Source organism: Sparus aurata, chromosome 2 (genome assembly GCF_900880675.1).
Source record: "Sparus aurata chromosome 2, fSpaAur1.1, whole genome shotgun sequence".
Classification (NCBI taxonomy): Eukaryota; Metazoa; Chordata; class Actinopteri; order Spariformes; family Sparidae; genus Sparus; species Sparus aurata.
Window position 1 is genome coordinate 4312219 of NC_044188.1, and position 114946 is coordinate 4427164.

Consider the following 114946-nt stretch of genomic DNA (forward strand, 5'->3'; position numbering starts at 1 on the left):
ATAAACTATAATAATAGTAAGAAAATAAACAATATAATAAAACTGCAAGAAATAGAATAGACTTGTGCATACATAATATTGAACAGTATGAACAGTGTAATTATATGAGACAGAAAATGACCCGAAATGTGCCTGATTCAAATGTTACCTGGATCGTATTACAACTAATTTCTCCAATAACATCAATGCAACGTGTGGGACAAGAGAGGAAAGACAACAAAGGAATAAATGAATAAATATAATATGAACTAGAGTAAAGTACTAGAAACAGTTTTATTCTTCTACACTGATAGACTCAGTGTTCACTGAATAAATAAGGTGGATACATCCATCATGCAAGTCCCATTTAAAAACATTCAGAATAGTTTTTGTTTTAAATTAAACACACGCCAACATGACTAAAATATATTAGGTTAATGTAATATTTACATCAGAATTTAATGAATATCCTTAACATATTTTCTGCTTTCAAGAGGAAATAAAACTCTAAAAACCTCTAACATAATCAATGAATAAAGACAAACAAATAAAACAAGCTGTCAGAATATCTGACATGATCAAATTACTTTTCTCTGAAAATTTGCTAATAACTGTTTCAGAGTGGATCTCTCTTTGTCTCTCATCTTGCTGTATTTCCTCCATGTGGCCGCTAGAGAACAGCAAACATTCAGGCTTCTACATGGAAACATTCAACAGTCAACTCCACTACAACTAAAAAAGAAAACTGAGTATGCATAAATACATTTGTTAATTGATTGAAATACCATGTTTACAGTTTTCATATTTGGGTTGACAATAAAATAAAACACTCAAGTAAAAAATAGGCATTTATTTATGGAAAGATCTCCACAAATGTAGTTAATACAGGGTTCTTTAATGAAATACATTATGCAGGGGTCAAAAAAGTGTTCAACTGCTATTAACTGTGTTACTTAAATAGGACAGAGTAGCTTCTGGATGCCATAATTAACATTATAGGGAATACGTTTTTGTTAAGTTTTTGAGAAGGGCATAAGCAGGAGAACGTCAGCGAAGAGGGCAAAAAGGAGCATGAGTCAAAATTAAATTTAAATTATTTTGGGGTCCACTTTACATGCAGAATTCTCAAGGTACAACTGGAAAAAAAAAAAAAACAAATGCAGGAAGGAAGAAACTAAGTAAATCACAAAACTATCTGACCCTAAAAAGAGGTTATGAACACAAAGAATCATGACAACCAAAGAAACATCAATGCAAACATCAATGGCAATACAGTTTAATAAATATTTAATAAAAAGCAAACTGCATTATGGTAAAGGCTAAATATGTTTAAATGTCATCTTCAGGAGAAAAAGCACTGATGAGGAAAAATACATCACTGATGATGGGACTGAAAACCAAAGAAGAAGATCCGTGACGCGCATGCGCCGCTACGTCGGTTTGTTATTGTCACGTGACAGCTGACTCAACCGCCAACTGTTGCTGAGTATCTTCTAGTTTCTGCTGGAAATGATGAAATACGAAGACACACACTCTGCTGACGTGTTGTTCAAGATGTTTATAAGCACAACCTCAACTCGTCTGTGAGCGGTGAACCACTGGAAGCGGACTTTAAGCGCGAACGAGGTTAAAACACCCAACTAATATTTAAAGTTAGCATTAGCATTAGCTGAATCCCCACAGAAGGAGGAAGTGGACTGACGGGACTGAACCAACGGTAACTTTTATTTAAGTTATCGTGGATGCTGCTGATAAACGCGTCTTAAACTCTGATGTGAGGCTGTTGACTAGTTACCTTTAAGAGGGGGAATAGAGATAAAACCTTCCTCGAAGTTTAATCACGTCATTTCTGAGTTTAGTGAGTCTTTTTTGAGCATTTAGCATCAGTGTCTGCATGTTATTCTGTGACTCTGTCTGAGCAGCACAGAGACAGACTGGTGAGAAATAGTGTTGAGGGAAACTAACCTGGAGCAACATCTATTGAATGAATGCATTAATATGGGCAAGCACTCAAACATGTTACTCTACATTTAACTTTTTATTAATGCATCAAACCTCCAGGCTGAGCCAACACAGATGAGACTTGATGACCAAAATGTCCCAGATTCACAGAAGTCTTGATATTCAGTGTTTTGGTGAATTAAATCAGATTGGCAGTGTACCTACTGAGTCCGACTACCGAGCAGCCAAACTTCTTTAATTCTGGTAAAGCAGGAAAAGACTGAAAATTGATCTCTCAGTTGTCTCTCCACAGCTCGTTTTCAGTATGAGGAACCGACAGAGGGGATCCCATCTGGGCCTGCTGCTCCTGGCGTCCCAGCTGCTCCAGGTGGGTCTGGACAACATCCCCCCGGTCACCCTGGCTGTCCTGGGACTCAACGCGTACCTCTATCTGTTTCCTGCAGCTCCACTCATGCAGGTAATGCACTAACATGGCACTAAAAGTCAGAGTTGCACCATGCAGACACAAAGTGCTTCTCAGAGGCAAAGAAATACATGAAAATTAGGCATTAAGAGAAGTTTAAACTCTGTTTAAAAGACAGTAAAACAAACCAATAAACATGAATATCATCCACTCAATCCTCAGGCATGTGTGAGTGTCCAGCAAGCGTACTGGTTTAAAGACTGGCGCCGTCTTCTGCTGTCCCCGCTGCATCATGCTGATGACTGGCACCTCTACTTCAACATGGTGTCCTTCCTCTGGAAAGGTATGAGGCTGGAGAGGCGGCTGGGCGGAGCCTGGTTCGTCTACCTGCTGTCGGTCTTCTCTCTGCTCACCGGATTGGTCTACCTGGCGCTGGAGGCGGTGTTAACTGAGCTCACCCAGGACCAGTCCTACAGCATGGCCTGTGCTGTCGGCTTCTCAGGTAAAGACTCGTCAGCAGGCTCACAGAAGCTGAACAGTACAGTTGGTCAAGTGATTTTACTTTTCATTTAATTCTCTAGAGTACATGTGTATTGATAAATCTGTAGGTTAAGGGACGTCCTTGTTGTGGTCTTGGATCTTGTCTAACTTTTTCTAGGAATTGTGAGCATCTGTAAAGACTCTCAACTGTCGACTAACTACGAAAGCACAACATCCAAAATATGTGGAAACTGGTTAACAAGCTGAAGAACTAACTTTAAATCTTATTCTGACTTTGTTTACGTGAAACATATTTTCTTTTATGTTAGTTTTAATGACTTTGTTTTTGTTCTGCGTTCTCTAAGCACCCTCTCTGTATTCTGTCACCACTGATCCATCCCTGTGTTTATCGAGATTTTGTGGTTTTTATTGCTGTAGGAGTCCTGTTCGCTCTGAAGGTGCTCAATAATCACTACCACCCTGGAGGTGTGACCTATGTGATGGGTTTACCTGTTTCTAATCGCTATGCTAGCTGGGCGGAGCTGGTCCTGATCCATATGACATCACCAGGGTGAGTAGCCAACCGAAATCTGTATAACAAATGAACCAGGATTCACCAGTAAGGCACACTGTAGAGACACTCGTGTGAACAGTGCTGACACATGTAGCAGAGTAACAAATATTATGCATTATATTAAATATGTCCACATTGGCTTTTCTCTCCGTCCTCAGCCATCATGAGAGCTCATAATGCCACCAAATTGCTACCAGTTAATCTGAGGGTAGCAGACAGCGAGCTAGGGCTTCATCTCCCAGTGACAATAAAAATACAATTATCGAACAGCCCTGCACAGTAATAAGTGATATGTTCTGAAGTGCATATGTAGGTACAGTCATTGCACAGAGTTAAGTTTGAGGGAAGCAGCAGGCAGCGGCAGCGGTACTTTCTGAGGAAGCTGAACTCGTTTAGGTTCAGTCCAGACATCATGTTAGTATTCCACAGCTGCTTCACAGAGAGTGTTATTGCTTTTTTTCAATTATACAGCATCTGTTTCCACTCAGTAACTATCCAGAATCTGAGGAACTGCATAATGTTTTATGTATAATGTACTTCCAGCTTCCCACCACTGACTGATGTGACATGATTGACAATTAGTGAAGTCCTGTTGATGCGTGCTGTGTGGTGCAGTGGATGAAAGTGTCCACCAGATGTCAGTGTTTCATTAGTTAAGAGTTAATCGGTTGCCCGCTTCTTCTTCAGGACCTCTTTCATTGGTCACCTGGCAGGTATCCTGGTGGGTCTGCTCTACACTGCTGGACCACTGAAGGCCATCATGAAGAAATGTGCAGGTCTGAAATTCTGTGCGTGTGTGCTGTGTCTTAAACCATAGACCCATTTATCCTGTTCATAGCACCATGGGATTAAAGACGTCTATGTACTGGCCTCATTGGAGCTCTTATTATCAGTAACAATACAGGTTTGTTAAGTAACACAAGGTCAATAATAGCACGAATGAGTCACTGGAGATGGCCTGTAGTCCATGTGCAGACCTCTGTGTGTGCCTCAGTATTTATCAGCATGTAAACCTAAATGCACACTCCATTTGTACTGAAGTCTGTTTGTCTGCATTTTCACCAGAGTTTGTGACGGCAAACGGATATAACTCCCGGCCCGGTGCGTTCTACAGCTCTACAGGCTCCTCAGGTAACAGCAGTCAAGGAAAGTTATAAAGAATACGAAGAATTTGATATGTTTTCTTTGGTATTTTCAATCAGAGGAATGTAGAATACTCCAGCCATAATGTTTTAACATGTTTCTCAAATTTGAATAGTTATACCATAAGTGTGTGTGTGTGTGTCTGCAGGCTACAGTGGCACTCATGGAGGATACTCAGGAAACCACCAATATGCACCAGATTACACAACAGCACCTACAGCATCTTATACAGGCGGACTGACGGAGGAAGAGCAGATAGAGGCGGCCATTAGAAACAGTCTGAATGACAGAGGTAAGGGAGGAGATGGAGAGTACTGATGATGGAGAAAACCACTGACAGCTGAAAGTCACTCTAGATAAGAATCATCTGAATCACAGGGAAGACTGTAAATCTAATAATATTTTGTTTTCTAGGACAAAGCAACGAGAGAAGAGCTCCGCCTCCTTATGGTTTCAACCTCTCTGAGGAGGCGACGGCTGAGGAGCTCAGGCAGAGGAGACTGAGGAGGTTTGACAGCTGAACTGCCAGCCAGCGGAGACGAAGGACAATCCGCGATGAGACAGAAGAGGAATTCCCTCCTGAGGCCTCGTCCATACTCTGCTTCCACAGACTGACGGAGAGCACCCTGAATGCAAAGGTCTGACCACACAGTCTGACACAGTAAACGGCTCTTTTACTGTGTGGTGCCTTTCTGTTAAAGTGCCTCTGAGTGTTACCAAAGAGTTAATGTAAGCTATGGAAAGCTACTTTAATGCTTCCAATCAAAAAAGAGGAAAGTTAATGAGTATTTGTCTTATTTCTCAGCCAATTTTCTGTTGTTACACCACTTAAAGTTTTGAAAAGGGCACCGGAGGTCAAAATAGATGCCATAAAGTTGTTTGAGCCCAATTATAAGCTCCCTAACCCATCCAAATCACTAGATCTAAATCTAAATGTTATATTTAGATTTGTCAAACATGGACTAATAAACAAGTAGACTTCAGATGCAAGATGTGAAACCTTTATTCTATCAGTAAAAACAGAAGAAAAGGTCACCCGTTTCTTTCCATCTAGGCCATGTCAGACCAAGTCCAGCTCAAAGATTGTGATGCTTAGACTTCAGAACTGGATTATTTTGTGTCAGTCAAGGATAATTCAGTATAAAACAGTCTTAATCCCAGATCGGGAGTAGCACCTGTTTGATTAGATCTCACACTTCCTTTGTCACTTACAAAATAAAAGTCAGGTCAGTCGTCGACGCCTGACGCTTGTGAGTTTCGTGCACATCACATGAGCTTCGCTGGAATTTTTAGACTTTTTCCATGTCTGAATATTTTGGCATGTGATCAATATAAGCGCTGCACAGCATGTTGGGAGTTGTGCTTTGAAACGGTGGAATGAATTTGGCTGGATTAGGGGGGCGCACGTGTCGGTGCGACGCTGTCGATAATACTGAAGCGGAGCGAAGGAGATCGATGGATTCTCTCAGAGACAAACAAACAGAACACGTCACTTACTTTGTGTTTTCAAGAGAGCGCTTGAGAGTGAAGCAAACCGTGAACAGCTGTCTCTACGCACCTCTTTTTGCATGTTATGAGCATTATTTACTCAAATGTATTTGAATAAATAATGCTCAGTTTTTGATGAAGAAGTTATATTTGTTAAGTTTTAGCATCTAGTCCGATGTGCTCCAGTCCCTGTGGATCTTTGATTGATTTCATGACTTTTTCTCTCCCTCTGACCTACCAGAACAGAACCTTCTCTGTGTTCCGGGTCCTCCTGGTTTAGGAATTAAGCACTGAGAATAAGTTCAGCGTTTTTTTTTATCTAAACTTTTATCATATGTGGTCTGGATACAAAAAAAACCTGTGAAATCAGCCCTTTTTCTGTTCTCACAAATAGAATAAAGGTATTTCACTTTTTGAAAACTGAAAGTGAAAGCTAATGAAATGGATGCTGACCTCGCAACGGGTAAGACTTTAAATCTCAATAGGTTTTTAAAGCTATTACTAAACTTCAAAAGGCAATATTGAGAAAAGCAGTGGGATAGCTGCAGGCAGAAATGAAGCTGGAATTTGAATCTTTAATGGGGATACCAATGAATTCCAGCTTCTTTTTTCTTTTTTTAATGAGATGTTAAATCCGAACCAGCCAGTATTTTCACAGTGGGCTCAGTCAGTACGTACCAGCCATACTCAGAATGATGCTTTTGAACTGTGTCTCTCTCCACGCTGTTCATGCTGTTCTGACTGATTCCCTTTTTTCCTTTCAAATCAGCTTTTATCAGATTACCAAAGCACCACACTGTATAGAGGCAAGTCATACATAACCATTGCAGAGGACCCATCGTTGATGAATGCTGTGCTGCTGTATGTTAAAAGGTTACACATCTGCTGTCATGCATGTCATGTTGGTTCCTGTGATGCTACATCTCTAATAAATGTTCTTATGAGTATAAAAAGTTTTGTTTTTTAATCTGTACCACCGTGACCTCTCTCATTTGTTTGTGGATTACCCAGCTACAAGTTTGGTAATATGGCTGCAAGACCACCAGACATGCAATGACTAGTGTTCCTGTTCTCATAGAGTATTACTTTAGGTAAAACATTATTTTCAGAAAAGCGTGAAGTTATGCAGAATCTCCTTTTTTCTTTATCAAACTCGACATCACACTCTAGACTTTCTAAAAAAGTTGCCACGCGGGAGTGACGCTGACTGTAAGCAAAGTCACAAAAGCAACGTTGAAGAAGTACACTGCTGGCTCTGAAGCCCTGAGGCATGATGGGAAGTAGGACAATCTTAAATTAGAGCCAGTGAGCCATCACCCCACATGGGTCTGAAGCCACGCTGAAGCGGATCCAATCAAACTGTGCATGCCTGTCGCTGACATGGAATCTCAAGCAGGAAGCAGGGGTGAGAAGGTTGTGTGTAAATTACCCAGACACTAGAGGTGGATGTCGAACTGTTTTTGATAACTGATGCGTTTGACAGTTTGCGTAGTTTGATTTTGAAATCCTGCCAAGGGGAGTGTGGGAGCTGAGTGGGAGCGCAGGACCCTCGCAGAACATGAATGTGGGAGGCTGAAGAGTGACGGAGAGGATGACAGGACGGGGACGACACACACGGCGCAGCAGTTGCTCCTGTTGCAGAGTGCGTCTGAAGCATGGGCGCACTTTAAAGACGTTTCTTGACACGTTGGTGGTTTTATGTCTTTCTCGGTGTTCAAACATGTCGGGGAAAGGTTGTATCTCGGGTTCGTCATCTCACGTCTCGTCTCCAAAAAGATCAGACAGCTGTGATACCGTCACTGAGCATCAGAGACAAAACCGTGAGAAACTGTCCTGGTTCACTTATTTGAGGCGGAGTTCAGTTAGGCGTTTAGGATAGCAATGAGGCTCGGCGAGAGTCGCTCTTAAACCAGAAGATTCTAGTTCAAACCACTTCGACAGGCACCAGATGTACTGATTTATCCTTGAGCGAGTCACTGAATCACTGATGTATACTGTGACTGAAGCTGTTGTCTGCTTATTTTGTGCAGTTATCTCTTAAATTGTTTTTTATCATCGAAAAGCCATTTGCCCCAAAACATGTCATTTAGTGTTCAGACTCTATAGATGAAGACGGGGGATCCTGACCTGGTTAGAGCTGCGTGTAACAAATACTTATATCATTAATTAATCCAATGATTTTTTTCATGATTAATCAGTCTCAAAATTGCCACAAAAAAACAGAAGAAATGGTTAAAAACATTTCCCACAGCCCAAAGACTCTTCGTTCATATTATAAATTCTAACGAAGAGTGTCAAATCTTCACATTTAAGAAGCTGGAACCAACAAATGTTTGATGTTTTCGCTTAAATTATGACTGAAACTATTATTGCTATCACTAATCTTCTTTCAGGGTGCCGTTGTGTTACAGAGAGCTGTACGGTGAGTCACAGTCTGTCAGGGTGAAGAGTTGTCACGGTTACTCTGTTTGATTAGAGTCTTTCCAACACGGCGACCTTGAGGCCGACGCTAACCAAACGCACCGTGACAGGGCCGGATTTAAGACGGGTGTATGTAGGTGGGCCGAAACCTTGACTGACCTGAAGTACCCCTCGGCTCTCTGGCTGAGCTTGGCGGAGACATTTCACCCCGCTGCCATGTGCTGCTCCTGACCCTTTGGAGAAAGAAAAGAAAAACAAAACACCCTCCACTCAATTCGACGTGAAGGTCAATTTGTCTTTGCATCTAGCCAAAGCCAGCTGAGATCACAATAAGACCCCCACAGGAGCGATAATTGTACCATCGCATAAATGACACGAGCTTTTGGTAAAAGACGGAGCCGGAGGTTTTGGATTACTCTCCCTCTCTCTCTCTCTCTCTCTCCCCGCAGTGCAGTGATTAACTTCATCTCACTCAAATCCTGCTCAGCAACTCATAAAGTCTCATGGAGAATGGTATTAACTTGTGCAGAGGTATAAGCCCAGGGCTAATTTTTCCAACAGTTTTATCACTGGTGTGCCAGAGTTACATGCTGCCGTTGATGACTAAAGAAACTTGCCACACTATTTATAGGATAATCTCATGAAATCCCTCCCCCCCCCCCCCCCCCATCACTCCCAGCCCACCCTCACCCTCCCACTTATAATTATCCTGCTGACTTTGTTCTCCGCTTTCCCTGTTCTTCCCTGCCCCGTAGTCGAACTTAATGGAACTTCCTGTCTCACTATCAAAGCCCCTGCACACCCACGCGGGTCTCTTCAGTTCTTCCCGCTGATTAGCGCTCTTGTTCTAATCAGCCAGAAAGACCCGGCTCGCTGCAAACGATAACGTTGAAGGAGGTGTAGGTTGTCCCGCCTCAAGAGGCTCAACAGGACTGTGAGCGAGTTGTCACCGGTGGTTAATCCGGGTTCTTCAAAGGAATAACGTCAGGTGCATGTCACCAAAATCAGCAGCAGTCCCGTTACATCAAAAATATTGCCAGATTAATAAATAGAAATTAGAAAAAGGAGGGAAAGACGCTCTGAAATATTATTTAATTACATGTGCAAGAGGATGAAACCATGTGGAAACATTTTTTTTTGTGGCTCGGTGGTAGCGCCAGTGTGTTGTTATTTGAACTTCGCTGGTTCGATTCCCATGGTCTGCATGTCAAAGTGTCCTTGGGTAAGATACTCTACTGAAGAAACTCTAAATTGCTCCTGATGTGCTGGTCGACACCCTGCATGGCGGCCACCACCATCAGTGTGTGTATGAATTACTGTAAGTCACTTTGGATAAAAATTTTGTGTCTGCTAAATTTAAACGTGAGCTTCTTGTTCAAAGGACCGTCGTCAGCACAACTTGCTAATCTAATTGTAACTGTCAGGGTTTATCAGGGCATTGTTTTTTTTTTATTTCTCATTGTATATTTGTCTGATTACTAGTCAAAATGTGGTTTTTTTACACTTAAAGGAGAACTTCGGTCGTTTTTTAACCCATATCCCTGTTGATCGAAGAAAAATAACAAGAACATTTAGCACAATATTTACAGAGTAAATCCGCTTTAGCTGCCGTCCTGATATCTGGTCAATATTGTGCAAAAAAATTCACATTATTTTTCCTCCTGACAGCACTCGGTAACCTCGATCAACAGGGATATGAGTTAAAAAACGGCCGAAGTTCTCCTTTAATGTCAGACCCAACACAGAGAGAGTAACATTTTATTAAACACTTGTTCCATTGGAGGATATTTGACTTATGACAACAAAGGAACACCTTATTTTTTATTTTATTTACGTTTTATTTATTTTTTCAATATCTAGATGGCTCAAAGTCACAAATATGAGCCGTATTTTGCAGGATAACCAGTCATTCATATGTCTGATCAGTTGTTGTATATAAGACACTCATTTCTCCTCCTGTGTGTCCTTTTCATCCAAAACACTGCGTGAACTCACAGATTTGCTCCTCATGACGCTGAGCTGCAGCGTTCACCGTAAACACAGAGTGTCACAAAGCCTCGAATGTTTCTGCTCCTCTTTATTTTACTACTCCTCCTCTTTGTGATTGGTGTAGATTCAGTAATCGTCAGTAGGTGATGTTGAAAACCAAGCTTCATTAATATTCTGTATATGTGATTTAAATAGATATATAACAGTAGTAGATAAACATTCGCTTGCCAGACACGTTTCTCCAAAGCATGCACACATGTGGAGCAATCGGGGATCAGTGTTTTGCTCAAGGACATGCCGACAGGATTCAATATAGTAAATAGGAAAACTCGGGGATGAAGATAAAGATTAAAATACAATAAAATAAAAGTGAGCATGAAGTAAAACGACTACACTCTAAAAATGGATTAATATGCTGTCCACAGATGAACATGCATAATACAGAAGACACATGTTTCAGTTTTCCAGCCCTGTTCATTATTTATCTCTTTTCAACATCCTTCAGTGTTGAGTAACTTCTAAATAAACCTCCCTGGAGGCAATATGCAAAACTCCAAAGCTAAACCGGCACAAACAGAAAGCATCCACAGCGACAGACACACTCAGATTAAATTGATTGCGTCCTCAGAGCACAGCCGCAGAGTTTTTAGTTTCTCTCGGGGGTTGAATGCAGTTCAACTCGCCCGCTTTTACATGAACTGCCCGCCTCTTTTACTAACTCCTCTACAGCAGCTTTGATGGGTTGACAAGGGTACTTGAGACTATCGCATTCAGCCCTTCAACAAATATCAATTCAAATCTACTCTTACACTTCTTTTTTTTTTTTTTTTAACTCGGTTGTCTTCTGTGGAGCTGTCACGCAATCTCTCCCTCTTACATTTCTCCCTCTTTTGTTCTCTCCTGCATCTCGGCGCGTCTCTCTCTCTCTCTACTGCTTTAGGAATTTTCCTCCCTTTGAATTTTGATTCCTCCCCAGTGCCTGCGCTTTCTACCGCCTTTTCTAAAACTCTCTTTTTGCCTTTCTGTCTGTTTCTCTGCCTCCTCGTGTGCGCCTCACTGATGATCTCTCTCTTCTTCCCCCTTGATGTTTCTTTCTGTTTCTTGATTCATCTCACATTCTACCACTGCTTTTTGATCTCACTATACCTATACCTCTTTCTCTCAGTCTCTCTCTCTCTCACACACACACACACACACACTCTCAGACTGTCTCTTTCCTCCTGGGTTGCCTGCAGATCAGAGTTGGCATGGTTCTCAGTAAGCTGCAGAGTTACCGAGCTCCTTGATTCATCCCAGCTAACTGGGTGACCCATTTTTTTTGCACAATCTCGCACATTTTCATGCTCTGAAATGAAGTACTGTAAAGTGTTTTTACCACATCAAGTTCAACAATATATCTATACTGCCACCATTTGATTCTTTTCCCATCAAACATCTATAAATGAAGCCTTTGCATGCTTTCAAAATGGAGTACCCCAGAGGTCCGCTCTTGGTCCACCGCGGATCCACATGAAGGACAAAGTAAATGCACATTAATCCAGCTAAAGGAATACATTTTCCTCCTACCTTGGAAATTATTGCCTTCAAAATGATCCCGCAACACATCTTAAAATCTGAAAATATCAAGAGATCGATCCCACCAGAGCTCTTTTGAGCAGGACGTAAATGTTGAGTGGTGACACACGACTTGTATCGGAGTCGATGATACATAAAGCGTAACATCACCATACAGCACCTGGTGGATTGCACCTTTAATTTTTTGTGATCCGACAATAAACACACGGAAGAAGGCTGTTGTCGGGCTCATGACGTCAGAGCCTCGGGGTGGAGCCCCACAGTGTAGACGAAGGAGACAAATGTGTTGTCGCTGGTGTGGACATTTTTTACAGTTTCAGAAGAAGACAACATGATACAAGCTCGCAGTACATGTTCTGTAAGGGGTCCAATATGAGGGAAAATGTCCTGTGATATGGAATATTACATCATCCAGTCGGCTCACTACATCTTTACTTTCTTACCCTCAGCTCTGCTTAAACTTCAGGTTCTGAGCTTAGTGATATTGGCCATGAGAAGCATCCAATATGGAAAAAAATCCATCTTGTTCCTCTGGAACATTCAGTAGTCAAAACTCTCTGAGTCAAGTCACTTGTTGTGAAAACACAAGATGTCAGAACTGATTTCATGCCTCATCGAACAACAGGACAATCCCTTGAATTTGTGTTGTAATTATTGATAGTCAGTGAAAAAAATCTAACCAAAAACCTTTATGAACGCTTATTTATTTATCAACTTCTCCTCAGTAAACTCATGTCAAACTCATCACTTTTAAACAGTGAAGCACTGAAAGCCAGAGCAGAGAACAACTAGAAATCTTAACCCGACAACATACAATGAACACAGACAAGTCGTTCAAGTCATCGCACCTGAAGTCAAAGTCGCAAGTGTTTAATTTCCAAATCCAAGTTAAGTTGCGAGTCTTCTCCGGTCCAAGTCTCGATGACTCGACTCCACATCTCAGCCACGAGTTAGACGAGTCCTCACTGGTGAAAGAAACATAAAGTTTTATGGAGAGCAGATTGAACACGGGGGTGAAACTGAGCTGCTCATAATCTGATGAGGAATAATAGACTGCTGAACTCCCCTAAAATGTAAAGCATCTCCAAATAAAATGGTACGTAGGTTCACTGAGTTCTTCTTACGTACCACGCTTCAATGATAAAACTGCAATTTGACATTTTGCCTAACAGTGATGACATTCTGTGAAATACTGCTGTGTTCTTTGTCAGTCTAACAGTGGTGGCTGATAGAGTTTCTCACTCTAAACTGGGTCACAGTTGTATTACACAGAATATACGACGCAGCAGTGGAAACTCCTACACACAGTTCAAACAATCTAATGATGTGCAGACGTCGCATTCTGACGGCTGTGTGAGGGAAATTATGAACTTTTTTATTAACATCTTGTTTCCTTTGCAGATACACAGACACACCAGTTTTATTCAGCGTGCAAAAAAAGAAAAAGAAAATAAATATATATATAAAAATCAGTGGAGCACCACCTGCAGTTACAACATTAAAATGCTGCTTACACCTTCATGTGTCATTAATTTAACACTTCTAACACATTTTGCTGTTGCACGATGAGACACTTTAACTCATCACAGACTTTTATATATTGTGGTGTGTTTTAATTTTATCTCAGTGGGAATATCTTTTCCACCACCCATTCATTACGCTTGGGTGGCAGACAAATAAACCACAGGGTGTCATATCAGATAATCAGTGCCCTTAATCAATAAGATGCCCTCTTTATGAGGAGGAACACAACCTGAGACGTGCAGAACTGGGTTACTGTCGGTACCAGCTCTGTGAGGGTGATGATATTTCTGCAGAGCAGTCGTCCCACTTCGTGGCTCAATTGTTGAAAAACGCGCACTAAAGTGCCCTCCTGGGAGCTAAAACGTGTGCTAAAGTGCCCTCTTGGGAACCAAAAAAGCATGTCAAAGTGCTCTCTTGGTTGGCAAAACACACTAAACTGCCCCCTTGGCTGGTTAAAACATGATATACTTCCCTCTTGGGAGCCAAACCATGCGCTAAAGTGCTCTCTTGGGAGTCAAAACGTGTGCTAAAGTGCCCTCTTGGGAGTCAAAAAAGCATGTCAAAGTGCCCCCTTGGCTGGTTAAAACACACTAAACTGCCCCCTTGGCTGGTTAAAACATGATAAACTGCCCTCTTGAGAGCCAAAACATGCGCTAAAGTGCCCTCTTGGGAGCCAAAACACGTGTTAAAGTGCCCTCTTGGGAGTAAAAACATGTGCTGAAGTGCCCTCTTGGGGTAAAAACATGCGCTAAAGTGCCCTCTTGGGGTCAAAACATGCGCTAAAGTGCCCTCTTGGGAGCCAAAGCGTGCGCTAAAGTGCCCTTCGTTTCGCCCCTGCCCTTCAAAAAGTCTGTGCGCGCCACTGATCTCTGTAATGGCACAAGATCACTAAAAAATACATTTTTGGTCTATAAGGGATTTAAAAAACGAGCCTAAAGCTCCCCAGTGGACCCAGAACCCCACTGTGGGAACCCCTGAGAGACATTTGAATATTCCCCTAATTGCAGATGATGAGGCAGCAGTGAGCAGACACCCCACCCACCGGCGCTGCCCTGCTGCGAAGTGAAACGTCGCCGGATCCACTCCACGTTTTTCCTCCAGCGCCCTTATATGGAGCTCCGTGTAGGTTATAGGGAGAAGTAGAGGAAATAACAAGGCGCAACAAACAAGAAGGGGCGTGTGGAATGACAGGAAAATCGTCGGCGTGTGTGCGCTGAGGGAGTGATGGAATATGTGAGAAACGAGAGATCAGGGCGCGATTCTCTGCTGCTGCCGCGGTGCCGGATCATCTGAAGCTCCACCGGAGGATGCTGCGGCTCCTGAAGCGCTCACATCCCGCAGCTCCAGGCTCCTCCGCTGCAGCTCACTGTGAATGTTACAGCGTGTGACGGCCGGATCGACGATGTACGAGCGGGCAAACAGGGAGCACAAAGGTTGACTGAACATTTGGAAGGTTTTTTTTTTTTCCCTCTCTCTCTCTCTCTCTCTCTGAGTGTCTGAGAGGATTTTCCTGCGCGCAGTGCTCCTCAGTCGCATCACTGTTACAGACGCAGCAGGAGGAGGGAGAGAAAAAGAAGAACGGACTTGATTTTTTTTCTGCTCTCTTGTTCAATAATTTAGGAGTATCTGTTCCCTCAAGATCAGCTGCTGGCTTTGTCTAACATCGTCCGTGCATGATCCTGCAGCCCGGCTTGAGGTGGCGCTGACACGGATGGAAGCCGATGGCCAGGCGCCCCGAATTTGCTCAGAAGGGGGATGCAACCTAAAATAACCCCGGTGCCAAATGGTAAGAGAGCAGATTAATGAGCGGGAGTCGATGCGATGACAGGCTCCAAACTGCAGTAACGTGTGTTTGTTTCTCTGTGAGCTTTAACCTGAGTCATTATGCTGAATTATCCCCGCAGCTTCCCGCACATCATCAGCCTCAGGAGCCCTGAATCTGTGACACCCTCGGCTTCTCCGGAGACTCCCCCCTCCTCCTCCTCCTCCTCCTCCTCCTCCTCCTCCTCCTGTCCCCCCGACACTCGGAGCCCGGACACCGGCGACTTTTTAATGGCTTTTGTGTTCAGAAGATGGAGGGTTTTACTGGTGCTGAACGTGCTCGCTGTTGCTGGCTTCATGACTTTCTGGGCCAAGTGCAACACACGCAGCGTCCAAGCCGCCGGTCCGGAGGCTCCGGCGGACGGGAAGAGGCCCCGGGGCAACGGGACGGCGCAGGGGCCCAACATCAGCCATGAGGTGCTGCTGAAGAGGCTCAGCTCGCTGGAGGACGTGGTGTACCGGCAGCTAAACGGTAAAGAGCGGCGTAACATTTAAACTGAAATAACACGTCGACCTGATTTCCCTCCAGGAGTCTGCAGAGGGAGGAAGAGTTTCTCCTGGAGCGGCGGAGATGTGACAGGATGATGCGACCTCCTCCTCTTCCTCCTCACACACCCCACGTTATTTCATTTTAAACAAGTTTGATGAGATTATGAAAGAAAAAACATTCTCAACTGCTACATATGAGAGTATTTCACCTCTGCAGCCGGGCAGCAAAGATCAACAACGAAATTATAAATGATTTATGATCAAACATTTCATTTAAAAGACCTACTTAAAGGTCAAATCCGGGTTTAGTTGCATGAATAAACACATTTAATTATCCTGAATTCATGACAAAAGCATCAAAACAGAAATTCACTTTTTGACTGCTGATTTTATATTTGATTAAACTTCAGTTGATAGTTATTTCACCGTTAACAAACAATAAAATGAGTTATAAATGATGAATTATATCATTTATTATTGAAAAGTTGTAACTCATCTTTATAGCATTTGCTTTATTAAGGTTTTATAAGACGTTTCACAGTTGAAATAACTGTTAACTAAAGTTTGATAAACTATAAAATGAACTTTTATTAATGATAATTAATAGCTAAAAGTTAAAACACACTGCAGATGCTTTTTTTCCTCGTTCCCTCAGCGGAGAAGTTTTCACTTGTGTCTTCGTGTTTGTTGGTTTGTCAGCATGTTTACACAAAAACTATGTAATTCCCATGATTCCCGGGAAACTTGCCCTGAATAGATCCCAGTAGCTTTTGGTGCAGAACTGGTTAAAGGAACAGATCACGTGTTTTTCCTCACTTTCTTTATCATTGCAAGATAAATCCTGGATCTTTTAGGCAGCTTGTATCTATGAGGTGAGTTCTCTACGGAGTGCCCTTCTAGTTAAGCATTGTATTTAATGAATCCCTGAAGGAGCGCTGTCTTTGCCAGGAGGGGTAAACGGGGTCAGAGGTCAGGGTCGACTACAGAGCCGGAGCTTTGAGGAGTCCGCTGCCTTCAGGACTCTTCAGCAGGATGTTTGCCAACGCGGAGGCTCTGAACGCAGCTCGCCACGCTGATGGAGTCACTTTAATCACACTTCCGCCCACAAATACATCCAGTCTCACAAAGAAGAAGCTTATTTTATCCCTCGTTTCAAACAGTGAAATCCTTGAAGCTCCAATAACAGTTTGCAGCCTTTTTTTTTTTGTTTTTACTTCTATCATTAAAAGTGTTTCAAGTGGTGTTTTCACACAGGAGCTGCTGACCTCAGTGAGAGTAGGAAGTCCTGGAACGGGCCCACACATCTCTGTTAGTGGAATATATCTGCACAGTGAAGATGCTCTGTGTGAATCTGTGCCAGCACTTGTCATAATGTGAACGCGGCTCAGAGGTTTCACCTGCTTTGACAGCCGCTGACTACACACTGCATGTTCATGTGCGGCTGGAGCCGTGATGTGGAGGCGGGCTATCGGCTGTAAGCCACAGAGCGCCTCACTGAGGGGAGAGTGACTCAGCCCGACTAAAGGATCCTGACATGTAATCTTGTTTTTGCCTCTCCCAGGTCTGTCCAAATCTCTGGGTCTGATTGAGGGCTTCGGGGGTCGGGGTAAAGGCGGCCTCCCTGCCACGCTGTCGCCAGCTGAGGAGAGCGACGCTAAATACCTGAGGGAGAAGTACGGCTACAACGCCTACCTCAGCGACAGAATCTCTCTGGATCGGACTATACCGGACCACCGGCCTGGAAAGTGAGTACGAGAGCGGATAAACTTGGTATTTAATGTTAGTTCAGAACAATTACAGGCTGTAAAACTTATTGTCATATAAGTTTTATCCATAATAGAGACACGATCTGTCCATTTCTGACCAGTAAAATAGAGATTGATGGAATTTGTTGTGAGGAAACACTGTGCAGAAATATCAATTGTTGTTTGTAGACACACTGTTCAGAAGTAGAGATGGCATTTGATGTTTTGGGTCGACGATCTATTATCTTTCTACAGAATCACCCAGAAACGCCCGCCACCGATCAAAATAAGAAAATAAGAAAAAACAAGATTTAGATTTAAGATTCAAAACTCGCTTCCGATGAAAAGCGTTCACGGTGATTTGTGTGCACTGACCAGACGAACTGAGATCCTGGATGTGGAGAGACATTCATTCTGAGCACTGACGTCTCTCTTTGCTTTAGCTGATTCATTCATGCTTCACAATAACGCACCACGCAGCCCACCTGACGCGCATGGCAGCTCCACACGTCACTCCCACCTCCTCCTTGTGTGCCATGTTTTAGATATCAGGCTGTTGTCTCTGAGTTTCTTCTCTTATCTTTATCTTTATCTCTACATACATACACAGAAACTGAGGGAAAATATGCAATTACAGTGGAGTTACCAATCAAATTTGTGGTCATTATGTAAGTTATTTCTGAATATGACATATATATTTTCCGTAAATGTAGAATATAACATTCAGTCCACTGTTTTGCTTCTTTTTCACATTGCTTTTCGATGTAATATAGCTGGTTTATCAGGAGTTATTGCCCGATGTAAAACATCTTTTAGAGAAGTTATCAAAAAGTAACCAAACGTAATAAGTTTCATTATTGTTATGAAATGATTAAAATAGTAATACTCCTTATTATATTCATACAATTTAGATCTTCTCCATTTCCACCCATGTGGATGAAAGCTGAGCGTGCATCATCTGTGCGAAAAGTCCAAAACATGCACGCCGAGTTGCGCAAATCTAAGATTTGTTTTGACGACCTTTCTCGCGGGATCAGGCAAACACACATGTAGCGCTCGTCCGTCCCTGCTGAATCTCTCGCTCTCCCTCCCTCGCTGCCTCTTACTCGTGTTTGATGCAGATGCAATCACAGGCTGGCTATTGATCTCCAGGCATGCATGGATGCTCCAGCCACACATTAAAGGAACACTTTGTTGTTCTGCTTATTATTAATGGATATGCAGATCCTTGCGTGTGTCGGTGAGCGTGCACACGTCAACTCGCGGCGGTAGTATATTGTTCGTCGTGCGGGTCCTGTAAAGAGTTTGTGTCTGTGTCTCTGGCCCACATTGCTGGTTAATCGAGTAACAGTCCTTCTTTTTGAAAGTCAGCGATGATGAGGAAGCCTCGGGCGTAACGCTTGCCACCAACTGTGCGCGAGTGTGTTCGGGGCTGCGGAGTGGAGGAATCAGGATCCAGCACTCTCGTTTGTCACTCGGGGGGGTCTTTTATGTTGCCGGGATCAAAGCGGCGTGTGAAGCGTGTTGGGGTGTGATATCTTCAGGCTCAGCAGCAGCATGTATGATGGATTCTGAGGAGTTTCCTATGTTTAACTGAAGGTCCCTTTCCAAGGCGCACAGCCGGAAGTGGCGGTGAAAAGACGGAGAGGGAGAGGGATGTGAAGAAACAAAGAAGAACTGTGGTTTAGGGGAATTTTTCTAAATCTGCTTACTGTCTTCTTCAGAGCTGTTACATTTATTTGCTTCAACTTTCTTTCCTACATTATGAAATTATACTAAGAGCCGTGTGGGTGTATATCAGCTGATAAGAAACTAGGTACGTCTGAACAGAAGTGCCTAAAGAAAAGCCAACAGCTGATGAGCTGCCTCCTCAGATTAGTGAATGAAGCTGTGCTTGTAAAGTGACAAGTTCACACTCTCACACTCGGAATCATTCATGCTGCTCGCTTCTATCTGCTGCACGCTGCTGTCGCTGGTTACGCTGCTTTGCACCAGCCCGGCCTCCTCCTGTTCTTATTACCATAATTACCACGGCATCCCCTGCCTTGTATATTACGAACATAGATTCTCCATATCAGTGCCTAATGCATCTGCCCTGAGGGAGGGAGGGGGGGGGTGTTTAATATGTTCCCCTCAGATTTTTCTGCTTTTAATTGGCTTCATCTGGAGAGCTTCTTCAAACACAGAACCTTCTCTGGAATCAATGTGCTTCATTAAAATAAAAAGTCTCAATCATATACATCGGAGGGCTCGGCAGGATAGCGTTAAGATAACGTTGCAATATTTTCAGGCTATACAGGATAAACAATATATATCTCGATCTTTTCAAAAGGACTTCATAAATGCTATCACGATATTTTTCACTAAATACCTCGGAAATCTATAGTATGACCGTTTTGACGGGATGACTTGGTATTTTTCCCAAAATAGAGACACTATGTAAGACATTTATGATAAATAATCACCAATAAGATGTAAATAATGTGAGTAAAGGCAAGTTTTAGAACAAGTCTGGTAACTTCAGAAGATTACATCGCGTTACTTTAACACAGCCGTTAAAACCAGGAGAAGAAAACACTAATGCCACATCGTGATATATTGATATTCAACATCTATGGTCTGCATCATCATGTCATCATGTTTGTTTAGTATTTATAATTAAGGCCTTTTTTCTTGTGGAAAGTATGCAAAAGCCCCACAGCTTCATGTCAAATATCTCAAAGGGTAGAATAAGAATATAAACATCTTTATTTATGATAACAACCGAGGCTGATGTGAGTGTTTCCTGCCGAAAAGCCGGTTTCACCAATTTCCATCAAAACATTGGATTTATTACAGGATCGCTTGTAATTAAAATTAAATTACATGTAGGAATAAGATTGCTGATACGAAGGAAGACAGGAAAAGAGGATTAGTGAAGGAAAGCATTTCCTCTCCCACCCTTACTAAACTTAGAGCCGGAGCCTCGCCCTGCCTCTTTCCTCTTCATTAGCGCTCCTTAAACTAAACGGCAGTGGAAAAAAAAAAACAGGCCTCCTATCTGCAGCAGACAAACTATGAATAGGCCAATTTGGTTGGCAGAACAGGAAGCGGCGCGTGGTTTTCCTTTCAGCCTCGTCGAACAAGATGTCAGCAGCCCCACGGAGGCAGCTTGGGTCTTTTTAACGCAATGATGGAGGATAAGTGGAGCGTGCACAAGCCCGGAATGTGGCTTCACAGGCGAGCGTGGAAAGGTTCTTGTGTTACAGATGGTGTGGCGTTGTTTGCGTGTCTCTGTACAGATGCAGAAAGGTCAGTTACCCGAGAGACCTCCCCCAGATCTCCCTCATCTTCATCTTCGTCAACGAGGCTCTGTCGGTGATCCTGCGCTCCGTCCACTCGGCTGTCAATCACACCCCGGCTCACCTGCTCAAAGAAATCATCCTGGTGGACGACAACAGCGACGACGGTGAGTAGAAAAGGAAGATTTCCTCTCTCAAATCGCAAATAAGGAAAAGGAGATAAAACATTTGCCTGCAGGGGCGGATGAAGAAGAGGACTGAACAACCAGAGGGTGACAGAAGGCTCCCAGTCGGCCTCTTGGTTTGACGGATGGCCTGTTCTCTCCTGACCAGCCACCAAATGATCGACATTATTTTACCCGGTCAGCCTCCTCAGAGGTTTTTTTTTTAGAACATGCAAAGGTTACGATTATTTTTTGAGTCTGTTGATTCGATTTTGTCCATTCTGTAAAGCAGACATGTGCATCGAAGTGATATCGAACGACACGGCAGCATTTCAGGCAAAAGATTTGTTCTGTTTTTGATGTGAGAGCTTAGCTGAGATGATTTATTGAGATTAAAGGTTTGAAAGTAACACACAGACAAACAAAATCTGCTGTGAGGACAGCGTGAGAGATCCTACAATCACATATAGAAATCTTTAAAGTGGCTTCAAAGGACAGTTTGACATTCTGGAATATATGAATATTGGATGTCTTGCCAAGAGATCATAAGGTCGATAATGCTCTCACGTTTTTATGGTCATATTTATGGTCACCCTCTTATTGATTCCATATGTGTTTCCCACACATAAACATTACTTGAGCACGCCGCACAGGTATATTAACGACCGCCCAAGTATATCTGGTGACCTGTTTTCACATTTTTACCCTTCATTTTTTTTGTTTTATCCGTCTGAGACGACGACGTCATCCGCAATCGATTTACTAGTGGACCGTCTGCCCTCGTTCTCCCCTTCCTGTCTTCTGAAGTTCGCGCGTGCTCTGCAGAGAAACAGAGCGAGAGAGAGAAAAAGATGTTCTTCGGGATCGCGTCCATCCTGTGAGTGCACGGATCGCGGCACAACCTCTCCTCTTCGACCGAGGGCCTACTCGAGCCGTTTATTTCCCACAAGTGCACCTGGCTGTGGCGATTCAGTGCCACGTTGTCTCTGATGGTTTCCAAAGGATTACATAATTAATGGCGAGCCTCCTCCACATGCAAATCACCTGCCGTCGTGAGAGCGGAATGAGAAAAATCCAGGGCTGTGTTTGGAGTGTGTTTTACGGGCGGCTTCGTGAGATACACTGCTGACGAAGGGAGTCATCGGAGCTCAGAGGGCCTCGCTTTATCTTAATTGTGTAATGCACGTAAAAGGTGGTGGTGCTGCTGCGGTGGCGGCTCAGCACGGCTCTTCTTCCAGTAAAGAAATACTCAGATCTGGTGTAACAGTCGCTGTAGTGGCATCTCCACTAACCTCTTTAAGATCTACCATTGTTGTTTTCAAACGAACAGCTGCGTCTCTCGCCGGTCGTCGCATCCGAACCACAGCTGCGGCGTCCAGTAGTTCCTCGTAGGATGCTGATTGGTCCAGAGCGTGGAGGAAGGCCGGATGGATTCATGAGATCACGTGTTCTCGCCTCGTACAGTGGAATAAACTATGGTTATCATCTGTGCTGTAGGAAATGATTGACACATTCCACCTTTCAAACATAACTCACCGCCTGTTTTCATCCTCATACGTTCCTCACGAACACGCTGACGCGTTGCTCTCCGGAGTGTTACGGGATAAAGGCGTCACACACTTGTGGTGCGGCCTTTGTCGGCCTGACAAGCTGATAAGCATCTCCTCGACAAAAGCCGTGGTCATTGCTTTTGAGGAGCAGCGTCTGCCCGAGGTGACTGATGGCGTCGGATTTTTGCAGGGGCAGACGGGGCAGATAGAGGCGGAGCGCCACAATTGGATGTCACAGGAGAAATGTCCCTGTCTTATTTATCGGGCAGGGCTGCCAAGCTGGGCTTTGTGACATCAAGGGACGGAGAGAGAGAGAGAGAGAGAGAGACGAGTGGAGGGGAAGGAGATGAGACCAGGCGGCGCGTAAAGGAGAGAGGAGGTACAGGAAAGATGAAGAGCGAGGGGTGTTGGAGAGAAATTGGGGAAGAAGGGAAGAAATAAAGAAATAAAGGACGAGGAGAGCGGGGAGGGGGGTTTTGAATATAGACATAAGTGAAAAAGCAGGAGAGAAGAAGAGAGGAGCGGCGATGAAGAGGCATCAGAGGATGAAAGGAGAGGCTGAAAGAGCAACTAGGCTATTAGAGAAAGTGGCAGGGACTGGGAGAGGATGAGAGACAGAGAAGCTCTAAGATAAATGAGGTTGGACAGAGAGGAGGAGAACGAGCGCGAGGCGATGGAAAACCAGAATAAAGAGAAAGAGAGAGAGAGAGAGAGAGAGAGGGAGCAATCAGACAGAACGGAAAGCACACACAAATAACGAGGAAAACGGGAAGAGAACGACGAGACAGTCGAGGATTAAAGGATAAAGCTGATGTTATTCTGTCTCTCTTATTTTCGACAAATCTCGCGAAAAACCAACAAAGCCATATTCTGTCATTCAACACTTTGTGATTCCCCCTGCCTCGTCTTCTACCGTAGAATTAAATCCTCGCTTTTAAATCATTTCCTAAAAGAGACGGGCTCTGTAGCTTTTGCAAACATTACTCAAGCGTCAAATATTTTTTTGACGATGAGAGACATGTAGAGTATTGTCATTCCTCTCCTTCAGAGAGAGTTGGAGGGAGGAAGAGGGGGAGCAAGAGGAAGTGGGGACAGTTGAACCCCGTCTCGCCTCTCTCACATGAAACTGCTGACTGGCTGAGAGCCAGCTATCCATCACAGAGGGGAAGAGGGCGAGGCATGCAAACAAATAACGCTCGCTGCCTGCACGAGTCAGCCGGCTCCGTGGCCTTGCTGCGTACACACCCAAGTGTGTATGAATGATGTGTGTGTGAGTGTGTGTGTGTGTGTGTGTGTTTGAGAAAGAGAAGACACAGCATAGGAAATGAGTTTGTGATCAAGAGCCAGTGTGAGTGAGAAAGAAACGGGGGGAAAAAAAAGAAGCTGAGAGAAAGAGAAAGAACAGACAGAGAGCATGAGAAATGTGTTTTTGTTTAAGGGAATTTTTAAGCGTGTGTGTGTTTGTGATGCAAAGGAAGAAGGATTGTGTGTGTGTGTGTGTCCGGGGGGGAGAGAAGAGGCTGATGGGTTGATGGAGAGATCAAAGGTGGAGCAGTCGATGACACTCAGGAAGCTGCAGACTCTGATTCGCGTTGCGTGGAGTGTGTTGGAGCTGAAAGCAGCACCGCAGAGAACCGAGCCGGCAGATTTATGTCATCCGACTGTTTCTGTTCCTGTGTGCGTCATTTGTTTTTCTCTGCCGACGCGAAACTCGTCGTGTGCTTGTGGTGAAACTTTGATGATATAATTATTATCCTTATAAAGGGGCAGATAATTAATGAGAGGCTGTTAAATGATTATGAGGAGCTTGTACAGTTCAGTGCTCCAAGTCAGGTCAGATCTGCATTAATGATGATTTTTCTTATAAACGGGAGCTTCAAGCTCAATTTCACGTATTTCACTCCGCTATATTGATTTGGCGTTTGAGTCTGTAATTAACAAAACACGATCACAATGCTTTATTGATTAATTACAGTTTAATAAATGATGCATTCAGACATTTTTCATTATAGGGTTTATGGGATTTAGGCGGATGTGTTGGCAGAAATGGAATATAATATTCACAGTTGTGTTTTCATTAGCGCGTAACGACCTGAAACTAAAGAGTCAGTGTTGTCGTCATCTTAGAATGAACCCTTTTTATTTCAGGTGGTCATCCACAAAGCCATGTTGCACCGCCATGTTTTTCTACAGTGGCCCAGGATGGACAAATCAAAACTGGCTGTAGAAGACGGCCTGAAAACAATCCAAAACATTAATACCGAATATAACAGCACGAGAATAGATTTAACAGAACTAACTTGGTGTTGAAGAGAGAAAAATTTAGAATAAAATGAACTCAACTGTGAGTGAGAAACGTTCGGTGTGATATCAGAGCAGAGGGTGACGTAGGACACAAGTGATTTTATTTAGTTGGCGTGGAAAGGCAGAAACATAACGTGTGATTTTGTGAGAGCTGTAAAGATATTAGCCTTTATTTAAGAGCTCAAAGTGCTGTGCTGCAAGACTGGAACTATCAGGGCTTCAATATGTTGTTCAAGGTCTCAGCCCGTCTCACCATCACCCGTTGTTTTGCTCGGTGTTATCTTCGTCTCACGGACTGCAGAGCAGCTGAAAGGACCGCTGGAGGAGTATGTGAACAAGCGCTACCCCGGCCTGGTGAAGATCGTCAGGAACCAGAAGAGAGAGGGACTGATCCGGGCCAGAATCGAGGGCTGGAAGGTGGCCACCGCCGAGGTGACGGGATTTTTCGACGCCCACGTGGAGTTCACCCCATCCTGGTGAGTAAGACGGGAGTAATTGACTTCTGCTCTTTAATATGTAGTACTGTAAGTGTCAGAGACGTCTGGAATGAAAACATCTTATTTTCAGGTAGAACTTCACTTGGACTTGAATGTTTAAAAATTTGTATTCCAAACCAAGCAGTGTGACAACAACCACTGAATTACAAATAATGATAAGAGCAATAACAAGAATAGACCGTATGTACCACTTTAAAGAGAAAGTTACAAGGTGCTTTACAGAATCATTAAAGGAGAGAACAAAGGACGGGCAGCGGCAGCATAAAGCGAACGCACAGAAAGCAATTTCACACCTGAGAGGCTTTAAGATAAGGAGTGACGGAGAAGGGTGAAGCCCGTGGAATCAGGATTAAAAGATACGGCGGGACGTATAGCTCGTCAAATAAACAAAACATAAAGCGAGCAATAAAACAGGACATTCTTGAAAGTACGTTTTCAAGAAATCATTTAAAAGATGAAAATGATTTGGCTGAGACGGGAACACTTGACTGCCTTTTTGTAAATCCCACTGACACCTTCTTTTATAGGTCTCTTATTCGTTTTCAAGCCCAGTGTGTACTTGAGAGTGTGTACACAACCCAGTTCACTCAGCATAAATAGACACATGCCCTCCAGAGCTGCGCTGAGCTGAATCAAATAGAATTTGTAATAAAGTTGGTACAACTTGAGGGACTGTATAACTGAGCGAAGTGGGTGAAACAGAGGGGGGATCTTAAAAGAAGCTCGGTGCCGTCTGTCTGTAAAGTCTGGACACGTGTGTGTGTGTGTTTGTGTGTTTATTCTCCCGTCAGGGCCGAGCCGGTTCTGGCCAGAATAAAAGAGGACCACAAGAGGATTATTCTGCCCTCCATCGATAACATCAAGCACGACACGTTTGAGGTGGAGCGCTACGAGAACTCGGGCCACGGCTACAACTGGGAGCTGTGGTGCATGTACATCAACCCGCCCAAACAGTGGTGGGATGACGGAGACATATCGGCTCCCATCAGGTGAGTCGGCTGCAAAACACTTCAGATCAACCCGTTAACAAACAGTCAGTGTGTCAGAAGAAAACCCCAAAGTCATACTCGAGTAAAAGTAACATTATGTGTCGTGATATTACTTTGGTAAACATATCAGATCCGATATTAAGTGTTTTTTTTATTATTAGAATTGTCTTTTTTTTTATTTTATCCAATTGCCAGCAAAATAAATTAGTTTTAAATTTTGCTACGATGCAGTCTGCAAAGTAACTAATAACTAATCAAACCAAATGTAGTGGAGTGAACGTGTAAAGTAGCAGGAAATAGAAAAACTGTCTTTTTGGGTGAAGCAGGTTTTTGTGTTTACCCAGTTTGTGTCACCTCATATTATCAAAAGTTCTTGGGGGAAAAACTCGTCTGACAAACGAGGAATTAGTAAGAGGAGAACAACATAAAAGCTGCTGATTGAGTAATTTTAAAACAGCAGTTTTTGTGGATTTGTATTATTTGATGTCCACCCAGATGTTTCTGTTAAATCCTATTTTCTTTCGTTTTTCCGTTTTTTGAAATTCACAATAAACACGAAAAACAAGCTGATTTTAGCTAATAAGAAAATAAAGTAAAAATGCATAAAATACTTTTACGCATGCAGAGTAACATATTAAACATCTGTATGTGTGCTGCATTACATATCGTGCCGGTGCAAATGTTCTGTGTAACCTCGTTGCAGGACTCCCGCCATGATCGGCTGCTCCTTCGTTGCCAACCGCGACTACTTTGGCGAACTCGGCCTCCTCGACTCGGGCATGGATGTCTACGGGGGGGAGAACATCGAACTGGGCATCAGGGTTTGTGTGTCACCCAGTTTCCTCCTCTTCCTGCTCCCTTTCTACCCCTGCAGGTTTAAGTGGAGCAGTGGCCACCGTAGCGTGGCACCGCTGATAAATGAGGCCCCATTAGGAGTCCTGGAGGACCAGCCCTGTGTGTGCAGCTCACAGCAGGGCAATGGAGATAAATAGGTCACATGGAGCGAGAAGGTTGGAAGTCTGCTCCTGTATATCTTGAGAGATGGAGAGTCAATTGTTGTTCTGCAGAGTATTTGGGTTTTTTTTTTTGCCAAAAAGCAAAGGAAAGAAAATTGAACATTTTCCAAATGTATCTCAGTGTCAATGATGACTGTGAGAAAAGTCTATTTCTAGTTCTGCCGTTGGATTAGTAAAGTAATTTAATCAATTACTTTAATACCAACTTTAAGGTCTAGTCATTTTTACACATTTCAATGCAGAAATGTTATAAAGTATATATCTTTAAAGTCTGTGTAAAGCAAATTCAGCCATTTTCTTCTAAACACAATAAAAAGGTCATAAATGTATTTCCTTAAAACATGTAAAAAGCCATTCAACCATTTAGAATTTAATTTTGGAGCTAGGCTCACAAACTGTGTTTCAACATTTCTGTGTTCAGGGTTTAATGGGCGGGTCAGAAATCATGGCCGCGTTACGTAACCCGGCCCTGCTGCAGAAGTGGTATAAATACATTCAGTGGTTTTTCCGCCCACTCTTGAGTCTTGGATAGCATCTCTTAGAATAGTTTGCAGCTAGCTAACCAGTCAGCTAAACAGTCATGTCTCCTCCACATCGCTCTGCATCTTTCCTGGATGCCACAGCGTGCAGGGTAACGGCGCTGTTAGCTTATTTAAGTTTCCTAAGGAGGACAACGTAAGGAAACGGTGGATCGATTTTTTCAGAAGGAGCTACTGCAAAGAGTTAAAAATCACCACCATCACCCGTCTCTGCAGTGTCCACTTTACCCCCGATAGTTACAGCAACTGTCACCAGGTAAAGTCTGGATATCTGAAGAGTCCGTTGACGCTGGTCAGTGGGGCCGAAACGTATTTTGTTGATTTGTACTGGAGTTATCCCAAATGTTTCCAACAATGCTCGAACCAAGAGAAATCATTAAGTAACGTGACAAACGTAACTAGCTAGCTCTGAGTTAACTTTCATGTTTTTTAAACCGCCTACCTGCAGGTGTGGCTGTGTGGGGGCAGTATGGAGGTGCTGCCTTGTTCCAGAGTGGCTCACATCGCACGGATGAAGAAACCCTACCACAGTAACATCGCCTTCCACACGCGGCGTAACGCTCTACGCGTGGCTGAGGTCTGGATGGATGAGTACAAGTCCAACGTCTACTTGGCCTGGAACATCCCTGTGGAGGTGAGGGATGATGTCGACGCTAACATCTGTGCCCCTCTTCTTTTTTTTTTAATTTCAAAATTGCACATGAACAATGTTTCCCACACGGCAGATAACAAAAAATGTCCAAACTTTGATGAACTGGGAATTAGTCGAATCATTACCGTGGGAGCAATCAACAGACGATCTGTGTTAAAATATTCCGCGGCACCATTTAAACTATTCATATGGGGGGGAAAAAAAATGCCTCCGTAAAGCAAAGACTTCCCATAATGACTCGCCGTGCTCTTGCAGAACCACGGTATTGATTACGGAGACGTCTCTCAGAGGGTCGCGCTGAGGAGGAGTCTGCAGTGTAAAAGCTTTGAGTGGTACCTCGACAATGTTTACCCGGAGATGAGGAGGTACAACAACACGCTCTTCTACGGCGAGGTGAGTCAGCAGTCAAACCAGACATTAAAGAAGGGGGAGGGGGGGGGAGAGACAAGCTCGTACTTTTACGGTGAGCTGCATTTGTACATATAGATGAAAACCACAGAAAACGGATGAGAAAAATAAATGATAAACAAACATCCTCACACACCGTCTGAGCTGTGGGATAAAAAAAAATAATACAACCCCGATCCCTGAAACATTTGGACTCTGTGTAACCTCTGGAACAAACAAGCAACAAAGGAACGGAAACAGGGTTGTAGAGAATGTTTAATATGCGTTTTGGATCCTGAGCTTGAACGCCTGAATACAAAAGATACAAATGACTGTGACAGGTGAAGGTGAGTGCGATTTATTAAAAGATGCTCTGTGATTTCAGATTCGCAACTCTAAAGTGAGCCACCTGTGTATGGATCAGGGTGTGAAGGAGAACCACACGGCCACCCTGCACCCCTGCCATGGATGGGGTCCTCAGGTAGGACATGGACACAGACGCATGCACCTGTGTAGACTCGTGTGACCAAAACTGTCCATATGTACAGACTCATTTTGGCTTTCTTTATCAGATTTATGAGGCTGTGTGAGTCATTCTGGTCGTTGGCTTGCATGCATCCGGTTCATTTCTCCATAAACTGATGCAGAAACACATAAATATTACTTAATATTACTCTCCCCCAGTCAGCAGACCCAGAAAAGAACAGTGCAACCGACCGTTTCATCAGCGAGGTCCTCCGACATCATCAGGACAGCTGTCGTCACGAGCGACCGCTACGCTCAGCCGTGGCTATTTATAGAGCCCGTTCATGTATCTGTAAACCTACATTGCAGTTATATCCCGGCCATCATTAATAAACACCAGGATTGTCGTGATTAATATATTTTACTTGAGTGATTTTGCAGCAAACGCCCGTTGCAAGTTTTATTTGCAGGTAACACCTTTCGCCTTATACGACACGTTCACTTCGCCGTTTCAGCTGCAGCTGCCCCCAGAAAGTATTCTTTCGCCGCACATTCTCCTCTTTAATACGGTTCTTTACGTGGGACGAGGCGTACGTGTGGTTTTCAGACACAGAGTGCATCTCTCACCACTTTCTTTGCCTCCCTCTTGAAAAACACACTCACCTCATTAACGCTTTTCACCAGTTGACGAGATTTACAGTTGTGTTTCTCGCACAGGCTCAGCTGAAATCCTTTTAGGATTTGCCGTCAGGATAAAAATGGTTCCGTGTTGCACTTTTTTTTTTTGCGCCGAGGCCCTGAGTCAGCCAGTGTCACTTCCTCTGCCCTTCAGCCCGCCGGGGGATCTCTTCTTTAGCCTGCAGTGGTAAACTGGTACTGGTCTTGTTTTCAGTGGTAAAATGCTGGAAGCTTGCAGAGCTGAAAATAACTTCAAATGTGGCAAGTGTGCAGCACAATACCCCCTATCTTCAAAAGTCACACTCCAGGTGTATTTTTAAGTCATCTGTCTGATGAAACCAGTGCAGCGGTTTCTCACTCGCACTTTATGCAGGTAATTGCTGCCCAAGGTGTCTAAAGAAGCAGCAGTGACCTCTAGGGACTGCAAGAGGCGTTGCACAATACACCTACAACACCTGGCTTATGCACTGCAAACGTATGACGAATTTGATCGGTTTGTTTGGAGACTTTGAAGCAGCCCTGTGATTCAGACTGATGCAGTGGGTGTAGTTTTAAAGGACGATCTCAGCTACAGTGTATCACTCGGCAGGGAACACACTTTAATCATTCATATTGGACGGTCTGAGCCGTAATCTCAGCAGGAAAACGCAACAGTAGACACCATCTGGCCTGTTTGTGACCCCCCCCCCCCCCCCTCACACTGTTGAATGTGTGTCATCTCCGTCCTCTGCCTCAGTTGGGACGTTACACCAAAGAGGGTCAGCTGTTCCTGGGCCCGCTGGGCAGCACCGGCGAGGACACTCGCTGCGTGGTGGACGACCAGATCGGCAGCTTTCCTCAGCTCCTCAACTGTGAAAAGGTGACCAACGTGAAGCAGAAGACGTGGCATTTCTCTCAGGTGAGAAAAAGAAAGAAAACTGTTGTCAGTGCTAAATGATGTGAACGTGTTGTGAAATTATAGATTTCCCCCAAATATACTTAAATGTTTGTGCTTAAAGGATTAATATGTAATTTATGGTGTAATTACTCTAAACTAACGGGCCGATTTTTGAGGACACAGATCGCCACTTTTGACTTTTGGCATGTCTGACTTTTAATTTCTCTTTTTTTTTGGACATGAACCCACAAAGTAAATTTTCCATCAGTCTTTCATTTCCACCTGAGGATTTTTTTAAAACCGAGGAGTCGAAGCTTTGAAGCTGTATTTGCACTAGAAAAAAGAGAGTTCACACAGAATAAAGCAGACTTTCATTTAAAAGCAGTGAAGAAGAAGTCCAGCAGAAACGGGCTGTGGTTTCCTGCAGCGGTCTTGTTCGTGGCAACAAGTCTAAACGTTAATGTGGCGCTGATTTTTCTTTTTTTTTTCCTCACAATTAAAAGACTGTAATTAACACCTGAGAAGGTTAAACGAGAACCATCTTCCCGCGTCAGGGCCTGTCTCACCCCGTCACAGTCACATGTGGTTCACAGTCCATCTGTTAAACCTGATAAAAACCAGCACGCCGTCTCTCCTCCTGCCCTGCAGAACGAGTCCATCATAAATCGAGCCACGGGGCGCTGTCTGGAGGTGGTGCCGGCTAATGTTTACTTCGGCCACCTGCTGGTCCTGCAGCCCTGCTCGGGGCAGAGGTGGACCATCAAGAACACCATGAAGCAGTAGCTGATGGGCCAATTTCACTGGGACCAATCGCACCAGAGGCCACTTTCAAGAGCTCTCAGCTGAGCTCCGCTCGGCCGAGGGGCACCCGATGAGGCCGAGGCTCCTCGTCGTCTCAACAGAAGACTTTTGTGAAAAACGTTTTTTTTTTTTACAAACTGGACGTTCAAAGTGATGTAAGTTTAGGGTGAGGACTGTTTTTCTCTCTCCATCTGAATTTGACAAACCTTCGATGTGACGTTGCCATAATTCCTGTACGTGCCACTTCTCCACGGTGTGTTTAGGTTTAAGGATCAGCCTAAACTGTGTTCTGTTTCATGTGGGGGGGGGGAGTAAGGGTTTATCTTCATGCTCAAAAATGTCTCAGCATTATTTCATTCTGTATCATGTAGGGTCTTTTAGAATCATTTAAAAAAGGTAACTCGTTTTAATTTTCAGTAAGCGCTGGTCAGAAAACATCGGCGGTGTTGTGAAAGGCGTCATCAGCGCTTTGACATTTTAGCTTAAGATACCTGAAAATTGAGGTTAACCAACAAACTATAACGCCCAAGTATAGACCCTGTAAATATTTATAATTTGAAGAAAAAGGCATTAACAATAAATATTACTTGGTGTACTGGAGCCTGTTTTTTTTTTTGCCGTTGTTGTAAATCATGTCAAACATCACACCGTCGAGGGCTACTGGGCTACATCATGGTTTTATATGTCGTGGACGCATTTGTCTTTTTTATTGTTCATTTTTATGAAAAGCATTCGGTAGCACAGAATGCAGCACATCTTGTAGCATGATTGTACGTACTGTATGCACAAGGGGACAAAGTTGGAGTTGAGCTGAGCAGTTTTATTCTGTTACCTGCCGAGTGCCATAACTACTGCAGACGGCCAAAACTACCAGGCTGCAGCCTGAAGCACTTTTTTTTGGACACGGGGATAGAAGTGCGGACTCTGAGAGAAATATTGAGTCGGTGACTGAAAAGTGCACAAGTGCAACGACTGTGGAAATGCTGGAGGCCTTCGAGGCCGGTATCGTTACTGTATAGATGATGAGATGTATATGATGTCATATATTCAATTATTTCAATGTTATCAGTTGGATTTTTGCTCCCAAGATTGTCTTCCAATAAACAACTGATTTCCTGCATTTTTCCTCGTGACTGTCTGAAGATACAACTGCAGTTTTTTTAATTGTTTAATTAACTGTGTACAGTTTTGATTCTGGTTGGTTAAACTTAAAGGGACAGTGTGTAATATATCAAGTATTTAGCGCCATCTAGCTGTGAGGTTCGACATTGCAACACTCCTTTGCTCACCCCTCCCGTTCTGACGACGTTCTGGAAGCTACGGTGGCCCTGACGGACAAGAAACTCATTTTCAAAATATGGACTCTTTCCCAACAGCGTCGAATATTTCTACTGATTCAAGTAATGAGGTAAAGATGTAGTTAGTTATTAAGGCTATAAAACTAGAGGTTCCCTCTCGGTTCCGCAGTCAAGCTAGCTCTGAGCGAAAACACGTTTAGCCTTACTACGTAGTACCACGTAGTGCTTTGTGTCCCTCTCGGCAGTCCGTAGTTTTTTTTATAACCGGAAAGACATGGCGGCCTCCATAGAGCTTGCCCGTGCTATGTATATTCAGATAGGTAATTCTTCGCTCAGGGGGATAAGACAGATTGTTGGCAGACATAATTGTACACCAATGAGGACTTACTTGAATGAAGACGTTGATTTGAGTTAATAAATTACTTAAATCGTTACACACTGTCCCTTTAACATTTTAGGTAATTTGATTTGTAGAGTCGCTCAACCTGTAGATCAAACTGTCTTCGTTTTAAAGACACCAACGTTTCTTCTTTGTTATAAACTCCCCATACGATCACTCCCACACAGGGCCCCTTTCGTTTCAGCTGCTCCGTCCATTTGCTCGGTTTTTGGTCAAAATCTTTTCTCCTACCGTTGAAATTCACCCTTTAAACCGTCTCTAAAAATAGACGACTTCAAAAGAGATTTCACCCTCAGCTCCCAGCTGCATGGCATCTGGTGCGACCGAACACCAACTCGCCTTATGAATAGTTTAATCACATATGCTTTATAAAAGCGGCACACCAAAATATTACACAAGCTCATCTGAGGCGGCCAGGTGGCCCGACATAAAAGATACTGTCCTGTAAAAGAGAAGTTATGGAGTCGGTCCTTAAAGGGCCGTGTGTCCTGTGAAAGAGTGTCCTTGAACCAGACGCTGAACTCTGTCTGCTCGCTCGCACTAAGCTCCTCTGGATGAAGCATCAGCTAAATGCTCGGGATGTAAATGAAACAGGAGGAGCCTGCTGGGAGCACAAGGGCCTGATTTTAGCAGAGAGCTGGAGAGGGTGGTGCAGCTCTGGAGGACAGAGTCTGCATGCAAACGCAACACGGACTGCTGATCAGACTGTTTAACGACAGCGGGCCTGCTCATCTCTTCCCTGCATTAAACAGGATTAATATAGGGCGGGTAAAATCCTGCTAAATGTCAACAGTTACTGTAATTAACACCAAGGACAGTCGGATCAAATGAGCTTAACAGACTCTCGTGATGTTACTCAAGTAGTGTGTCAGGCGGGTTGCACAGGGACAGGAGTGTGTCTACTTTGTAGATTTTAACATGCAAACAGGAACATTTCAGACTGGTTGATTAAAGGAATAGTGCGTAGGATTTAGTGGCATCTAGTGGTGCAGTTGCAGATTGCAACTGACTGAATATCCTCTGCTGTGTTGGTGGACAAAATGACAAAGCTCCTCTCTACAGTCAGTGTTTGGTTTGTCCCTTCCAGGCTGCTGTAGGAACATGATGGTGCAACACAGCAGACTCTGTTAGAGGAACTTTTTAACATTATTTCGGAGGTGAAATCTGAATTTAGTTACATTACTGTGTCATTGTGGGTGAAATCATTTAAAAATGAGTCATGAGAATCAGTTATAATACAGAGTGCTGCAGGAATGAGTCCTAAAACTCTTAAAGTCAGTGGGTTTTTTGAACAGGTTTTCAATCAACTGCCTGAAATATGTTGTTAACACAAGCTTAAGATGTTTTCTGCTTAAAGATATAAAGTACGTCGGTAAATACCCTGCTTGTAAATTAAAAAAAATGGTTGCTAAATGAGGCTACAGAAGTTGTCGGCGACATTAAAGGTCATCACAGCGAACACAGAGACTCTTCTACTGTCTGGTCCGTCTTTACACGCTGACTAGTTGCAAACTATTCAAACTCTAAATATGTAGACTGATCAATCTATAGTAGATGTTTTTTGCTTCTATTGATTTAATTTACGCTTAAAAAATCATAAAAATGTGTTTATCTGTGACAATTATCTTGCAGAACAAAATGTTTCTGAGGATAACAGAAGCTGGTTTGATAACAGGGCAAATAATCCTCTAATAATTAAAACAATAATTTGTGTTTGGTTACCTGACTGCAGGTCAGTGTCTGCAGACGACCGTCACCTCCTCTTCTTCTTCTCCTTCTTCTTCGCTGAAATGATCTGTTTAAAATAGCAACATAGACAAATCATTACTCAACAGAAACTGATGAAACAGCAGCAAATCTGCAGATATATTATAAACACGAGTCACTGCAGCTGGACTTCAAGACATGTTATGATATAAAATGATTTATGTTTTAAATTAAATATGGCTGACATGGTTGTGCACTGTATCAGCACAGCTCCACCAGATCTGTGCCTAATGCCACCCTCTTGTGGTCCAAGTGTGTCCCAAATAGATAAAATCACTTTATAAGCTACACTTGCACAACGTCTAATGTGATCTAATACAACCAACCTTACAAATGAAAAAAAAAATAAAGTTTCTGGTGTAATTGTTGGAAAAGTTTATTTTTTCTCTCTGAGCCGGCCTCAACCTCCATCGTTGTTGATTGGAGGAACTTTATGTTGTTAAGGTTTCTAATTTAAAGATAAGTAGCTCTGTATGTGCCACAGACTCTTACATTTTGATGATGGGGCTGATTTAAAGGATCAGTTCACCCAAAAATGAATATTCAGTCATTATCTACTCACCCACATCGGTCGGGTGAAGTCCACAAGTTCTGGAGCTTCACAGCAGAACAATGTTTCTCCTAAACAAAGTATCAGGTGAACAACACTGAAACTCTGAGCAGTTAATTGATGAATTTAAAGGTTGATTAGTTTATAATAGTCTGTGTGTGTTTGTGTCGTGATAATGAACATACACACAAGTCCAGTGTCAAATAAAAACAAGGAACACCGTTTTAAAAAACACAGTTTTATTGCCTCAATGCTTAATCCTTTAACTTTTTGTACAGATTTCAGTATTTACAACTTTATAATTATTATGCCTCTAATAAATAGTACAACTCAAAGTATTCTTCTAGTCTACATGTTTAAATATTGCACATGCAAAGTATGTATAGTGTGTGCTTGTCTAATAGATATGCCGTCGTATTAGCTATGTACAAAGTTACATAACAGAAACAATGTGGGGTCCGACCACCATGCTACTGAAGAGACACTACGCGGTACCCCTCCAAAATAAAACTCTACTTCATTCGATAGAGACATGCAGGGGCAGCTTCATTACAGTAACTGTAACTCAAATCCCAAATAACATACCCAAATGAAAAATATAACCTTTTTTTTTTGTTAAAAGTTCTTCTTGAAGAACAAATAAATGATAAAACACCTTCTACAGTTAACCACTACATGGCAGCAGTGACTCGCTGTGGATCTGATGGGAAGTTTCCACCAGTACTGTAGTAATAACAGATTTAAAAATAAAAAAAAACAGAACAAAATTGATTTCAATCAGTGTGAATTTTTTTTTATATTAGAAAAAAAATAAAAACCAGTGTGACCTACAAGGCTTCGCAGACGTTTTTTTTTTGCACAAAGTATACTCTTCATTTCAGTCTCCAAAACGTGATGTCTGTAAATCATCCGTGGATGAAACCTTTTACAGGTTCAAACAGAGTTTTCTGCCATAGGCAAGAAGTCTATTCCTATAAATACACTGCGTTTAAATATGTGTCCACATACGAGTGCTGCTCTACCTGCAGTGTCGGTAGATCAGAGTCATCCTATACAATATACATAAAAATCCTCATATTTTAACATTTAAGATCAAACGTTTTGCCAGACGCTGTGAGTACGATGCTGTGAGTCCTGGCATCACATTCCCCTGGTGCGTAAGGGAGTAAGAAACACACAAACACCGTGATGGGAGGACAGCATGGACGATGTGATCTCACTTCAACCTCTAGATGGCATTCTCGCACACAACTACAGCCCTCCTTTGACATTTCATTGGAACGGATGACAGATACAGTGCAAAAACAAGAACAGGGACAAAACAAATCCTACGAGACAGACAGATTCCTGCCGACAAAGGGCAGTTTGATCTTGTGTTTCCACGTGGGAAAAGGGAAAAAGCGTCTATATTGTGTTGTCTTGTTCACCTCTGCGGAGTCTTATGGCTTTGGCAAGAGGGTGGAGAGGAAGCAGAAAGGGCCTTCACCGTCCGATGCGTTTGTGATGAAGCAACCGCCTCTCTGGCTGCCGACCTCCCTCCCTGCGCCTCTGTACCCGAGTGAGCAGAGAGCACCGACAGTCATGCACATACAGAGATGCTGTTCACCTTCGACGGACACTTTGAGACACATCAGACGTAGGTTACGGTATTTACAGAAGACACTGACTTGATCGCATGCACTTGATAACACGTGTGTTTCTGAGGCCCGGCTGGGTTCACAGGTTGAGATGAGATCCGGCACACGAGTTCAGAGCCGACCTCGGAGGAGGGACTTGGCCGGGGTCCGCGAATGATTCAGTGCTGCGAGACAGTTACCACCCCGCAAGTCTCTCATAGTTCTCTCGCTTCAAAATGATTTAAAAATGAAATAATTGAATTTCGTCTTAACAGTGATTTTTGTTTACCACCTAACAGGAAACACGTGGAAGAGAGGGCTCTGTTTTTTTCTGAATCAACGAGATAATTATCCTGGAAATTCAGAAAAACAGCACATTTTCCTTCCAGTCTGTGGATGCAAATCAAATAAGGTGAGTGCTAAAGTGAGTATGTGAGTCACGGACACATTGATTTCTTTGTCAAGTAATTAATCGACTCATAATTTCCGCCAACAAAAGATAATAACTGATATTTAGAGGAATCTTTGATCTTTTGTTGCAGGATGTATTTAAATTCAGAGAACACAAGACTTGAAATGTTGATAGGATAAAGGATAATTTTACTTTCAAGTTTAAATGTAATGAAACTTATACTTTGAAACTTCTAATTTAACGCAAAAGGCAGCAATGATGCAAAAACTTTAACTTTATGGAATTTCAGAGCAGTTTTTGAGCGCAGCTACTCGTGGATGAAACAAAAGGGGATTCAACTCTCACAGCACTGAGTTATACTTCATTAACTTAATTCATAGTGATTCTGAAGGACGTAAAAAATCCACCCTAAAACACCTCAACGCTGTTAGATCTCCATCCTCTGTTATACCTTCAGTTAGCAGGTCAGTTTCTTTTATTTCTCCAAGTTTGAGGGCAGAAAAAGGGTGTTTTAAAGGTCCAGTGTGCAGGATTTAGTGGTGAAGAGGCAGAATGAAAGCAACTGAACATCCCCCTCCTCCTCGTCTCTACAGCCGAGGTTTGGTTTGTCCGTTCTGGTCTCCTGTAGAAACATTGTGGTGCAGCATGACGGACTCTGTGCCGGTGACGATTTGATACATTTCTGCCCCTAAATCCCAAAAAAGTCCTGCACAGTGGACCTTTAAAACCTCACTGGTATGTCGGGATCTGGTGTCAGTTCCTCAGGTTTAAAGAGCAAAAGCTTAAACAGACACGCAGGTGAAAGTATGTAAAGACGCCAGAATGAAAGGTTCAATTCAGGTTGTGCTGATTTGAAAGCTTCTTGCCGTTATTCTGCCTGAATATTAAAATCACAACTGGATCTGACATTTTCACACCCGTTCTCTGGAGTTTGTCTAGAGTCCTCCTGGGGAAATGTAGGAAAAAAAATGGGAGAAAGTCGGTCGACCAAAAAGTTGAATTAAATCACCTTGCAAAGGAACTCCTGGAGTGCACTGAGCACCACAGATAGATGATATGTAACAGGGTGAGAGCATTGGAAGGGTGGATTTATTCCCTGTAACGGGACACAGAAACCTTTTCTTTTCACTCTGGACACTGTTCAATCCAACAGCGTCCAGGAGAAAGAGAAGATCTGAGACTGAACTTTTCAAAGCTTCTGAATTCATTCATGAATTCAACAAGCCTCGAGTTACAATTTGACTTCTTAGTCGCTTGACTGCTTCGTTGGTAGGGCTGATGAACTGATGCCAGCACCTCATACCAGCCCACAGACGCAGGAGTTGAAAATAGAAAGTTGGAGGGCTTGAAGTACCGTAGCACCGTGAGAGCTCCAGGAGCTGTGGCCTGACGCGTTCAGATCCTTCTGTACACTCGAGTGGCTGCGAGTTCTGCAATCGTCCTTACAGGAACTTTAACAAGAGGGCAATTGTTCCCTTCCTGTCTCCTCTCTCGTGGGGCCCAGACTGCAGCCCTGGTGGCTCATCAGACTCCCGGTGGGTGACAGATCTGCAGACACGCACGTCAAATCTCGCCTGCTGGGAAAGCGAGCGGCTCTGAACTCGTGCACTTTTTTTTTTTTTTTGTTCTACATCTTTTATTGCATCAGGGAAACAGACAGGACAGAGTGTTACGTGTGATGTCAGCCCTTGAGTGTCCCTGTCAGAGTAAAGGGGGAGGAGTCCTGCATGAACTCCTCATGCTGGCTTCATGGTTTCATTGGACGTCGGGGTGGAGAGGTGCCACTCCTTCGAGAAAAAAAAAAAAAATCAAGAAGAATTTCAAAAAAATGGATTTCAGTCAATGATTAGTTTGCGTGTTGTTCCTCGTGGTTCTCTTCCTATCAACAGGGATATGACCTCACCCACTGGCATGCACATGCAGGCTGGCTTGTTCCCCACCCACTCACAGTGGGCGCCGCTACTCCATGCCGTTCCGCAACATCTGATTGGCTGCGATGAGCATGACGCTGATGATGAATGCCATGGCGAAGGCGCAGATGAGGCTCTTCCTCACGCACGTCTGACGGTTCTTCTTTGAAGGGTGAACTGGGGAGACGGACAGAAAGACGAAGAAGAGGATTAATAAAAGCGTTCCTCGAGGGCCAGTTTAAAAGATGATAACACTTCAGCTTCTGACACGCCTCTGGATTTATCATTTTCTGCAGCCGGGGAGAGAAAATAATGGAGACAAACAAGAGAGTGCACCGAGCATATTTGGGAGAGCTGTTCTACCCTCTGTTTACTTCTTTAGTTTATTAGCTCTCCTAAACCATTTGAACATAAACAACTGCGCTAGGATGCCTTAAAATGCAAGAGTCTCTCTTCTGTCAAGAGATTAGCTTGGTGGTTTGTTTGGAGAAACACTAACTTAATTGGTTTGGGTCGTTAGCAGACGGATATTGACATCTGGTGCTTGGAACACCAGCAGCATAACAAAATAAACTGAGGACCTACAGAGGCTCATTTTCATCTATTCTCATTCATATATTATTAAGATGTATTCATGGCAGAGAAGGTACAATTCAGCAGTGAGTGAAGATACTACAGTATGTGCTCATTTCATACAGCTGAAGTTGCACAGGCCGGAATAACACACTGTTGGATTCTACCTCATTGCGACAACAGGCAGATGAACTTTTTGTTATTTGTGCATTCAGGTAACTTTGGATCACAAATCTTCTGATTCGGCCACACGATTGAACTGTGAAGTGAGTTTTTCCACTGCAGCTGTGGCCAAAGGAAATAAACCTCAGGTGTGATCTCACATCAGTGTTGCCAGGTAGATTAACAGCTCTGCTCTGGATCGTAGCTGAATGAGCAGCAGGTAACTGGGAAGTGATCAGCCGGGAGGAAAACGCCCGCACTCCACTGATTTTTACTGATGATGTTTAGTTTACTTGTCATGAGGAGTATTACTCAGAGTGTGTAAACAGCCGTATAAAGTCTGTCAGAGGGATTTCTAGTCTGAAAAACAACCCTCACGATCTCTGACTGGACCTTAGGCTCAGCATTTTTCAAAGAAAGTCTGTTAAACTACTCTAAGTTGAGAGGTGTGAAAGAAATTGGGGAAGCATTTAGGAGGAGAGGAAGATTTATGATTGAGACCAATATTTTTTAAATCTGATTCTAGTGAGTCCCCTGACGTTCTCAAAGTGCAACAATAAAATCACTTAGTTACCTGTTTAATTTTATCTGCATTGACAAAGATCATCAGATGTCAAAAGAAAGGAAGGAAGATGTTTATTTTGTCTGGTTCTCCATTTTTTAAGTTTGCAAATTTTGTTTTTCTTTTGTGAAACAGAGTGATTTTTTTTTCTTTTCATGTGTCGAGACGATCAAAAATCTTTTTTATCCTTTTATCCACAAGTTATTAATTAATTGTTTACGTGTCAAGCCAAGGAAAAAAAAATTCTCTCTTTTGAATATTTTTTTTTTTTCCCCATTATATGAGTAGTGGTGCAGTTTAGCACCTTGTGGTCAAAATGAGTATTACAGTATTAATTTTTTCACAATTTAATCTTTAATTGAGGTATAAAAAAAAAAAAAAAATCCCCCCCCTTCCATAAAAAAGTCTTATACTTGTTGTGACACATAAAAAAAAAGTTTTTCACCGATTACAAAACAAAAAAATTAATGTGTAGAGACGAGTATAAAAAAACTAAAATTCTCACTCGTCAAAAAAAGTATTTTACTCGTCACGACACATGAAAAAAAAACTCATTTTCACTCGTGAATTTTTATTTTTATTTTAAATTTATGTAACAGAGTGAAAAAATCGTCTCAACACCCGAATAAGTTTAATCATTTGTTGTTTTTTTTGTTTTTTTCACTTGCAAATCAGATTTTTTTTTCTAGTGCTCCATTTTTTTCATTCTCAAAAATGTTTTTTTTTCATTTTCATTTTCATGTGCCATGTGTCAAGCCGAGTGAAAACTTTTTTTTATCACAAGTGAGGAGGCTGTGGCTCAGTGGTAGAACCAGCGTCTTGTTATCAGAAGGTTGTTGGTTTGATTCCCCTGGTCTGCAAGTTGAAGTGTCCTTGAGCAAGATATTGAACCCCAAACTGCTTCTGATTTGTTGGTCGGCACTGTGCATGGCACTCATGATAAAAAACGTTCATACTCGTCTTAACACATGAGAAAAACAGTCCAACCCTTTTATAGTATTTGAGTCGTGGTGCAGTTTAGCCCCCTGTGGTCAAAATGAATATTACAGAAAGAGACACTGCGCCTTAATTTCCTGTTGAATCTTTTTTTTTTTTACAGTCGCTTTGAGAGGCAAATTAAATGTATCCTTATGTGTGAGAACAGAGTGAAAAAAACATTTCATTTTAAAAATGTTTTTATTGACACATTCAATTTCACATTCTCATGTGTTTCAGAGTAAAAAAAAAAATATTTTCAGCATTTTCAAAAGTTTTTTTATTTCATTTCATGAAGAAAAAAACATTTCATGCGTTGAGCTGAGTGAATTTCTTTTTTCATGTGTCGAGCACAAATAAAAAAAAAGAGAAAATTTAGAACTAAGAAAATGGAGCACCAGAAAAAATTCTCACTTCAAATGATGAAGCACAGGGTAAAATAAACAAATGTGTTCACGATGGATCCACTTTAAGATGATCAATCATTTTTGTCTCCCTTTAAAGATACGACACCATGTTGAACTTAAGGACAGTATATAAAAGTCTGAGCTGACACAAACATTCACACAGCAGCGGTCTCGTCTCTCACTATGAGATCATTTTCCGGTTCAATCAGTCTCCGGCGCCGACCGGTAACTCAGCAGCTCTTCCTCCCTGCGGCAGGTCGACGGACTGCGAGCGGCTGAGACAATTTCACCGAGCCGAGGTAATTAGAGGAGCTGGGCCAATGACCCACAGCCACATGGCTCGCACTCTCCGGCGCTCTATTTTTAACTCTCAATTCAAGAAGCACTGAAGTCATCAAAAACGCTTCTTGACTGCTGTTCCAAAGAAAATGCAATGTGGAAAGTAGGGCAGGAATTGCTACATCGTTCTTGGCTCGGCCGTTCAGACGGTGTCATTAGGAGGCGAGCTCCGCTTGAAAAATACTATTCCAGACTCTCGCATCACATAAAACATGACCTGAAGTGATTTTTTAGCCAAATGGATTATCTAAGAATGAGCTCGCAGCCAATTACCCGAGGTTATGTAACTCACAAGCCGTAGTAGACAATGTGTTTTTCTTTAAAACCTGAATTAAAATGAACAAATCTCTTTTCCAGGAATGCCACCCTCACACACACACACACACACACACACACACACACACACACACACACACCTTGAAGCTGTCAATATCAATCACAGCCTCACCTGTTGAACATCCTGTGGGTCTGGAGGTGAAACCAGCCTCGCCACACGCTGCTTTTCTAACTTTGAAGCAACCGTGTTCATCTATTCAAGCACTGTACTTAAGTACAATTCTGAGGTACTTGTACTTTATTTTTATGTATTTCCATTTTCTGCTACTTTATACTTCTACTCCACTACAATCCAGAGGCAAGTATTGTACTTTTCACTCCGTAACATTTACTTTTGTTACTCGTTCCTTTGCAGATAGTTAGCTTAAAAATACAAAACGTCATCAAGGAAAAAAAAATCTGGTGTAACATTACAGCTCAAGATAAAACTTTATGATGATCCCTGAGGTATAATTAAAAAATATCTCCACCTTTACAAGCTGCACCATTAAAATGACTACCCTCTTCATCGAGCAATATAATAAACATTATGCTAAATATGCAATTCTGCATGATGAGTGCTTTTTCTGTACTTTGAGAATATTTTCATGCTGATGATTTTTTCTGATCACCTCTTCCAATTCTGATACTGAATCATTTCAGTCTGATTGTCCTCTGGTTTGAGATTACGTAGCAGATTCTTTAGCACAATGTAACCTTTTTCATTAATCCACTAGATTTTCTGTGATGTGTGCAGCCAAGTGCTTTTTTCTCTTTGAAGAGGTTAAAATCATCTTTAAAAAAAAAATTCTAAGACGACAGAAACGGTTTGAAATTCTCTTTCAAATGTCTCATATGGAGAAAAACACGTCTCGCTACAAGGAACTTGGATTGTTTTGTGTTCTCTGAACTAACACCACCTGCTGAAGATCGTGACCCGGCCAGTGTGTGCAGCCACGAGACTCGTCAATTAATCCTCAGCACTCTGGCGTAAAAACAGTCTTAACATCTGGAATCCGACCCCATGACAGGCGTCGAGATTAACTGCAGTATATAGAAAAAGTCAGTCTACTCTTGTTTGCTTACGTGGTTTATAAAGAGGCATCAGAACTAAAGTGACACAGTTCTATAACCACAATGCATAATGAACATTTTGTATTTCACAGTTCTACAGAGATTGCATGTATCTATCTATACAGTTGTATAAGTCGGGGTGAGTTGAGGAGGGCGTCAATGGAAAGTCCATGTGTTCAGCTGCTGGTGGACCGTGGAAATGGGAGGAGAGTTGTGGTCTAGACATTAGTTCTCAGTCCAGTCGCCTGAACCTGCCGTCAGCCTCATAAAACACCTCCTCAACCGCCCAAAGTAACTACACCGCTGCCAAATATCCACAAAGGGTTTTCTTCAGTGGACCACTGTGGTCATGAAGGTAATGAAGTGTACGCTGGTTTCCAGGCGGCTGAATTATGGCCGTCTACCTCCAACGAAAAAATGTAATTTTACAACTCAGTCTCACATTCATCCCTCAGGACATGAACAAAAAGACATGAAGGATGATTCGAAAAGTTTCCTTTGTCTCAGAAGTTTGCAGAAATGACTGTCGCTGTCTTTAAAGAGCATTTGACACTCTGCTGCACTGATATCGATAAAACCGTAGTTATTGCTTCTAACAGAAAAAATCTGCAGCCTCAAAGTTCAGGAAGCAGTCAGGTTCAACTCCCACCCAGACCCACAGGATGAAAGTACCGGAGAAAGAAATGATACCACAATTCCTAAAAGGATCTTCAGGCCACTCTCAAAACAATTTAGTCGAATTTTTCCAAGTGAATTCAGTGAGTAATTTAGTTCTCCTGAAGCTGGAAATGTTAAAATGTGTATCTAAGAATTGTCCATGAGGTCATACTCCAAACTGCATTTCATCCAAATAAAAGCTGCTGCTAACTTTAGCTGCCGTTAGCTTAGTTAGCCGTGCAGCTAGCAGTCCACACAGGAACCCTGGAGCGCCGAGGGAGTGTTGTTGTTCTTCACACCGCTGATTCAGGAGCTTTGGACGGACGACTTGAGGAGGTTTTGCTGGCAGGAAGCTGCACCGGAATGAACGCCAGAAATAGAACCAGAACCTCAGCAGCATGCCGCAGCACTGAGCTCAGAACAGCAATGAAAAATTGATATTTACATAACTGAAAAAGTAAATGATTACAACTTCAACTGGTGCAGCTGGCATTACGAACATGCACAGTATGAACATGCTGCTAAGACTGATACACGTGTACGGCAGCTGTGACATTCACGGATCAAAGTTGATTTCCACGCCTGCGTCTGGCTGACGGGCGCTCCGCGGACATCTGCTGCTCCCGTATGTTTCTCTGAACTTTACGCTATTCGTGCAATTTGTTCAACAATGAATCAGCGCCCGGCGAACTTCTATGGATCAGTGGTTACATTCTGTGTTCTGTTGTTTTTTTTTTTTTTTTTATTTAGCTCCACACCGTATTGATTCCAGAGCGAGGTGAAGCCAGAGGGAAATCAAGAGCCTTTTATCCCACCTCATATATCAGCGAGCTGAAGCAGTAAGTACCAGAGTAGCATGATGAATTGTGCTCAGTATGAATCGCACTGTGACACGACGTATTGATTTCTCCGTGACTGAGCAGTTTTTGGTGTCCCCGTGTGGCAGGTGGTGCTCGCGGACCTTGGAGTGAACAAATGTGACCGCTCTGGATGATCCCGCGGTGGTCGGTCTTCATCATAAACCCGGCACGAGCATCATGTTGTCATCGCTCCACGCCAGTTTTTAAGACCCTGATAAAGTGCTGGCGCGATCTGTGTCCATCCTCGCTGACACCACCGGCAGCCAATTAAATTCCCTCCAGGACGGGCCAGACTCAGAGGCAGGTGGTGTTTGGTAAAGAGGGACATTAAGGGCTCTCTGGCCTCGCGTGTTGGCCAACAGAAGAAATATTCACGACCTTGACTGGAAAGAAAAATCTCAGTGCAGTAGAATTTCACACACACAGTATTATTATTATTATTATTATTGATAATAATAACACCTCTGATGAAGACAGTCTCACATAACAAACGAGGTTGAGACCCAGCTCGACCGTGCTGCCTTCAGGTTACGTAGGAACTGGTAACGTCATGACTCAGCCTACATCCAAAAATAATGCGACTGCTGTTGGTGTGAAATGGACAAGACTGCAGTTTTTTTTAGGAAGCGCACACACACACACACACACTCCATAACGTCACACAATGCAGCTCAACGGTCACATTTTTCAGTGTGACATTTCTACCTAGACATTTGTCTGAACGCAGCGTGAGTCGGTGCTGAAAATGTCACAAGACTGCCAGAAGGTTTCCTCCAAAGGTTCAAGATTGACGCTTTCAAATTTCAAAATTGCAATTTTGTTTTCACATTAATCTCCCTAATGATCTGTTTTGACTTTGCATTTTAAAACAGACTGAAGCTTTTAAATCCGCTGGCAAAAAAATCAAAAACAGGCCCAGTCTGAGAGTTGAACAGCAGGACGTGCACGGATGTGTTGAGAGGACCGTGAGAGGTAAACCAAGTAAAGTGACTGTTTATCTGAACTCATAAGGGCTGTTGCTCAACAGCAACAAGCATCTGCTCAGTTTCAGCCACACAGATGCCTGATAACACTGCGCCCTGCACGTATATGTTGGTGATAGAGAACTGCCTGGACCGCATACTGAACACTGTGACACCAGGCTGCCTTTATGTTTCATTCTCCATCAAACTGGAAATGTTTTACGTAAATTCAACTGCTCTCTGATTCATTTCCTGATAAAGCCCCCGAAAGACTCACAGAGCTGACTCACTGAATCTGAATCCAAGGAAGTATGAAGGCAAAAATACTTGCGAAATGGTTTGAAATAGAATTTGTTTAAGAGAAACAATATCCCATTTTTATAGCAAGAGAATGAAGACGTCCTAGAATACCCTCCGCTGCTCTCCATAAATTTTGGATGGCTGGTTTTGCAGAGCGAGTTCATGCATTTTTCATCTGAGCCACTTCTGAATCGGTGGCCAGCTGACGCTGGTCCTCGCCACCAGCCCCAAATCAATTAATCAGCAGGTGTGCAGCGACTCTGTAGACTGTACGTCGCAAATTCTTCCTGACAGCATGGATTACTTTCTCTTTCACCGCACTCCCACCACGAACTGTATATCTATCAAACACACACACACACACACACACACATGTATGTACACATTTGCCTAAGTGCCTGTGTGTGACGTTAGCTCAGGGCCATTTCGCTCACCTCCCTCAAACTCTGTCTGACAGTTCCCAGAGTTTTCCTTCAGGCTCTCCTCCTCGTTGATGATGATGTTCTCGATGTCCTTCATGGTCAGGTGATCGCGGAAGGCGTAGAACAGGATGTGTTTCAGCTCCTCCAGGGTGATCCTCTGCATGTCGAACTGCAGGAGGACAGAGATGAGACGAGGAGATTTTCATAAAAGAGACACTATTTTGCTTCTTATACATAAATGAACTGTTCTGCCGTATTCCCGGCAGGATGCAGGATTAACCGAGCAGGAACTTACTCGAGTGTGTATTCATGTGTCGAAACTCTTCTACGATTTTTGGGACGAGCGCTTCAGCTTTAATAAAACAGAGCCAATAATAACTTGAATTTGACTTTCTGCTGCCAACAACTTACAATAAATAATTTGCACTAAAAAGCTCAAACTCATAAATCGCGACGCATGTTCCAGAAAGTCTTCACCGCGCTCGTCCCGGGTAACTAACACACCTCGCGCTCCGATGCGTTCACTTTAATCAGAGTGCGTTGATGCATTGATTAAATTGAACGTGCAGAGGTCACAGCCTGAGAGTGATTGATTTATTGTTCGGTTTGAGAATTTACGCAACTCAAACATGCACATACACGCGCTTGATTTGAAGGTCATACGAGACCGACCGCTGAAGTTTTTGTTTCTGAAATTGCGGATGAAAACGCCACGTCACCAAAATGCTTCAGAGCTGTAATGAAACGGTGATTTAAAATGTCTCCGTATCAGTGTGCTCGAAAGCAGAAAACACAATTTGAACATGAGTAAAAGGCATCAATAGCGGGAAATGAGTGTGATGATGTTTTAATCAACTCTCAGACTCACTGAAAGTCCAGCGGCAGCTCAAAAGACTGATTTTCTCTGATTTGCTGTGAATGTTGGCATCAACAGCCGCTCATATTTACTGACTCAGTGAACACAACTCATTTTATCAGGCCGGTCTTTGCTGTACACATCTGATTACAAGCTGATTATGAACACGTGTTATTTGCCTGCCGTGATACGACAACAGAATTAGCAAATAATGGATTTTCCCTCTCCCCCTTTTCTAAATCTGGCACGGCGTTGAGAAACCTTTCTGACAGATTTAGTATGAGAGAAAAAATATATAACACAGAAGCACCATCCAAACTGATGTCACAGACTTTGGACTGACATGAATGGGTCATTTGGGACGTCTCCACCTATCCCTGAGCTCCCCTCAACAAAGCAGCCGAGCGGCTACGAGGTCCAGCCGTCAGCCCGCCGGGTAAGCCGGCTCTTTTTCTGTGCTCTGCTCTCACAGTCTTAAGCACCTGTTCCATGCTGGAATGGACAATAACCCCCCTGTGACCCTGAACAGAAAAGCCTGCACAGAGAATGGATGGACACGCACAATAATAAAGAGTCAGACTAGTGAAGCCCACAGAGCTGCGGCAGGCAGAGGAACAAGCTGAGGTACGAACTCTGACCACAGTGGCAGGAAAAGATGTTACTCAGAAGATACACCATCAACATTTTCTGATTCCTGAAATATTAAAGGGATATTCCGGTGTAAGTTTAATCCATGGTCTAACACACCGTGAAACTGTGTTAGACTCCCTCTCGAGAGATTAAGTTAGCAGACCGCTAATTTACGGAGTTTTATCAACCTCAGAACGACCGCAAGACAACAATACACTGCAGTAAATGGATCCTAAATATAAACCGCCACCAAAAAGCCACAAATAATGCTCAGAACAGCACCAAACTTCAGCAACAGTACAAATAGGGTCTCAGCACATAGTCCGGGGCATCTAACCTCCGCTAGCTTAGCTGGATTTCTACTGAAAAGCTGACTAAATTTACCACTCTTCTGCAGCAGCTTCCTGTTGACGGGAAGTCCCGACGAGTCGATTACCGAGTGCAGTAGAGTTCCGTGGCTCATGGATGAAAATGTCTGTTTATGACTCCATGGAAAAGCAATCAAAGTTCATATGTGTCTTACCTGCCAGTTTATAACAGTTATTATCGAGAGCGGACAGGGAAAAGAACAGAATTGAGCATTTCTAACCGCACTTGGTAATCGTCGCGTCGGGACTTCCCCGACCCGGAAGCTGATGGAGGAGAGTTGAAATCTGTTTTTAGCTTCACAATAGAAATCCAGCTAAGCTAGCGGAGGTTAGATGCCCCGGACTATGTGCTGAGACCCTATTTGTACTGTTGCTGAAGTTTGGTGCTGTTCTGAGCATTATTTGTGGCTTTTTGGTGGCGGTTTATATTTGGATCCATTTACTGCAGTGTATTGTTGTCGTGCGGGCGTTTCTGAGGTTGATAAAACTCCGTAAATTAGCGGTCTGCTAACTTGATCTCTCGAGAGGGAGTCTAACACAGTTTCACGGTGTGTTAGACCATGGATTAAATTTACACCAGAATATCCCTTTAAATGTGAATATTTCCCGTAGGGCTGCCTGATAAATTGAATTTTCATCATCATCATCATCAGATGAAGCCCCAGCTAGCCGTTAGCTACCCTGACAAAAGTAATCGGCATCGGTTTGTAGGTGGTTGCCAGGTTATGATGGCTGTGGGAGGAGAGGAAAGCGATGAAAATGTGGTGGACGAAGACCTGGTGGTGAAAAGAAACAGCACTTCTGCTGTATGGACTTATTTTGGATTCAGGAGAGACAACATTGTTACAAACAACTTCTAGAGGAAACACAACCAACCTCCATCACCACCTGCAGTACAACCATAAACACCTACACCAACAATTCAAAACTAACGTTAGTCATCATTAACTGTATAGTTAATAATATGCAAACTCCAATATTCTTCATATCATATTCAATACTCATATCGTGCAGGCCGTATTTCCTGGTTTCTCTCCTCCTCGATGACAGTAACCTGATATCTGCGTGGACATAACAAGACATCTCTGGCTTTCTCTCGTTCTTTGTCACCTCAGACCTTCGATCAACTCATCGATTAATCAAGAAAATTATCAAAAATAAGATTCAGCTGCAGCCCTACAGCCACTAACAGTGACTTGCAGCCTCATGTCCAAATCACAGGAGAGACTCTCAGCCGAACACGAGAGCGTTCTGACCCTTCATCTAAAATTTCAATCACTTTAATGGCCTGATGCCAGTTTTAAGGACAGTCTGGGGCAAACCATTCCTCTTACCAATAAAATGCAGGTTTTTATATCCTTCCATGGCCTTGTATTTTTCAGCCTGGACTGAACCTCGGGATAAAAGTTTCTTCCGCATTTTGAAACCGTCAGTGTGGAGTCGAGTCCTTCTATGAGTGATGAAAAACGAGCTTGCAGAGGACAGATTTAAAGTGCCTGGGTGGATCCAACAGTCGATCTGGACTCATTTTACGGCTCTTAACAGTTCTACTTTTGAAATAACATTTTCCAGGGTGTGAAAAGCAGAGAGACTCCAGCTCGGTTCAGATAAAGAAGCCCCCAGAGAGCGCCGTCATCGACGGAAATGGATCCGAGACACAAGCCGGCGATTATATTGATCGACATTAGGCCCCGACACTCTGTGAAGACAGGTAGGATATAGAAGTGGAAAAACTCTTGAATGCTATCTATTCCTCACATTCAGCCAACATCCTTCAACTTATTTTCATCTTGATTTGCAAATCCCAAATCCCAGAGTGCATCTGTAGCGCTCATTAATACTGAGATGAATTATACACATGAACAGACAGAGAAGGAAAAAAAAACGTTTGCTGGACTTCCTCGCAGAGCCTGCTGCATGGATAATTATATAAATCACTGCATAAATCACGCTGGACATAAATCACACTTAGCATCAATAGCATTCGTTATCTCTCCACCTCAGAGACGGCTAATGAACATTCATACCCATCATGCCTCCAATGTTAATCAGCCTCCATAAAGATTCATTATCAAAGCTAATTAAAAGTTGGGGGTCAGCGGTTCATCCTTTGTTTGCCGGGTCGTTAATCAGAGGAGAAAGTAAATGCAAGTGTTGGCAGGACAGAGGTTTAATAAAAAGGTACACAATGATAGATTGATAGATCACGTATGTGTTAGTGAGACGTAAATTAAAAAGAAGATGAAATAATTATTCCACATGTTTGCTATGAATGTGAGTATGTAGGTGTTTAATGTGCTGAGAGTTTGGTTTTGGATAAAAATAAATAAATTTAATATTCTGCAGATAAATGTAGAGAACATTCAACAACAACGCTTAAGTGTAGGCACAAAAAACACTTGGTTAGGCTTCGGAAAACTTCATGGTTCGGCTTAAAAAAAACTGTTTTGGTCGCAACTAACACGCTACAAGTCCCGAGGTCTCGTTGAAAACACGGGCTCGAACGTGACTTCCGATTGCCCAACATTCTGTCAAAAACATCTGCTTTTTGTCTCCACAAACAGTTCTCAAAACGGTCTGTTTGGATGTTGGAAAGTTGTGGAGGTTTCACACTGATAAATGCTGAGATGCAGACTCAAACTGCCGTCGGCATCACAAGCTTATATAACAAGATATCCAACAGAAAAAGACTCATGTCAAGTTTCAGATAATCATTATTCTGTCCGCACACATCCACATTCACGACCTGAAACCTCACCAGGTGTGAGTATAATCGCTGATATATATCGATCTAATATCTCCCATCATGTGGAGCAGCATCACAGTTTCTTTTGCATCAGAACAAATGAGACGCCCCGCAGACAGAGAAGCTTTGTTCATCCCTCCTCTCGTCTCCTCTCCCTCGATGAAACTCTACCCCCGTCCTAAACAGACAGATCCACCTGGAGCGCCCCGGCAGCATCTGCCACTTAAACCTACAGCCAGCTCCTGTGTCACCTCTCCCCAAGAGAGACGGGTCGGCAGCCTAATTGTGTTTACTCGACCTTCGCACAACCTTGCTGCTCCTAACGACACCGGCGCCGGCAGACATCAAAGTCTGCCGGCGCTTCATTTGCCAGGGAAAAGAGAGACAAGCCGGAGGATAGATTCATTCACTGAGAACTCCAGTGGCAGATAAGAGAAAGCCATTTTATTTTTCTCTTTTCACATCCCACGACTTGCTCGGCCCAGATTCACATCCAGGCATGGAGTGACCTTTACCGGAGAATATGGTGAAAGAAAGGGGAGCAGAGAAGAATGAAGCCTCAGGATCTGAAGTGACTCCCACAAAAAAAAGATCTTTAGTGAGACACCCAGTGTTGAGTGACCTACAGTTTTATATTGAACCTCGTGCACAGAGAGGAAACCTTCTGCCACACAGTCTTCACAGAAGTTCCCTCTGAAGTGTAATCACATGCCTCGGGCGCAGACGCTTTTAATGACTCTGGAAAAGTTGGAAATGTCAGGAACTGTGAAGAGCTGCTGCGGTTACAGCTCAGAAGTTTCTCTGCGCCGACGACGGGATGCGACGACGGAGATCTGCTCTGTTACTAACAAACAATCTTCTCTGAGCTGAATTAATCTTTTATTCGTGCTAAAAAGAATTCCCACAATATCAACAAGAAATATAACTTCAATCTGTGATATCTGAGACGCCATCAGTCTAATTCTTTAGACGACAGATAAAACGGGCCAAGACATCCTCTTCCATGTACTGGTGATTGTTTCCAGTCCAATTAGCAATCTTAAAGGAGTTTTATCAACCTCAGAAACGACCACACGACAACAATACACTGCAGTAAATGGATCCAAATATAAACCGCCACCAAAAAGCCACAAATAATGCTCAGAACAGCACCAAACTTCAGCAACAGTACAAATAGGGTCTCAGCACATAGTCCGGGGCATCTAACCTCCGCTAGCTTAGCTGGATTTCTATTGTGAAGCTAAAAACAGAGTTCAACTCTCCTCCATCAGCTTCCGGGTCGGGGAAGTCCCGACGCGACGATTACCGAGCGCGGTTAGAAATGCTCAATTCCGTTCTTTTCCCTGTCCGCTCTCGATAATAACTGTTATAAACTGGCAGGTAAGACACATATGAACTTTGATTGCTTTTCCATGGAGTCATAATCATACATTTTCATCCATGAGCCGCGGAACTCTACTGCACTCGGTAATCGACTCGTCGGGACTTCCCGTCAACAGGAAGCTGCTGCAGAAGAGTGGTAAATTTAGTCAGCTTTTCAGTAGAAATCCAGCTAAGCTAGCGGAGGTTAGATGCCCCGGACTATGTGCTGAGACCCTATTTGTACTGTTGCTGAAGTTTGGTGCTGTTCTGAGCATTATTTGTGGCTTTTTGGTGGCGGTTTATATTTGGATCCATTTACTGCAGTGTATTGTTGTCGTGCGGTCGTTTCTGAGGTTGATAAAACTCCGTAAATTAGCGGTCTGCTAACTTGATCTCTCGAGAGGGAGTCTAACACAGTTTCACAGTGATTTAGACCATGGATTAAATTTACACCGGAATATCCTTTTAACACCCATCGAAATCAATTAAAGTAAAAGATATCTGCTGGCTACATCAGAAGCCCTCAAATATCGGCTGACACTCCCCGAAGCTTCCTCTTCATCAGATGATAGCCGATGGACTCCAAGATTACATTTCCCCCCCCGACGTGTTTCGTCTCTGTTGCTCTCCACACAGATCGTTTACCAGCAGAAACATGATAAATCAATACAACTCGGACTACAAATGCAAATGAGGATGCTTCTGGTCCCCCCAAAATAAGAAGGCACCATGTAATTAAGAATATAAAAATGGTCGCTGACGGATGTTTTCATCGAACATCTGTTTTTTAGATTATGGCTTTAAATCCCTGGAGATTGTGGGAGCCTGTGATATGTTTGATAACTTGTGATAATTTGATTATGGTAGTATTATCTCAAACATGATCAACTCAAGCAATATCTTCTCCTGGGTATCAGGGGGGGAAAAAAAAATCAATGAAAGTATTATTGCCATGAGCACAATCAAGCTCAGCCTGAGGAGATGCATGAGAGTGATTTTCTCACCCTGGCAGGAACACCGTCCTTGGATTACTTTTTTTTTTTTTTTTTTATGATTTTGCTCAATCGATTACGCGCCTGTCCTTCACACCGCAGAGTGGATTCAGGACTCGGGCCTGAAAGAGAAAGCGCCGCTCGTCTCTGCACTCGTAAATGAGGCGTGTTCGGCTGCTTTCACACACACAGGCGGTGAGAAGGTGCCAAGAGCCAGCATCCATCCATCTGCTGAGTTCAGCCCTCTGCAAGCACGGCCAAATTATAACCGCTACAGATAATGCTCCGCACACGCTGAATCCAATTACATGCATTTGCTAATCTAAAATTTTTTTTAAACGCAACGGGCTGGCAAGCATTTTGTTTTAACAGGCAGAAATATGAATGCGTTTGAAACATACTGCAGCAGAGGACACGGGGGTTTGAATCCAGAGCAACGTCGAGGAGCCGGAGACAGACAGGGATTTTTATGAGCTCCGTTCTTTCCAACAAGCCCTTAAAAAAAAAAAGCAGTTTTTATACTTGGGCCACATTCGCTTGTCTAAATGACTAATAAGCGCACAAAATTGGGAATTGGATCAGTAGATTGCCTCAATATGCAGCTGCAAAACAGACTGCAATGGCTGGATTGTCCTCTGAAAGTGCTTGTTTTTGACACTGACACTTTTTATAATGTCCAGCAAAAAGTTAAATTGCAAAATCTTTGTTTAACCAGAGACGGCTGTTACATCGCTCTCCTCAAAGCCGCCAGAATCCGTTGACAAACCCGGTGATTTACAGTTAAATGTTAAAATATTCCTCCCTCTTTGCTCCTCTGGCGATCACATTTAACCAGACTCCATTGCAAAAAAGAGCAATTTTTACAGATCATCATAAAAACACGGCTCATTCAAATAAAACTCTCTGTTGCTCGTCCTTCCACTGACACAACAATCACCCAAACTCTCATTCGGTGATTGTTTTCTCATAATTAAACCTTCATTTATTGGGTAAGATGTGAAAATATCAGGAGAAGGGAGGTCAGGAATCAAAATGGATCGAGGGGGAAACAGCGACAGAGAGACAGAATATTTTCACATCCAGCTTGGTAAAACTGCAGTTAAATGACTGAATGTTTTTGTCAATTAAGTTTGGTGAGCGATACAAGAGATGCTTAAGGATTATGTTGCATGGCTGCTGGACGAGGCTATTTTCTGGACACATTTCAAAACATTTCCGTGCCCATTTGTCATTTAGATACATAAATGTGTAAAAACGGAGCCCAGGTTTAAAACCCTCGATTACTCTCTTTCTTAAACATGTCGTCTCTTCATTGTCAGTGCCTGAAGTTATTCTTTGTGGTGTTTGTCTGTGAACTGATGGTTTCTATCACTTCAATTTCTTTTGAAAGGCAACACAAGCAGTGAAATCTCTGGATGTGGTTGATGGGTTTGAATGCAGCTCTGATGATGACGGCAGGATTTAAAACAAGCTTCTCAGCTGCAGGAAACAGATCTGTGTCAGAGACAGGAGTCATATATTTTCACAAGGTAAACAAAGGTTTGTAAATTAACTACACAAACCTGCAAAGGTATACGAACAAAGACACCTTGGCGAGACCTCTGAGGTGGTTAGAAAAACCTCAAATCCTGCGAGATCAGTCGGTCTGAGTCTCAACGCTGCAGTGACAATATAAACATGAGATTCATGTGCGTATATGTGTACATACAGTTATGTCTTTACAATTGCACTGCATTGCCAGACCATGAAATAAAATGTGGTAAGGGAAAAAAAAAAAATTCTTATGCAACCAAGCTGATGTGTCATCCAGACGAGGATGACAGTTCTCTACCCTCCACACTAAATTGCACCCTCTTGCACTTTGGGAAGTTGCAGCTGTCAATTTTACAATTTCAACATTTCCTTTGGATTTTTGTGGAGGCCTTGCTCGCATCACCACTCAGCCAGGAGAGAGTGAAACACAGTTCAATCCACCGACTGGATGTGTGTACTGTAGTGACAATGAAAATTAACAAGTCGATGCTTCGACACCTTCATGTCAGTAGGCGCCGACCCCATCAGCTGCTCTATGTGGGAGGAGTTGTACAGTAACGTCTCGTCATCACTTGATACCATCGAACCGTCTCTGAGCGCTCGTCACTCTTCAGGACGTCCCTCCCTGCAAACTCTTCCACTGCTTACGGCTGGTAATATTTATTGCCGGGGCATTTATTATTTACAAAGCAGTTTATATACACTCTTGCATTATTCACAATACAGTATCTGAACCAGCGCACAGTTTTCCCATGACGACCCTTCTCAGTTTCAAGAATAAACAAGTTCTCCAGCTCTTTCGTTCTTCTCTTAGCTTTCTTCTTTGTGTGCAGTTTTTACATTTCAAGCTTTTACTTCCATATCATGACTTTCTACGTAACTTCCGCTTGCATAGCCATGACACAACAACAGTTAGGCTGTCATTCTCCATTAACGACACTAAATTTCAGCACATTTATTTTCCTTTTTATACGATTCATTATTTAAAAACCCCCATATTAACCTGGATATCACTATAACCTGGAAAATAACTCTGTCAATTAATGAAAACATGTTAAAGAGGACCCGTCGTGCTCATTTCCAGCTTTATATCCTATTCTGTGACTACACTGCAGTAGCTTTTCATGATTCACAGTTGAAAAAAAAACACCTACTTCATCTAATCCTGGCCTACAGGAGGCTCCTCTGTTCGTCCTTTTTCTGAAACACCCTGTTTAAATTCCTGCTCTCTGCATCAAAGCCCAACTTGATGAGGTCAGACCTCGAATGTTACTGCACGAGAAAACACATCTTCACAACTTTATTCACTGATTTTGTTGAAGCGGGGAGAGAGTCAGCTAATCGGACCTCTTACTGCACAGAGAGCTAAGCTAACAGGCTAATGGTGCCTATTGTCATGTTACAGTTAGCAGCAGCTAGCACAACTTTTAGCAAAAACTAAAGCTATCCATCTTTGAAACGCTGTATATTTTACAGAAAGTTCACTCGGAGCAGCTGGGGGACGTCAGAGGGAAAACCAGAACATATTTTCCATAGAATATGATCCGCTATGAATCACCTCAGCATGAATAACTAGAAAGACTGAGCGGGTGCACGGGTGCATCCCTGTACTTTGTGGGCGTCCTGTGTCTGCAGAGTTAATCCGGCAAACGAGCTGACGACAAAATGCCTTCAGATCGTCCTGAAAGTGACTGTGGAGTCATTGCATTCAGAGCTTTTTGCTCACAGGGATCATTTTAGATCTGTTTACCTGATTATTTTAAACTTTGGCAACAGCCAATATGACTATTGTAACATCTATGTGTCAGAAAATACGAAACAGATCCCTTTTAACAAGGATGCAGCATCAGACAGAACATGACTGCACTGTAGGTGTATTTCTGCAGGTTTTTCACAGGACATGCTACAGGTAATATGGTTCATTATGTCCTCTCCTCCTGCTTAATGTCTGGGTCCAACACACGCACATTTTTTTCCTCGCTGAAATGAACGCTCAGCATTTTTATCGATCTCTGCCTATCCACCCCCCCCCCGAACTGCCCCGAGCCGTGAGGAAAAAAAATAAAAATGTCTCCATTACCACTGCGTTACCCGGCCGTCAAAGGGCAGGAGATTAATTGCGAAAAAGAAAACATAACATGCGCCACGAGACTCACAAACAGGCAGAAAAATGAATTGGGGCTCATATCTCGAACGAGTCAGCGGTGTGTTAAAGTGACAGAAACATTGGCCACATGGGGCCCTGATGAAAATGGAATTGTACTTGGATTCTCATGGAGGGAATCTGTACACATTCAGGCCCTGAGGGAAATAACCAGACCTCTGCTGACGCCTTCACCCCTTGTTGCTGTTTTCATCCTCTGCGACAAAAACAACTTATCATGCATTCGTCTTGAGTATCTCCGCTGCCTGTTCAGACAGAAACAGACGACAGAAAACTGATCAAAGAGGCTCCGATAAATGCTCGCATCAGGTATTTAACAGTCTGCGAGTCCGTCGGGGAAATCCATTTGTGCGTACAAAAAAAAGGTAATATTCTCCTTTGAAGACACTTACTTAACATTCGCTTTTCACTCGCTGCAAGCATAATGACATAATGCTTTGCCAGCGTCGAGTCATCAACAGACTTTACGGCTTCAGAGTCACAGAAGCAATAAGAGGGAAAGTGAGAAAAAGAAGCGAAACGGCCTAAAACCACTGAGCAAGCTATCAATAGCCAATTACTGTTGATATGATTAATCAAGGAGCGATTACTCCCATTAACCCCTGGAGAAGAGCAGGCTCGAGGAGCTGCCTGAGGGTCACGGCCGTCATTAGTGCGACTCAGTGGATCCATACGGGCTGCCTCGCGTAATGCATCGCCTGTACTGAAGAGGAACAGAAGAGACAGGAGGCGAGACGGATAGTGAATAGAAGAGCAGCGGGATCAAGAGGTGGAAGAAAAGTGGGAGAACAAATTAATTCCAAGCACAATTTTACTTGCGGGTTCGGCGTTCAATTGCAGCTCGATCCAGATCCTGGAAATATTCAGCACGGGCTTTAATTAAGCCCAAAGGGCAGCAGCAGCTTTCGTCAACAGGACCAATACTCGAGCCTGGAACTGATTATAGACCATATTTCTCATCTTTAAAGTGGTCGAATCTAACACTAAATCCGACCCAAGAGAACCAGATCCAGCGTCGGCAGGATCGAGGCATCAAATCCCTCCGGCTCTAAAAATAAACCGAGTCACCTTTAGACTTCTTTCCTCCTAAACTTCTGAGAGAAGAAGATCCCACACACTCTTCTGCAGCTTCACAATTTAAACCACAAAAGTCCAGAGAGACCAAAGTGATGAGTAAATTGTGACACTGAGCAGGAGCAGTGTCCGAATTAGTTGGATGTGTGAATATCTCCTGCAAAGAAAATCCTCTTAAATGTTCAAAGACGCCGGACTGATGAGATGTACGGTTAAGACGTCGGACTTTGGCTTTTTCTTTCTGCTAAACAACACCCAGCGTGACAAGCAGGGAAAAGAGGGAGGGATGTGTCAACCCACCTGCTTACTCGCATTATCGGAAATTAAAGTCATTTTCACCGAAATGTCACATCAGGTGTTCTGTTTTAGTATTTTTCGAGGACTGCATCAGCGAGGAGACGAAGCCTGCACTTTAAAAGCCGGGTGGGGGGGGGCGAGGGAATGTTAATTCATGCAGAATTATGAGTTCAGCTCGCAGAAAAATAAAACCGAACTCCTTCCATCTCAGGAAACGCTAACAAACTAAAAAACGTTAAATGATGAATGACGAGCAAAAGGGATAAATCTCTTGAAGTCACGCATCTATATTCACACTTCACCCTCGCTGTCTGCAGCCCTGATGAGACTTTGAAGTACAGCTTAGAGTAAAAAGGTTAAACCCTCTCAGGCGATGTTGGCACGCCAGGCTACGCCGTGAAATGGCCAAACAACGACAAACAGGCCCGTCTCTTCGATTGCTTTCAGCTGACAGATGATTTTTCAAAAATTCATCTAAGAGTGATTCTACATTGTGATTACTTGGGAGATAAAAATGAAGAAACTCAGCGTGTCACTATAATGCAGCCAGCATTTTACTCTGACTGACAGGTGCGTCATTAAAATTCTGGGCACTCAAGAGCACAAATGATCCTCCGGTGTGTGTGTGTGTGTGTGTGTGTGTGTGTGTGTGTGTGTGTGTGTGTGTGTGTATTGTGCGCATTTTAAGTTAAGCGACTGTGCAGAAAATGAAGCAATGTGTTGCCGACACTTCTCGGTGCGGCGGCGTGCATGAGAACGAGCTGTAATGAAGTGAATCACCGAGGTAGCCGAAGCTGACTCACATGTAATTAAAGCTACACGGAACATAAGGAGGACGGTTCAGAAAAAGAAAAAAAACTGACACACTGAAAACGCGAGAAAGGTGCTTTTTTAAAAATCACACAGACTGGCTTCACGTTGCAGAAAGCAGGCGGATGATGCCCGAGGTTCTGCTGCTGCAGCTCCTCCACGAGCAGCAGAACTTCAAACGGCATCGTCCATGTTCTGTCGGCGCCGCGAGAAGGAGCGCCATCAGCCCGACTGAAGCCTGCAGCTCAGCACTCTCACCGCAGACTGACAGACGGCATTCACATCCACACTGTACTCGGGATAATAGCTGCAATATTTGAGGTTTCTAATCTGTATAAGCTTCTTACTGTGCACTGTATAATACTCGGCTTTATTTGTGTCCGTCTATCCACAAAGTTCTTCATGCATACAAAGGTGATACTCCTCCTGCAGTAACCTGTCTACTTCAAGCTGTTCCCAATCAACACTGACATGAAGTGATGTGTCCTGCACATCCACGTCAATGCAGCTATGAATCTGTTCTCCTCTCTCCATCCTGTTCTCTTCCAGTTCTTCATATCCAGTGTTTGGGTCGAACTCACCAGAATCAACTCTCCTTTCCATCAGATCTTCAGGATTTTCTCCTTGCATCAGAACCACCAGTGATGTGCACAATGGGGGGGGGGGGCAATTGTTGAAAAACGTGCGCTAAAGTGCCCTCCTGGGAGCCAAAACGTATGCTAAAGTGCCCTCTTGCGAGCCAAAAAAGCATGCCAAAGTGCCCTCTTGGTTGGCAAAACACACTAAACTGCCCCCTTGGCTGGTTAAAACATGATAAACTGCCTTCTTGGGAGCCAAAACGTGCGCTAAAGTGCCCTCTTGGGAACCAAAACGCGCGCTAAAGTGCCCTCTTGGGAGCCAAAACACACTAAACTGCCCCCTTGGCTGGTTAAAACATGATAAACTGCCTTCTTGGGAGCCAAAACGCGCGCTAAAGTGCCCTCTTGGGAGCCAAAACATGCGCTAAAGTGCCCTCTTGGGAGCCAAAACGCACTTAAGTGCCCTCTTGGGAGCCAAAACGTGCACTAAAGTGCCCTCTTGGGAGCCAAAACGCGTGCTAAAGTGCCCTTCTTTGCACCCCTGCCCTTCAAAAAGTCTGCCCACGCCACTGAGAACCACCAACAGTATCTAGACTCCACTTCCTATTCCACGCACACCTTCACCACCTCTTCAAATATGAAAACATTACGATGGAGTCCAACCTGAGCAGGTTTTTATAAAAGGCGTGCATAGGTGTGAGGAAATAAGTCAGTCCCCTCTGCAGGGAATTAGATCAATATTAACCGCTTCATTACATTTTCATGGGGAAAACCCTTTAAGTGTAAAAAAAAAAAACTGCCTCTGCAAAAAAAACGGCTGCCAGAAATACTTTAATATTAAGGAAATTACAAAAAACTCAAACAGGAATTTAAAATATTCTCTCTTAAACTACAGAAAATAAAAATGAGAAGGAGGACATTTAAAACCACGATATTAAACCCTGCACGGTCGAGACTAAAGTAAGTGCTGCGGATCTAATCTGGAGGGCGTCATGAAAACACCGTTCTGTCTCACGGTGAGAGCGAACAATCTCAGAGGAGACGACTCTGGCCAGGGATCAAAATGATGCTCTTTACTGGCATAATGGCGGCGTAATGCTCGGCGCGATTGAGACAAATTGCGTCGTTTTCACTTTGATAATCTTCCATAATTCACCTACCAACCTCTGAGCTGGAATCTGAGGGGGGGCACATTACAGGGACGATACTCAAAGTTGATGCGACTTTTTGAAGGAGGGTGATTACGTTCGTGGAGGGGAAGGAGGACGTGTGCATGTGTGTGTGTGTTGATTAACTGTAGCATCACACCTCTGAGCCACCTTCATTGCTATTCAAGGCCTTGCCTGGCAAAGGGAATTTGATTTTTCGCCCTTCTCTGCTTTCTAAGCAGGCATGTGAACGCCCTCTCAGTGTGTTTACCTCCTGCATGGCCGACTGGAATCCATCAGACGCCCCGCAGCCGCTTTTCAGAGAAGAACCGGCCCTCCTCATATTACCTGCCTGGAGCAGAACTACCGACTGTCAGCAGTTCTTCATCTATATCCGAGTTTCAGTTTGGGACACTTGAATTATTTCTACATCGGTGTGACCAATGAGGGTGAAAAAAGATCATAATTGAGGTTGTTTAATCATCATTGGGTATCAAATGGGCATATCCACATTCTGTCACGTCTTTTACGAGGTTGGAAGAGAGAAAGAAGTTCAGCGTCGTCTCTCTGTGATGATAAAGAGGAGAAAATGATGTCTGAATGGCTGCAGGAAATCATGACCAACGTCAAATTAATCTATAAAATCAAACACTTTGACACCGGACCGCTGTAGAACTTACGTCACTGACATTACGTGAGCGATGCCATGATGCCAACTTAACATTATGATACTGAACTTAGTTATTTTAACCCAAAGTATCATCTTTTCCTAAACCTCACTGAGTAGTTTTTGTCCAAAAGATATTATGTCACACAATGTTTAACCGTGTGTCAGCAAGCTTTATTCTGAAAGTCCAATGTTTGATAGGACATATTATTGCTAACTTGATTTGACTAGACTTCATATATTGATCTGCACAGAGACGATTACAGAGCTCATGACTTACTCTCATTCTCTACAGAGAATCAGACTAACACTGGAGGGGCCAACATAAATATTAACCTGCTCCTATCTCTCTGTAGGAAAATCATTGTGGCCCATGTTTTATTCATCTCAGATGAATTGTTTCAAAATCATTATCAATCCAAAACCGTGCCCTGGCTCAAAGGACAGGAAGAAGGGGAAGATAATAGATCTGAATTAGGATGAAAGTCAACATTTAGAAAGCTCGAATGAGGCGGAGGCTGCACACTCGAACAGCCAGGTGTCTTAATGTCTGGAGCTGGAATCACTGATACCTCAAAGTCTACAACCAGATCTTTTCACACCGCAGATAATCACGAACCAAGATTTACTTTATTTTAAAATGTCAACATTAGCGTAGTCTTATTTAGCACAACATGCTAATTGTTTGGGTCCTGAGTTGATGCTTCCTGATGTCTGACAGCATACCAGCCAACATTAAAGGGATCTTCCAGTGCAAATTTAATCCATGGTCTAAATCACTGTGAAACTGTGTTAGACTCCCTCTCGAGAGATCAAGTTAGCAGACCGCTAATTTACGGAGTTTTATCAACCTCAGAAACGACCGCACGACAACAATACACTGCAGTAAATGGATCCAAATATAAACCGCCACCAAAAAGCCACAAATAATGCTCAGAACAGCACCAAACTTCAGCAACAGAACAAAAAGGGTTTAAGCACATAGTCCGGGGCATCTAACCTCCGCTAGCTTAGCTGGATTTCTATTGTGAAGCTAAAAACAGATTTCAACTCTCCTCCATCAGCTTCCGGGTCGGGGAAGTCCCGACGCGACGATTACCGAGTGCGGTTAGAAATGCTCAATTCTGTTCTTTTCCCTGTCCGCTCTCGATAATAACTGTTATAAACTGGCAGGTAAGACACATATGAACTTTGATTGCTTTTCCATGGAGTGGTAAATTTAGTCAGCTTTTCAGTAGAAATCCAGCTAAGCTAGCAGAGGTTAGATGCCCCGGACTATGTGCTGAGACCCTATTTGTACTGTTGCTGAAGTTTGGTGCTGTTCTGAGCATTATTTGTGGCTTTTTGGTGGCGGTTTATATTTGGATCCATTTACTGCAGTGTATTGTTGTCGTGCGGTCGTTTCTGAGGTTGATAAAACTCCGTAAATTAGCGGTCTGCTAACATTAGCTCGAGAGGGTTTCTAACCGGAATTGAGCATTTTTTACACTGGAATATCCCTTTAAGCTGTGAAAAAGAGGAATATTTTCTTTATTACCTGGGAGACTTTTAATTAGTCTCAAACTCAATGTTAACAATAAAATATACAGATAAACAACGTGATCAGAAGTGCAGGACTGCAGTCTGCAGAGTGGAGACAAAAGGACGAGCAAGTGCGACAGGAGGTAAAAGTGGTAAAACATTTCGAAAGCATATTCCTTCGTCTTTGGACCCGTTTCATCTCATTAAAATGGTGAAGAGGACGGCTTCAGCGAACAATGACACACGTCAGGTTCCACGATTCACATGAAGGAGATTAATGGTATAAATTACATATCAGGAGCACAGTGAGAGAAAGGGTTAGAAATACGGAGGCTCCACTGAACATCAGCAGCTGCTTGAACAGTCTGTTTGTTCAGTTCATCAGATTCAGAAAATCAGTCCCTGAATATGTGAAAAGGACAAAAACCTAAAGTGTTGCAAGAAGCAAAGAAAAGCTTCGAGACCATAAATATCCCAAACGTAGACTACACTCATGGAGGAACCTGTCAGTGTTAAAATAATTTTAATACATCAAACATTACAGACTCTCAGAAACAACCAAATCCTTATCAGCTGTTTTGTTCATCTAAAGGATTCATTGTGAGCCGAGCGTGATCTGATCTTCTCATTACGGCTCCTCACACATCTCCGAGTCCTCCTTCCTCCTGACATCTGCTCTCCAAAAACACACTTCACCTCCGAGAAACCAATTTTAAACTCTCTGCCCCCTTTTTTTTTTCCCCTCGTTAGCTCGGAAAAAGTTCTATTTTTGGAGAGGCTTCCTCTGACATTTTTTTTTACAGTAGGAATTATTTTAATTACACTTGTTTAAAACAGCCAGAAACTTTGTGCCACATCTGCCAAAGTGGGCTCAAACACCTGAAGCAATTAAGTTGAGGTGATTACTTCAGGAACTAGGCTGCTAGATACCAAACTTACTGCTCGACTGTGCAGGAAATTCAATGAACAGAGGAACAAAAACAATAAAAATATAGAATCTAATTTCAACATGTTCATGTGAGTCTTATGTTACACAGTGTAGATTGAATTCGACACTCAGGGCAGAAGAATGAAACTTCAGATTGTGTTTAGTTTAGTTATTTTTTGTATTCACCATGAATTGAAAAGGGACACAAGTTGCCACCACAAGTATCAGTGATCTTCTCAAAGATATTTTCTCTACTATACTTTTTTATTCTCTAAAAATCTGAGCAGAGGACAAAAAGGATGATCAGAAACAATAATTCCCCATTAAGGGTATTAATATCAGTGTGAACAAGAGCTCAAAGAGAATAAAGACTGACTGATCCACATTAAAGCGTTTGTTGTTGTGTGCATGACGAAATTCATTTTCCATAAAAATTCTTCCTCAGGGCTGCAAAATCGTATTCAAAGTGGGCGTTCGGTACGAAAGCACACGGAATGATTACAGTGCGAACAGCTCTAAAATAATCTCAGTCATGCTGTTCTGTCAACGAGGCATGTAACCCTTCATCAGTCATTTCTGCTGGCTGTCAGTTCACCTGTGGGAAACATGATTGGGAGGCAAAATCAACAACAAGCACATCAGTCGTCGCATGGACTGCTTTGGAAAATAAGAAAATCATTAAAAAAAAGGGGGAAATATGCCAATTTTTACAAATCAGAGTGTTGAGAGCTTTTACTGCTTATGTGAAGCGAGTCGTCTTTAAATGGGACTTCCTGTAAGAGGGAGTGAGAGTTTGAAAGTCAACGGTACATGTAGATATGCAAGACTAAGACAACGCTGCGATCATGTTTAGGTCAAAATTACGGCGTTCTCGAGACCTTTTGCGGGTCTGGATTTACCATATATACTTGAAACTTTACTAAACTCCTGCAGCTTGCTCTTTTTCTCTGATTGCGTCCAGTGACACAAGGCTACATTAGCTGCGACTAGCACAGCACGTCCGAATAACCAAACTCTCAGTTGCATCTCAATTAGACACCTGTGAGGTTTCGTGACTGTATCTTTTTCACAGCTGTGACGCTATTCAGCCGTCAAAAATCGGTTGAATCGATGGAGAACGTGTTTAAGTACAGGTCACCGAGCACCACCAGTCTGATCAATCTCAATCTGCGATGGATCCACTGGAGCATCACTTGATGGTCAGGACGTGGCGGTGTAGAAGAAAAGTCTCACAGATACGAGACATGTCCGCCTGCCCTCATCCTGTCAGTGTTGTCCGTCCTCCGGCTGCTAGGATCACTGATTTCACTGATGATATCATGCATGTGTTGCCTTTTTATGAGGACAAACTGTACGAATTTAAAAATATGAGGAAAGCCAACACAAACTCGACAGCTGAGGCTGAGCCAGAGAGACTCAGGGAGCTGAGAAGGGAGGGGATAGATTATGTACTTTAATTACAATATGGCTGGCTAATTATCATACCTAAAGAAAGATTATGTCATTTTCTGCCACATTTATTCTGCACGTATTATGATCCGTGTAGTTTTATGATCAATTTAAGGATTTCCAAATGAGCCACCAAAGCAAAAAGGTGCCTTAAATACAAGAGATCACTTTGCACACTGTGAAAATTGAAAAATGGGTTCGACAGTGTACAAACCCCTTTATTTAAAACGCTAAATGTGCTGCTGCTGCGGTAGATTCTGCTCAAATGAAGCTACAATCAGCTGAGAATCCGGCACTTCCTCATTTCCTGTTCTGTGATGGATTCCTCCCGGTGTGATGGTTAAACATCAGAGTGTAAACAATGGGCTCAGGAAGCAGCCCTCCGGTTCCCATGAACTGATACCAACAGTTAATGTTTGTTGCTTCCATGGTACAGATGGACGCAGATATCCGAGGAAACTTCCAATGACGGGAAACATCATCGGCTCCTATTTACAGACCATCAGTGATATCAGTGAAGCCTCAAAGGATACTAAAAGACAACACCCATCAAGACTCCTTTGTTTAAAATAGATGTAGCTTCTGTAGTTCTGGGAAAAGACCACAAGCGTGACACCCCACTGCTGCACCCACTTTCTGCACTCCTCCTCCTGCGCGCCTCCTCTTCCTAACGAGCACGGGCGTAAAATCAAAAACCAAAAGTTTTCAAGCCAACGGTTAATAATGAACACGACACTGCTGAGAGGCTACAGACGCCTGTAGTGAGCCACCAGTTCTGCACAAACACACAGAAGCACAGGTCGCCACAGAACAATGCACATTTGAAAGACCATTTATCAAACTATTACCTGCAGACCTGCAGAACGTAGAGCAAAATAAATTACATCCCTGTGATGCCGAAGTTGTACTGCAACCGCAAACTCTGCGGCTTTAAAAATTCAGGTGTGTATGTCCGGTTTAAGCCATCAACTGCGCTTTATCTAATTAACTTTCAACTTCATATATAAGTTATGAGCATCAGGTTGCAAGTGAGGAGCAAAGTATGAGTCTGTAATAAAGATGTTATTCCTGCAGGTGTGTAAAAATAAAGAAGAAGAAATGAAAGTGTAATTACGACACTAAAATCCTTTAAATGATTCCGTCTCCCTCATTAAAAACACTAGAATGTAATCACTTTAAAATCCATTCACGATGTCTGAACACTGAAGTTTCCACATCACACCTGTGTACGCTGAATGTTGGACCAGGATTGGCTTCCACAGTTCGATAATGGAACTGTGATTGGTTGGAGGTTTGGCACGAGGTATCTTTCACCATCACCGATTGGTTAGTCGCCACCCGCAAGTGGAGATGGGATAACAATGGCAGCGTCAACAACACAAGCAGAACATGCCGCTGCGTAAAGCCACTTTTGACGGTACAAACATTCCTTTGAATTTGTTGAACGTAAGGAAAACAACTTGACTGTAAGGTGCACACTTTGTCCGCGTTGGAAACTTCTCTCCACCTCAAACTTAACGAAGCACCCGGAAGCAGCTACAGAGACAGCACGCACACACACAAAGCTTGTTGCTAAGGAACCGTGGAGCACAATGAATGTAACAAGTAATATAACGAGTAACGTAACTAATTACTTTCTTCAGGGAGTAATCATGTAATGTAAGGCATTACTATTTTTGAGAGTAATGTGTAATGTATTACTTTTTTGAGTAACGAGCCCCAACACTGATTAGGACTGATGCCATTGAACTAATCATTACCTACTGGTTCATTAATATATTAGCTTCTATTCTTCTCTGTTGAAACTCATCACTGTCTTCTCTGTATTCCTGTTTTTGTGTGCAGTATTGTAAAGTGTTACCAAATTTCATCAAGACCTTCCGCACTGAGAACTACTTCTATAGCTTCTAACAAATGAGGAAGCTAAAACTTCACTGGGTTCATCACCAGAAACAAAAGAACTGTTTGGCAGCAGAGTGCGGCGTATTGAACGAGCATCCAGTATTGATTATAGAACAACATGTTCCAGACAACCTCACCAAAACAGTCTTTGTTTTGGACACAATCCCTGCTATAGAAATGATTCTCACCTTCAGAGAAAAGATAAAAATTGAGGAGAGAAAGCCAAAAATATAATGAGAATGTGTTTTATGAGATGAAAACCAACCGACTCACTTCGGCATCAGCGCAGCTCAGCTCAGTCAGTGACGAATCCCACACAGACACAGCGTGTTTGACAAGTTAATGACTTTTGACACATACTTCCTTATGAGTTCTCACAAGTTATGAATTATTAAAGAGCTTCCATGTGCATTTCCTCCAGTCTCACTCAGACCTTCTGTGTACGTCACTGCACTCGGGTCACCTGGAATAAATCACCACGTCGACGATGAGTCACGAACCTGCTCGGGGATTAATTAGTACAAAGTAAAACGCACTGACCTGTGATTAAAAGCACAACAGAGACTTGATCTGCTCCACACCGCTTTAATATTTATCATACGCAGCAACACATGTGTGAAACCAAAGTGATCAATCGAGTCTAAGGAAATGTTATAGCAGATAGGCGTTGAACAAAAACTACAAGATGTATTAATTAGAAAACGTTATATACACGTCTTAATGAAAGACTATTTGCTAATCACGTTGCTGATGATTAACAAAAGGAAAATAGATGCTTGCTTGCAGTTGTTCAATTACAAGCTCATAATAATTATCCGGATGGGATAATTAGATACATTAACAAAGTGTTGAAGAGCAGAGACGAGTGAGTAGGAAGGTGAGTGTGTGACAGCGGATGAATCATTATCCCGTCACTCCAGCTGGTGAGGATGTGACACTTTTCCTGACATTAGTGGAACGAGAAAAATCTCTCAGCCGACAGGAACTCGGCTGCTGTCGCGGTTCGAGACGACAGAACCAGAACACAACACGTGGTTCATATAGGAGTTAGCTCCTAAACTCTGACAACCCCCGGCTGAGGTAAAATAAATACACCATGGTAAGAAAATGCCAGACGGAGGAAAACGTAATCTGTGAAACACTGTCAAATGCTTTGATAACGGTGGAATTTAATGAGGGTTACACGAAAAACCCCTCCAGCTAAATGCTTTCAGCGTTGCGTCGTTGTTGTGTGCTTGTCACGGTTCATGTTTTATGGAGGAGTCTGGATATTCAGCCTGACTCAGATTTTCGCTGATCGGTCGTGAAGCTGCACAGGGTTCATTGTGGATTCATCAAACAGCTCCGAGCAGTTTGTTCTTACTCCTTAGCGTCTGCTCGGCTCGCCGTGATGAATGAAAAGGCGGCTGCAGTTATAAAATTGAAGAAAAACAACAATTACTTGCTTTGAATCTTTCCAGTAACTCCACAATGTGCTGCAGCTGACCGATTAATTCTTAGATATGAGTCCATTGGGCTTTTATTCTTCACAGGCAGATCATTAAAATTAGATGTGCTCCATGAATGTCTGGCAGTAAAGCTCAAGAAAGATTTAAGATGATGTTAAACTGATATGGACTCTACATTTATAATAATGTATGAAAACCATCTCAATATTATTGTAGAGACACGGTTAAAATACTAAAACAAAATCAGAAAATTATTAGAGTAAGCTGTTATTTTTGTTCACCGGTAAGTATAGAGACTGTTTTCCACTGATTTGTCATTCATCATATCCAACAGACAAAGACCTTGAAGTGTCACAGGTTCCTCTCTAGTTAACAGCTATTTTCTCTACATACTGTGTAGATATTCATATGAAATGGCTTTTATTTAATAGGCTTTTTTTGTGAATGTACCCGAGTCAAACCTTCGTATAAAAGCATAATTATGACGAAAGAGGCACTTTTAAGATTTACCTTAACCTTAACTCACCTCCATGTTAAGTTGCATTCGGAAATCGACGCTTCTCGACTGGCAGGATGGCGGTGAGCGGAACAAACATCTGCTAATGTGAGTTGTTCAAAACTGTCTTTTTTAGTAAACTCTGTGTACACAAACAATGTTCTCAATGCTCTTGTTCAGTGGCGTGCGCAGACTTTTTGAAGGGCCAGGGTGAAAAGAAGGGCACTTTAGCACGCGTTTTGGCTCCCAAGAGAGCACTTTAGCGCGTGTTTTAGCTCCCAAGAGGACAGTTTATCATGTTTTAACCAGCCAAGGGTGCAGTTTAGTGTGTTTTGCCAACCAAGAGGGCACTTTGACATGCTTTTTTGGCTCCCAAGAGGGCACTTTAGCGCACGTTTTGGCTCCCAGGAGGGCACTTTAGCACATGTTTTGGCTCCCAAGAGGACAGTTTAGCGCACGTTTTGGCTCCCAAGAGGGCACTTTAGCGCACGTTTTGGCTCCCAAGAGGGCACTTTAGCGCATGTTTTGGCTCCCAGGAGGGCACTTTAGCGCACGTTTTGGCTCCCAAGAGGGCACTTTAGCGCATGTTTTAGCTCCCAAGAGGACAGTTTATCATGTTTTAACCAGCCAAGGGTGCAGTTTAGTGTGTTTTGCCAACCAAGAGGGCACTTTGGCATGCTTTTTTGGCTCCCAAGAGGGCACTTTAGCACACGTTTTGGCTCCCAGGAGGGCACTTTAGCACATGTTTTGGCTCCCAAGAGGGCACTTTAGTGCACGTTTTGGCTCCCAAGAGGCCACTTTAGCGCGCGTTTTTCAACTATTGGGCCCCCCCCCCTCGTGCACGTCACTGCTCGTGTTCATGTGTAGAGACCCTGGTGATACTACGAGCAAAGTTTCATGTCGTGTCGAGCCTTCTTAGTGTTTTAAAAATAGAGATTTTGATGCTATTGTAAAAGTACCATAGCACTCCCATTGAAAATGAGTTTGACCCGATAACGAAAATACGGTAAATCTTAAAAGTGCCTCTTTCTAAGTTAACTCTTTAAATCTGTGTTTTTTGAGGTCAGTGTTAGGGATTATATCCCCTGTCCAAAATAACCGGGTTTCATGTGAAGCCCTCTCGGCTGTGCCAGTTTCTTCTCACTGTTACTACATTTTAGAGATACATTAATCACTCGGTCACTAAGGGAACAGGAAAAACTCCCGAACAGGCTGACAGACCCGAGACCAGAAACACGCTTATAAGAGCCGCAAGAGTGAAACATTCAGTTTGTTCTTTTCAGGAAGTTGAAAGAAAATCTGAAAATGTCAAAATACAGGAAGCTTTGTTTAAATCATGTGCTGCCTCCCTCACATCCATCGCATCTCAGAATCCAGAAATGTCCACACATCTTCACGTGCAAGGTTCAAGTGCAGGTTAAAGGAATATATTCTTATAAATTCTGGAGTCAGCTGTGAAGGATAACTCGTTTTTATAAGCCTGCATGGTTTTGCTGATTAGGAGTGTGGTGTAGTTTCTGAATGTTGATGAGTGGGACATAATGAGCCAGCAGCATGAGTTGTCCCGGTAGATGGTTTATTCAGTGTTGGCGGAACTGTTGGGTGGGCTTTTGAACAGATAGTGTTATTTTTCATCATGTATACTTGCATCATTTCCATTATTCTATTGTCACACAGAGGCTACACTACATGTTCTGTCCTGCAGAGCTAATGTCTTATTTTGTTGAGCTAGTTTTAGATACTGTGAACTGAGAACAGGACACTTGTTTGGTGGCCTCCCGGCAGGATTTACAGCCAAAACACTGCATCTAATCCACCGTTCTAAGGCTTAGAACCACTTCACAACGGGTTAGCCGTACAGAACACACAAAATGAATACTTAGAAAGAAGCTGAGGCACACACACCACAGTCCATTTACAAAATAAACTAAGAACAAAACTGTAATACCTCGAGCAGCTTCTCATCTGTGAGGCATGTGGATGAATAATCATGAAAGAAAATCAAGGTTTTTAATCCAAACACGCCCCACACATCAGATTCCCGCTGATTCCCGCTCCAGGCATGAATCCATCAGACTAGAAATGTGGGTTTGCAAGTGTAGAAGCAACAAAACCTCAACCCTCAACCGCCGGTCTTACCTACTTGGAGGCAAAAAGCGACCTCTTTAAGCCAACCACTTTCCTGCACAAGCCAAGGTTACTGCAGCAGCCAAATGGGGCTGGCAGCACATTCACCCAGACTGCACTCATACCTCCAAAGACTCGTGTCCTCGCGGTGTAAACCACACGCTCCTGCCCCGCGGAAACAGCCCGGGTCAAGCCGATGATTACATCAAGAGGACAGACTCGCCAAGTGTTACTATCAGAGCCAAATGTCTCGTTCTTTCCCCTCACACCTGCTCAATCTGTCATCCTTCCCGCTCATGCTCGCTCTCTCTCTTTCTATTGTCTGCACATTCATTACTCTCTGTCCCTCTCGCTCAAAGTCAGTCTTTGTCACCAACACGCTGACGTTCTCTCGCTCGTCTTTGTTTCTTACGCGACCGATTCCTTTGAGTCTCTTGAGATTTTCTCAAACCCCCGTCAGGCTGTCCAGAGGCGCATCTGTCAGGGTCACATGCAACCGTCATCAGTCACAATATCACTCAGAGGACGTCAGGCGCGGCACAGAAAGCATCTGTTTGGCGACGGCCTTCAAAAGAGTCACGGTGCAAGAAATGGAACCCGAGTCAAATAAAGTTACACTTCCTTTAACGTGATTTATAGACGGCATTATCACAGAGAGGCAGAGAAGACTCTCTCTGGGTTCGTCGAGTCTGGACCCAAAAATATCTCTTTTCAGCAACATTAAATCCTCTAAACTCTGGCGAGACCATGACAGGTGCAGCAGTTCACTCCTAAATCGAAAATACATATTGTTCCTCTTACCTGCAGTGGATTTACGATCTACATTGTTTTGGTGCGAGTTGCAGAGTTTTAAAGATATCGGCCAAACAGAGATGTCTGCCTTCTCTCCAATAGAACAGAACTACATGGAGCTCAGCTTGTGGTGCTCAGAGTGCCTATGGGGCCGTCCAGACGAAAACGCTCTTTTGCGAAAACGCACACGTATTGCATCGTTTTACCCGACCGTCCACACGGATCCTGAAAACGCACTTTTTTGAAAATGGCGAATCCGCATACTTTCCAAAACGATGACGCCATCGACCTCTTGCCTCCGACCTCTCAACCCTGCGACGTCTCAACTGTTATAAACTGGCAGGTAAGACACATATGAACTTTGATTGCTTTTCCATGGAGTCATAATCACACGTTTTCATCCATGAGCCGCGGAACTCTACTGCACTCGGTAATCGACTCGTCGGGACTTCCCGTCAACAGGAAGCTGCTGCAGAAGAGTGGTAAATTTAGTCAGCTTTTCAGTAGAAATCCAGCTAAGCTAGCAGAGGTTAGATGCCCCGGACTATGTGCTGAGACCCTATTTGTACTGTTGCTGAAGTTTGGTGCTGTTCTGAGCATTATTTGTGGCTTTTTGGTGGCGGTTTATATTTGGATCCATTTACTGCAGTGTATTGTTGATCTCTCGAGAGGGAGTCTAACACAGTTTCACGGTGTGTTAGACCATGGATTAAACTTACACCGGAATATCCCTTTAATGCGCATGCTCCATGTCTTCTTTTCCGTTTTTGGTGAATGTCAAGCGCCACCTATAGGCCTGGAATATGAACTACAGCGTTTTCGGTCGTTTTCAGTGGATCTGTATGGACGCAAATATTCTTGAAACAATGCCGAGGAAGAAGATTGTTTTCGTCCGTGTGGACGGCCCCTAAAACACATTTTAAAAACTGTGTCTTTTTCCATCGCCACCTGCATCACAGTGACTGCTTCTCTGAACCACACCTGGATATAAAAATGGTTTTCATCTGACAAAAGCTGTACAATATGTTGGACTTCCAAAAAAAATCCTCTCAGGCGGCTCACGGTCAATCAAAAAAATACTCAGCAAAGATTGTTACAGCCTAAATCAATCCAGTAAAATCAATTTAATAGTAATAACGCCAGCTTTATGCACACAATACACTGATGTGAGGGGGATACTGTTTCATTGTGTTTGGCAGAGCAGGAAGATAAAAACCCTTTGGGGGGAAGTTAAAAGAACTATAGAAAAGATCATCTCAAAAGACATTTTAGTTTTATTTTAATAAGCTCTGCAGTATGCTGAAATGAACAATCAGAAGATGAAAAGATCAATAACGTAGAATTAATCTAATAAAGAGGCAACAACTGTTACATTTTGGTAATTATTATATCACTAACTAATAACTTCTCATTTACAAAGAGTGATGGACCCACCAAATAAACACGAAAAGGAAAACCAGATATGTTTTAAAAAGTGCTGGTACCATTTACCAATTTTGTAAAAATATATCTAATCGATGATGAAGAGAACGGATGAGTACTCCCTGATAGAAACTCATCTATCTAAAGTCAATAATCAATCATGCTTTAAGGATTCATACGTGATCAAAGGTTGGTTTTATGTCTGAGAAGTTGTTCTTTGTGTCTCATCTGTGCCTCAGTGTGAGCTCGTACGTGGAGGAACATTTTAATAAATGCTGTATATTGTCAGAACCAACCCCTCTTTGGCTGAAGATAGAAATAATTATGTTACTTTCCTCGCTCCACTTTGCAGTGATTATCATTCAACTGAGTCATACAGCATCCGCTTTACCGTTCGATTCATGACTCAGCAAAGTTCCCAGCGCGGATTTAAGAGGATAAAGTTTTACCTGCCAGAAGATGGTATCTATTGTGCTGCCCAGGAAGCCCTCCCTCGTTTCCGACGACAGGAGTTTGGGTCCGAGGATCGTCATGAACTCGTTGAAATCGACCTGTCCATCACCTGACACAATGAAACAAAAAAAGAGATCATGGATTTGTTGAAGTTGCTGATTGTAAATGACACTTTAACCTCACGGGGCTCATCCCCAATCAATCCTAATCAAAGCTGCAACAAACAGGTGACTGTTCTCGTTTTTGCTCTGTATCCGAGCTCTCTTTAAACACAATCTCGCAGATATCACTTCATCGGTCTGGAGTCTGAGGTGAGGCCGGGTGAATGACAAATGATGTTCCTGTCCTGAACAACTAAGGCTGATGTGGCTCAGAGCAGAGCACTCAGCGGCCAACAGCCTGCAGCTGAATGTGCAACTGCAGGGAAGTGAAGCCTGACGCTGAGGGCAAAGCAGGACACGGCTATGAACCTTTCCTGGATTAAATACGTATGCAGCACAGACATAACTTAATCCTCTGGAGCTGCAAAAGGTTTCTTTTATTATAATTTCTTTCTAGAATGTGTAGAAAAGTTACATATTTTTGGTCTCAAAGGAGAAATATGTTGCTGTTTTTTTCTGTCTTTGTTGTTATGATCGAATCTAAGCTCAAAACAGCGATTAGTACTGAGACAAGACCTCGTTAAAAACAATGAGCGATGATGACTAGATGTATAATACAGGATATGAAGCAGATCAAAGTGTACAGCTACTGTATCAACCACAACAAGAAGCTCCTGCTGTGCACACTGATCTGGGAGCCTGCTGATGGCTGCCGAAGCTGCTGCCAAAATAAATCATCTAAAAATTCTGCAGACAGCGACTATTTCAAGCAAACAAATCACGGATTCATACTGATGTGGTTGAATATCCTTGAATCCTTTTTTTTCTTTTTTCTTTCTTTGAGTGGGAAGTTTCACAAGCCGAGAGGGTTTTTCTTTATCTCCGGCAGGGTCGGCCTGGTATTGCTTTTGAAACCGTGAATATTAGATGCGTTAGGAATTCAGATCCTTAGGTTTTAAAATAATGTGATGACCAGTAAACTCACTCAATTTAATATTCATCTATTCATTCATTCATTTAACATTTATTCATGATTTAGAGATCTATTAGGGGTGTCGCTTAAAGCTAAGAAAAGGAACAAAGAAATCAGCAGATCTACTTTAGCGCTCGACAGCGGAGCACCCCATGGCTGTGTGCTCAGCCCCTTCATCTTCTCGCTGTACACCCATAACTGCACTCCGAGACACTGATAGAACGCTATTATAAAATATGCAGATGAAACATTGGGTTGGGTGGCTTGAGATCAAATAATAATTGAATATAAATCGGTGATAAATTGCCCAGAAAAGACAAAATTCTTTTCAGTCTTTCATTCTTCCAAAAACCCAGTTTGTTCCGTCGCCTCTCTTTTTGTTGTCTCATGCGTTTCATGTCCTCGTCGTTAACTCTCATCATACTTCTCTGATCTTTCACTTCTGCTCTTCCTGTCTCAGCAGATGAGGCTGAGACCTTGTCAGTGGAAACTTACCGATGCAGGACGACACAATCTGTCCCGACTGGCAGACAGTGCCTCTGCTCCTGCTCTGACAGTGGCAGTGCTGACACTGTTTAATGCTATTGACTGCACTTCTGTCCATGCATATTCAGCAGGGTAAGTGCAAGGCAAAGGGCCAGGTGAAGCAGAGTTGAGATCTGAGAGCGTCAGGGAGGGAGGATGGATGGGTGACAGTGGAGCTGAACAGGGACCGGGTGAACGGGTTCAGGGTAAGACAGGAGGAAGTTCTGTGGTTTTGTTTGTATATTGGGACAAGTGTACGTCCAACAAGTTAAATGTTCTATATTTCCACTGAAACAGTAAACACCTCCTGACAATCAACCACACACGACCTGCCCAGCACCAACAGCAGACAAAGAAAGACGAGCTAGTGAGGAAAGTGCAAGATGAAGCATCCTAAGGGTTTGTAAGGAGATTACGCAACTGAAGAGACATATTTTAAGGTAAACGACAATATTTTCCTGAACCTAAACAAACTGCAGGTATATGATGAAGGTCCTCTTGCTGCTGCGCTGTAAAGGATCATGTTGTTTTGAGAGTGATGGACCTGTTGGGTTGTTAAGGATGAGGATGTTCTGAGCAGTGCTGAGTGGAAATGAACTGATTGGATGATGGCTGTAATTTATATGTTTATATCAGAATCTGTTGGTTTACTGGATCCAAATAACTTCATGTTGGGAGGTTTTCTACCCATTGCACAGGGTAAAATTAACCCATTGTGGTGTCTGTGCTTATTTCTTGAAATCTCCAAGACCATCAGAATTGTCTTCAAATTGCTTCTTTTGTCCAACCAACACTCTACATCCCAAAGATTTTTCATTTACTGACATTAATGACAAGGAAGAGCAGCAAATCCTCTCATTTAAGAAGCTGAAACCAGGACATGTTTGACATTTTTGTATGACAAAATAAAAGACTAATTATTTAATTTCCATCAATTGCTCGACTAACTGTTGCAGCTCAAAGTCTCCAGGTGGAAAAAACCTGAGAACAGAGTTTTTATACCGAATGCACAGTTTATTAAGATTCCAAACATCCCTCAACATCAGGTAAAACTGTTTAATATTTGAGGTTTGCTCTGAAAGCCCTGTTTGCTTTTCCTCTCATTTTGATGTTTCTGGCGTTTGTGACGGCTCAGCGTAACGCAAAGTCACTGAGTCACTTTCTGTGTCTGTCAGAGACCAGAGCACCTGCTTCAGACCGGTCTCTTCCTGTGCTGCGTCACAACCGAGCATCCTGTTTCAGCTCGAAACAGAACAATGAATTATTGAAGGTGCGAACTCCTGCTCCGCTCAGTTAAAGACAAACAAGTCAGGTTTAAGGCAATGGGAGATAAACACAAGATACTGGTTGCTGTTGTTATTTAGCTAATGCAAGCCCACACCGATCCAGCATTAGAGATTAGAGTAAAAATTCGAGAGTGATGGTATCAAGGTCATCAACACCAGAAGAAAAAAAAAGAGGCTGGTGCAATGCTGTGATCCGGAACAAAGGAGTAGTCACACCTCTCCATGAAGGGCATACAGAGCTCAATAACAATCACATGGATGTGTCTCGACAGCAGAGGCGAGCACAGAAGATAACCCATCACAGTCTTCCAGGTGGACTCGGCCGCTCGGCTCAGAATCGCCGGCTGCGGCCGAGGATCCGATCCTCACAGCTGCCCACTTGGACCAGATACAGTCGCTGTCATTCTTTCTCATCCATCTGCTAATGCCTCTCCTCTCCTCCCCCCTCCTCCACACCGTGTCCCTTTGATCGCTGGCTCTTTGTCATCGTGTCAACACACATGCATATGAGAGGATAATTTCACAAACGGCTCTGTGAATTACAAAAAGGAAGAAATAAAAAAACAGGCCAGATTTTTTCACACCTCAGATTCGTCGATTTATCAGAATATTGTGAGGAGCACTTCTCACGTTGTGCAAATAATTTCGTCAAATCCGTGTGTGCTGGATGTTGTTAAAGCCCTCAGCATACATAATGAATTAATGGATGAATGAATGAGTCACATTAAACGATTATTTCCATTAATCTTACAATTTACGTCTTGATCAAATTGAATAGGCCTCACTTTTTATTCTATAAGTAGTGTGAGAGAAATGTAAAAAAAGGATCTTAAATGTACATTTTGGGCTGTTATTTAGTTCTATTCTTTCGCTTTAATATAAAACTTTCTGGGTAGCAGCTCAGTAATAATCTGGCTACAGCGGAGGGTCTATATAAATACTCCTTTTGGCTCATACAGGCAACGCTTATACGCCATAGTTCGGTCACGCGCTCCCAATCCCTATCATGTCAATCAGACAGACACCTGCACCTGAAAGAAACTCAGGACCTCTCTCTCCATTTGTTTGTCCAGACCTTTTACATCACATCTGAGTGAGCTCTCTGTATTGAATAGAAGTTTGGCAAATCAACAAACACAAGGACGCGACACCTTTCCAGGCGACCAGTCGATCCTCAGATTCGATAATGGCTAAAACAAAAGAACTCCAGTATTTTGGTAATGATGGCGATCAATACACACAGGTTGACCCGGGTCATTTAATAAGAAAGTCGTTTCTCCCAACAACTTCACCAAAGCTGATATTCACTGCACAAAAAAGGCAGAAGGAGCGATGAGAACCGAGCGCATAAATAAATAAACAGCGCTACACTTCACAGACTTCCCGAGACAAAAGCCGCCGCGACCTTCATCAGCGTCGAAAGTCGCCTCGCCTGCATCTTCAAGCTGCAGCAGACGATGCAACAAGAAACAGCCCCGAGGCACAAAAGCAGCTACGCTCTCCGGAGATTCTGAAGCTGATGAGTCAGAGCGGGAATAAAAAGGAGCGTCACTTCTTAAACTTTAATATCCAGCCTTGAACATTTACAGTATTTCTCTCTCCACTGTGAAGCCGAAAAGCACTTATCAAAGGCCGTGATAGCAGCATGAAGAATTTGAATATTTTCCCTGTGATCTGACATTTGCATATTGCATTTCCCCCATCCCCGTCTGAGACACTTTTAAGAATGTATCCTTTGTAAAATGTCAATCACAGTTAAGGCAGACGGCTTTGCCTGAAACCGCACAAACACCGTCTGATAGGAGAGGGCGGTGTTTGTATTTGCGTGCAGCGGAGTGTTCTCGCCAAGGACGAAAGGTTAAGTGGTCACAGGTGAGGACGGTGCAGCAGGAATAAACATGTGCACTCAGCATTTCCCCAAAGATTCAGCTGCTGCGGGAAATCCATGGATCCAGTCAGATCTAACTGGACAACCGATCACAAATGTGTGTGCATATATATCATTAATCTCACGTATCTCTTCTTTCAGGTTGCCCTCTCCAACAGTGTCCCTGTGGTACCTTCATGTCAAGGAGAAACAGCAAGTGGTTGAGATTGAAAGATGAGTACACACTCAAGCATGCATGAATATTATTTTATGCATGACACAGATGAATACGTAATCTGTGCATCTAAACGTCACATCTCACATCGGTTTGTGGACAACCTTTTTAAAGCCCCAGCTTCAACCTCGCAGCCAAATATGGTCAACAAGACAACGCCATCTTGGTGTTTTGGAGCCAGAAGTGACTCTTGCTGTGTCTCAGTTCAGGGTCTGCATCCTTCGGAGGAGCATTTGAAGGCCAATTATGTCACAGTGTCGCGCGAAGGCTGTCCCAATCTGAAGGCTCCTCCAAATGCAGCCCACAAATGCTCCATCTTTTCCTTTTCTTTTAGGAGGATGCACCGCTACTATCCTTCGTGGCCTCACATATCCCAAGATTCTTTGCGCACCCGAAAAAGAAAAAAGGTTGCCACAGCCTAAAGCTCTGCATCATGATACATATGACTCTAAATGGGAGCATCATTCACTAAATCTAAATTGAACTTTATGCTGTATTTAGAATATGAAGACTTAAAACTGAGGATTGAGTCCATAAAGCTCCTTTGGGTCATTCTGCACCAGCTCACCTTGGATCTGTCAGCTCATGTCATTGAATTTCTTGAAAACAAATAAGTAAAAACTTCTATTAAATTGCTGGAACATTGCAAAATCCCAGCAGTACTCTCCAAACACAGTTTCAGTTATGAAACTACATTTAATCAATTGTTCGGTTCTTTGTTTGTGTAGTCTGAGCCTCACATATTTCTTATTTTTTCACTGGAAAAATTGGATGCCATAAATCTTGCTGAATTACAGCCCGGGAGGTGGAGAGTGAAGTGAAGTACACTGGGTGTAATGAATGCTAATGGCAGCTAATTGGTTACCAAATACCTTGAAATATGAAATATATGAAAGCAGTATATTGGCAATGATTTATCAGATTCCCCACGTTTCTGTGACTTTGAACACAGCAACAGGTTTTGCAAATTGAGCGTGACGTCAGAGGAGAATGGCCGCCGTGTGATTATACGTCAATGCTATTAATATTCTTATGATGTGGGAAAAGTGTTTGTGTATGATCTAACACATCAGCATCACACAGTACATGTTTACCCGTGTGTGTGTGTGTGTGTGTGTGTGTGTGTGTGTGTACATGTGACTCACCATCCATGTCTAGTCTCTGCATGATGATGGCCAGCTCCACCTCGCTGGGCATGTAACCCAGCGAGCGCATGGCCATACCGAGCTCCTGTTTGGAAATGAACCCGTTTCCGTCACGATCCAGCACCTTAAACGCCTCCCGGATCTCTGCCGAAGACAAACAGGAAACCGAGTCAGCATCCATAAACAACGGCCATCCCTCCTTGCTTCCACAAACATAAAAAAACACTTATTCATATTCATTTCCAGCGCGGTGTGTGTGTCTGTGTGTGTCTTTCGTCACGCTGCCCTCTGTATTGTTTGGGATTCCTTTCTTTGGCAGCGACGCACTTCTCGCGGCTTGGAATTCATCTCGCAATTAATGAAGTCAGTTGGCATTTCACCCCTTCCCCCTCGATCAGCATCACTCGCGCACCTCCCTCCAGATCCCGCTCCTCCTCTCTTCCTGTCTGACCCAGCTTCGGGCTGAGCATTATGCAATTGGTCTCGCTCCACTGCCTCGAGTTAACAAGATCAATTCCACCCATCGATTCATTTTCTCCACCTGCTGTCACAGCCGCTGTCATCACTCCCCGTTCTGTAGCCTTTCGGTGCGTTTCCCTTCTTCTCTTCATCTTTGGTTTCCTCATTTATGTGTTTTTTTATATTTCAATTACTGCAGTTCGTCATCCAAAGTGACGTTCAAAGACCCAGTGATTTAGATTGGTGGGGTTTGCGTCAGGGCACTTTGTGACCTTCAGGATAAAATACTTTTTCTTTCAGTCGCTGAAGGTTTTGTAGATTATCTCTCCCACTGACGCGACTCTGTTCATAACCACTCCTGCTGTGTGCAGTTAACAGGTGGCAAGAAATATTCTCAGCTCTTATTGATGTCGCATCATGTCTGTATACATGGTTTAGTCATCAGAAGAAGAAGAAAAAATACTGCTTAATGTATCAGCATAGGTTCTGTGGGATAACCCATCTTATAAAAACAGATTTGTTTTATCTCGCTTGTACTTTCACTACATTAGTATTAAAAACAGGTCAGGATATCTACTATACTTTGAAAAGAGAAAAAAATCAGTTCAGTTTTATTTACAGGGCCCAAAGTCAGACATTTGCCTCAGAGATGTAACAGAACGCGGACTGTAATAAGTCAGAAACACCCGTTTGTAAGAGGAACACAGCTCCTCATCTTTCCTCTCCTGTTAATCATCTTGTGACCCCTCAGATTTATGCCGTGACCCCTGAGGGTCTGATACACACTGCAGTCGTAACTCTACTTGATGAAATTGCTTCGTCTTTGGCTGCAGTGTGGAGCGAGAAAAAGACACCTCAGAGGCTTTCCCTAATTCAACTTTTGAAAAATATTACAAGAGCATAAAGCGGAAAGTGCAGGCTGTATAGACGTCTGTATGGCAGCTCGTTCAACTCAGTGGTCAAAGATGGAGATGCAGAGGGAATATTTCTGTGAGGTCTTAGCAGCTACTGTTTTTTTTAATGTTTTGAATATGTCCCAATACTTTTGGAGCATAATGGACGTCCTGCTCGCAGCTTTACATAGATTTGCTGCATTGGTGACCAAAAGCAACAGCAATTCAAGTTCAGAAAACTAGTCGAGGCATCAAGAGCAAAATCACAAATCATGTCACATGTGAGGAACAACAGTCACAAACAAAGACAGGATATTCCCTGTTATCCTGGTGACAGTTAATTAGACTTTGTAGTGTTGATAACCTCCCATGTTAGTAGTTCTTTATTCGGTACTTTTGAACATTTTGGTATAATTCATTATGACGCTGCCTCTACCTGCTATCTGTGTCTCGTCACGCAACACACTCCAACAAACACATACGTAAGAGCAGAAAGGCCGTGATGGAGACAGTGAAGTGATTTAAATTTTACCGGAGATGAGAACTATGATCGTGACTGTGCAATAAAAACCTTTGTGAGTAAAAAGCCAAAACTTTATCACCACACCTGTTCAACAAGGAGAAAGCGATGTTAGAATCCAGTTTGGGAAAAAAAGTTATTGACACTAATATGTGTATATTGATGAAGAACCGCTCCAGTTAGGAGTATAAATTAAATCCCAACAGTGCCCACCCTTAGTTTTACCCCTGGTGGCACTTCGGAGCGCAATAATCCAGTTGGACACGTGCACACAAGTGATCCACACGATCCTACTGGTGGTGACACACTGTTCCCCTGATCTCAGGTGCCAATGCAAAAATAAGGAAGAAAAACACCAAACATGTAGATGGATCTCAATCCACACAGTGTGCTTTGATTTGTAACACTGGAGCAGCAGTGATCTTCATCCCGTCTGTTTGTTTCAGCCACACGTTGTGCAGCTCCATTTTACTAGAGACGAAAACGCCTCACTTGTACACAACTGAGTCAGCAGCTGGTTCACCAGCTCCCCGACGTGTGATCAAGTCGTCAGTGGAACGAGTCGGCGGGCTTCAATGTGCTTTAATAAATGCATATTTCATAAGCGTGCCCACAGACAGGAGAGGGTGTGTGGCAGGAGAAGAGAGAGAGACTGACAGGCATCTGGTGTTTTTAAATAGAGGTGGAATGTCACTTCTCTGAAGAACACTATGACTGCATGACATGCATGAGCACACTGTTGAGCACTGAATAATTTCAGACTGGGAAGAGGAATAGATGGGTTAACTCTTTCCCTCCCAGGCACCAGAGAGGCTTCATCTTACAGACAGACGTCTCTGTAAGTGTTGCAACCAACAAAAACAACAAACGACAAATCAGTTCTATCCAAGAATCACGATTCAATATGTAAACTGGCAACAGATGAGTTTTCATCTGTAACCCTGCGTTCACTGAGCGCTTTAGTCCAACACCAGGCACAAAATGTCCCAAGAAAATGAAGCCTGACTCGCAATCAAATCAGGCTGAGAGCCTGGCACTATTTCTGTCTGCTCTCAAGTCCCCACTGTGGAAGAAATGAATGAATAAACTCACATAATACAACTGGAAGATGCTGCACAGGCAATGTTCTCTGCTTCCATGTTGTCTGTCAAACAACTAGACCTTTGTTGTATATTTTATTGAGTTGTGTGCTTAAATCAACCCAAATGTTTCCATCGACGTTCAAACCAAGAGAAACCTGATTTTATTCCATAATACCAGAAATACCGGACGATACATAAGAGAATGAGGAAGGAAGTCAGCGAACGTGACTAAATATAAAGTGAATCAACCTTTAAACATTTAACTTGTCCGTTAACATGAAGGCAACATCTCCCATGAAGCCACGCTACTTAACGACATCATTAAACTACATCTTCTGCTTTCAGTGTTTTGATTGAGAGACCTCTGGCAGCTGAAGTTAGATACTGTGCATTTTAAAAAGCTGCCAGGAATTTGTCTCAGCGCTGTGGAAAAAAATGGCAGCAAGTCCAGACAGGTCAATTTCATCGAATTAATGTACAGAGGAAAAAATAATCCATCCTAACGGAGTGGAAAATTTATTGTTATCGAGTGCTTCAATTCAAAAATTGTTCAGGGAACAAACACACTACCAGCATTTTCTGACTGCCCGAACCAAGAAATTGCCAAACTGAACCAAAAACCCGGTGATTAAGAAATGAGCCCATCAATCACCTTATTATCTGCTGCACTGCTACCATTCTGAGCCAGTCTGCTGGCAAATTGTTTGAAACAACAAACGGTAAATGGAGCGTGAATTATGAATCGCCTCGTAAAAATTGTGAACATTGACTCTGCGGAACACCTCCATGAGATAACGAGAGGTCACAGTCTCCGACCTGCATCCAAACAACATGTTACTGCATTCCCAGACAGCTGGTCCTGAGCAAATACAGCCCCATCATCATTTGTAACAATACAAAGTGTAAGTTTTAGAGATGATTCACACACGCGGATGCTGAAACACATCAAAAGGCGCACAGATTCTTTCCCCTGCATTAAAATGAGCGTCTCATGAATAAATCTATCGATGACTCAAGCCTTTGTTGAGTACTTCCCTGTGTCTGGAGCTTGTTGGAACAGAACAACAACACGGAGACTCGGGTTTAGATATTCAAATGAATCAGTCCATTTCATGCACAAACGCTCCCATCCATCAAAACTCACGGCGCACAGAGAATACGCAGCTCACAATCTGACATTCGGCGCACCAATATTTCCACCGAGAGGACAGGGGGGAAACAAAAGACATCACACAAGCTCCAACTAAAGTGGAACAGAATCCTAAAGTGGCAGAGTTTTTTTAATTCTGTATGCAAATGATGTCTTGAGGTGTTAAAAGATTTATGGTGCATGTCTTTACTGTGGCTGGGTGCATGACTATATGTACGCTTTAATGAGTGATGCCTGTTTACTTGCATTATGTTATTCTTACTGTCACCAGAAAACAAGTTACATAACTGTGAGAAAAAAAGACAACATGACTGTGTGCACCCAAATCTACCAAATATATTTTCTGCTGAATGTGCAGACAACGTGGAATCACAACAGCATCACTGATATATTCTTTAAAGGGATATTCCGGTGTAAATTTAATCCATGGTCTAAATCACCGTGAAACTGTGTGAGACTCCCTCTCGAGAGATCAAGTTAGCAGACCGCTAATTTACGAAGTTTTATCAACCTCAGAAACGACCGCACGACAACAATACACTGCAGTAATGGATCCAAATATAAACCGCCACCAAAAAGCCACAAATAATGCTCAGAACAGCACCAAACTTCAGCAACAGTACAAATAGGGTCTCAGCACATAGTCCGGGGCATCTAACCTCCGCTAGCTTAGCTGGATTTCTACTGAAAAGCTGACTAAATTTACCACTCTTCTGCAGCAGCTTCCTGTTGACGGGAAGTCCCGACGAGTCGATTACCGAGGGCAGTAGAGTTCCGCGGCTCATGGATGAAAATGTATGATTATGACTCCATGGAAAAGCAATCAAAGTTCATATGTGTCTTACCTGCCAGTTTATAACAGTTATTATCGAGAGCGGACAGGGAAAAGAACGGAATTAAGCATTTCTCAGCTAGCTTCCCTAGCTAAGCTAGCTGAGTTTTAATGTCCCCGGACTATGTGCTGAGACCCTATTTGTACTGTTGCTGAAGTTTGGTGCTGTTCTGAGCATTATTTGTGGCTTTTTGGTGGCGGTTTATATTTGGATCCATTTACTGCAGTGTATTGTTGTCGTGCTGTCGTTTCTGAGGTTGATAAAACTCCGTAAATTAGCGGTCTGCTAACTTGATCTCTGGAGAGGGAGTCTAACACAGTTTCACAGTGATTTAGACCATGGATTAAACTTACACTGGAATATCCCTTTAAGAAAGGGATCTGCATACTTTATGCTGTTTTTTTTGTCCTATTTTAATACAAGCCACAAGCTTCTCCCTGAACCCAGCCATAAGCTTTGGTGCCCAACACGGTCCCTTAATCCAACACGACTGCCGCTGGTATTCTCCGATGGTCATGTACAGATGGCCGTGTCGTTTTGTGAGTCATTAGCAATCAGTCATTTAGTTATGAGGACGTGCTGAAGAAAAAGGGGAAATTTAGGGCTGAAAATTCTTTTCAATATTGATTCATCTTTAATTATTCTGACCAATGAACCATTTTGCAGATAATATTTCAGATATTAGTGAAAAGCAAATCTTGAAATGTGAGAAGCTGGAACAGGACTTTGATTAATATTCTGTTGATTGATTGATTCCTTTCATTTGATTAGTTTTGCACTTCACTACACAAATGTGCATGCAGTGGGAACTGTGCATGCAACTAAATATGCCTAATAAAACATCAATATTACACAATCATGAAAATATTATAAAACACACAAGTTTAGAAATAGTCTGAAGCTGAGAAGAGTCTTCGGAGGATGTTTCATTATGATAACTGACTCTGCATCCTGTTTTTTTTTTCTGTCAGTCGAAAAATCGATCGATCAACTACTCACTTGATCAGCTAATCATTTTAGTTCTAGTTAGATTCATGAGTAAGCCTTGTGAAAGACACATTTTTGTTTGTTTTGATTTGTGGCATGTTTGCACACAGAATCATTTTGATTTTTGATTTTGATGTCGGTCTGACGCTGTGTGAGATCTGAAGATGAATCTGTTCCATCTTCGTCTCCTGGCAGCAGCATTATCAGTGATTTTAAGGCACACACAGTCGGCACTCTGAACAGCTCCACACACTCCTGCTAAGAGAAGTTATCCGTTTGCTGCCTGCTGCACACCTGATGGTTCTGGGTCCATACCCAGTAGCTTTAACCCCAGAACCGGTCCTGTAAGTGGCCAATTCTCTGAGCCAAGGCGCAGAAACTGCCAGATAGGAAAGGCTGATTTTATGGCCATGGAGTCGGAAACAAGCTGCCTGATGCTGCTTTCCGTCAGCCTGCCTGTTCGTTCTCCCGCTCTCCTTCATAGAAAGCTCGGCGCTGGTGGGCTGAGCAGACACAAGCCTCCCTGCAGGCTTACTGCTGTCTGTTTCAGCTCAGCGTGCTGAGTGAAAAGACGGCCTGAGTGCCGACACGGAAGGATTTCTTACACTGCCCTTTCACTAAACCTTTAATAAAATAGCCTATTTTAGTTTTCGCTCTAAAGCCCGTCTGCAGGACTTCTTTATTGCGAGGTCTGCTCGAAATTCACCGCTGTGGGTAAAGATTCAGCTCAACATGTGGTGGAGTGTCTTGATGCTGCCAGACTGTGCTGAATGTTACGCTGACTGCTGCAGTCTGCTGTTAGAAACAGACGAGAGATCTCAAAAGAGCTAAATTACCAATTATTTCGATGATCATCGTAATAATTTCAGTCATATTTTCTGGTTCAAAACATCTTAATGGCGAAGATCCGCTATTGTTCTTTGTCAGAGGACGAAATCTGAAGACATGATTTTGTGCTCCGGGTAATTTTGATTTGTATTTTTCATTTCTTTTTCTATTATTTATAGTCTAAACAACCAATAGATTAATCTGGAAAATAATTATTAGTTTCAGCCCCACTGTACAAACTCTATATACTACACTCTCCAGATTACACTGAATTAACTCAGCTGTACAACATATTTGGTGAAAAAGCTGAAATTAGCTTTCAGTCATAAAGCTCCTCAATGTTCTGTTGTCCCAAAATTTAATTGAATTTAAATGTTGGCTAATGTCTACCAATGTTGGCCTGAGGTCAGAGAAAATGTATTTAACATTTGATTTGCATAAAACTGAAAGAAGTAATACATTTCCCAAAATGCACAAATGCCACCAAAGGTCACCGGGCCTTGTGCAGCTCTTGGCCCGGTTTGAACCTCGCTCAGCGACAGCGGGGCTTTAAAAAAAAAGCCCGATAAAGAAAATGAAGAGCACCAGCGTCTACTGAACAAACAACAATGACCTCGTTCTGCCCGTCATTGTCATGCATATAATGTAAAATAACAATTTAATCTCTCTATCCAAAGTTATTTATAGGCAAAAGCTTTCAAGCGGAGACTTTGTTCAGTTTAGTAATACTCGCATGTAACGACGCACCAGAGGGCAAACAGAGAGAGTTTAAAGGTGACTCTTAAAACCTGCAGCTTTTCCTTGTAATCAGTCAAGAGAGGGTTCCTCTCCTGTATTGTTCTTGTCTTTACTCCGTGACTGCACCACACTGTGATCAGTTTGCATAAATTTGTTCATGAATAAGCCAAAATAAAACCTGCCTGTTCTTAAATTAACAATTAAGCTGGGAGACATGATGTACAAATTGCTCTCAGACAGCAGAAAAGATGCATGAAGTAAAGGGCAGTGCATCAAAACAGAAACCTCCAAGGAGACTGTAACGCACAACATCCACCGTGTTACACAGCGAGGTGAATAAATGACAGCTGTGGTGATGAAGACGCGAGCACTTCGGCCATCGTTATAAATTTAGCTCATTACTTTCAGACTGAATGGGGGATGTCGTCGCTGAGTGTGAAGATGGAGCCGCTAGATTAATTCTAACTGACACTCGGGTGTGAAAGCTCAAACTAAATCTTCAGAGTCGGTCTTCAGATGAGTGACAGCGGAGCTCCGGGTTCTGGCTCCTGACTGGATCGGATCAGACGCTCCGATCTGCAGCCGGGCTCGGCAGGTGGTGTGTACGTGTGTGTTCGCACATTCGCTGGGACTTGTACGATCAGTGAAACGTCTTGTGAATGTTTCAAAGAATTAAATACCTGCCCAACATCCTTCAAGTGACATTAAAAAAAAAACCCAGTGCTGGTGAAGAGACCGAACAGAACACATTTAAGTCTCCTTCCTTCTGTAATGACACACTCAACTCCACAGGCACCGCGAGGAGTGAAAACACACGTCAGGAACCGGCCGTGTTTCATAATTGTTGTCTCAGTGGCTAAATTGGCAGTGATGCAACAAATCTGTCAATCTCGGTTCCTCGACTATAACTTCATAACATCGCTTTGTACCACAGCTGCTGGAGAATAACTGCCTGCTGCACATACATACATACATACTATCAATTATCTTCATTCTCATTCTGATCTGCCAATATTTTTCATGATTAAAGGGTAACTCCGCTGCATATATGAAAAAAGTAGTAGGGTAGTAAGGCCTTTTGTGGATGCACGTAATCTCAGGAACTGCCTCCAGTGATGTCGCTCAGTGTGGCATTGTGGGTAGTGTAGGCACCGGGTCTTGTAAAGGAAGAGGAATGTGTGGAATAAAAAAAAAGGGGATATTTTCCTTAACAATTTTGAAAATTTGATTTTAACTGTCCATAATGAGTCTGACGGTGTTACATGAGTTCAACAGTAGACCAGTGGACTGTCTTTCCAATCCCAAATGTATTATCTTTGGGCTCAGGCACCACTTGGCAAGGCCTCAACAATGTATTGATCCAGTTGATCAAGTACTGCATGTCAGTCCGTCCTGAGAGAGGGATCCCTCTCCGGTCGCTCTTCCTGAGGTTTCTTATATAATTTTTTTTCTTTCCTGGGAAGACTTCCTTTCTCGAATTTAGGGTGTAAGGACAGAGGATGTCGTTCCCTCTACAGATTGTAAAGCCCACTGGGGGAATGTGATTGTGATGTGCCCATTTGCTTTACGTACAGCCCAGTTCATGCCACAGAGCTGCAACAAAAAAAACGTTTTAGATTGTGGAGGAGTGAACTCGCCCATCTCAGCTCATCTCATCGCGGCTGATGCTGCGTTTCACACCCCAACGTTTGCTCTCTTTCAGTCACTCATCCACACACTCTCCACACACACCTTTTGTTTTTGCCGCTTCATCATGGAGACATGCAACTGTAGCAAATTACTGAGACGGTTAGACTCGAGGTACACTCATCGCTGTGGAGATGATGCACAACTCAGCTCGTCGCACTGGTGTGAAACGGAAGGATGCTGATGTCACATTGCAAGTTTCAACTCATCTTGTTGTGAATCTCTGGTCAGGGCTTAACACGTTATCTTCACCTGGTTCACTGTAGCTGTCGCTCTGTGTGTGTGTGTGTGTGTGTGTGTGTGTGTGTTGCAACCAAGTCTTTTTAAAGGTCAATTTAAAGTGAAACTCTCGCCAAAATGCAACCTAGGCTTTTTTTGTGAATATATATGAGTCAAACCTTCGTGTAAGCGCATAATTACGACAAAAGAGGCACTTTTAAGATTTACCGTAGTTTTGTTTTAGTGTCAAACTCATTTTCAATGGGAATGCTACGGGCACTTTTACAATAGCATCAAAATCTCTATTTTTAAAACAGTAAGAAGTCTCGACACAACATGAAACTTTGCTCGTAGCATCACCAGGGTCTCTACACATGAACACGAGCATTGAGAACATTGTTTGTGTACTCAGGGATTATGAAAAAGAGAGTTTTTGGACAACTCATGTCAGCAGATGTTTATTCCGCTCGCCGCCGTCATGGCAGTGAGGACAGTTAAGGTGGAATGCTCCTAAAGCTTAGTTCCATATAAATGCACGTTACTCGTTATTATGTTGTTAGCAAAAAACAATATTGACCTTGAAGTTGAAAAAGGAGACTCATATAAGAAACAATACTAAAATCAAAGGCGGATAGTTGTTGCCGGAAGACAGTAGTTCCACCTTAACTGTCCTCCATGTTATGTCGCATTTGGAGATCAATACTTCTAAGCTGCCATGACAGCGGTTAGCGGAACAAGCTACTACTAAGGTGAGTTGTTAAAAACGTTCTGTTTAGTAAACTCTGTGTACACAAACAATGTTCTCAATGCTCGTGTTCATGTGTAGAGACCCTGGTGATACTACGAGCAAAGTTTCATGTTGTGTCGAGCCTTCTTAGTGTTTTAGAAATAGCCATTTTGATGCCATCGCTAATTTGCCCAAAGCACTCCATTGAAAATGAGTTTGACCCATCCATCCATCCATTGTCAACCGCTTATCCAAAATCAGGTCGCGGGGGGAAGCAGCTTCAGCAGCGAGCCCCAGACTTCCCTTTACCCGGCCACGTCGGCTAGCTCTGACAGGGGGATCCCCAGGCGCTCCCAGACCAGAGAAGAGATATAATCCCTGCACCTGGTCCTGGGTCTACCCCCAGGTCTCCTCCCAGCTGGAAGTGCCAGGAACGCCTCCCTAGGAAGGCGCCCTGGTGGCATCCTCATCAGATGCCCAAACCACCTCAACTGGCTCCTTTCCACGCAGAGGAGCAGCGGCTCTACTCCGAGTCCCTCCAGGATGGCTGAGCTTCTCTGTCTCAAAGTGAGACCCCAGCCACCCTGCAGAGAAAACCCATTTCAGCCACTTGTACCCACGATCTCATTCTTTCGGTCATGACCCATCGCTCATGACCACAGGTGAGGGTAGGAACCAAGATTGACCGGTAGATCGAGAGCTTTGCCTTCCAGGTCAGATCCCTTTTCGTCACAACCGTGCAGTGAAGCGCATGCAACACCGCACCTGTTGCTCCGACTCTCCGATCGATCTCACGCCCCATCATCCCCTCACTCGAGAACAAACCCTGAGGTACTTGAACTCCTTCACTTGGGGCAAGGACTCATTCCCCACCCGGAGTAGGCAATCCACTGGTTTCCTATTGAGAACCATGGCCTCAGATTTAGATCCTCATCCCTGCCGCTTTACACTCATCCGCGAACCGATCCAGTGCCATCAAGACCGCATCATCTGCAAAAAGCAATGAGTTTGACCCAAAAACGAAAATACGGTAAATCTTAAAAGTGCGTCTTTCGTCGTAATTTTGCTTTTACACGAAGGTTTGACTCGGGGACATTCACAAAAAAAAGCCTAGGTTGCATTTTGGCGAGAGTTTCACTTTAAGGTAAAACCTGCTGTTTATGTCTCATCATGTTGGCGACATTCTTATATAAAACACACATGACAAACACGATATTGATTTCATCAAAAGGGATCGACGTCTTGTGCATTTAGTCGATAGTGTCATTATTGTGACAGCCTATTTGAGCGCCAGTTGTTCTCTTTATAAATCCCTGCAGGCAACAGCAGCTCCTCCTGAGACACGCGACGTTCACAAAAACACTCCAGCTGACTGATTCCACACCCCTACGAGTGTGACAGCTCGGCCGGCTGCTGCAAGCTTTTTTTAATGGCCTGGGACAAATGCAGTAAATTGCTTCTTTAAATATTGTGAAGCAGAAGTGTTGAATGTGCAGAACGAGGAGGCTGTGTAAGCTGAACCGGGAGGAGGAGGAGGAGTGGGTGGGGACGCATACAGGAGCTCTAAATGAAGCTTGAGAAAGGAACAAGTCAGGTAACTTCTAACAGTGTCTGATATAAACCTGCTGTGTACAGATTGTCTGCAAATACACCATTTCCTGTACGAGTGTCACCCACGTACTGTATTCTGCACAAAACTGCCGTCGCTGTCACACCACTGAACATAATCGCCTGTTTTTACTCAGTTTTCAGTTCATACATTTGCAGATTTATGTCATAATCACTACATATGTTTGGGAAACATGCCACATATCCATTTAAAATACGCTGCAAATGTCAGTTAGAGGAAAAAATGGAAAATTGTTTGGTGGCTTTGACTTCAGATTCCAGTTTACATCCAAATATCTGTTTACTGGATAGATTGTTCCAGAGAGAGCTGCATCTAATTATCATTAAGCTGACGATTATTTTCAAGATTAATCAATTAATCATAGCAAGCGTTTGAAACAACTGATCAATTATCAGCTGCCGTTTACTTTCTCGCGTCTGATTGATCGTTTGCTTTGTGGGATTCATGACATCACTCAACAGGAAAACATCATGATGTCATGAGCTCATTGCAGCTCATTTAGCCTTAAAGGGATATTCCGGTGTAAATTTAATCCATGGTCTAACACACCGTGAAACTGTGTTAGACTCCCTCTCGAGAGATAAAGTTTGCAGACCGCTGGCTAACGTAGTTTTAGCATCCTCGATTACCGATCGCAGTAGAGTTCCGCAGCTCAATGATGATCATTACTGCACTCGGTAATCGACTCACAGGGCTTCCCCACAACAAGGAAGGCTTCTCAGGTGGTAAGTTTCGTTTATATTTTCCGAAAAATACGGCAACTATGTCAAATGTTTGATGCCTCAAAATATGTGCTGAGACCCTGTTTCTAATGTTGCTGAAGTTTGGTGCTGTTCTGAGCATTATTTCTGGCTTTTTGATGGCGGTTTATATTTGGATCCATTTACTGCAGTGTATTGTTGTCGTGCGGTCGTTTCTGAGGTTGATAAAACTACATTAGCTAGCGGTCTGCAAACTTTATCTCTCGAGAAGGAGTCTAACACAGTTTCACGGTGTGTTAGACCATGGATTAAATTTACACCGGAATATCCCTTTAATATGTCTACACTCTGCAGCTTTCATGTCCAATATCAATGTCTGAATTTGATTAATAGAGGACAAGATCTTAAGATAAAAAGTAGGGGTTTTTTTCAGGATATATATAAAAAGTAACTCACAGGACATCAACATTTCCGCAGAAGGTGGATGTGTGACATCTGTGCACTTCAGTGTGACTAATTTATGACACTCCGAAAATGGGTGAGATTTTTTTTTATGAGGTTAAGTGCCTCGGTGACAAGCACTTCATAACAAGAATGGATGTTATGAATGAGTAATTTCTCCCAGTCAGGTCTCAAATAAACTACAGAGAGTTGAAACATCCACACTCCTGAGCTGCTGTGATGCCGTCGCTCAACAGACAGCGTGTAGTAAACACTCGTAGTAATTATACAGGTGAGAAGCTCCACTTTCACAGAGTTTAGCTGACCTGATGAAGACCCTCTGAACACGAGCCGTTTCTTATTCTCCAAACAACATCAGCGCCCTGGAGCAGGAATGAGTATTTCATCCGCTGCAGATATCTCCATGCATATTAAAACTGGACCCTGACAGAGTATCTGGCTACTACCGTGCGCTCTGCAGCCAATTTTCCAGGCGGCAGCTTAATGTTGCATCGATGGATTAATATTTTGGAGATCTGGAGGAGTTGAGTTTGTGTGCCGGCTGCGAGGCTGCTGCTGACTCCGGCAGGCAGTAATTGATCAGGCTTGTGTTCTACAGGCCCAGGTGATTACTCTCAGACAGACTCCAAAACAAAAAGGTTCATAAACAGCCGCCGCTGCAGACATGAAGCCAGAGGCAGAAGCCAGCAGACGTGAATGCTCCTGGTGAGATAAGGTACCGGGAGAATAACGCGTCGCTGTGCTCTGTTGGCTCAGGTGAGGCAGACGCTGGAGGTTTTTGTAGCATCGTTTTGTCTTTGAATCATTGCCGACTATTAAACCGACTTGGATCTTTAAAACAAAACCTGTCACAAGTCTCTCTATTAGCCCTCTGGGACATACTATCTCATTTGAGGCGCGCTCGGCAACCTGAAATGTCTGAAAAACGAAGCTCCATATGGTTTGTGATTCTGCAGTGTGCAACAGACTTGATGCCAGAAAATATTCATTTCTATGCAGCGGCTCCAACTGTGTGACCGTCTGATCTGCGTTCAGATCACGTGACTGTCCGTGGGTCTCCTGTTGTCCTCTGCGTCATTATCTTTGTTTACATGCTGTACAGTCAAAGACCATAGAATTTTTTTTTTTCTTTTCCGTTGCAGCCAACGTTGTTCTTTAAGTGCTGCTAACGGTTTCTCTTAGCTTTGGCTCTGCGTCCCCCTCCAGCTGGCATGAAGTGTAACTAAACATAAAGCTGCAGAGAACTCTAATCATTTATATGCACAACTATATTCCATTTGCAGCCATTCTAGTCCAACTTTGTTGTTTTTTTATTGCTCAGTTGAGCTGACCTAAGCATCGCTTCTGAAAATAAATTAACTGAAATTTGGCTACGAATGAAAACACAGAGCAAAAACACGTACTTCATTTTTGTCCTTCCAGAACGCTATGATAGAGACACTGTTTGGATTGGGATTTCATCAACTATTGAAACACTGGCATTAATAATCACTATATAATAAAAGCTGATGGTCTCGTTTGCTGTTACAGGTCATTTATAATCATCATACGATTGACAAGAGATTCCTTGTAGTCACTTTAAACTAGCAACAGACGACTTTTGTGCTTTAATTTCTCATTTTGAGGTAAATCCTGATTGCACAGCTTGATGTCTGTAGAATAATGACAGCAGCTCCATTTTTTCCTAGACAATGAAGGTCGAATTATGGACACAAAAGGAAGCATGTTGCACAACCCGAACAGGAAGAGGCATTGTTTTTCCCGTGGTGGCCTTCTCCAGGTAACAATGGAACAACTGGAGTAACTGTGGAAACTGACAAAGAAAAACAATGCCGGTGATGGAGGAGGCAAAGACGGTGAAGAGGGAGAGTCATAGAGGTAAAGAAAAGAGTAAACAGACAAACATTCACTAGATGGATCGCTCTCCAATGTTGTGTTGTTCCGCCATTGATATTTGTTTCCTCCTACCACATGAGATGGTTCAAAACCAGCATGCTGTCTACTAGATCAGTAAGAATACGTATAATACAACTGCCTTCTCACAGCACTGAGATCTGAGTTTTTTCTGCTTTGGACAGTAGCCGGGCTTCTAGCAGTCGCCACGTTACTCTTTGTAAAAGAGGTACCAACAGTTATACCACAGGGAAAGTTGGAAAGTTGGAAAGTTGTCGATTTCTGTTTTAAAGGGATATTCCCGTGTAAATTTAATCCATGGTCTAAATCACTGTGAAACTGTGTTAGACTCCCTCTCGAGAGATCAAGTTAGCAGACCGCTAATTTACGGAGTTTTATCAACCTCAGAAACGACCGCACGACAACAATACACTGCAGTAAATGGATCCAAATATAAACCACCACCAAAAAGCCACAAATAATGCTCAGAACAGCACCAAACTTCAGCAACAGTACAAATAGGGTCTCAGCACATAGTCCGGGGCATCTAACCTCCGCTAGCTTAGCTGGATTTCTATTGGGAAGCTAAAAACAGATTTCAACTCTCCTCCATCAGCTTCCGGGTCGGGGAAGTCCCGACGCAACGATTACCGAGTGCAGTTAGAAACGCTCAATTCTGTTCTTTTCCCTGTCCACTCTCGATAATAACTGTTATAAACTGGCAGGTAAGACACATATGAACTCTGATTGCTTTTCCATGGAGTCATAATCAGACATTTTCATCCATGAGCCGCGGAACTCTACTGCACTCGGTAATCGACTCGTCGGGACTTCCCGTCAACAGGAAGCTGCTGCAGAAGAGTGGTACATTTAGTCAGCTTTTCAGTAGAAATCCAGCTAAGCTAGCAGAGGTTAGATGCCCCGGACTATGTGCTGAGACCCTATTTGTACTGTTGCTGAAGTTTGGTGCTGTTCTGAGCATTATTTGTGGCTTTTTGGTGGCGGTTTATATTTGGATCCATTTACTGCAGTGTATTGTTGTCGTACGGTCGTTTCTGAGGTTGATAAAACTCCGTAAATTAGCGGTCTGCTAACTTGATCTCTCGAGAGGGAGTCTAACACAGTTTCACGGTATGTTAGACCATGGATTTAACTTACACCAGAATATCCCTTTAATATCATAATCATTCAATCAAATACAAACTGTTTTTATACGTTTTTATCTGATAGGACAGTTTAGAAGAGGACTGGAAACGAGGGAGAGAGTGAGGGAAGACATCTGCAACGGACTTTCACTCAAGCATGAGTTCTGGATATCATTTACACTGAAATGCTACTGAATGAACATGTCAGAGTACAGTAACAACATCCAGTAGCCTCCGTGTTTCAATATAATCTGCTCATCTTCATTTGTCGTGAAATGGTGCCAATGATTATGGGGTAGAAAGGCCGGCAGCAGCAGCCAAATCACTTTAAAAGCACATTAAGCGTACGGCAGGACAGCAGCCAGACGGTTCACCGAGAAGTCTTACCGTCGAGCTCCTCCACGGAGATGCTGGCCAGCACATCGCTGTCGCTGTCCGACAGCGAGCGGCTCAGGTAGTTCCCCTTGTAGAGCAGGCCTGCCGTCACATGGTGGAACGGCATCTTCTCCTCCCTGGGAGACAACACAAGGACACGTTTAGACACAAGTGAAGGGAAGAGAGCAGCTGAACAGATTTCTCTCTTGGGTTTTTTTTGTGAGATCCATTCTGAGCACAAACACCAATTAAAAGCTCCACAGATTACACATGTTTCTAAACAAGGCTCATCACTGTTGTCAGGCATTCAAATTAGCCACTTATCAAGAATAACGTTATGAGAGTTAAGATGAGAGGTACATAAATCCTCTTTTCAACCCAACCACAGTAGAAATAAAACGAAATGCAGGGCCATAATCAGCAACGAGGAGCTGATGTGACCATTTGTGATTCCGGCGAAGCCGAAACAAATTCAGGTCCGAGGGGCATCGCCTAAACGAGATCGATAAATGAAGCAGAACTCATTCGCTAAATGGGAAGTCACACAGTGAGGAGAGCTCATATAACTAGAGGTAAATGTGGTGAATGTGTGTGTATGTGTCTGCGCGCGGGAGCATGCGTGTGTGTGTGTGTGTGTGTACTGTATGTGCAAATGTGAGCAAGGCAATTAATTATTCAATAAATCGAAGCCCAAGGGCGCTGGGGGAAAATAAGAGCGCACAGAGCAGAGAGACTTGGGCGCCGACTTCCTTCTCTCTAATTGGATTTCGTCTCGATGAGCACCTGGAGGAGACGCTTTTGAGACAGAATGAGGAGTTCAGAATGGGCTGAAACATTATACCCGGAGAGCTTTGGGCTTCTCTATGTTTTTTTTTTTAATTCTCTCTTTATCAGTTGAACTTTACAACACGTTCTTGCAGCTTTCGATAACACAAACCTTCGACGTCGAACATGCTTCTAACAACGTCACGCGCTCTTTGGAAGACGAGCAGCGGTTCGTTCTGCTCTTTGAGTTTTCAGCAGCATCACGTACAAAACTCCACAAACATTCAGTGTATTCCTCAGCGTGACACGTGCAGCCTGCTGTTCAAGGTTGCTTCGCCATTTCACAAATGTGAGCTCTGTTGAGGCGAATGAGTGCACCTCGCCTGTGCTCGTGTTGTTGGTTTATACATCACACTATGAATCGATCAGGTGAATCATTGCTGCGCTGGTCGTACGGCTCTGCATACTTAATGTAACAAGGTTGTTCTTGTTGCAATTAATGTTTTATTAATGTTATTAATGCTTTATCAGGAGGACGCCGTTTTTTTTTTGCACAGGCTGATAACAAAGAAGAAAAAACTCTGCTTGTTTTATCTGTTTAGCTTGTTTAAACTCATCCTGCAGGATAAACGTATGTCAGCTCACAGGATCGTTCTGGTATTTAGTTGGTTTTTTTTTTTGCAATTAAAAGATAAAGGGAAGAAGGGAACACAAACACATTAAGACCTCTGCTGTGGACGGTTTCGCAACTCGCAACATCACTTATAACTGTAGATACGAGGCCTTCCGAAATTAAGATGATTTAGTCATTCTTCAGTTGTAAATGTTCGTAAGTCACGGTCTAATAAACCATCAAGACGTCTTACAGAGCAACATAAAAAGTCAGTCTGCAGGAGGATACAAACCGGCTAAGGGATTTTTCACAACCTGGCAACCAAAGAGGTTGTTGCAATGTGAAGTGTACGTATAAGATTCTGTATCGATGCAGTGATGCAATTACGAGTTTGCATAATGTTTGTTATTGTCACAGTTCAGTTGTAATGTGACCAAACAATGACACTCTCATGCAAAATTGCAAAGTGAATAATGAGATTTGAACAGAAACGAAACAAATGCCACGCATAAACTTTCATGTCCGAGTTGAGCTAACGTGTGTGTTCAAACGGAACCAACAGGAGTGTTTTTATGTTTTCTAACTTTTCTTGTAGTGGCCCGTCTGACGTTCAGGGGTTCCCTCTCCCTCTCTCCTCTCACAACTTCAGCAGTTCCATAAAATAACGGCACAAGAAAGACAAAAAAAAAAGATTCTTGGCAGCGAAAGTATATTATATTCGAATATCTGTCCAATAAATGGTAAAATATATCTTTAATTTTACTTTGTGCTCCCATTATCCCCTTTTAAAAGCTTTTTTTTACCTCTACGTCCGGCACCAACCAATGATCATGTTTCACTAGTTAAGAGCTGTCGGCCATCTGTCACCTCACAAATTGAAAAAAAAAGCTCCCCTGCATCTTTCTTGTTTGTCAGTTTAATAAGCATGAATATTAAGACGTCTGCTCCGACGCCTCAAGCCTTTTTTATGACCAGCCTTCCTGCATGTTATGTCATTTTTTGATTCATCAATTATTCAGTCATCTCTCTGCTGTCATTATGAATATTACAATCATCGCTCCTGTCTGTTCTGCTACCGGCCAACCATTATAGCTGTTATATATACACACAATGTCTGAAGTCAGCTGTTTGGGCGCAGGTGTAAACTATCCTGGGTTTATTAGTCAGAAGGATTTACTACGCAGGGAAAGAATTTACATACATGCCATTACAATAAATCTGTCCGGACCAGGCTGCATTCAGAGTTTCTTGGAAAACCTTAATTACATTGAAAAGCTGAGAAGGGAGGGAAAAGTGGAAAATTGCCCTTTGGCTCTGCAGCAGCAGAAGTGTGTGTTTGTGCAACATTGTCAGTCCTCTCACGTTTCCGTCACTTTGTCTCTGCATCCTAAAGTAATCTGCTTATCTGGCTAAAAGCTCGCGCTAACCTGCGCTGAGCAGAGGACGGACGTGTTCAGCAACGAGGAGCTGAACGATGTTGAACAAGCTGAAGAAAACAACCTCGGAGGTCTACATATCATGTAGCTGTTCTAGTCCACGTGGACTTTGTGGTGACAGTTTTCTCAACTGAGCGTGGACTTTAAAAACGACTCATTATCCATCAAACCAAAACCAAATGCACCAGTTCAAGCCTCTCAGGTGGAAGTGTCCTTTGGCAAGACACTGAACCCGAACCTGATGTATGAATTACTATAAGTCGCTTTGGACAAAAGCGTCGGATAAATGCCCTAAAATATAAATGATTGTGTACCTTTTCTGTTTAATTTATATCGTACTATCAGTCAGTCTGTTGTTGCGAGCACCATCCTCTTCCCTGAGGTTTTCCTGAGGTGCGGGCAACAAAGCGAAGGACGCCAACAGACTGAATAAACTCATCAAGAAGGCAGGATCTATTGTTGGCTCTGAGCTTGTCCCCCTTGGAGGAGGTGGCGGAGGACAGGACGCTGGCAAAACTGCTGGCTTTCATGGACGATGTCTCTCAGCCCCCTCCACAAAACTCTGGACAAGCTGAAGAGAAGCTTCGGCATCAGACTCAATCAACCCCGCCGCCTAAAGGAACGGCACAGGAAATCATTCCTACCTGGTTCCTACCTTCCTACCCCACTAATCGATTGAATGAAGCATCACAAACGTCTTCTACTTTATAGGGGCGTAAAGCAGATCTGATACCAAGCGTCAACTGAGAGCTTTAAATTTGGCTGACTGTAAACGCTGCTTGTTAAAGGCTCCAGAGTTCCTTCAGTCGCTCGTCTCTCCTCGTTAGACGGAAAAACTTCTTGACAAAGTTGCGGCTCAGCTGCGCGCGGAGCGTGAGAGAGGCTGGACGCAGTCACTCCCACAACTTCACAGAAAGAAAACAGGTTCGTCTTTTAAACAGGACATCAAACTAGATCAATTGATGGTATTGTCTTTATCGTACACCTTGTTTGAAAATACGTCGATGTACCACAAAAATGTCGATTCTCGCTGCATGACTCTAGCTGCTGCACAGGTTCTTTGAACGCTCCCCCAAAGAGCAGAGCTTTCTACATCAATTCAACAGAACTGTGTAACGATTTGCTCTTGACAGCTGAGCGCTGCTTCGCAAAGATGAGCCGACTTCTTAGAGCCCCTGACACAAGAACACTTTCTGTATCACTGAACATCACCAATTACACGTATTGACGTATTTGACCTTTCCAAACAGCTGGAGAAGGAGCCCGGGCAAACAAAGACGTAGTCGTGCCTATAAGAGCGCAGAGCGAGCGCGGCATCTTAACAAGACGTCAGGTTTTACTGCAGTGTTTTCCAGAACATCCCACAAGGATATCATGTTTTTAATGCAGCAGACGAGCCGTGAGATAATGTGCCGAAACAGTGACACAACTGATCTCCAAACCCCTTAGGAAGGCAGCGTTGAACAGAGCTGCTCGCATCCCTCAGCATCATTACACTTGATTAAATTGATCAAGGTCTCAGCTGAACAAGCTAATTTGCCCTTCAGGAGCAGAGCAACATACAGTAATCACTTAAATCAGGAAGTAATCACCGCAGCCTCCGACCAGGACCACATCCAACGTTTTTCTCTTTCTCTTTCCCCTCATCTAATCTCTATTCTCTGCACACTGGTGTATCAGTTCAGCAGAAGAAGAGCCGAGGATTCTGGGATTTAATAGTCAGATTGAATAGCTGATAAAAATGAGCCGTAGAAATGACTCGGAGATAAAATCACCTCGGTATTTTACTGAGCGAGCTGCTTTGATGAGTTTCTACATTCCCTGGTTCTTTGAGGATGCGATCAAGATCCTTTTTTCCGCCTGACAACAGGGCTGCGATCACCATCCCTGTCAGCAGCACTGTGGATCAATTATTTGATTGATTGATTGATTGATTGATTGGCTGTTTATGTTATCAAGTAACATAAAACGGAGATAAAATGCTGATCACAGCTTCCCAGATAAGAAAAACAGACGTCTTCACAAGCGTTAAATCCATTTTTAAAATTATCTAAAATTATGGGAGAAGACTGTTGACTGATCAATTAATCAACTAATTGTTTCAGCTTCACTCATTACCTTTAAATGGTTGTACAGAAGTCTATCTAAGAATGGAAAGCCTGACCAGGGTTGATTGTTTTATTGGAGCCGTTGCAACATCTCAGGACTGTGTAAAAAACCTCACGTGAAACACTGAAAGCAGAATAAACCTGCCGTGGTTTTACAGGGTAGTCAATCAAATTTTACATCACATTCAGGCCATTAGCTAATGCGGTTATCCAGAGTAACTTTCAGGGAGCGGGTGAAGTCAGATTCGGGTGTCCGGGCTCAAGGACACGTCAGATTGACCGGACACACGTCGGCGGCACTAGCTGTGATTGGACCGGTGGAGTTAATTCAGACGCTCCGATCAAAATGTATTTTACTACAGTCTGATTCCTGGGGCTTGTTTTCCAGATAATAACCAAGAATCAGCTTTTTTGTTGCAGAAAAGGTAAACACGGTCGCCACTTTTAATAATGTTTCAAAGTTTTAATACACTGACGGAACAAAATTCTACATAGTTTGTGTTTTATTTGAGAGAGTTAAATGAAGGATATATAGAATTAAGTGTTTTCAGTTAACTTGTCCACACTCACTTCCTGGTTGGCAGTGTTGGGGAGACGTTGAACTACATAGCTTAACTACAATTTGCTGTAACTTGCTGGTAGTTAAACTACATTCATATTTTGTGCTGTGTCAAGTAATTCAGCTACTTTTTGGGTCATTTTTTGTAGTTTAACTACTCAATTTACAAACTACAATTCTGACAAATAACATGAAATATTTTTTATTGGAAAAAGAACTATATAACATACATTTTATTTTGAAACATGTCGTGACATGCCAAGCCAACGCTGCCTCTGATTGGCTTGCCCCCGCAGCACTCAAATGCTTCACAGAGTTGGCGGGTCTTTGTGCCAAGGAAGGCAGCGCTCATATGGCACAAACACGTCATGGACAACCTTCCCGCTATCACCGATGCGCTCTGAACGCGCCAGCCCAACCGCGGCCATATTTGAGCATGCACATGTTGGATATAGATGCATCTGCAGACACGACCTACATGTTCACATGGGAGCCCTGCAAGCCGAAAACAACAATAATTTTGACTTTTTTCGACTTTTTCCTCTCGAGTTGAGAGGCATATTTCTTCTGTCAGTGAATTTTTTGTAGGCTGTTATATTTTGTTTCACATACACCATATGTTGATTTATTTAACACTGAGTATAATGAGTAAGTAGTTACTAAAGCTAGAAATGTAGTTTGTTCAAACTATTGCGAGGCTGAACTACATGTAGTTTTACAAGTTACGCTTGCAAAGTAGTTTCCCCAACACTGGAGGTGTCACCGCAGGTTGGTTACAAAATAACAGCAGTGCAGCTGTAAAATGAATCCAGCAAGTCACGGGTTGCTTTGTTGTTTGGTGAGTAAACACACCAGAACACGTGCACTTTAGCGCTGCTTCTGGCTCGAACGGTTACAGCAAAACTCAAATATCACTAATGCAACAAATATTAAAAATGTAGCTGTTTTTCGGGGGACTTTTTCTGTTTGCAGTCCCTGTTTTTAACACTTTTAACAGCCACTGATGGAAACTGAAGACCAAGTTCTTGTTTCCAGTTTCTAATATTGGTTGCCAGTTGCATGATCACATTATCAAAGTCTATTAATCGCCTAAAGCCAGGTTGCTAGAAGTGAAAGTTGAGTTTAACAGCTGACAAAAAGGTCAGATTCTGTCAATTAGTTTCAGTAATACCTTCAGTACATCAGACATACAGAAGAGGAACAATTCATTTCTACTATTACATATAACAACATCTACCTGAGTAGAGGTAAGAGGAGTGTTCAGGTTTCACAGGTCAAAGAGTGACAGAAGAAAATGTTCTGTACGGTCTCGATGGAGATGAACACGTCCTTGATTAAAAGCTCTAAATTCAGAGGACGGCATGCAGAAACCATTAAAGTAACTACAGACCAAAACATTATACAGAGAGGGAGGCTGCATTCATCGCTGGATTTGATGATGGGTGTCGAAATTATGATGATGATGATGATGATGATGATGATGATGATGATGATGATGATGATTATGACGATGATGTGCAATTAGTCAAGAATAACTAACGATGTTTAACGTGGTGTGAACGCACAGTTCAGATTTATATTCAAAGGACGCCTCCTGTTAGAAAATGGGGAACTTCAGAGCAAATATGGTTTTCTTTCAACCACAGTAAAACTATCCTGCGGTCGCCCGACAGTCGACGAACGATTACCGCGTCATTAAAGCCGCTTTTAAGTCTTTTCCGGCGTGGTTAAGACTGGGTCGCAGCCAAACTGAACCCAATTACGGCCGAGACATAAATAAACCCACCTACACCGAAGTCGTGTGCACGCCTCGCGGGAAAAGCACGACCTGTACTGACACTTCAAGGATAAGACAAAGATGACATGACTAATCAAAACACTCTGACCCTGAAGGAGGAAGCACTGAGCCGCAATTAAGCTGTAACCATTAAAATGCCGCGTGTCCTCAGAGCGCCGGTGAACTCGTTCCTCTTATTGTGTCCAATTAGACGTCGCTAACGAGAGTCACACTTTAAAATAGAGGTGTGGTTTAAGAGAGCAGCATCAGGGCATCGCTACTAAAGGAGACATTTTTTCTCGAATCAATTATTTCAGTCGAAATGCCAAAATATGCAAAATGCTCATTAAAAGCTTGGATGCCAGAACGCTTCGAACTGTGGAGCTGCAATTCAATTTATGATCAAACAAAACTGAGAAAAGCAGATAACTCTCCCGGTTAAGAATCCAGAGAGAGGTGTGTGTGTTGTCTTCCTTAATTTCTTACACAATGGATTGATTATCAAAAGTCTTGTCAATGTTTTCTGTCGATTAAACAGCTTATGAATCGTCTACGCAGTGCAATTCAAACATGTCGGATAAAGAGCTGCAACAGATAGCCGTTTGATCAATCAGTCGATTGAAAGATACTGTTTTGATGATCGTATAATCATTTAAAAGTCAATAATTTCTTGCTCTAGTTCCTTCAATGTAAAGATTTGCTTCCTTTCTTTGTCATATATGATCCTGAACGAAGAGTCTTTGGGTTTTAAAGCGCTGATTGGATAAAAGGAGAAATTTGAATATGTCAAAACAATTAATCAGTGGATTACTCGATAAAGAATCATCAGTTACAGCCCTTCATAGTTTGTTTGTTTATTTGTAAGACACCATCACCATCTCACAGACTGAACACTTTATATTTTGTGCACCTTGTTGGACAAACAGGCTCCTCCAAAATAATAAAACCGTCTCTTAATCGTCTCCTTTTGAAATACTGAATAATAAACCACACACTGATCTTCTCCTCTGCATTTAAATCCGACATGTCACTCTGACCTGCGAGTGCCAAGCCTCTCCCTCTCCCTCTCTCTCTTTACGACATAACTAATCAAACGACCACGCCAGAGCTCGGAACCAGACCTCGGTTCTGGGTCTCGACTCCTGGAGAGTGCAACCTGATGAGGAGAGCGCAGCTTTTTATTCAAAGCTTTCTGCATGACAAGGAGGCCAGATGGCAATTTCTCCACATCAGACCCTGCAGCACAACAGCCAGCAGCAATGGTCCGATACTGATGGGGACACGAGCAGAACACGGTGTACTGGCAGCAGAACCTCCAGCCACAAAATCATTTGTGTGAGAAGAACCCGGGCACAGTGACATCTTTACGAGGACTGTATGTATGGCTCCTCTACGGTGAGAAAAGACACCAGTAGTTTCAATAATTCCTCTTCAAGCGACAGAAAAAAAGACTATTTCCATAAAACTGACGAATTGGCATTCCTTCCCATCACACTGACAAACTGCTGGACTATGATACCAAAAGGAAAGGTGAGCTTTGCTCTCAACGTAAATCCCCACTGAATCACACGGGGCAGTTAACACGTTCTGCGCTGCTCTCTGCCGCCTCACATTTCAGTTTGGATTCAGAGACGTGACAGCGAGAACAAAAAAAACACCTGCGAAGGCGTCACGCGCTGAGGTGTGGCCACGTTGGATGAATACTTTAAAACTTTCCACCCACAGAGAGAAATGTAGCAGCGAGTTTTCAGTGTGTGTGTGTTTTTTTTTTGTTTTTTTACAATTTTCCATCGCTGCCTGAGAAAAATGGAAGCAGCCAACCGGTCATAAAAATGACGGCAGCATTGTTAAAATATAGCTAAGATCCTGATGTGTGTAGAATCCATCAGAGCTGCAACAAATCAGTCAATCGAGACTTTTTTGGATAATCGATTAATCACAAATCTCAAACATTTTCTCGTTCCAGCTTCTTAAATTTGAGGATTTGCTGCTTTTCTTTATTACTTCATGTCAGCAAATAAAAAGTCTTTGTGGTTTTGGACTGTTGCTTGAGCAAAAGAATCAATTCGAAAGGCGTCACTTCGGGCTCTACGTAGCTCACAATTATTTGACATTTTTTGGACTAAATGATTAATCGTTGATAGTAAGGATCGTAAGTTGCAGCTCCCGAATCTATAAACTTTATGTCAACTCAAAACTGAGGTTTTGCAGTTGCTCCAACATGTTATTGACACGGCCTGTGGCGTTTCCATACAGCGAGGCAGCTCAGTGCCGTCTGATGACTCTGTCTACTCACAGATCTGTGCAAACACCTTTGAAAATACTCTACACCGCCGCAGCAAACACACAAACAGATGCTTAAAGAAATCATCAATGTAAAAACAAGGCGGTTTCTTTTAGCAAGTCATGAGAGGGAACAATTACCAATTGCTTTCAACCATTTCTGATCCTGAGGTGTGAACAGTGACACCAAGTTGTGCGACGCAGACAACAGAACAAATGTGTGTGTGTGACGGTGGGTCAGTAATGTAAATAATGAGGTGAAAATCATCATTATGGATGAATAACGCCTTCTGTGGGAGCAATTAATGGTTAACTGACTTCCCCGTGCTGTGGACTGTGCAGTACAGGCACACATGATGCTTTTAAAACGCAGCCAACTGGGTGCAAAGACAATCCATCAAACGCTCGCTGCAAACAGGAGTCAAACTGAGAAAAGAGACGGGAGCGTCTCACAGAAGTGCCACCTCTCTGCACACATTACCAGCTGCCTCCTGCAGCAACAGACTCTCTTTCTCTCCATCTCTCCCCTGCTGATTCTTACCCATACTGGTGGCTTTCACTGTACTCAGCAGGATCCTGCAGCACAACAGGCTCCCTCGCCGGACTCTCCATCACGTCCACAGCCCCGTCCCTCAGGTACGGGTTGCCTGGCAAGTCTCCATTTACCTCAGAGTGCGTCCCCGGCGGCGGCATGCCGGTGGGCTCCACTGTCTGAGGATCGGGCTCTGTGACCTCCTCCTCCATCGGACTCCTTTAGATGCAGCTGTGCCTCCAGCAGCAGCAGCAGACTGCCTGTCCACAAACCACTGAGCCAGGCTGCCTCCACAGTTTGGGCTTGTCCCAGAGCAGCGGCATCGGTTCCCAGAAACCCGTTGTTAATATTTGAGCAGTGAGAGCAGCAGGTACGACAGCTCCTCTCATGCTCCACTCCTTGGCTCCTCACTCTCTCCCTCCCTCTCTCCCTCTCTCCCTCCCTCCTTCCTTCTCTGTGACTCCCTCTCTCCCCCTTTGCTCTCTCACTCACTCTCCAGTGCAAACATTCCTCCACATGGGGAGACAGAGTGGAGGGCTCATTAGTGAGTCCCAATGACAGACTCAGCCCTGCCTGCAGGCGGCTGTGCTCACAAAATACACAAGTGGGGAGGGAGAGAGAGAGGGAGAGAGGGAGGGAGAGAGAGAGAGACAGAGGGAGAGAGAGAGAGAGAGGGAGAGAATGGGAGACAGAGGGAGACAGAGAGGAATGGGGAGACAGGTTGCAGACAGATTCAAAATTGGGTATGACAGACCAACAGGAGCTGACAAGGACGAAAAAGTAGGAAGCAAAATTGACAGTAGCCGACGAGTGTGTGTGTGTGTGTGTGTGTGTGCTTGTGTGTGTGTGTTCGTGCAGGAAGCACACACACGCGCGATTTAATATCCCTTGTGATGGTGCTTACAGTGCGCTCTGCAGGTCAACACGGAGATGCTGTGAAGGCGCATCACGCAGAGAGCGACACATCTCCGGGAGGGCGCGCCGTGCGTAACAGCGTGCGCCACCGCGAGCAGCAAGAGCGCGCGTCGGACGCTGCGCAACGGGATGATGATGAGGATGATGATGATGATGATGATGGTGGGTGGCCGGCGGGGGGTCCACTTTGATAGCTTAGTCCCGGCTCCAGTACATCACATCGACCCCGCACACACACACACACGCACACACGCACGCACACACACACTTCCTGCGAGCAGCTCGTCATCACTACATTAATGCAACAGCTCCTCTCATCTCCAACAGGCGTTAGTGTCGATATTCTCATCGAAAGATCAGAAATTCTGTGGTTTTCTTTTTTTAAAAACAATCACACAAGCTTCTCCCTGAAAGCAGCCTGGCGGGTGGGAGATGCCACATATCTCCAGACGGTTTATTTAAAAGCAGGTCAGCCGTCAATAATTCATGAAAAAACTTTATGAAACACGGATCAGACGATGCTGCAGCCGGTGACACATCTCACTGCACAGGAAAACATTTCATTTGACTTATTTTGCAAGCTTATTCTCACACGTTCTCCTCAGTGTTCACCATCTGCTGAGGCATAAAATATTGAATATCATAGCAGATATTGTTCAGACTCCTGGGATGTGATTTGACACCAGCAGGTCCCGACCGATCCGAACAACAGTTGTTTGTCTGGCACCGAACCAAAAAAAAATCTCAGCAGGCTCCAGCAACGAGCTGCAGCATATTTATCATCACACAGAAAGATAATGTATCGTCTGACGTCCAAAACTTACCTGTAAAAGGGTCTTGAGTGTGTGTGCGATGATCCGTCAAATCCGCTAATCGATGCTGGCGGTAGGATCCAGTTTAGACACCTGTGGTGGACCAGGCGCGTCGATCGATCCGGATTGATCGTCGTGTTCTCACAGAGTTAATCCTGTTTTATGTTGGAGATTCAGTGCACACATCGTCAAACAAATGAAGAGGTCACAGATTCGGTTCTTGCGTTTTATTTCCCTCTCATGTGAAGTCCAGCAGCAGCAGCAGCAGCAGCGACGCGCCGCGCGTTCAGTCGAGTTGCACTTTTTTCGCCAAACTCTCATTAATTAATTTAATTCCTCCTCTCGTTCGCGTCGCTTCCGGTGATAATCACGCGCGGTGATGTACAGTCAGAGACGAAGCTCCACTGCAAAGGTCCGTTCATTCAAAGTTTAATCCACACACACACACACACACGGACACACACACGGAAACACACAGGTGCTGCTGAGTGAGGTTCAGATGGATGAGAGCAGCCCGGCGGCGACAGGAGACTCCAACCCAGATCAATACGCAATCGAACAGGAGAGCATGTGATTGGCTGATTTCACTCCGGTTTGCCTGAACACGTTTATTGTTTCATCTTTAACCAGAGAAACTATCAGAACTGTTGACGTGAAGCTGTCTGAGCGGACAGATGTCCTGCTGCGCGCCTCGTCTTCAGCTTTAAAAAATCAATCTGTGTCAGAGGAGCCAAAACAAGATTTATTTTCCGGTTCAAACTTTCAAAATAATGTTTTCATTGTTGGCCACAGACACAAAACATTTTAGCATTGCTGTAAAAATTATTGTTTCTCTTCATATGTTATCTAAAAGTCTCTATTTACTTAATTTATTTAATTTTATTTGTTTCATGTCATCGTCTTTGATTTTCAGACAGTTTATTTTTAACTTTTATTTCTGAAGTTGAAGCGTCCAATTTCCGGGTTTTCTCATTATTTCTGCAAAACTTTACAAAACTCCCAAAGTACTTGTTAACCTGAAGTCAGTGATGAACACTGATGTAATGTGAATAAATGCAGTATTATGAAAATACTTGTACTTTACTTGAGTATTTCCATTTCCTGCCACTGCATTTATGAAGGCAAATATTGTACTTTGTACTCTCAGTGGGACATTTTTTTATTCATTCATTTCATCAGCAATCAGTTGAAACGAACACAGGTTCACATAAGAAGAACAATCCAGAATATCCAGCCTCCATAACATGTCGACCCATAATATACATACATAAATATATAAATACATTTCTTATAATTTACCTTCAGTTGTGCTTTTAATAAAATCACCTTTGCTACTTCAGTATATTTGATATCGGATACTTTGAGTACTATCCATATCAAAGTAATATTTCAACACAAGTTTGACTTTTGGGTACTTTTAGCAACACTGATGTGAATATGAGTTGGTGGATTTTTGTATTTTGATGTGTGTTTTCTTCACCATGTGGAGCTTGACCTTGTCATTTACAGCCAGCTCCCAACAGCTCGGATCTGGTTCTGGTTCTGCAGGAACAGGATCAGGCAGATATAATCACTCGTGGCGAAGGAGACCCAAAGAAACCAAATGATAGTTCAGATAAATCCTTGGCTGGCTTCTGTGTTGACTTTCAGATGACCATTATTTGCTTCCAGCTGAGAACGTCAGTCTTATTCCTCTGATGCACGGCCCAGTTCAGACCGCTGCACGCTGACTGATGTCTCCCAGAGACAGAAACAAGAGCGATGAGACGCAGCAGCCTCCGACTCTGCGATGAAAGAAAGAATAAATCAGAAACGGTTTCGCTCTGACACGCTGCAGGTTGGTGTTTCTCTCAGGATAAAAAGGGCTTGTTATGAAACTGGTGACACTGCTGTAAGTGATGAGTTGTGTGTTCGAATGGAGTGACACCTGCTCTGCAAAATGAAAAGTTACCCCGGGGCTTTTTAGAGGACGGCGAACACGCAGCTGACAAACTGATGTCTGCTGTCTACATGTGGAGCTGTGAGTAAAACTGTCAGCTTCTCGGGAGAACATGGACGCAGATATCTGAGAGGGAGTCAACACGTCCCTGGAAGTCTTTGAGTACCTGCTGAGCCCACATGAAGGTGAGGCAGAGGAAGTGGTTTGTAGTCGTCGCTCTGCTTGCCCTCTTCACCCTGACCTGAATAAGAAGAAGTAAATAAACTACCTGAACAGGTGGTCGCGCTGTGGCCAACAAGCACGCCACACGCTTTCTCTTAATTGGTGTTTACAGGGCATGTTCCTGAAATGTGTTGCACTTGAGGAAAGCACCTGTTGGAGTGATTACAAACATCGTATTCATTCAAATGAAGCGCTCAGTGTTGCAGACGATTAATTAACACATTTTAACACATGAGCAGGTCGTTCATTATCAAAACAAATCATGGACTAGGAAGCAGTGTCACCAGATGTCTTTGCTGTTACAGAACCATTTCATTGGTCATTTGCAGGTCAAAATAAATGTAAATGTCGATATTAAGACTGGGAAAAATGTGAAATACGTGTGTTTCAGCAGTATATTTCAAACCACACAGTTTGAAATACAATCAGCTTTATGCTTTTTGATCAAATGTTTAAAAAAGTTCACTGATCATTCAAATGCAGTCCAGATGTCCAGACATCTGGGCATCCTTTGACCTGTAAATTACCAAATAAACTCTCTCGCTGGGCATTTGAGCCACACAGACATCATAAGATGAAACTATACAGGACTAAAAAGTCCAACAAATAAACAATAAAAATGTAAAAGATCGATAAAAGTCCATAAAATAAATACCAGGGATGAAATAATGCCAAACCAGTAATTTAATCTAAGGCTATAAAAATATAAAAATAAAATAAAGAAAACTTTAACTTTATGGACATAGAAACTGAAGGCACTCTCACCTGAACTGTCACGGGACACATTGAAAAGAAAAGCAGCGGAGGGCGTTAGGGAACCGACTGGAAGATAAAATGATAGAAAAACTTTGATGCTGAGAGGAGCGAGGTCGTTTAGAGTTCTATAAACAAGTCAAATAACTTCGAAATCAGTTCTGAAGGACGTAAGACGCAACCAGTGCAGCGTCTAAAGAGTTTAATATGATCTATTTTCCTTTTGTTTGTCTGAACTAGCTTTAGTCAATCCAGGAAAAAAAAGGGAACTACGACAAACCAGCTTGTGGTGAAAGTGTGAGTGATGTTTCATCTTCATGACTGCCTGTCAAAACAGGTGTGATCAGCATTTTCCTAAAACAAAAAGTCTTGAAGATCACCTGTTAAAAGAAAGCGAGGGAGAATCAGTGGATTTCTTCTCTTGCGAGGAGCCAGTTTGATTTCTCCTGAAGGCTACACGGCTGGCGGCGGAGCACTTTCTGCAACGCCTACTCTCTTTTTCTTTTATTCCCGTTCCTGTCAGTTCAGATCAAATGAACGCGCAGTCTGACAGGGTATTGTAAGTTCAACAGTGGCAATCTAGATTCAGGGAAATGTGCCCCCGAGGAATGAATGCCAGAGGACAAAAAAGAAAGGCAATGCCAAAAAGTGCCACCCATTATTCCACTGTCAACAATTAATTTTTCACATTTTAAGGCGCTTTAAGGTTCTCTCAGCCTGTGTGACTTAGTCAGACGTCTTGGGCACGGTGCATACAACACAAAGCCCACTGTATTACTTTATTTTTGAAGTTTAATTTGACCAGGAATGTCTCTGGAGGTCGGTGTGCATGAACCTCTTTGTGCAGAACGTCCTGGTCAAAATTTTACAGACAATAACGTGCAAAGGTGAAAGAAAACAGCAAAGAGACGGTTAAATAACAACCTGTGGGCCTGCAGGAGAACGCAAGATTTCGTAAAGGAAGTAGAATCTACAGATGAAACAGTTCATGCAAAAATCTGAATCAAGAGACAGAAAACGTTGACGTCCAACCAACGATCTGTATGTCACGCTCGTGTTTTTACAGTGCACCGTACACACGGTGCTCTGTACACTGTAATCAGAGCTACAGGAGGAAACCGCTGCTGTTCACCTGATTGTAGGTTCCAATCACCCAGGCCTGTTATTTACATGCAGATTGATTCGGTCATGTGAGCGTCGTGCTATTATTAGTGCATGAGCGATTATTTTTGGTAGGAACGGCCTGTGACTTCTGTAGTCGAGCTCCCGTTCAATGAATACACTGTCTGTAGTTTAAGACAATGACATGTAACTTCATGGAGGACGACAGGTGATTGTTGAGCCTCATCCCGAGGTATTCTAGAGGAGTATTTACTAAGTGGGTTGTTTGGTAGCAAGAGTAGCCTGAGGGACAGAAGTTAAGTTGGTTCTGTGGATATCTGAACACAGGTGAAGCATTTAAAGATGTTTCCAACGATGTTCTAACCAGATAAATGTTGATTTATGGACATAGGAGTCACTGGTAATTGATCCGATCCGTAACTGAAGTTATAGATGTAACACAGTGATTTAGGACATAGGAGTCACTAGTAATGTGTTGGTTTACTCGAGGTAACATTTCAGTTTTCTGTGGCTGTAACTTCCAGGGGAACAGCAGATGGTACGTCAGAGATTGAAGTTAAAGAACTTGCCTAAAGACTTTACCCTGTCGCTGAATGTTTCTGCCTCTGTCAGGTAGATTTTCATCATCAGTGGTGGTTGTCTGACGATGGAGACAACAACTCCCACCAATCCGCCCGACTTACATCTCCTGTGTCGTCTTGATTGACGGACATCTAGAGGAAAGAATCACACACACTGTGTTTGAATCAGAATCGCCTTCTTTAGTGACTTATAACAAAGGAGAAATAAATATTAATGATAAATAAAACAAAAATCTACATAACCACAGCAAGTTAATGAGACGGCAGTGCAGAGAAACCTGCAATAAGTAAACAAGTGAACTTGGAAAATCATTACTGAGGTAATTCAGAGAGAGAACTGTGAAATAAGTTGCAGTGCTTGCAGATTTATCAGGTTTGTGTTAAATATGTGCTTCATGCAGGAAAAACTCTGAGCCATTCTGATCTTTTCCTTTCATGCACACGCACACACACACACACACACACACACACCATGTATCACACATCCAATCTGTGCTCAGTTCCTGCACCAGTTAGAGCCTCGGAAAGCTCATCACCATGAGGTGTGTGTATGCGCATGTGTAACTGTGACTGCATGTCTGAGCAGTGTACTATGTATGTGTGTGTGTGTGTGTGTGTGTGTGTGTGTGTGTTCCTGATGGAATGAGTCACAGCGTCACTGTTCCTGCGGTGGCTTCATCAAACTTTTTCAGAAGGGACTCTAATGAGTCAATACGTCTGTTCTGGATTCGCTGTAATGAGACTGAAGTCTTCGTTGATGCGCCCGACAGCTGCCGAGGACCACGGCTGCGGAGAATCTTTTGTAGGGGACAAAAAAAAGAAAGATCTGCTTTGTAAAGCTGAGCCAACACCACTGTGATACATGCACACAGTGAACATTAAAGGATTATTGTCAAAGCTGTGATCTTCGCTGCTAGATGCATTTGAACATCACTCTCTGAAGTAAAAGGAA

General features: G+C 43.1%; 3 protein-coding genes across 6 annotated transcripts; 2 read left to right on the plus strand and 1 right to left on the minus strand.

Moving 5' to 3' along the window:
- The first annotated feature begins 1412 nt into the window (after positions 1–1412).
- LOC115594024 (rhomboid-related protein 4-like) lies at positions 1413–7000 on the plus strand. 3 transcript variants are annotated; one of them, XR_003986416.1, is made up of 9 exons: positions 1414–1696; positions 2234–2398; positions 2567–2846; positions 3263–3395; positions 4086–4174; positions 4464–4529; positions 4690–4833; positions 4956–5179; positions 6799–7000. XR_003986416.1 is itself a non-coding variant. In XM_030437788.1 (8 exons), the coding sequence occupies exons 2-8, from the start codon at positions 2246–2248 to the stop codon at positions 5060–5062; spliced, it is 972 nt and encodes a 323-aa protein (XP_030293648.1). In that variant the 5' UTR covers positions 1413–1605; positions 2234–2245; the 3' UTR covers positions 5063–6982. The 3 variants fall into 3 exon arrangements, 2 of the variants coding, with proteins under 2 accessions (XP_030293648.1, XP_030293644.1); XM_030437788.1 differs by having other exon boundaries at positions 1413–1605; positions 4956–6982; XM_030437784.1 differs by having other exon boundaries at positions 4956–6982.
- Positions 7001–14566: 7566 nt separating this feature from the next.
- On the plus strand, positions 14567–32913 carry galnt17 (polypeptide N-acetylgalactosaminyltransferase 17). The gene is made up of 12 exons (XM_030405185.1): positions 14567–15324; positions 15443–15831; positions 17410–17593; positions 20875–21041; positions 25194–25368; positions 26181–26378; positions 27082–27199; positions 28382–28567; positions 28841–28978; positions 29358–29453; positions 30852–31013; positions 31641–32913. The coding sequence occupies exons 2-12, from the start codon at positions 15591–15593 to the stop codon at positions 31773–31775; spliced, it is 1800 nt and encodes a 599-aa protein (XP_030261045.1). The 5' UTR covers positions 14567–15324; positions 15443–15590; the 3' UTR covers positions 31776–32913.
- A 3117-nt stretch (positions 32914–36030) lies between these two features.
- On the minus strand, positions 36031–110052 carry caln1 (calneuron 1). Of its 2 annotated transcripts, none has more exons than XM_030396508.1 (6): positions 109390–110052; positions 97590–97714; positions 81250–81393; positions 75114–75226; positions 47367–47523; positions 36031–39923 (listed from the first exon to the last, which is right to left on the minus strand). In XM_030396508.1, exons 2-6 carry the CDS (start codon positions 97702–97704, stop codon positions 39796–39798), a joined length of 657 nt encoding a protein of 218 aa, XP_030252368.1. In that variant the 5' UTR covers positions 97705–97714; positions 109390–110052; the 3' UTR covers positions 36031–39795. The 2 variants fall into 2 exon arrangements, with proteins under 2 accessions (XP_030252368.1, XP_030252360.1); XM_030396500.1 differs by lacking the exon at positions 109390–110052 and adding an exon at positions 107660–108248.
- Between the last annotated feature and the right edge of the window lie 4894 nt (positions 110053–114946).

Bases quoted from the DNA above. Each gene is read 5' to 3' on its own strand.
- galnt17 (XM_030405185.1), top strand. From the start codon at position 15,591: ATGGCTTTTGTGTTCAGAAGATGGAGGGTTTTACTGGTGCTGAACGTG. The intron at 26,379-27,081 runs GTGAGTCGGCTG...ACCTCGTTGCAG, and splicing joins GACATATCGGCTCCCATCAG to GACTCCCGCCATGATCGGCT. The intron at 28,979-29,357 runs GTGAGTCAGCAG...CTGTGATTTCAG, and splicing joins ACACGCTCTTCTACGGCGAG to ATTCGCAACTCTAAAGTGAG.
- caln1 (XM_030396500.1), bottom strand. From the start codon at position 107,862: ATGGAGGAGGAGGTCACAGAGCCCGATCCTCAGACAGTGGAGCCCACC. The intron at 97,715-107,659 runs GTAAGAATCAGC...GTTGTCTCCCAG, and splicing joins AGTGAAAGCCACCAGTATGG to GGAGGAGAAGATGCCGTTCC. The intron at 39,924-47,366 runs GTGAGCGAAATG...CCGTCTCCCCAG, and splicing joins TCAGACAGAGTTTGAGGGAG to TTCACCCTTCAAAGAAGAAC.
- LOC115594024 (XM_030437788.1), top strand. From the start codon at position 2,246: ATGAGGAACCGACAGAGGGGATCCCATCTGGGCCTGCTGCTCCTGGCG. The intron at 2,847-3,262 runs GTAAAGACTCGT...TTATTGCTGTAG, and splicing joins CTGTGCTGTCGGCTTCTCAG to GAGTCCTGTTCGCTCTGAAG. The intron at 3,396-4,085 runs GTGAGTAGCCAA...CTTCTTCTTCAG, and splicing joins ATCCATATGACATCACCAGG to GACCTCTTTCATTGGTCACC.